Source organism: Chamaea fasciata, unplaced genomic scaffold, assembly GCF_029207755.1.
Source record: "Chamaea fasciata isolate MVZ Bird 193981 ecotype frontalis unplaced genomic scaffold, bChaFas1.0.hap1 SCAF_4, whole genome shotgun sequence".
Lineage (NCBI taxonomy): Eukaryota > Metazoa > Chordata > Aves > Passeriformes > Sylviidae > Chamaea > Chamaea fasciata.
In genome coordinates, this window is record NW_027094089.1 from 32,006,296 (window position 1) to 32,150,474 (window position 144,179).

Sequence of the window (144,179 nt, forward strand, 5' to 3'; positions counted from 1 at the left end):
GATGTGGACAGAGAAAGTGTCTTACACATGTATACCAGTGGGTGGATGAATTGTTTAAAGTCAACAAGAGATGATAAGTAAGGGTATATATCTGTGCGTGCCTACAGTTAATGTTCCAAGTGTTTCACATGAGAGTACTTTAATTTATTTATAAACCGCATGTACTCTGGAATTTTATTAGTCTGCATTCCACTCCCGGGAACAAGTTCCAAAGAGCTCCAGGAGTACAGAAAAACATGAAGGAGATTGCTGTTTTGGACTGACTATAGAGGGTATGAAGTCATGCCACTGAATGTGTGGTGTTCCCCTCTGAAAGAGGATATGGTGTCTAGTACAGCAGAGAACTGTTCACTTTGCAGTTAGAGGCACAATGCAGAAAAATGTGTTTGAGAGAAAGGACTAAGCAGTTGTTAAAACTAGGGTCTGAATAAGAGAGATACGAGTCACAAAAGTCAGTTAGTAAAAGTGAGGGCTAAAAATATTAAGTGGCATCTGTGGCCACTTGTATGGTGTGAGCCCAATCCCAGTTAAGAACCTAAACATTCTGGCTGTTGCCTCTCACATCCACATGCAGAAATCCACCTAACAATTCAAGGACAAAACCTGTCATTTTTAGACTTCTAGACCTACTTGAAATATTAAAAAACAACAACAACAAAAACCAACAAGAAACAGAAACCCAAAACCAACAATCTTCCTTCTGCCACATATCCATGCTTGAATTTTTCTCTGAGACAACTGTAAAATGTCCATACCTGCATTTATTTCTCGTATACAGTCAAAAGAGTACAATGGTAGAATTTCTTATCCAACAAAGAAAAAATAACAACTATTACTAATTCTGCTTAGCTCAAATTCTCAGGCTAGAGCATTATTTCCTTTATCATATTTGAAGAGGAGTGGTGTTTAAAAGAACAATCTATAGACCCGTTCTTCTGGAGCTGTTTATCTCAAAATGTCATTCTTCCTTACCTAACTACAAATGTTTTATTCTGCAACTCTCCTTAAGCCATTGATAACCACCTGTGAGTCAAAGAACTTGAGCTCAAGAAATCTGGATGGCTAAGTATTGATCAAAGGTACTTGTCATTTCAAGAACTCTGTGTAGGAAACCTGGCATTCAATATGTGGAAAGGCTATTGCAATGCCCCGGAGACTTCAGTGGCCCAATAACCACTATATGGAGCAACAGCACTGGAAAGAAGAGGAGCAGAGTTTGCTTTGTAAGATCATACTTGCCCACAGAATGCTCTCTGGGTTTTGTTTATCACATGTATAAAGCATCCAGAAAATTTGGCAGGATTTATGATAGCTTCTCCTGGAATTTGGCGACTTCAAAGTGAATTCACATTAGTTTGTTGTCCATTCTGAATATGTGTCAGTTCTTGGATACAGTTCCACCTTTTGTAGAGAGTTGACAGGAAGATGCCTATAATTCATAAGTAAAAATTACACTAAATAAAATGAAATGAGTTGCCTATTCTTGGAAATGTTACACCCAGCACAGAATTCAGGTCTGCTGCACAGTTCCATGTTATTAGTAAAAACTGGTTTTGAAGTTACTTAGTTGCAAACATATCAAATATTAATTCATCAGACCCTCATTATTGGCCAGGCAGTACAAATCTTGAACTAGGATTTGCACTGAGGAACAAAGAAAGTGCATCTTCGCATCAATGAATTAATTTTTGGCAATAGAGTGACATTGATCCAAGAAGAGACAGAGACCATTTTCTTTCCTGCATTTTACTTTCTGATTAATGAATTTCTGACAGAAAATTAGATAGTACTTTAATTTTAATTAATTGTATTTTTGCTTCTTCATCAAAGAAAGCTGTAGGATCACAGGGAAGTTGCCTCCAACAACATAATCAATAAAAAGGAAATAGGGAGGAGTTCTCAATAGATTATGTGATCCAGTATTTTGCTTCAAAGTGGGAGAAACATGATTTCGTTGTTCATAAGAGATGATTGTCTTTCATGTTCAATAAAATGCATGGTGGGACTTAAGGGAGAATAGCAGAAAGAAATGCTTTTCTCAGATGCTGTCTAAGAACTGAATAACATGATGGAGTCCACTGCAAAATCCTGTCTTTGAAGATAACTATGTAGTGAAACACTACTCTTGTGTCTTAACACTTATTTTTCTCTCATGCTTCTTTGGTCCATTCCTTTCCCATTCAAAATGATTCATTACTGAAGATGTGAATCAGTTTCTCCATTTCTTTGCACTTTTCTTAGCAAAGTTTATGTCATATTCACCCTACAGATGGCTGCAGAAATCGACAGATAGAAAAAACAATTTAAGTTAAAAGAGGAAGAAGTCACAGAGTCCTTTTTTTCTGAATCTATTTGTAGAGGGAAGACAAAGGAAATATTAATTTTGTATAACTGTTGCTACACCCAGCTTGTCATCTTGCTTTGTTGTGGGGTGTTACTACCTCTAGGAAAACTTCACTTACTGTCAACTATTTTGGCTCTTCTAATCCTTCTCCCTGGACTCAGAAGGTGTAGATTTCCTCCAGCACCTTCTGCACCTTCCATTGTTTAAGTGCTGTAAGTTCACCATTATGCAAAAAAAATAAAAGCACTATGACTTCTGAAAGCCTTTTGAAGCCTTCTTAAGTTAGCTACATGCAAAGATCTGAAACCAGTTAAAAACTGTGTGGCCTTCAATCAGAAAGCTAATACTCATCTGAGTTTACTCATCTCCTTACAGAATCCAAAATATAGTTGCACCTGATTCTTCTTCTTCATGGGTGATTATACAAGTTCTTGATTTTTTTTATACATCTGAAAGGCCACAAACTGTTTATGGCTCACTATCCAAAATGCAGTGCTATAACAGTCAAATAGCTTACCACATACGAAAAGGTTTGCCTCTAATAATAAAACCAAGCATGTCATGATAAGGTGTGGGATATGGGGTTATATTTGTTTAAGTTCTTAAGGCTCATGTTCACCAGAAGGCCCTGTAGGGAAGACACAGCTGCAGGCTAGGTTGTTGGAAGTCAGCTGGGGGGAGAGAGGCAGTTATGAGGAGGAACACATGGACAGCATATGAATGGGAAGCTTGTTGGGTGATAAGAAGTGTGGATAGCAGCACTGTAGCTGAGCCAGCCTGTGGGTGCCCTTCTTCTGTGAAGTTTTGGTTATGTCCAGTGGAAACTAAAAGAATAAAATGGGGGTGATTTCTACAACAAAGTGATCTCCTTTGGATGCTTGAGGGGATCAGCCTCTCTCTGTTCCCCATTGCTACAAATGGCTGGCCTGAATCAGGACCTATAGGGCGGTGCAGGGTGTGCACCACTCTGGTAACAACTTCCATCCAGTCAAGGAATCAACCAGCTGGGAAGAGTCCAGGAAAAAGATCTGGGAGAGTTTGGGAAGGAACTCAAAGAATGCAAGTGTGCACACCTCACTTAGTGTAGGTGAGTAACCAGTGGAAGCAATATGGGAGGTAGAATATCCTTGGAACAAAGAATTGTGTTTAAACATGGAAAAGTTTTGTGATGTTTTCCTTTGAAATATAAATACTATTTAAATCCTTCAGACAAAAGGTAGTTTATTGCATGTTGCACATTTAAAATGGTACTGTTTGGAGAACTGCTCCTACTCCCAGTAAGAGTGAAACCTCACTACTTCTCTAGCATTCAGTGGCGCAGTAATAAACTTTCAATTTTATATATGATGCATGTCTAGCCATCACATTTGTATATAGCACATCTATGTGCTATAGTATGCATCTATATGCATACTATTAGCAGCTTAACACTATTCCAGATTATTGCGAGTCTCAGTGAAGGTGTTTTTTTCAATCTATGACTAAATATTTGGTATAGAGGCCAATGAAATCAGCTTAGATTTGATGAGACCCTGGCCCAAAATTTCTTAGTCTTAGCTATTCTGGTAAAAAATCTATTCTTACAAATAAATATACTGAAAAAACCCAACCCTTTCACATGGCTAAATTTAATCAGAAGCATAAATAATGTGCTCCTCAACCAAAGATGCATCATTAATAACATGACAGATTAAAGACAAGGAAATCACATTATGTTTTTAAACAATCCAGTCTCCTAATATTGAGCCAGCATATTTTCTTTCTGTCAATTTTTGTGCAGAGGTAAGTGTGTAATTGTTGATGGCCCAAACCAATATTAATTTTAAGAACTCTCTTCCTTTCTGCAGTGCACAGCCTCACAAAATAGTATCATGCCTTGGAAAATAGGATTAATAAGAGCCTACTCAGAGGATAAAAAAAAGGTCTTCACAAAATTGTGTAGGAGTAACTGCTTACCTCAGCAACTGTATGTTGCTGGGAGTAGAGAAACCAAGGGACTGCCTTTCTAAAGGGATTTTAGCTTGCATTTCTTTGAATAAATGTGATTCACACTGTATCTGTCCATCTGTAGGATCATGCCCAAACATGATCTGTGCTTGATGTGCAAATGCTAGGTCTATCATTTGCATGCACAAGTGATATTCAGGGACCCATTTGCACTTACATATGTAGAAGATGACATTTGAAAAACTGGCTTCTAGAATTCTTCCTTCTGTGAATGTTATGCAGCCATCTGTACAAAAGTAACAACCAAATACTTTGCCATCAGCAGAGTATTGGCCTTTCAGATATGACTGGTTGAGAGGGGGGTTTTGGAGCAAATTTCATTTCAAGATAAAATTGGGTTTTCTACTAATTTTCAAACAAAGTGTTGGTTTTCATCTGAATCCTTCCTACTGTCAATATTGCCAAATTTGATTGATCTGATATATGCTACTGTTCATGTCCTGTGACTTCAGTTTTCTCCATAGTAATATAATCAGGGATTCTTGTAATACATCCTAGCATCTCAGTGAGGAAAGTGAGAGTCTGTAGCTTATGACAAGACCTACTGCCTCCGTAGCATCTGGGGGAAAAAACGTCCCACCATGTTTCTTTTTCCTACTCCATTCCACAGAAAACATAAAAAATCCAACAAGTAAAAAATTTCTCTCTAGTCCATCCAATGAATCTGAAAATCCAAATTTGCCACATAATACTACATCATTCTTCCAGGTGGGAACTGACCCAGGATGAAGGTCCTATTCAGAGAAGGTTTTTGGGACAAATTGTCAAAAAGATTTCTTTGAGTTAAGATCAACGTTAAGCCAGCTGCTCAAACCAAGTGCAAACTGGTCAGCACTGTTTTCAGTGGAGCCCATTGCCACTTGATCAATGAAGTGGATGGACAAAGTACACAACGGGGGAGGCATGAAAGGCAAGACCTCAGATGATAAGAAGCCCATATGGAATCCATGGGCCATGCACTATACAAAAGGCTCACTCAGTATGTTAAATCTATCAGGTTAAATCTACACTGTTGACATGCTATAGTATGCCCAGCTACAGACATCAAAACACACATGCTACATGTTAGATTACATCTGACTCAAATAACCTAAAACCAGGTGATAGCCAATGGGAGAACCCATAAAAGAGTCATGAAAACAAGCATGTGGCAATATTTCAAAATCTGCTGAAATAGCATACATGCCAGGACATATGTTCTGCCTTCACACATTGTGCCAGAGAAGTTAATTAAAAAAGTGAAAGTGACTTGTATTTGTTATATCACTCTGTGTAAATATTCATTCCATGTTATCCTTCCTCACCATTTTATATGATACCAAGATGATGTGTGCACATGTATATACAGATTGGAGACATGGATAGGATATTTTCAATGAAGCATTTCAATCTTTTGCTGGAAAAAAGAAAAGGCTTTTAAGTTCCCCTAAATATTTAGAAACAATTTTGCTCTCAGCTGCTATCTCTTGAACCAACCAGAATTTTACCCATGAATCAGAAAATAAACCTCAACACCACCAACAACCTGTTCAGCCTAAGGAAATGTTCCTGCAGTGTGATAGCTTTAAGAGAGAAACACTGCATTAGAATTACTTGCAAAACCTCTATGGAGAGCCCCAATGTTCTCTTGAGAGAACAATGTCTGTTCCCTTTAAGAGCAGATATTTGAAATTTGCCAGTTTTTCTCCCTTTTTTCCTTCTCAGCTTGCCTGGTTGTTTACAAGAGCAATGAACCAATCTTGCCCCATTTTGGTAATGCTTTATTTATCCATCCTACTTTCATAGCATTTGATACAGTCTTTCTGATCTGGTGTATTATTGCATTTGATGCAAAACAATGACAACCAGGATCAAGAAACCAGTGGACCTGGGATTTTCTTCTGTATATACTTGAAAAATATATTTTGGTATATTTGGTCCTCAACTAGAAGTACTAGAAACTATTTAGCAGTGTTTTTGTTTTGCTACCAGAAACCTTTCTAAGTCAGATTTTGGTAATAAAGGACACCCAATAGGTGACAGCTTCTATGAAGTATATGTTTAAAATCATTCCCTTCTCTTCAGGCTGGCACCCATTTCCATGAAAACAGAGCCGGACATGGACCATTAGCATCAATGTGTCAAATTAAACTACTAGTGGTCAGAAATTTTCACTGAAAGAAAAATTGAAAAAGAAAAATAGAGAGTTTTAAAATGACTTCTTAAAAAGTCTTTTAATGTATTCTTCTGGTCTTGTCACACTGGGTCTTTGTGGAATGCAGTCACAAATCATTCAGAGCCAGCAGGGAAGCAGAGGAGGAGAAGTCCAGATCACATGCAACAGCTGGAAGTAAAAACCAAAACAAAACACTTTTCTTGGAGAGAAGCAGCTATCTAGGTCACAGGGATATTTAGTTACTAATCATATATTCTGTGATATCTTGTTTTACCAGTGCAGACTACCCCCAAAGACATGAAATAAAGAAATCCAAATTATTTTTTGCTGTGTAATTGCAAAATGCTGAGCTGTAAGAATGCTAGACTTAAGGTCTCTTGGGATTAGTGTTTAACAGCATGGTACAGATACTGAACCTCACATTTCTTTTATTGTGGTGAAGCTCCTTTTCCATTAATGACACTGGTCCAGCTTTCTAAGCATGAGAAACTTCCTTTGTGGGAAATCAGGGCAATCAAAACCAGTTTTTCAGTGGCTGCTTTCAAGCCTAAGTGTGCATGTGCTGTGCTTTATTTGCACATTATATGAACCACAATATTCGGCTGTAACTTTATGCTCTTTTGTCTTTATATGCAGTTGAAAATCTATCTACCTGTTCTTTCTAGAGTTCACACCCACTGCACAAGGCTGTAAAGGCATCATCTAGGAGTCTGTGCTGCAAAATCATCTTTCTATTTGGAGATAGGGCAGCAGCATTTCTTCACAGCAGCGTGGATGCCTAGGGCTCAGTAGCTTCTCCTCTCTTTGGATGAGTTTCACTCCCCTCGCAGATGGCTAAAGGATGAAAATTACATGCTTAGTATTTTTTTTTTCAGGAATTCTGCCTGATTTCTACAGTGCATTGATATAAAGGTCAAATTCCATCAGCTTCTGCCAGAGAATTCTCTGAATTTTGTTCCTTTCTTTCCAGAACACCCAATTAAGCAGTACACTTGCCTTAAAAATGTTTCATCGTTTGGAGGTTTTGTTAATTTATTTTCTTCCAAAAGAAATGTTACCTTTCTAAGCCTTTTGTTGATTCTTTATTTAGCTCCATTATTTCAGCATTTAGTCTTCAGCAATGGGTTGAGTCCTTTCTTTCATTCTCCAAAGCTCTCAGGAGTGAAAAAGAACATCATGTTCCTGTGGACTGCCCAGGACACATGCTGCACAGCTGTGCCAAATTTGCAGCTGACCAATTGGCCTATGCTGCAAGAAGAGTCATTTTCAAAATTTACAATCGTTTATTTTAATGCGTGCCAGATAGGCCGATTCACTGTGAGAATTCTTTGATTTTATTGATGCTTAGAGACTCATCCAGTTCCCAGTGAAGTCAATGGATGTCCTTCCAGTCCTTATAGCAGGACTTGGATGAATGTCTAAGTAGGCAGAACTGTTTCCTGTCACCTATTTTGCTCACTGAGACATACAAAAAGTCACCAACTTCCATTCTGTACCATCTTATAATGGCATTTACCCTGGAATTTGAAGGAATTGCATGATCTTTAAAGGTAGCTAGCATAACAGATTCCCCAATGATAAGCCAGTCTTGAAAAGAATAAAAATGGCATTATTTTATTTGGTTGTTTTTTGGGGGTTTTTTTTTGGGTTTTGGGTTTTTTTTTTTTTCCACAAAAATAACATCCCTTTTGGAGTCCTAAGCCCTGCTCAACTGAATATGGTGGGTTGTCTGGATAAAGGAAGTGCACAAACAAGGAAATGTTAGGCATCTAATCTAAAATACAATTATGTGATTTCACTAGCAGAATTTTTAAAAGAGTGTAAGCAGGCATAATTCAAGCATAAAATGTTTTGATTTGCATTTTATGTCTGAAACTATTTCAGACTGAATATTTCAGTTTACAGTGCATATAAACAGACTTATGAAAACTAGAATTTAGAGAGATGAAATCACAATCTGGAAGACTCCAACCCCAGATGACATTTGAGTCCGAAGCCAATAATAGCATCTCCTCTGCAGTGTAAAATCAACACGACAGCAGAAATGTACATATACTTACTTACTTGTATGTTAGTTTAAAAGCATAAAAAGCATGTATACTGTACATGCTCTGATGCCATTTTTCTGGTGCATGCAAAAAGAAAGAAAACTGGACTGTTTGTGCCTTTTTTTTTACCAGTCTAGAAAATTATTGGAATAAGACTCCTTAAAACAAAAAGAGAGAAAGTTGCCTATTGTAAGCACAAAGGTAGATTACTTGTCAGAAATGCATCTAAATTAATGTGACATATCAAGAAAAGTGTTTAGTGGGGAAGTCTACAGGAATGTAAATGCTACCCTTCACAGAAGAGTGGGAGAACTACTTACAATGTTATTACTCAAGGCACTTGAGAATAGTTGTACGCAACAATTTTGGTATGAAGAGCATCAGCTAGAAATATAATGGGACATTTTCATTCCCACTTTCACTACAATCTAACATAATTGAAAGTGCACTGTTTGAAAAAGTACAAAACATTTTTCTACATTTCTGTAAAATAAGTGAAATTCTATGAAATTAGTAAAGGAAAGCACTAAATTTAAAGCCAAACAAGTATAGAAGTAGTTATGCTAGTCTTCAAGAAGAAAGGAGTAACAAACTTTCCTCCAAAAGACAAGAAAGGGAAGAATAAAAATCTATGCCACTGCAAGTGTTAAAATTTGATAGTTTTCTTACTAAAATAGTTTTAATTTCCAGTCGTGTTGTTTTCCAAAGAGAAAACAAAGTCAATCATAGACAGCTGACAAGATCATGTGTGACAGATTGACCCTGGCTGGATGTCCAGTGCCACTCTATCACTCCTCTCCACAACTGGAAAAGGGAGAGAAAATACAACAAAAGGCTCATGAGATAAGAACTGAGAGAGATCACAGATTACTGTCATAGGCCAAACAGGCTCGACTTCGGTAAATTAACTGATTTCATTACCAATCAAAATCACAGCAGAATAATGAGAAGTAAAATAAATCTTAAAAACACCTTTACCCTACCCCTTCCTGCTTCCTGGGATCTACCTCCTCCCCTCCAGTGGTGCTGGGAGATGGAGAATGGGGGTTATGATCAGCTAATCAAAGATTGTTTCTGATGCTTCTCAGGGAGAGGATTCCTTCTCCTGCTCCTGCATGGTGCAGTCCTTCAAGAACTGCCTGCTTCTGTGTTCCTGGCCCACAGGGTGACAGCTCCTACCAGCAAGCCTGCTGCTGCATGGGCTCCTCTATCCACAGGTCCAGCTAGGACCCTGTTCCAGCACAGGCTTCCCACAGGGTCACAGCCTTCTTTTGGGCATCCACCTGCTCTGGCCTGGGTCTCCTCCAGGGGCTGCAGGGGGATCTCTGCATCCCCAGGGACCTCCATGGGCTGCAGGGGCACAGCTGCCTCACCACGGTCTGCACCACGGGCTGCAGGGGAACATCAGCTCTGGTGCCTGGAGCATCTCCTGTCTCTCCTTCACCAAGTTTGGTGTCTGCAGGGTTTACATGTTCTAACTCTCTTATTCCCTGAGCCCAATTATATCTGCACAGTAACTTCTTTTTTGCTTCTTAAGTATGATATCACAGAGGCATTACAACCTCCTCTATTGGCTTGGCCTTGGCCAGAGATGGGTTCATCACACTTCTCTATATTCCTGCTCTTGCTGCACCTCAAACAAAAAAAGTCAGCTGTAATGAGAAGGACCAAGAAATTACTTTTCATGAGTCATTATATCTGGGGATCTACAAAGTCTGGATTTTGTCACTCTACGAGGGATACAAAGATAGGAAATGAATGGAAATTTGTTTCAGCTACTGGAGTTAGTGCAGTGGCTAGCTAAGATAGCAGTCATCACTTATTCATACCACAACATCATTAGGAAGCTTTGATTAACACAATTCTATGTGTTATGTAAGCACAGAAAAAGGTAACCTCTTCTTGGGGCAAAAATTGTAAGGTAAAATAAGTGCTTTGAGAATGTGGTAACCAGTGAGGTGAAAGAAAAGAACAGAGACACAGCAGCTAGAGCACACACCAAAGAAAGATGCTGAGAAACAGGTCTAAAGTTGCTGTTTCTGCCTAACACAATAATGACCATTTTTTCTTAGTGTTTGTGGGCTTAGCAGCACATTTAGTCATTTCAGTTCTTGTCTGAGCAAAAGAATGGCTGGTACAGGAGAAGTCATGAAAATAGCAGAGTGTGAAAACGATGTAGGTAGTAAGGGTGAGCTTGCATGTGTATAAGGGGCAAGTTAAATCATCGTTCTCGGGTTTTGCTAGGAAGATTTCTTTACTGTTCCTTGCATTTCTTTACTGACCACTTTATCATCAACAGTAGTACCAAAAGACTTTGAGGGGCAGTGCTTTAAATTTGTTATCCTCTAAAGGCTGTGATTCACTGAGTGAGATAGGTAGTAGATCCAGCATCAATTACTTTTAAGAATTTCTTGGAAGTACACACGAGGAAGAGTGTTTCTGGACAACACATCTGACAAACAGAGCTGAGACTGCTGGAGCTGACCAGGGCTTCATTCTTTATTCTGCCTACCAGCTACACTGATGAAAAAGGAGGCTGCATAAAAATATACTTAGGGTATTTCACCAGTGCTGGCGGTGAGGGCAGAATACTGATTTGTCTCTGCAGACACCAAGTCTGATTTTCAATCACACTGGTAAACTTTAAATGAACTTAAGAGTAATGCATGAAGCATGAACTTAAGAGCAGGACCCAGGGAAATGGCTCTAGAATACAAAAAGACAACCATCTCTTCTGAATTCCTAATTAAAGTAGAAATGATTCTTATATTCATCATTAAGCCACCTTTTGGAGAATATTTATTAAAAATGAGCCAAATTGCTCTTTTAGCTTATTTGTAACAATGGACTTCAGTGTCCTGTAAGAGAAGCAATTAATGTTCAATTAATAAATGAATGGTTTAGGTCCGAAATAATACCCTGTTTCATATGGGCTAACAATTTGCTTAGCAAGTTCTGGATAAGGATCCTGGATACAGAAGAGGAAATTGCTACCAGATCCTTGCTCAATTATTTTTATTTTCAACACTGCCTCAATATTATTCACAGACTGCCCACTGAAGAATTCCAGCTCTCTTTCTCAGAGATAAGCATACCAACAGCCAAGACATTCTCATAAAAGATTAAAATTCCTTCCCATATCAACAACAAATTAGTCATTCATTTTCACATTCTTGCACACTGGAACCAGAAGCATATAAATTATTAACTATTGTTACACTCCATTTACAAAAGCCACTATTTTAGTTAATTGCTTATTTGAGGATAGCGTATAAACAAATGAGAAAATGCACTGTAAATTTTAGCACTCAAGTATATAAAGAGGATTTTACAAGGAAAAATATTAGCACTTAGCAGGGAGATTTGGGGAATTATTCTTCATAGGAATAACTCTTAATACAAAAAAAGATTTGCTGAAGACTTCATTTTCCTACATGGTAGTATAAAATTGGATCAAAATGTTTAGGATACTACTTCTGTGGTACGTAGTGCTTATAACTAGGTCTGTATTTTCTTATCTCCTATAGTGGAGAGTACTTTTATTTGTAGATACAGGAATATGTTTACATGCATTTGTGATTATTTAATAGGTCTGTGGGATAATTTAAGTATAAAATCCATTTAAATCTTGCCTATTGACTAGATGAATAATGCCAAGAATATTTAACACTTCAATTCATAACATTCGAGAAAGGGAATTTATTAAACAGACTTGATTGCATTGTTTTACTATCAATAAACTCAAACACATAAATAAACTAATGGCTTAAATAAATATGTGCTGGTTCACCTCAGGTGAGGATCTATAAGTAGGTTTCAATGGGACTCAACACTAGGACATGGGACGGAGTGGTTTGATTCTTTGTTCGGACAAGATATGACAATAGTTTTCTAAGGAGTAAAACAACTTTTCACACAGGTAAAGTAGGTCCTGAAATTATAAAGAATGTTCAGTGGAATGTACTCCATTCGGATTTATCATGCAAGGTAGTGGACATATGTAAATAAAGAATCAGCCAGCAATTTTCTGGCATGACAGAGGCATGCACTTACCTCTTAAGGGTTTAGATCTATGAAATAAAAATTGTACTGAAACATTAAAGTTGGAGAATATTCTTTTTTTCTTTTTTATACATAAAACAAGGTCCTAATGGATTGAATTAGTGATCCATCACAGTAGCCCACCAAGATCTTGTTCACCACTTCCGCAGATGAGAAGACTCTAGCACATAAGCTGTAGCCAGGTGAGTTGGACACAGTGAACTGCAAGCACAGAAATCTAAGCTTTCTGCTCATATTACAGAAAAAATAAAGGCTGGTGAGACATTAGGACTGTTGAATTGGTAAAGCTGTAGACCTGCTAACTGAGGCCTGAGTTCTGTGAGCACATATGGGAAGAAGGAATTTGCAGACTTTATTGCTATAGGATAATGTTAATATGCAAAGTGTGAACTCACTGGCCAAAGACCAGGCTCTAGCAGGTTTCTCAGCATTGCACTACTCTTCGCCATTGAATCTGTGTATTTCTTGATGCATCATGGAGCAGAAGTAACCGCCACTAGCTGGGATCTGACTGCAGGGAAAGCACTGAGGCTTAGGCTTTTCATTATGGAAGTCCCCAGTGTGATTCCAAGCCTGACTGTCCAGTCCTAGCAACAGCCCTGTGGGATACCGTGCTTCCCTGCCCTGCCACACAGGAATACTGAATCAAGGTCAAGGTGTGCAAGCCAAAAGAGGTTTTCATGGTGAATGAAGCCACAAAGAGAAGCAGCACTTCAACAGTACTGAGCACAGAGAGTTGACCTAAGCCCTTTACTTACCTCTCATGATACAGCTCTCCAGAGTGGGTCTCTTTTTACAATGCATGTTCAAAGATAAGCATAGCAGGGGCTTGGATCCCACTCATACATCTAACTACAGGATATAAACCAACAAAAATTAAGAGCTACGGATCACACATACTTCTGTGAACACACCCCTGCAGCAAAGCTACAACAGAGGTATCTTTCATCTCATCTGGAATTTGTGAAAAAAGAAAGGTTTTTTCCTTTTTCTGTAAGCACACTGGCCTCATCACCAGCATAAACTGACTTAATGAGATGTCCTTTGACAGAGGCAGCCAGGGCAAAAAACTGAATATCCTGCTGTCTTCATGGAAGAAGAATGAACTCTTCGAGAAATACTGAGGCTTCAAAATTAATACTCCCATTAAAAGGGAAGTCTATCTCAGTCTATCTCCAAAAATTGCCTCCCCTTCTTTCCAAGGCTCCCTGAGATTCCATGGAGTGGCCATAAATATGAAATTAGCACTTGCAGAAAACAAGGTCACCAGGCTGAGTGGAATTACTTCATTCCCATTTTAGCTTTTACGTTAATGTGTGGGACTCTGATACATAGATGAGGCATCTATTCTACTACAAGTATTCTACTAATATTTCTACTACAAGTAGTGGAAGCAAATTAAGGTTGCATTGTATGGAAGCAGAGAATTGAAATGTTCTTTTAAAAATTCAGTACACATCATACTGTTCAGCTTGAAATAAAGGAGGACTCCCAGCTCACAGAAAAGACTATCTGTAGACTATAAGCTCCTTGACTTTTCTTTTGAATTAGTTCTTTTCCAGCTTCCTATTTCATCACTGAAATGCTATTCTAGCATACTTTGCAACATTTTGTAAACCATTAGCAACAACACGTGCACACCCAGAGAAAAAATACATAGGGGAAGTTTTCAGTGATTTAAAACTGAGATATTTTATGGTGAATTCAACAGGCCCCATATTTCCTTAACTCTCCTGAGTTTAACACTGTAGAGCAGTACATGAAATACTATGCACAGTGTTCACTCAGATCTCTCTCTGCCTGTCTCTACTCAAGGAAGAAATACTCCCCAAGAACAACTGCTTACAACCTTTTTCAGAGATTAATGTACCACACTTACAACTTTCTTTCAGAGATTATTGTACCACAGTTGTCCCTGTACCTCAGTTTTCCTGCGGACCTGTACTAGCCACAGTTTTGCTCTCCAGCTTCTTCCATTTCCTTTCCATTCTGAGAGACAGTTGTTGGTACACTAAGGCACACCACAGGCTCATTCAAATTGGAGTTTCTCTGTGTGGCATTTTAGTTGTGAAACTATAAAGGCATCTGTGTTGAGTGAGCACTGTGAGAAGACAACCTTGCAGAGATACTGGCCTTCCTTGGACCATCATTTTCTACTTCCTGGCCTTTCAGAAAAAACGTAGACTGTAGCCCTCAGGTGCTGTTGCTTGATCTGAGACAGGAGATTTTCTTCCCACACTCCAGACCCTTGTCAGTAATACAATTCAGTCTCATACAAGAATAGCCACAGTTTCAGAACATGTCACACTGTTTTAATAGCACTTCCTCTCATCAGCTTCCAAGAAAATGTTTTGCTGTAACAGCAATTCTTCTGTCCTGCATTTTTAACCATGATGTTTCCTACGATGCAGCTCACCACATCACTCTGTTCCCACAGCCTATATATTTTTCCTAAACACAAGCCATCAGCATTTTCTGCTTCTTTTAAGACTTTCTCTCTAGAACAACTCACAAATGTTATGTTTTTCTTTGTGTCACATTTTACGTTGGACACTGCCTCAAACTACGTCTGTACTGAGTTCAGCTAGTTCTTACATCTTCAAGGCTATCACAAGATACCTCTGAGATGTGAGTTATGATATGACACAGCAGATAAACTACAAGTTCCCAAAATTGCTTTACTTTAGAAAGCTATGTTTAAGAAAACAGGCCAGAGAGCAGTCCTGTCTCTTAAGAGGCCGGTGACCCTACCATAAGCCCCAGTTGCATCACATTGAGGGAGTACTTTTCAACAGAAAGTTGCATGAATAAATTGCCCTTTGTAACATAGTTTCTGCTCCAGGCAGCTGGCACACTCAAATAAGGATGGTGAGAGCAACAACATAACTCACTTTCATCATGATTTGCGAGGTATTATGGTATCTGCAACAGACACTGATTTTTGTTTGCCATCTAAACCCAACCTTGTTCAAAACCAACAAATCAAACAAACCCACCCCATACACCAGTAACAAAACACTACTGGAGACCACATGGCTCTCACTGTTGAAGGTTCATTTTCCTGTCTTCCTGTCTTTCTTTGGAAAAGAAACACCTATCCTTATTGAGAGGTGCTTGTTTTCCAAAATGTATTCTGTTCCCAGAATCATAGAGAAGTGAAATACTTGCTCTCTTTTGAAACGTGAAACAACAATGTACAAATTGGTGGGTAATGGGTAGACACTACTGTCCTTATCTTTGTATTTCCATTCTTTTTCTTAGACCCAAAATATTGCTTTAAAACTGTGGTTTGCTCTCCCTCCCCCAAGGCTTCCCCCTGCTTTTCTTTGTGGCTTAACAGATAAAGTCAGAACAGGAGGAGGTTTCACCACTTTCGCTGCATGTAAAAACATCAAATAATTCTGTTATTCTGAGGCTTGCTGATAGTATGAAAATTACAACTGAACACCAAGGATAGCATTTTCTTCTACTGCTAGTAACTGAGGGCTTCTCTGGATGGGTTTTTCAGTTTAGTAAATTCCCAATGCAATTGTCTTGATATGAGCCTTTCAAAAACTTTATTCTTTTCATTTTTTTCTTTTTTTCCAAAGAAAGCACAATTTAAACATTTATTCAGTTTATATTGAAATACATTAGCTCACATGCATTTGTCAAATCCTACTTTTATCTCATTAAAAAGGTTTCCTAGTAGTACATACTGAATAAATACTCTTCTAGAAATGTTACATATAATACATTCACTCTACTACATTCCAAGTCAACCTGAAAGAAATTAAAATTTCATAGAATCACTGACTCACAGAATAATTTAGTTTGGGAAGGACCACTTTGTAATTTGCTCCAAGCATGGCTAGTTTCAAATTTAGATCATATAAACAGAAAAAAGATTTCAAACACCAATTGTTCTTATAATTGCTTATTTTACAGTGACATTCATTTAATAGTTTTGTGACATTTTTATGGTAAAACACATCTTTTTTTAGCACAGCAACTATGTTACTGCCATAAAATGACACAAACATCCTACTCAGATGGCAGGCACAAATAATGATCAGTTATATGTGCATATGTGTTGGTTGGTATGCATGTGCACTGAGGAGACCCATGATGAATCATCCTATCCTATAGCTGAAAGGTGGGACTGAAAATCTTCTGTTTGCTGTTCCTTTGGAAGAGGAGTAGGTAGGAATAATAAAGGCAATTTGCTGCCATGCATTTTCCCACAAAAAAGGGGAAAGGCAAATGTTCACGGCCTTCTCAACTGAGATTTAAGGAAGCCTGACTTTCTAAGGTGCAGCTCACAGCTCCTGTATTATCATTTTGAGCCTGCTCAAAGGACAGCTCTCATGTTGTGTGATAATATTTGCAATAAAAAGCTTGAAATTTTGGGACTGCACCCTTAGTTAGCAGTAGAATGCATTGATAAATCTAATTAATCACATTGCAAACTTCTCTCAGAATTTAAAAATATGATAGCTCTGACCCACCAGTTTAAACATCAAGAAATCTTTTTTTTTTGCTGCAACAAAACAAGCACCCCCAGAAAAAAACCTCAAAAACCAAAAAAACCCCAAAAAACAAAAAAACCCCAAACAAACAAACACACAAACAAAAAAAAACAAAACAAAAAAAAAAAAACAAAACAAAACAAAACAAAACAAAACAAAAAGCACTCAAAAAAACCCCACAAACAAACAAAAAAACCCCCACAACACCCCAACCAACCAAACAAAATACTCACCTACTTTTCTAGTCCAGGGAGATACTAAATACACTTTTCTTTTGGCTCTGAACTCCTACTGGCTTCACAGGATGAGCCCTAATTTTGTATTTTCTTCCTAGTACGGTAATTGCTGGATATGTCACTTTAGATGCATTTTATGTAGGAGCAACAGCACATGTTCCTGCCTGGCAGAATCTGGATTATTCATGCACATATTGCAGTGGGTTTCACAGGCTCTACAAAAACACATCTAAATTGGTAAGCTTTCTGATGCTTGGTCTTGCATCTTATCCACTTTGAAAGAGAAGGAAGTGTACCACCTATCAAATATCCATTCTGAGATGTACTGTATGAGTGACTCCTCTGAATAATTGATTTAAGGGTCCAGGATATCTCAGAAAATTGGAACAATATGTGACACCTTCCACCTTGATGTTACTGGAAGAAACTACACAACTCTTATCCTATAAAAACGGATACAAAATGACTAACTGGTCTCAACCTAAGCGAAGTGTCATCCTTTTCTGAGCTCATTTCTCCTGAATTAAAATTTCCCTGTGATCATTGTCAATAACAAAAAACTACAAATGGCATCTTTAGGAAAACAGTCTTAATAGAAAAATGCAGCTACAAATGGCCCTGGATATTTAGATACATTATTACACATGGAGGTCTTATTATTCCTAACAGTCTTACTCAGACAGAACTGAAATGTTGGTATAGATGTCGGTGCAAAAATTATACAGTGCCTGAGAAAACTCCTAAAATTTCTGTTCACTCTGCATCACTTGTCTACACAGAAGACATGAGTTTTACATAGCTGTCAAACCTGACTTTTCTACCATTTAGCGTACAAGCACTGAAAGAGCAGAGGAGGAATTACTCATAGATTTCATAAAAAGCAGAATCTTTGTTTATGTAATTTTATATGGTTGAAAGATAAACACAGATGTTGCATTTGCAGACACTATATTTATAACATTATTTTATCAATTATGCCATGCTTCAGACATGGAAAAACATTGTATATTTATATTTCTTAATTCTTACAGATTTTTAAAAGTTTCTTGATAAAATGTATATTTTCATGCATTTAATCAAAATTATGAGATTAAAGAAAAAATTAAATAAAAAGCCAACTTTCAGATAAATAAAAGCAGTTGGGGGGGTTTATTAAGCAAAATATTTTGAAGACTTTCCATGAACACAAAGTATTTTCTAGAAGTGATTAGCACACAAAAATCTTATTTTCTACTACTTTTGTGTTCTAAAACTGTGATCTAAAGCAGGGTGGAGAAACTCCTTGCTAAGAGATCATATTGCAGAAGCAAAGCCCTGTGTTTTTTTTTTTACATCTGCAGTCATCTGGCTTTCAGATATCAGGTGGCAGCAGGGGGAACAAATTTTGGGCCACTTTAATTCTCATGGGAAAAATTATTTAAGAGAAAGTATAACTTCTCAGGGTTTGTGCCTCCTTCTGATAATTTGTATATATGTCCACTTACAGAATCACAAAAGGCCTCCAGTGGCCACCTATTCTACCTATCTCTGTGGCTGTGTCAGGACAACCAGTGTCTCTGCCAGGCAGATGTTTGACTACCTTCCTAAAACATTTAATGATGGAGAGTCCAACCCCTCCTCAGGTGCCTTGTATCTTGAAGAATGGAAAACAGCCTTGGATGTCAACTGTGACATGATTATAAACTGGAAACGCCTGTGAAGGCAGATTTGTCTGATTAGCTGAAATATCAACATTGATTGCTGATGTCAGAGTTTCGGCCAGAAAGAAACCATTCTAACCTTCCCACAGAACTGAAATAAATTCAAACCAAATCACGTTGTGATGCCCAGCATGATTGGCATGCTGCTAATCAGCTTTCTTCCACTTTTAAAATGAAAGTTGTCAGGCTTACTTCTCTGATTCGTAATGAGATAGCAAGTTTTGCTTCTTTCTTTCCTGAATTTCTCTGTCTTATTTTTAGCTTGCTCTTTTCCTTTACATGCTAGAAAGCTTTTAAGCATTGAAGGAACTTGCTTTTCAAGCTACTGTTTTGACTTCTGAAACACACTTAAAGCTACATTTCTGAACAGCAGTGTTTCCTTCTCCTGGCTATGACAGGAAAACATCACCATTCACAGTCTTTGATGCCTGTCCTTCATGTGATCCATTGTATTTATTTTGCATTTAATACATGTCTACAATAACTATGGATAGTTTTTCCTGTTGTTTTCCTGACTCCCATTCCTTTGGGAATTTTACCTGACTCATTTAGCAATGAGAGCTAGTAGAACAGTGTAACTACACTGTTCGAAATCATTTGCATCTTTGGGAGTAAAATGGATGTATGCATTGATTCTCCTCCAATTTCTTCCTTTAAATCAGCTGGCTGAAAACCCCACTGCTGCAGGATGGTATGATATTATGTCACAAACCACAGGACCCTCTTCTGAACTTAGTAAATGGCATATGTTATTGGCATTCATCACACCTATATTGCAATAAAACTCCTCTGCACAGTCTTTTCCACCTTTGTCTATCAAGATTCATATAGGAGATCAGATCAGGAGACCATATTCAGCACTGATAAAATCATAGAATTATTTAGATTAGAAAAGACCTTTAAGATCATTGAGTCCAACCATGAACTTAACACTGTCCATTAATCTAGGCATCTTACTTCACAAACGGGTTTGCCTTGACATCCTATAAGAAACAGAAAAAAATCTCCCTGGTTAAAATGTGCCAGAAAAGAAAAAATATGGAGTTTGTCAGTTGAAGTGGAAGAGATCCTATACTCCAGAAACTCTGCTTTCCCCACAAATCCTCTGATGAGCACATTTTTTCCTCTCAGTTTCCATACTTTAAAATTTCCTTCCTAAGATCTAGCTGAACATTTTTCCTAGAGGAAAGGGAGCTTCCACTATAGATCCTCTCCAGCGCTGCATGACCTTTACCACAGAAAGCTTACACAGACATAATATGCAAAGGTTCACATCATCCAACAGCTACTAGTACTGAAAAAAGACCTGCTCACTTTTTTATTGCATTCTCCTAAGCTGCTTCTGGCAGAAATGCTCAAAAGGTTTCCTGACAGATGGAGACCACAGTTGTCCTAGCAAAAAAATCTGTGTATGGCTTGTACCTTGATGATCCTGCCCTCGTACCCATATTTTACCCTTCTGTCTATTGCTTTTCATTGACTGTTGCCTTGAAAATCCCTCCTGTTTACATGCTGCCTCAATAATTTAACCTTTCAATTTGTCAAGAATATCCTTCTCAACAAACCTAGAACTAATCAAACACATCTACCTGCATTAAAGTCCACTGTAAACTTAATATGCAAAAGCTTTATGCAGTCCATAAGACCCTCTGAAGAGTACCTGATAGAAGAAGGAACACAGTTTTCAACTTGTGCATTCTCCATTTTGTCTCCTGGGGTACTGCTTTACAACATTCCTAGGGCAAACCTTGTTGCATAACTTTCATCTACCAAGATTAAGCATAAGAAATTATTCCTGGAGACATTGGGATACTGCTGGGATCCATGGGGAAAGAGTGAAAGAGCTGGAGTGACGTTGAGACCGAAGTCCCAACAGGAATGACAGCAAAGCCAGGAGGGGAGAATCGAAGTTATGTGCTGCTATTGCCTACTTTTTCTCTTTTGGGTCCTTTTCTTTCTTTGACAGACAAAGCAGCAACTGAGATGCTCAAGGTGAAATCAAAGTTCAGGGAAGAAAATCTGTAAAGAAAGCAGAGACCCAGATGCCCTGGAGGGGCAGAGGGGAAGCAAGAAGAAGGTCCGGGAACTTTCCCTGGAGACTTTTCCCTCCACTGACGGATACCATGCCAGTAGGGAGAGAGCAGAGACATCAGCCCTAGCCCTGCATTTCACCTGTGGGACAAGTCTAGTCTCACCAGCTGAGAAACACTACTTGAGAGATTTTTAGCTCCCCTAAATACCCAGTGTTAGACCAGTGCCCAGGACTGGCATTCCAACCAGCCAGTCTGCCTAATCCCCTCCAAAATCCATGCTGTTTTTGCATTCAGTAATAGCAAATGCCAGAGACAGCAGTCTGGACAGAAGAAATGGAACATTATTTCTTAATTCAGCTTCTGCCTGCATATTCAATCCCACAAAGAATCCCCCCCCCCCCCCCAAGAAAACCCAGAACCTTGTACAAGCTGACATTTCCCTCAAAAAATTTTACTGTCCACTATTTAAATTACAGCAATGCTTTTGCTTGTGTACAAACAGCAGTCTCTACTCCAAAAGAAGCATTAATTTAAAAAGTCATTCTGTGTGTTTAGGTTGCAGATGAAGGCATTTTTGCCATCTTCCAGGGTCTGGGTCCTAGGCCTTCAAGGATACAGCCATGCAGTGCTCTTTCACACCCCTGTGGGGTCAGATCCACACTGCCACCCCACAGGCTTTGGGAGCTGTCATGTTCTCCCACCTACAGTCCTGAAGGAAACTGGACCTTAATGAATCAATGCAGAAGTCATTAACAGGTGCCAGAAAACATCCTTCTAGTGACTCTTGGAAGCCTGAAGAATTAGGAACACAATGAGGAAACAAGCTAAATCCTCTGCAAAGAATAACAGGCCAGCGCACCAGCGCAGAGCATATTTTAAAGGAATTGCAACTAATTATTGATTCCCACATTTACCCCATACTCAGTAGAACAAAAATTTTTGGTTTAGAACATTTTTCCAGATGAATATCTCCAAAAGTCTAAGGATTCCAAAGTCTGATCTATTGCACCTGACCGAAGCTTGTAGTAAAACTGGTCCACTTTTTCTTTCTGCTGTTCATGATCAGACCACAAGCACTGTTTCAGAATGTTAAATTAAACAAGACACTCTTCCCTCCTGCCCAGACAATACATACTCTTCTCCAGATTATGAAAGTTCAGACTGTCTTGCTTTACCATAGCTACAAGGTATTTCAAGGCCTGATCCTTGCACTCTGTCTGCAACAAACACTTTGGAGGTTCTGTGTTATCTTTCGGCAGCTTATGAACAGGTCAACCCCCGTTCTAGTGTTCACACCATAGGCCTCCATGAATCTTTACCTTGATTCTTGCACGGCTGCCCTTGCATTCCTTCCCTGCCACCCTGGATGCGCTCTATCTTTGCTTAGACCTCGTCGCCTTCTTTCAAAGTGACAGTCGTGGTAACAGTTGCACACATACTTGCTATCTAAACAGAGATCTGTCCCAAAGCAGTAGATACATCTGCGGCACGACTGCGTTGCTGCAAGCTCGTGGTGTTGTGCCACACCCTGGTGTTGTCAGATTCACTGGAGGCGGCGTGCTCCTTGCAGCAGAGAATAGGCAATCCTATTCTACACTGCACGGAGCCTTTCCGACTCGGGCACTGGTAATCAATAGGATCAACTGGCGGCCTCTGCTGCTGCAGACAGCTGCCACCTCCACCCAGGCTGAGGCTGAGGGGCGTGTGGCCCGTGGCTCCCGGTGCAGGGCACTGGGCTGGCAGGGCCATGAGGAGAAGTGCGGCTCCGGGCGGGCAGTCCCGCAGCGGGAGCCCCCGGCAGTCCATGAGGGAGGACAGCGGGCTGTACCTCACGGCCCCGCTCCGCACATAGCCCGACAATCACGGCCCACGGCGGCTGGTTTTGTTCTGGACTTCACCAAATTCACACTTCACCAACGCGACACACCACGTTAACATATGGCTGGGGGGGGGGGGGGGGGGGGGGAGGGGCGGGAAGGAAAAGAGAGGAGGAAAATCCCTAACGAGTAACTAGGCAGAAGCACGTGCTCCTCTCGCCGCCGTCTCCCGCCCTGGACTGACCTCCCCGGGCTGAGGCGGCACCCGAGGCCCGCGGGCACCGCCGGGCGCCGCGCCCCAGGACGGCGACCCAAAGGCCCCCGGCCACGGCGGGGAGCTCGGGAGCCCAGCGGCGACCGGGCCCCGGACCGGGCTGCGCCGGGCCCGCGGCGGGGCGGGGGCGGGCGGTGCCGCCGTCAGTCAGCGGGCGCGGCGGGGCGGTGCCACAGCGGGTTGGCGAAGGCGCCGGGGGCGGGTCGGAGGCAGAGCCGGCGGCGGGCACGGCACCGCCGAGGCACTGAGGCGGTGAGCGCGGTCCGGGAAGCGGGTCCGGCAGCCCGGCGGGTCGGGCCCACGACGGAGAGCGGGGCGACGCGGCGGCAGCTGCTGCCCACCGGTGGGAGGGAAGTGGTGACGGCCGCGCCGCTCCTGCTGTAGCTACGGCTGCCACTGCTGCTGCTACCGCTGCTGCTGCTGTCTCTGAGGTAAAGCGAGTCCCGCTGTATCCTCTGCAGCTTGTGCTGCCCCTCGGGCGGCTGCTGGGGCAGGGGAGCGGGGCGGGAGGGGTCGGTGCGGGGCCGTGCGGCCGCCCGGAACCCGGGCACCGGCCGCCCCTGCGGGGTGACAGTCCGAGCGGCAGCGCCGCCCCGCGCAACTTTTTCCCCCGTGCGGGACGGGCTGTGGCGCCGCCGAGCCCTCCGGCGCGGCAGGCCGGGGCGGGCCGTCCGCCGAGGCCGAGCCCCGAGCACGGTGCAGCCTCTCCCCCCGCTGCCGAGGGCGGCTCGGCCCGGCGCTTCCTGGACGGGGAGGACGAGCGGCGTGGCGCGGCCACCGCGGGGCTGCCCGGGAGCCCCGGCCCCGGGTGGCATGCGGAGCCGGGCTGCTGCCCGCACGGGGATACAGCCCCCAGGGCGGCGGAGGGGTTGTCCGTAGGGAGCGCTGGGACGGGAGCGGTCGGCGCGGCGTCCTCCGTGCCCAGGGCTCCGCCATCGTCCCCCGCCGCCGGGGTGCGCCGGCTCGGTGCAGCCGTACCCCGGCGCTGGAGGAGCTGCAGCACCCCGAGCACCGGCCCCCGGAGAGCGGCTGCTCTGCGGAGGGCACTTCATGTCGGTACCGGACTGCGGAGTGGTTAACCTGCCGGCTACTTCAGCGGGAGGGGGTTCAGACTGTACGGCTTTCCTAAGCTTTTCAATTGTCATTGTTAATGTAATTATCCTACCGAAGTGGTCTTGATGCTTACCTACCTTCGTCATAGTTTGCAGTCTTTATAAGATCTTTGATATATTTCAGAATGAGATATGATGTTCGGTGCTCAGAGTACTTATTCAATGTGCATGTAATTGAACTCGTTCAAAGACTCGTTATAGAATCTCCAAAGATTCAAAATAATTATTTCAGACTGGAAGCGGCGTTAAGGGTATTACTTCGTGATACATCGCCCACCTCACTTTCTTGCAGAAAATAGTGTTCTAATGTGGTACTTGGTCGTCTCCACTTGGAGAGCGTACTTCAGAGAAAGCTGCAGTTTGAGTCACAGGTGTGTAGACACCTAGTGGGGAGAAGAGTCGGTCTCCAAGCAAATTTCCCTGCTTACCCTTTAATTCTCATTATTTCAGTGTCTCCCTGAGTATGTTAGTCAGCTCTTCTATCTACCAAGCTTATCCTGCAGTGGAAGGGAAGCTTGTGTTAGGCACAATTCCTCTAGGGATTTTTTGAATTACTATTAGAGAGATTGCAGTGCAAGGAGATATGGTTATTAAATTTGTTAATATAAAGGTGAAGAAAATCTTTGCATCTTGTATGCTGTACCAGTAACCAGCCCACCCCTCTGGTGTCACTGTGCATGCATATGCAGTGTAGAAGTTTTTATCCTCCGGCACCAAAGACATGATAGCTTGTGTGGGAGGAAACACTTGGGTACCTGTGAAGTGCAAGAGCCAGATGTCATTTTTAACAGGGGAAGAAGGGGAGGGTGAAGGTGAAGATTTCATGTCCCATTCCTTTTTCACCTAAATTTGTAGGACTGTCTTGAGTTTTTCTGTTGAATTTTAAATTTTATCACTGCTGAAATGCCCAACATAAACCATTCTGCTGAAAGATTGGAGTTCTGTCTGAAACTCAGGAATCTTTTAGTGGCATGAAGCTCTTAGACAGTAAATAAAAAACAAATTAACAACGATACTTCTTCCTCCTTTTCCATTTGACCAGCCAAATGGAAATCCAGTAATACATCATCTCAAGTATAAGACTGTTTCTTCCCTGAAGTGGTTTGTTTGTTTTAATCTATCTAACGTGGTGTCCAAGCTATATATTTTAGAACCAGTCAGCTTAAGTCAGTTTGAGTCAAAATGCCTGAAGCTGAATTTTTTGTTATACAGGGTCTTAGCAAAGCACTCTAAGAGGGCGTTTTGGATACACTATGGTGTTACTGAGCCAGTGTGGAAAACTCCTGTTTGTCCCTGTGTTAGGTCTGTCTGCAAGGTTCTTTAACTGTGAGTCTTTGTTCATCCGTGAACCTGACACATAGCAACAGTAGAAAAAGGCGTAAATCCAAGAAGTTCAGAATGGCTGACTCACAGGAGTGTCTCCAGGTAGATGAACCATAGACCAGGGGTCAGGTGCTGGGGACTCTGTACTGAGGGTGGTGCTGATAAGTGAGTATGAACAGGTACTGCAGCTCTGAGCCCCAGGGAAACTGGCTCTGAGCAAACTCTGCTACTAGCATAACTTCATTGAGTTTTTCTAATGTATTGAGTTTTTAAAATATGCTTTAAATTGTCCTAAGAAGTCCTTCTGTTACTGCAACATGTCCAGTTCTGTATTTTCAAAAGGTGCATAACAGGCAGAAGTACTCATTCTAAATACATGGCCATGAAGTTTCTATGATACATTTGATAATAAAAGTTTAGAGGAGTAGGTCAAGTCAGTTGAATTCTACAATGTTTAGAAGACTTCGTTGGCTGCCAAAATGCCCATAGGCAGTAGGAGTTAAATAAGTAGTTGTAGCAGAGCACTTGTTGAACCTTCCTTAAAAAGAAAATAAATATTTCAGAGTATTTAAAGTAGTCAAAGTGGTAATTTTCTAGCAGGCTTTGCTGTGTGCATAGTTGGTTTTGATTGAAAACATTTGTATTAATCATAACATTTGGATCAAAAGTCTGTAAGTGCATTTTTTTTCTCTTGCTACATGAAACAGGAGAAATCCATGCTTTCGTAAAGGCTTCTCTGCTATTTAGTTGATACATTGGTACTGGTACTTTTTCTCCAGTTTTTGTTGGTGGACTTTTCTCTGGTTGAGAGTCAAAATTAAGTATCAGTGAAACTGTTCTTGTTAATTGCAAAGTCTGCGATATTTGGTAGCATGAGGTAGGCAGCATAGTTTGGTTTTTCAGAAGTGGCTGCAGAAATTTCTGATTAAAACTTTAGTAGGAGCTGGGTGCCTAATTCACGTGGACAGATTTGCAAGTTATTAAAATAAATACTTGCTTGCAAGCTTTTTGAAATGGGAAGTCTAACTCAGGCTCAGATAATTCTTTCCTACAACAAAAACTGGTTGCAAGGGATGATAAGGAAGTTCTTCAAGAACTTAACAAGATTTTCTTCTGTATTCTGTCACGAGAGATGTTGTGCAACATGCTGCAAGGGACCTGATGGACAGTGGAAGAGCCACATAGAAATTAGGGATCAGGTTCATTCACTGGCACAGAAAGCCCATATGCATTCTTATAAACACTTCTTAGCTTGTCAGTTAGTCATATTTCAAAGGACTTGATGACTGAGACATTAGAAAAAATGGTGTGGAAAAGAGCTGTCAGATATTCCCTCTTCCAGCCCTGTCTACTGGTGTCTCTTTACAGTGTAAAAAAAGGGGGAGTGTTTCACAATAAAGAGAGCTTTCTGTATATTGAGTACATAGTGCACAGTCAATATATTTCCTACAGGTATTACACAGTTCTCTCAGGTCTTTTTTTCAGATGTAGTTTAGGACTTTCAGTGCAGCTTTGAGTAGTTAGTACTTTCTGATTTCCAGTATAGCATTTCAAATTATGATTTGGCTTGTCTTTTTTAAGTAGATGAAAATGAGTAACAGTTGAAATAATGTTTAGAAAGCTTTCACTGTTCTGTATGTCTTCAAGCAACCATTCTCTAAATAGATTGGGGGTTTTGTCGTATTTTTTCTTTTACTTTATGGTTGGGCAACCTTAAGCCAAAAGTTCAGGCCTGTGTTCTCTTGCCTTGAATGTAATTTAAGCTTACACCCTGATACTTTACTCCTGCTTGGGCTGCTTAGGTGGTCTGGGTGTGCCTGTTTCAGTTGCTGATTGTTTTTCTAGTATTATACCATAAACACATTAAAAAAACATCTGGAAGATGGGGAGTGGTAAAGCCCCTCTTTAAAAAACAAAAAGGGGAAATATGGTAGTCATCAAGTAAAAGCTCTTTTGAGTCTTTGGCTCTTCTACAGATTATAAGAAAGCACGTTCCTCCAAAAGATTTTTGAAATACAGGCTTTAGGGTGGGGGTTGTTGCCCATCTTCACCCTTGTCATAAACAGGAGGAGACTGAATACCCCAGTGGTCAATGCTAATTACCGTAAGCTCCTCCTCTGTCTTGACAGACCTTTTGTGGAGAAGGGGTGTGGCTGTCTGGCTTCAGGGAGATACTATATAAAATCTTGCTGCCAGGTTGGATACTGCACCAGAGGGATAGCTCCAGGACTTGGCCCTCTCACCCCGAGACTTTTCAGTTGTCATAAGTTACAGAGAAGGAAGCATGCTTCATACTGCGGGGGTACAAATTTGATTCAAGTAATTTCACATATATCCTTTATAAAAATGCAAACATTAGCAGGAGATATTTTTTGTGCTCTTGCTTGATTTGATTGTTACCTAGGATTCTTATGTGGGACACAGTCTTTGCCAGGGTTACAGAAAGCTTAAGTCATAGGTAGAATACAAAGCTCACAATCATCAAGAGAATGCGGAGTGATTTCATCATATTTCTCTTCTCTTTCCAGGAAAAGCATGTGTGCAGAGTTTGGTGGCAGCATATTTAAGGTATGTTGGCAGTCTGTGGCAAATACATCTGAAGAAAGTGTGACTGGCTGAAGAGTTGGCTGAACTTGTGTATGGAGACAAAGAAGCGCTGGCAAGCCCAGGAAAAGAACTAATTGAAAGAGCATTGCTAGGCACAGAAAAATTGGAGCACTTAACTTCTGCAACAGACAGTGACTAAGAATAAATACATTGGTAAAAACATCAGCAGTGAAAAGGCAGACTGGTGTTTTTTCATTCTCTGTTGGATTTTATTACTTAAGAGACATTTTCGTCATCCCATTTAATTCATCTTGAACTTCTCTGTACATAAAACTATAACTGGACAATTGCATTCTAATACTGTTTAATAACACTTTTGAATGTTAAATCATTTGCCAAGATGAGTGCTGAGGGATATCAATACAGAGCTTTATATGACTACAAAAAAGAGCGAGAAGAAGACATTGACTTGCACTTAGGAGATATATTAACTGTGAATAAAGGTACCTTACTAGCACTTGGATTCAGTGAAGGGGAAGAAGCAAAGCCTGAGGAAATTGGTTGGTTGAATGGCTTTAATGAAACCACGGGGGAGAGGGGGGATTTCCCAGGAACTTATGTAGAATACATTGGAAGAAAAAAAATATCTCCCCCCACTCCAAAGCCTCGTCCTCCTCGGCCTCTACCAGTAGCACCAAGTCCTGCAAGAGCTGAATCAGAGAGTGAGCAACAAGGTCAGTATTCAGAAGGTGTATAGTTTCAGGTATTTTTGTTTCACAGTCTTGTCTGAAGTGTACATGCTTGTAAATAGCACCTGCTGGTCAGCTTTTTTAGTGTACAGCTTGTTTCAGTCAAATAAGAATTGTTTTTAATTTGTACTGTTTAGCTCACACACTTAGTTTCATGTGGTTTGTCTCAGGCACAGGGACCAGTGACTTACTGTGAGGTACCTCTCACTGGTTGGAAAGTGTGTTTATAATTCTCCATGGTGAAAACTTAAGTGGAAAAAGAAAGCTGGTTAACATTTATTTTAGATTTCTAAGAAATTGATGAAAGTGTTTCCTTTTGTGGTTCATCAAGCTCACTATTGAGAAAGTCCTTGGTGAGTCCAATACCATACCTTCTAATTAAAAGTATGTTCTTACCACAAATCTCTTGCTAGCAGCAAAAGATATATTCTAGTCATGGGAGGTTACCTGTGGCATTAAAGGTAAGAATGAATATTTGAAAATGAACAACAAAATGATAATAAAGTGAAATTCAGATTTATCATTTTTGGAGATATAGCATACAGTAGAAAAAGGTAGTCTTATATAAAAAAATATTAAACAGACAAAATATCTTCCTAAGTTGCTTTTTAACCTATATTTGCAACAGTATGTTAGGAGGAACTCGGAATTTTATCAGAACTCTTCTGTTAAGAGAAGAAACACGTCTTCTCTTTTATAGTTGGAAAAGTTTTGGGGTAAAAAAACCAAAAGAAACAAAAAACCCCTTCCTTCAAGTCATTTTGTCTCCGTTACCTACTGACATTCAGATAGTTGGATTTAACAGATGAATAAGCCAAGTACATTTTAGAATAGACTTTACAAGCCTGTTGGTGAAGACTAGAGTGGCTTATATTTCTTTAGCTTCTAAAACTTCATAAATTCTCTGGGTTTCTAACTGTAGGTAATAAGGTTGTAGTAGGTGATCATGATTTTTGCAGTGACACCATAGTAATGAATAGTATCACACTGCCTACACAGAAATGTTTGCAGCATCACTTGCAAATTTGTGGTATCAGTTTATCAACTTTAATCCCCCTGTGCATATTATAAATTTATATTCAGCTGTGCTGATACCCAGCAAAAATAAGGGCAGAAATTTACGAAAACCTATGTGGCAACCAAATTAATGTGGCAGAAGCATTTCTAGGTTGGTGGGGACTTAATAAAGAGCGTATCTGTACTGGTTTATATAGCAATGTTCTGAAGCACTGTAGCAAGTGTTGCTTGTAAGTCTGCAGTGCCTAGATGTAAATCATTGTTGGGATGAATTTGAGGGCAGATGATGCTTTTAAGTTATAGTGGCATAATAGAGAGCGTAGTGGCATTTTAAGTTATACTGTCCCTGTCTCTGAAGTCCTTGAACTCTTAATTGCTAGTCATTAGAGCCTCATGTTTTCTCTTTCATTTGCATAGTTCTGAAAATGGAGTATTTCCTTTGAAAAGAAACTGTTTCATCCTTGATCCTTGTATTGGATGTTAATGTGTGCTGCTCAGGTGCTACTGACTCTTTTCTTAACCCACCTGTGGAGGTAGTTGTCACCATTCTATGTAACTGCAGAATAAGCATGCCTTTTTGGATAGACAGCTCAATGCTGACAGGTCATTTTGAGCAGCAGAGAATGGAAAGAAAATCCCATTCTTTGCCTGTGCATGCTTTGGTGAAGCAACCAGCATCCCGACTTTGATGTTTATTGGTTTAAAAAGTAGCGCTTTGTGACTTCTTTGGTTTCTGTACTCATGCTTACTCCATGCTTCTGTTCACAGCTCCATGCTGTGAGCTGGCCACAGCTCTGCACTGGGAACTCCTGGTGTTAATCTTGCTGTTTCCAAGCCTGCCCCAGGACTGTGTTTGTAACAGGCATTTATGGGGAGTTTCCACTGCTGAGAGTTACTTTGGGAAATTCTGCTGCAGATTTGGGGGTCTCTGCTTATATGTGACCTCCTATGTGAGGCTTATTGCCTTTAAACAAAGTACTGTTTACGTGCAATGTGGTTTTTTTTAATGCCATGGGAATGTGGGAATTGGAAACAAGAAAGTGTTCTGATTTAACTGGGAATCTTCATCTCAAACTCTGCACACATAATCCTGCCGCGCTCTAAAATGTTTAAGAACCAGCTTGCAGTCCAGCCTTGTTTTCTTCTGATCAAAAAAAAAAAATATTCCCATAGCTGGTTTTGAATTAAAGATTTTAAGCTTCATATAAGAGGCTAGACACCTCCATAATGCCCTAAGACCAGGGATTAGACCCTCCTGAACAGAAATTTGAACATCATGCTTAATTACTGTTAAAATAAAGTATGCTTTCCTAAAAGAAATTAGGAAAGTAATTATAAGTAATCTCTTTACAGATCTTTTCTCTCCTAGAAGAGATCTAAGGTAGAGAGTGCTTTGGATCTTAGAAACAAATTTGGAAATCTTGTACTGAAAGAGTATTATAAAAATCAAAATGAAGGTGAAATTTTAAAGTTAGCAGAATGCTACAAAAATTAGGGTAAAACCAGAGGTGAGGGCAGAAATATAGTTCAGATAAAGGGCAATGTAGGAAAATATGTTTGACTTCCAGGTGGCTTCACTATTTTTGAGGACGTTATTTGGGGCAGGGAATAGTACAGTTACATTGTCCAGCAGCCAGTGGAATAGGCAGTAGGCCAAAAGATTCTTCCCAGGATGATACTCCTCTCTACACCCTTAGAGTGTATTTCAAATAAATTATTGTGTAGTGTGAAACTTGCCTGACCAAAAGCAGTCAAGTTTACATTTTCACTACTTGATGAATTGAAAGTACTGAAGATTAAAATGACAAATTAATGGGGAACTGTAATTTAAGACTTCTTAAACATACCTCATTTATTTGTAATCTGTATACTTTTTTAATTCTTTAAAGAGTCAATTCTGTATGTGCCCCTGTTGTTGCATATATGTTGAATAAGAGTATCAGAAACTTGAGATTTCAAAGAATATATATGCATAATGAAAGAAGTTCCTTTATTTTTTATTTTAGTTTTTTTTAAGAAAGCACTTTTATATTTTCAATACTCTTTAATACTTAATTATTCACTCTGAATGGTTTTTTTTTTTTCCTTGGCTTTATTAAGCCTGATCACTTGCTCATCAATGTCCAGATTGTTTTGTACTAGATATAATTTGGAGTATTTAAGCACAATGCTGCCAGTATTCACGCTGGCGTATTACTCATACACAAATAATCACAGACATCTGAACACATTTTGCAGTCAATGAGGCTGGTGACATGGGCAGAGCTGCTCATCAGGCCTGTGTCTTATGCAGTCAATCTTACTTAGAAACAGGAAGCTTCCTAAATGCTAAGAGCCAATCAGGAAACAAAACCCCCCTTGCTGGTGCTCTTAAATTGCATTTAAACGCTTAAATATTTCCCCATATATTTATTATATTAGTGTTTATTTAAGTTTCTAGAACCATTGGTTAAGACAAGAATTGTCATTCCTAGGTGGAAATTTTAGGACTGATACATTTTCCCTGTCTTCCCCTTATCTTTGTCAATAAAGAGCTAGGTTTGGTCTGATTTTGTGGGGATTTTTTTATTGCATCTGAAAGGATGTGAAAATAAAAGAGAAACAAAAGCCCCAAGAAGTCTCTAGCACCTTCCAGTCTTAGGCCTGATGCATGTCAGAGCTACGGCAAAGCAGATGTAGTTCCTCTCTGTTGTGAGGCTCCAAGTGGCCCAACCTGCCACATTGTTTTTTCCTACCAGACAAGGGTGCCTGGCTGCAGCTGGGACGATTGAGGTACTTGCAACAGTGGAGACACAGCATAGGGTCGTCTTTATTCTCCCCATTAGACATCTGAAGTCTATGTGAAGCAGTATAGATTTTACATTTACGTAACTGGAGTTTTTTCTCTTGGAATGATTGTTTTTGGTTTGGTTTTTTTTTGTTGGGTTTTTTTGGTTTTGTTTTGTTTGTTTTTTTGTTTTGGTTTTTTGTGGTGTTTTTGTTTTTGTTTTTTTGTTTATTTGGGTTTTTTTTTTTTGTAATTGAAGCTGCATTACGCTGGTTCCTCTTGCTCATCCTGGTTTTCCTCAGCTCTTTGCAAATGAAAAGTGCATAAGCTGTAGGAAGTCCAGATACATTTTGCAAACGTTCATTCAGCTCATCTGATACAACCACGTGCATTTAGAGTTGATTCATACAGTATCATTTCCCTATCTGGTTTGTGAAGGCTGATCTTAGGCAGACTTTGGTGCATAAAACTTTGATTGATGGACTGAAATACTTTTAGATTTAACTTGGAATGCTAAATTCTCAATTTGAAATGAAGATCAGATTGCAGAAGGGCAGACCAGAACTTTATATGAATAATTTGTCTGTTTTGATGTTTTGGCGTTTCCTGCAACTTCCTGTGTAACTTAAAAGGTTGTTTATATTGACACTTTGTACTATTTCAGCTAATTTTGTGCCTAAAAATAATCTGAAGCTCTTCCTTCTTGTGGTGAAGCTATAAAACAGATTTTATTTTTTTTAAAGAAAAAGCCCAAACTTTTTTCACTCTTCTAGAAGAGATACACATCAGCAAGTTACACAAAGAGAATGACACGGGACATTTGGAAACTCTTTCCTTTCACCAACCAGGTTATGTAATATCTGACAGAGATCCAAACTGACAGAGGGCATAAAACCGTTTGTGTATGGTTTAACTGAATGTGTTGTAGGATTTGTTTCTTTAATTTTGTTATAAAGCCAGTGTAGTAATCCATTTGTGAAAATGATCTACATTTGTGTATTGAGGGACGTAAGAGTGAGTGAAATGCAGCGAACCTGGAGCCTCCATTGGCAAGAAAGTAGTCATCTTGCCTGATTTAGGCATATGGAAAAAGGAAATTATGGGATGAAGTGATGAGTCAGTATCTCATGACAAATACAAATGGTAAATATATTTACCATCCAAGCCAGAGCCCTTGAATTCTTTCTTTTTAAAAAGAACCAGTTTGAGTATACGCCTTTGCCCTGCTGCAGTTGTCTGAACTATATTGCAGTCATGAATTTTCATGTCAGTTGAGTTTGACTTGCGCTGAGAAATGGGGCAAGTTCCTGGCATAAAGCCTTGCTGGCTGCTTGTGATCACATTTCTAGGCAAATTTCTAGCTGCCAGGTAAGTGCGTGCTTCTGAGAACAGAGTTCTTGCCACCTGCTTTATCACCGATGATTGCAAAGATTTTTGCAAGCTCCACTGAAGTGATATAGAGCATTTTCTTCACAGTGATAGTATCAGGGTTGATAATAGCTAAGAAAGCCTTTGCGAGCACCACGGGAAGCACAGGGATCGGCTTTGCAAGTGCGAGTACAAACTGCACGTGGAGAGAGGGCCTGGGCGAGCTCATGGCTGATGCCTGGCCCCACCTGCTGGTGCGGGGGGAAGGAAGCAGGAGGGAGGAAGGACCTTTAAACCCAGCATCTTCCACGTTGCCTTTTAATCCTCACCGGATAAAAATTAGAGAGAGAGAGAGAGAGAGAGAGAGAGAGAGAGAGAGAGAGAGCGCTTTATAAAATAATACTTTAATTGAACAATATATATTCCTGTGAAAAGTATATCACTTGGGGCACACAGAACCCTCTTTTAATCCTCAAAGGTGACCTTCGACGGAAGAGGCTTGTGTGACTGAAATGAATCTCTTTTCCCAGTCTGTGTCAATCTAAGTAATCTAATAAAAATAATGCCTTCTTTTAATGCCTGTAAAAATAATGCCTACACTACACTTAATTTTACATTAAGAAGCTGAAAGAATAAGACACTCCTATTTTGATGCTGTAACAAATATTTGTCTGTTTTGTATCATATTGATTTTAATATGTTTTCTATGATTACAACAATGGCACTTATGTTGAGTGGCTTTGCTTCCCTTTGCTTAGCCTTCTGTTACTCTGATTTAGTCTGCTAATACTTTGTACTGACATGAAAGCTGGGGCAGATGTAAAGCATGGCAAAGGTGAATTAACCTACACCTCTCATTGGAATTATCTTGGTCTGGTCCTGTAGCTGTGATCCAGGAACATCTGAAAAAAAAAACCTTCAGTGGTTAGCAAACAGCTCCTACTTAGGCTTGCATGTGATAACATCAGTTTGTGAGTTTCAGCAATAGGTGGAACTAAGTGTTTGCCAAGAATGGGTCATTCAGCACCCTGAGCAAATAACTGTGCCCACCTAAATAGTTGTGTGATGCCATACATGCATCCAGATTTTCTTGTGTGAAAGAACACAGGTCTGTAACTGCAGCTGGCTGTGTACTGTTTCACATCTGCCTCTTGCTCCAGAGCCGTTCCCCATGATGAACATCCATGAAATCAATCTGAAGGCTAGAATACAAAGAACTTCTTTATTTTCATAGCTAAGAATGACAAAGGGAATTACACGATATTAAAGACATGCTTATTTTAACTGGAGAAGGATATTAAGTCCTGAGAATACTTTGGTGAGAATCTAAGTACTTGGGAGAACTTAGAATTTCTGGCTTAAAGAAAAAAAAAAAAAAAAGAAAAAGAAAAAAAAAAAGTAACTCTGGTTAATAGTTCCTAACTTTAGTTCATACTTTCAGCAAAATACATGTCTAAAATGTAATTCTATTTTGTGATGGTTTCATTAAGAGAAGGCACTTGTGTAGATTTTTTGTTGGGGGTTTGGTTTTTGTTTGTTTTCTTTTTTTCCCCACCAGTGTATAAATGCCTGCCTCCTTAGACATTGCCTGAAATCTTTTCATAAAGTATTAGCAAGTGTAACCTTTTGTACAAACGTGACTTTTTTTTCAGTCTTTTTATAAATACTGTATGCTGCAGTCCACAAGAATAGCATCCAAATCTTGTTTTTTTTTTCAGATCTTGACCCACTTTATGAAATAGTTTGCATGTAAAACAGCATTAAAAAATTATATTTAAGCTGATGGCTTTTCAGGTAACAAGATCCTCAAGGCACACTTGATTTTCAAAAACACACTACTGCCCTGATCCAGGGAAAAACGTGATTGTATATGATTTCTACACTTCAAAAATATTTTTTGAGACTATCTTACACTTCAAAACTACTATGTAAACTATGGTATGAATGATGAAAAATGTTTTTAACAGTTCAGTTAGCCGTCAGACAATTTTCTTGTACAATCCACTAGTCTGTTTGTGTATGCTCTTCATCATTTGTTATGTTAGAACATTTCCCAGAGGTCGGTATCTGAGATAATTTAGTAATTGGAGATTGTGGATGTTGAGGGAAAGAAGTGAGATCTGCCTTTGGTAGGTCTAAACATACCAGTTTCCATCTGTGCTGGCAAATGACTTGGTTGCATCTGGGAGGGGAAGATGCTCCTGCAGGAGGGAGACGTCTTGCAGGAATGGCAGTTACTTTGAGTCCATTCAGGTTCCAGAACATCTTGAGCAACTATTGTATCTTTTCAGTAAAATAGATGACGTTGATTTTTCTCTGTGGGGTTTTTTGCCTTTTCTTTTTCTTTTTCTTTTTAGTGTCTGTGTTTTAGAAAAACAAAGTTAACTCTGCTTTCCTTGAACGTTTTGATGCTTCCTTAACTAAAGCTATAAAGGTAGTGGCAAAAAGCCAGACTATTCCATTCAAGCACATTAGACTGGTATAATTGAAGTGGTCTCTACCTTGCTCTTTCTCCTCTGTGGGGTTGCATTTGTTGGATGCAGCACGTTTGAACACTCTGGTTCTGTATCTTCCTGCTTACCACCTGGGAAGGAAGGAAGAGTAGTGCAACCTGAGATCTGTAGTCTGAGAGGGAATGCATTTCTGAGCTGTTTTTTTTGCTGGGATAGAATTACCACGACAACCTAGCAGGAGTCATGGCTGCACCAGGTTTGTATGTCTTGTTTACAGATACAGCAGTGGAATTTATTTGTTGGGGTTAGGAGAGAAAACTTAAATGCCATCACCTATTTCTTCCAAGATCTCTTCATCCTACTTGGATAACATTGGTAGATAGCAAATAGGCATGGAGGACTATTCTTGGCAAAGGAACTTTTGAATGGTGAACTGCAAATCAGTTAAGCATGTTACAGCTCCTCCAGCAGTCTCTCTCAAAGAGGAGCCTCTTAGTTTGTGAGGTTACTTTTTTATTTCCGAGTCCTCTTCCTCAATTTTTTTTTACTGGAGGTAGATGAAAGCACTTAAATTAGGGAATTAATGAAAGAAACCGCTAACTATGCATCATGATAGATAAGACTGCACAGCTGTATCTGGTTTCATTATCTCTCTATCCAGGAACATTCCAGAAATAAGCAGTTAAGGGGGAAAATTGTCAGTCTTTTTCCTATTTGCACATGGTGTTCAACACTGTGAGCACACATTCCAGTTGTCTAGTGCTATTTTTTTCATGCAAATTTCATTGCAGTTTTTCATGTGCTGTGCTTGGATGGAGACAGGAGAATGTCTGTGGTGTTTTTGACCTTATCCTTGAATTGTCTTCTTGCCAAGACACAGCTGCTTGGCACAGGTGAGGAGTGACAGAGACTGTGGCAAAACCCTCATAATTTCCTGCTTTGCTCCTAGTTGACTGTCACATGCATGAGGGACATCTGCCCTGATGTGGTCTGCAGAGAGCTGTGTGGTGCCAGGACACCATGGGTACATGGGTGTCCTGTGAAGGCTTATTTTAGGTACTTAGGAGTAAAACCTGTACAGATGTTTAAGTACAATTTAGAATATGTTCTGGCCACTCCAAATATACTCAATTGTTCTGAAGTCAGAATAGTGTAGCTAGTCAGTAGCCTAAATAAGCAATTTTCTTAATAGGAAAAAGATTTAGGGAGGCCTTTTGCCCCAGTGCAAGCCAGTTCTAGGCAGACAATTTTTTCTAGTCATCCTTGTAATCTGGCCTGGCCAATTGATAGAATTTTAAGGAACACATTCTAAACAGCAAGTAGCAAAAATTTCTTCTGAAATAACAGAAAATACGACCTCTGTTCATTGAGTAAGGGCTTCTTAAGGGCACAGAGTGATGAATGTTTGAATTCTCTTTACTGTATTTATAATTCATTACTGTTGGTTGAAAGATTAGCGTGCATTCCCTGCAACTTTCATGTTTTTCTGACTTTCTCTTGAATCAAACTTAGTGCTTACAACTCTAAAACTTTTCTAGTAGCCTGTGTAAACTGCAACCCCCTACATGAAATAAGAGATTTTCACAATCCCATTATTGTCAGCGTTGTTTTTGGGGATAATATTAAACCACTGTTTGAACAATGTGTTCTACAGAGCAACTAGCATAAAATCTTGCTTCTTGGCAAGTTGAAAGTCTTGTGTATTTTTGATATTAAAACCTTCACTGGAAAAGCTAGTGGGGTGCTGGTGCCTTCCAGAGTGATTTAGAATGCAGGACTTCGAGTTGCCTGAACACGTCAGCAAAAAAGGGGAAGACAGTTACCAACTGTTATGCTTTTTCTCCAGATGTTTCCTCTAAGACAAATATATAGGGTTTTATTATGACACAGTAAGAACATGCCAATTAGACAAGAATGGTTGTTTTGTTGGGAGATTTTTGTGTGGGTGTTGTTGGTTTTTTTTTTTTTTTTAGATCTCAATGTCTGTTTGAACTAAATAGCCAGTCAATCAAATATGGTGGTAAATTGTCTAGTAGTTTGGATGGAACATGCCCATTCTTGTTAATGTGAGCTGCTGTCTTCTAAACAGAGCATTAAAATCCTTTATTCAAAATCCTTTTGGATGCAAACTAAAAATAAAATTATTTTAAAGTACTGATGTTCTTGAAAATATTATGCATGATTGAGGGGTTTTTTTCTTTACTTCAAGGACTTGTTCATACATGAAGCCATAGGTTACTATTCTACTTTCCCTTAAATTGATGGCAAAACCCATCTCAACTTCAGAAGGAGCAGGTTCAGATCTATGATCAAGATTTAGCAGCATTGGCAGAAATCCCATAGTTCTTACTCTTAGTTCTGTTAGGCAAAATTCCCGATGTCTTCAGGGTTTGGAGCACAAATCTTAGCTCTTTTTGGAAGAGGTTCCAATATACCAGAATCATAGAATCTGAATGTGCGTGAAATACTACACCATAAATGCTGATGTAACGAACAGTCTGACTGTCCTTTCATAAATTTTGAATACAAGTAAGGGAAACTCTGTTGTGAGCATCTCTTTTGAGGTCCTGGGCTAATGCAGGGCATGTAATTTCACCCTGTTATTCCTGTTTGGGCTCATGACTTCTAGATGAATTTAAAGCCTGTTACTAATTAGTCCAAAATGTTTCCTTTAGCACATATTTAGAGTAGATTACTTAACTTTTTATCCCTTTAATGTCCATTACATGGTAAGAATTGTGAATTTAGTAGTAAAATGTTCTCATTTGGGAAACTACATATATTTAATTCTATTTGGTGATGGCAGTATAAAAATTACTTTCACAAAGTTATTTTCTTTCAATATATTCAGAACTCTTCACTGATACACGTTAAAAATTTGTTCTAGGCTGCTAGATACTTTGGCAGGGCTGATGTTTTCCTTACCCTGTTTGGGTAACTAATGTGACAGTAATAGGGGTTTCTTATAATTAAGGAAGGGATATGGTGACAGGGGTTTTTTGTATATTCTGTTACTGTAACAAATTATTATATTCAAAATAAATACAGAGTTTTATCACCTTGATGTCTGTGTGTATAGACAATGAATGCACACTACAGTAGAAGAACATTAAGGTTTCAAAACTGCATCTAAAACTTGTGTTTATACATATAAGTACAACTTCTTTCAGTGTATGCCATCAGATACAATTTTTTAGTGATATAATTGTCCCACAGTTTTTCTCACTTATTCTTGCTTTGTTTTTTTCAAGGTCTTCACTGAATTAAAACTGCTTTATTCAAGTTGATCAGTTTGTCGTTTTAAGCCACCTGTTCTTCACAGCCTTTATCCTTCTCTCTGGAAACAGGTTTTTTTCCTTGATACTTCTGCTCTTTCCAATGACATGACTAATTAGTGTTTCATGGAACTTAATAACGACCAGTACTAAGTCGTCTTTAGGACACTGTTGTAAGCAAAGGTGACTTCATGGTTTCTGTAAGGAATGAGGTTAAAAAAACCAGACAATTAAAAAAAAAAAAAAACCCAAACAAACAACCCTACTGCTTTAAGATAGTTTAAGGTTAATCTCTTTGTAGTAGGAGGGCCATGTTGATTTTTACTTCAAAAAGGTGAACCTGGGGAGTAACTCCTGAAACCCCTTAACATATAAGAACCTTAGCAGTTACATTTTATTGTGATAACTAAAACCAGGAACCAGAAATGCATTAGGTTTGACTCTGCAAATCTTTATTTGTCCCAAGGAGTGAGTACCATCTTCTCATTTCTTGGCTGGCTTCAGTTACTGTGTACTGGATGTCAAAACAATTCCTTGCAGAACAAATCTTCCTGGCATACCTCTTCCTGCACCAGCTGGAATCCAAATATAAGCATCAAAATCGAAAGAATTACTAGAATGTGAGTGCACAAATTCAACAAAAATGGTAACGTAATTTAGTGTTAGCTTACTTATTTCATGATTTTGCAAATCCAAAGTTTCAAATTTTCAGTACTTTATTTTACATGTAAAACATGTTGGCAATAGAACGTTTCAGTGACATGTGTTTTAAGCACCCCTTTAGGTTTTTATGGTGCATCTCTGTTAGTTTTGAGGGGTTTTTTGTTGTATCATAGTCATGATTCACAATACAGGAATTTTTGGAAATGGTGACATTACATAGCAAATTACTGTTCTTGAAACTTGATTTTTGTTTTTCTGATACTGATCAATAACTTGCTTCCTTGAAAGATGCTTTTGCTCCCATCTTTATCTTGCCATGTAGTAAACTGCAACCTTACTTAATCAAGAGGTATGGCAGTGCAATTTCATCCTAGTAGGAAAAAGTTGAAGGTTTTTCCTCAGTTACTCTGTGGCTAGCATCACACATTAGATTCTTCTTTCAGGAAACAGTAGTTTAGAAAGTGGAAGTCAAAATATCAAGTGTGGATGATAGATGAGTAGTGGGGGAGGTATGAAACATACTCTTGACACCTGGAATGATTATTCATTAACTTTTCAGACACACTAGAAACGTGGAAAGAGTGTTCTGCCATGGAGGAAACTCTGCTGTCTTGCAGGAGACCTCTCTGCCAAGTTGGAAAAACTGAAGGATATACTTACTCCATATGAAGTTTTCTGCACAACTTTTGTGTTTTTAAGTTTTTCATTTTTCATATCTTTAGATGTTAATATGGAAATTGCAGAGTCGTTGGGCTTGAGTGTACAAACAAGACACAGAACTCTGGAGAACCATGGCATTTCATCTTTGAAAGCTATGTATGAATGCATGCTCCTATGAAAACCCGAGACTGCAAGAATCATTTGTAGTGGGCTAGAGAGGTATTTGACAGATTATGTGCAAGTACATACATGTGTTTTTCATTATTTTATTGCCTTAGGAGACTGGTGTTTAAGTTGGCAGATCTACTTACTAAAAGCAAAGCTCTTTGGCTGGCAGGATTACAGAATGCCTGAAGGAGAGAGTCCAAATGCTGAGAGCAAAAGAGAGGGAATGTGTGATGTGCAGAAAGGGGAAGCTATAAAGCCAGCAGGAAAAAATAGGCTTGAATATGGTTCTAATTTGTTCTGTTGGGCTCAAGTTGATAGCCATGCAGAAGTAAAAGCATGAAATTCTCTTATTTCAGTATCAAGTTAATGTTCTGGAATATATTGTGGGTTTTATCATGTTAAGTATTGTTTGGTTACCTATTTGCAGCTTGTCAGAAATCTTCAATCCCGCTTATTTTCTGACTCAAATTTTTTAAAAAGTGCAGCTTGTTTTGGATGTTTACAGAGCACAGTCAGGCTGTGACATAAGGTGGCCACTATAATAGGCTCTGAAACTTTATTCTTGTCTTTATTAGGATGACTCAAAATTACACTGTTGCCTCCTAGTACATGTTAAATTTCTGCAGTTAATTTTGTGATATATAATTTATAGCTATTCTGGGGAAGAAAAAAATCAAACCTCCCAACCCAGTTTTTATACATACAAGTTTAGAACAAAACTATCCTGCAATGTTTTGGAATCAGCAGACAAAGAAGTTGAGTGTGTGTGTCTAGAGAAGTCTACACCTGTGTCCTTGCACTTTATTGATGTCTTCCTTCTGAACCTCAGGCAACACAGATTAGCATTTTCACTTTGTCCTTGTGTTGTTCACTCCTAGCTGAATACCTTTATAGAACAACCAGCCACCTTGCTCTGTCTCTTAAGACTTCTCAGTTTGAGAGCAAGGTTTGAAATGTGGGAAGCTGACAGGTGAAAAGCAAACTGATGTACTGAAACAAGAAAAAGAGAAGCGGAAGATCTGGCTCCCCTGAGAGATCAAGAACTGTGCTATTTGAAAAAACCCAAACCACCGAAAACAAAAATAAAAGGGAATTTCCCTTTAAATAAGGCCACAGTTTAGATGATTGCTCATACTGATATGTCTAAATTATTTTAGAGGCTACTAGTGGCACATGTACCATGAAAGACTAGAATCCTTTGAGACGTAGCAAGTCCTGCTGTATATAGGTAGCTGGTGGTAGCACAGCAGAGCTTAGGTGAGTTAGACCAGCTGTCTGCTGCACCTGCCATTTTTGAGGAGCTTTATCTTATAAAATCCTCAGTAAAGTTCTCTGTAGTTGCCACATCTGAGCTATTTAGGAGACAAGTTTTTCCAGCTTCATGCAAGCAGTTCATGGGAACTGTGCTTAAAAACAAGGAGTCATATGTGTTTAGAAAAATCAGGTCAGTTTAAAATTAATGTATTACTCTTTCTCCTGTTCTCAGTAGGGAACTGGTTCTTTTGGAATGATTTTCCATCTGGGAGTCAAGTGGAGTCAACCCTTTTTCCATCTGGCATGAACAACATTTAAATAAATAGATAAATAAATGAATTAATGCATACATACATTTGAAAAGGCAAATGAAATGAGAAGAAGGTGTTCCCTTCTGCTAGGGCCAAATAAAGGTAATTGGTTCTCTTCTGGCAAGATGACCAAGTGATTCCTCTGGAGCACAATAACGAAAACAACCATAAATGCAAGACTTCCTTTCTTTCCTCTCTCTCTCTCCCACTCAACCCTTGCACCACCCCACACCCAGTAGGATAGCAGGAAAACAACCAGAATATACCTGGCATTTTGACAGAATAGTGTATTCTCAGTCCTTGCTGGCCAGTGTGGAGGAAGGCTTACTCCAGTCAGCCAGCAGCCTCTCAATCCCTCACCCATTTCTTAGTGAGTCATAGCTAGAAGGCCTTTTCATGTGTTTGATCACATCTTGTGCAAGTCAGGAATGTATTTTTATTCCCTTTTTGCATCCTATAAGCAACATTCCAAGTCAACTGAGTGATTGTTGCTTTAAGCTCTGTACCTATGTGGAAATTGAGAGAGCGAGATAGTGCCACTGTATTTTCAGATATGGATGGGTTAGAAGACCAGCTAACTTTTTTAGCAGGTGCAGGCTGATGGAAAAACTGATTTGGATGTTTTATGTGTGTGACCTCTAGAAGATCTGTACAACTGGCAGCACTTAAATATTCAAGACATTAGTTTTTCTTGTCATTCTCACGTATACGCTTAGTAGTTCACTAAGATCAGAGACAGCATTGATCCTGTAGGGCAGCTGCTGAGTAGCAGAAGGAAAGAATGGAAGCAGTGGATCAGAATGGTTCTTGCTCATCTCTTGGGTCTTTGTAGAGGACCTAAAAAGAGCTTCTGCCTCCCTCATTTATTCCATGAAAGAGCTGCTTTTATTTGATTCACCTGAGCTAACGATCATAGGGTACATGTTGTCAGTTCTTAACCAGATTTATGTTTTTTCTAGTTTTGCACTTCTATAGCTTACACCTTCCAAAATCACTTACAAAATATTTCTTTCAGTTATTTCATCCTATTCTGCTCAGTCTCACTCCTTTAAAATACACCACTGGTTTTCAAGAGAGAGAAATTTTTCTTTGTTTAGGCCGCAAGACACTCTCACACTATAAGGTTGCAAAAGGATTTCTTGGATATGAAGTGTTTGAGCTTTCTTAGACAGGCTTCGTCTCTTGCTTTTGGTCTCTTTGGAAATGAATGCTCCCACTGCAGACTGAAATCCTGTTCCATACCTTCTTACCCTGACTTCAGTTAGTCTTTGGCTTGCAGGCGGTGGTGTAGAAACACAGCCAGTTTTTCATGAGCACATGAGTCTTTGCTGTCATTTTCAATTTTCTCGTACACTTGCTATAAGTTTTTCCTGCCTTCCTATGTAGGTTTTACTCAATATGAATTTCCTAACAGTGTGCTGGTCAGTACACAAATGAAGGTCTTTTGCCAGTTAGAGTTACTTAACCAGTTTGGACCCTGACGGCTTTGTAAAGGTTTATGAAATTTCATTCATCACCTTAAGTGCTAAGGTCTGAATCAAAGCTACTTCAGCAGTGGGGTGTGAGCAAACAGTGATTTATGAAAGACAGATCTTTAGGTTCATGCATTGAGTACATGTAATTGACACTGCATGACATCCTTTTTGTTTAGGATCTTGGTAGTGTGAAATATATTGGAATAAGAAAATAACACTAATATTGCAATGCAGAGAAATCTCTACAGGAGTATGATATGGGTCAAAAATGTTACAACTTATAGTCTTAGAGTTTTCTTCCTCATCTGAAGGTCAAGAGGATGATGGAATTACCTCTCTGTAGATTCAGTCCAGGATTTTCCTAATAATGTTGTTTCTGTGTCTGTGTCAGATCACCCCGTGGTTTAATGGGTGTAAGGATTAGCCCAGTTTTACTTTCTTATAAGACTGCCTTTCAGCATTACTGTGTTCTTGTTGCTACAGCTACGGCTCTAAGATTTTTCTTTTTTCTTTCTTTCTTTTTTTTTTTTTTTTAGAGGAGGAAACATGTTTGATTTGATTTGAAACACATTAGTTTTTTGAATAAAAGTCATGGTGCTGAAGAGCTGTTGCCATTGTTTGCATTTTTTTTCTGGGTGACTGCTATGCACTCATTATTTTTAACTTTCTGTGTACTTACAAATGTTTCCCATAATTCCCAAAAGATGAAGGAGCAGTGTTGACTTTTATCTGTCAGCAGCTTCTGCCAGTTCTTTCATGTAAATCTTCCAGATCTAAACAACTTGACTTCTCAAGCATAGTAATACACATTATCTTTTTCTTGCAGTTGTGAAGAGCCTATTCTTTTCTTCTAGATTTGTTGTCTGTGGATAGCTTGACAGGGATTTGTTGGCATTCTTCTCCAATTAGTTTCTCTACAGCAAAAAGGTAACAAAACAAAGCATTTTCAGAGCAAAACAACATACTGCCCTGAATTTTTATGTATTATGATTATTGACTAAAAAGAGAATGCTTTAAATGTGCTTCTCAAGCAGAGATACTATCACAAACCAGTGATGGCCTTGCATAAGAAACTTTGTTACTGGAAAATAGGAGCAGCAATAAGGAACAAGGATCCTTTAGAGATGGGACAGGTCATTCTCAACAGTGTTCCAGTGACCATGGTGTCTCACAGTGAAGGTTCATCCACAGTCCTGTCTTGGTTTCAAAGAGCAGATGTTACTGGAGCACAGTTTTGAACTGTCGCCATTTATATATGGAAAAAAAAATATGAGCTTAGTAATCTTTGTAAGATAGCACCAGACTACTCAGAGGAAAATACATGGTACTACTTTTTAAATGAGAATGGTTCTAGCACATGAACTTGCTCTATCTATGAAGTTTTATCTCACAGAGGTCGTTGAAATAATCTAACTTTCTATTGGTTGGCCAGAACTAAGATCTTCAAGTGCCTCTTGGGATGGACCTCAGCATTCCTTCCCTTAAAAGACAGGCAACTGCCTCTCTCCTATGTGTCAAATGTTTCCAGGAAAAACCAAATAGGTATTTCCTCTCTCAGTTGCTAGGAAGAACTCAAGAACAAATTGTGAACCAAAGTGCTTTTACATGGGAAGCCATTCTGAGATGGCATGATAGAGAATTCAGGTTTGAAGAGGAAAACAGGAGTATATAAGCCTACTGCATGACCAGGTGTCCTTGTACAGTCTAGATAATATTCCAGATACTAAATTACCCAGTTTGTCAGTTGAGTTTTATCCCTTGAGAGCTCTGGTCTTTGTGTACTGAAATGGGCAGTGTAATTTCATGGAGAAAATTCTATGCCGTTATATGAAAAGAGATGAAAGCAAGAACTGAAATTGCACATGCAGCCTTAGTTCTTTGTCGTCCCAAATTTTGAGTGCTTGATCTTGGTGGTGGTGTTGATGCTCATACAATATAGTTTTGTTAGTAGTGCCTGTGTAGTGTAGCAGGCCTCAGAGGGAGCTTTGCTGCTCATTCCTTATAGAGTGACTGTAGCAAAGGTACCATGTAAATATATTAACTTACCCTTAGTCACTCTACAATAAATTATATTTTTAGTGTATTTTCACTCTTGTTTTATTTAAAAAAAAAAAAAAAAAAAAAAAGTCTAGTGTGCAGAAGTTAATAGAAATCGTGGCATAAAAATCCTTAGGAATGATGAGGTAGTTTGTGGGAAGGCAGCTGGCAACAGTTCTAAGGGAATGCTATGCTTAGTTAATCGTAATACCAGTAAGGGAGGTTTTGTTTAGAGAACTATTAAGATTTTGTCTAATAAGGACTTCTATGTACCGCTACTAAAATCTGGATGTTTTATGGCAATAATAACACTGAAGCACCAGGAACTTGATAAGTAAGTCATAAGATGCAGCTGCCAGTGGAATGTGCTGTTTGTCCTCATGCCAGCACTATCCACACTACACTTGAACATTCAGTGTTATGTATTTCCCTTCTTGATAACATGTATGGTTTCATGTCAAACCACTGCCAGAAACTGAAATTGTCATTTAATGTCTCTGAGGAGAACTGAGCAGGCTGAGTTACTCAAATTCTTGCTGATCTCAGCTCTTTTCTAGTCCTGGAACAGCAATCCTGAAGGAAGAGGAGGGAATATAACAAGCCTCACTTCATGGAAAAGGCAGTTTTGCACTTTATGGGTTTGGTACTTGGTTGACCCTATCCCATTCCTGCCTTTCTGTCATCTCTGTCATCATCTCCTTGCTTGTGATGATGCAGTAACTTGGTACCTACATCACAGCTTACCTCTCATCTGCTAATATCTCTCTGACTGAAAACTGCCGTCAGGGTACCTGCAGATGTCAACAAGACACGAAAAACAGGTGTTGGCTTATTAAATATTTTTTTCTCTGTCATGCACTGAAATCCATGCTGGCTTGTTCTATTTAGAGACATTAACCTGTCCTTCCATTTAAAGTGATGCTCATAGGGAACGTGAGAGCACTACTACTGCTGTGCTGCATGTCACACAGGGCTTGGGGTGATCCCTCAGAGTGAAGGGTAAGAAAGAATTACTTGCCAGTCTGCCACGCCTGAGAAAAGCATGGGAAGCCTCAGGCTGTGCCAATGCTCCAGACCATGTGAGGGAGGTGAGATGTGCCTCTCCTGGAAGTCAGCAGTGTCAAAATCCCAGTGCTAGCCTGCTTGGGTTTCAGGTCCAGCTATGTCTATCCTGACCCACACTCTGTTCTCCTCAGCTTTTCAAGTGCCTTCTCTACTTAGAAGCAAAAAGACATCTTTAAGTACATTCTTTCTTGTTTCATATTTCATTCTTTCTGTTTATCTCACAGATCCTTGAAAGAAGAGTTGAATAAACAGGTAGTTTCCCATCTCTTCCTTGCTTTTTGGGGAAGGGAGTTTATTTTGCAGAACTATGCATTATATATTGCATTATAATGCGGTGTACCTCATGCCAGAACATTTTACTTAGTTATTTTTTTTTCTCAGAATAGTACTGCTCATGTTTTCTAATGATGCTAATAATAGTTGTAAATAGCTATAGCTATTCAATTCTGTTTGGGAAAAGAGTATTGCAAAAGCTCACCTATAGAGGGAAGCAGAATACTGTCTTAACTACAGGCTGCTTTTTAAAAACTATCCATGCTTCAGATGAAGCCAACAAAGAACATCTGTTGTCTTAATTATAGCTTCTATTTCTAAGAAGTATGTTCTGTAGCAGATGAGAAAAGTGTCTGACAGCTCATAATTCATAAAGTTATTGAGGTTTAATCTGATAGAATATTATGTACGGAATTCCTTCCCAGTACAGACATTATCACTTCCCTTTCAACTGATGATAGAAACCGGGCTTTATGAAATATTAAATTAATAGGTGTGAAACATGATTATCAGCCACTGTTGAAAGTATTAAACTGTTATAAAGGAATACAATTCTCTATACTATGTTGCTTTGTGGTTTTGTTTTTCTGCTTATCTCTGCAACTAAACTTTCGTCAAGCCAGACACAATCTCTTTGTTCTTTCTCTCCCTACTTTCATTTTGCTTTCCTTGGAGGAATTCTTAGTTGATTAATGCAGCAGCTCTAGGACAAATATTCATGTTTTTGTGACAGAGAAGGGTAAAAAGATCCTGTATTTCGTTCAGAGAATTGGTATCTTTTTAAGTAAGACTTTCAGTATCAAATCAGAACTTTTTTCTGCTTAGTCCTGCCATCTATTCTTTATGGATTATTTTCTGGTAGTAATCTGTATTTACCAGGGCTTGTTTCACCCCTTTTCACATAGCTGGCCCTTGTTCTTTTTAGCCCTGAGAGTGCAGCTGGCACAACTTCATAAACTGGGATGAAGACAGGAATTAGTTCTCCTGGCCCCCAAAAATTCTCTGCATAGTCACCATGCACATGATACTTTATCAACCAGAGCATTGCTTGCATGTGTGCTGATAACCCTGGGAAGTATCTAGGCAAAGTATTTTATTGGTTTCAGTTACAGCATTGATTTATGCAGGTAACTATATCTTTTTGACATACTGTGTGTAGCTAGGATAAAATGATACACTTTTTCAAGTGTATAGGCTATGTTGTTACTACTCTGTTACACAGAGGAATCTGAAGATATTGGCTTTGTTTTGGTCATTAAAATGGGACTGCCCAGTAGTAGAGTCGGTAGATCACGCTTTTGAGATCTGCTCTTGTCATCCTTTTGGAATAAGCCCCTTGGGTAAGTTGTTGTTCCCTCAGTGTTACTGATGTAGGATCACAGCAGAACTATGGTTGCTTTACAAAGATATTCGAAGTCTGAAAGTGTATTGCCAGAATACTGTTTTGCCATGAGAGTTAAATGTTGCCATTGAGATACCCATGAAAGGCTTTATTCAGTTCTGCTTTACTCAGGTGTTCCTCAATTGTAGACAGAGTAAAAAGAGGAATGACAGCAGATGTGATGAACTATTTTCTCAGTACCGATCTGTATTTTCTGGCTGAAATCTTCAGTGTTCTGTTAACAGGGAACATCAAGTTACTGCTTTGTCCTCCAGTTCATACCCAACACCTGTTAGCCAGTGGAAGAAGCAGGCTGTCCTGGGTACATAATAGTCAAGGATTATAAAATGGTAGTATTTTCATTCAGCTTTCCAGTTGTATCTCAGTTATTTAAAGTCACCAGCAAGTATCATTTCCCTATTTCTCTTTATAGCTCTGGGGTCATTCATATCACAATACATACATACATAGTTCATATCACATATATGTCACAAATCCTAAGTCTCAGAAAATTTTTTGCCTCCTTATAAATGGACTTCTGAGCCCAAAGACTCATAGCGTTGGTGGGCATGACCTTTGCTTTTTCTAGTGCTGCAACACTCTTCACCTGTCTTCAGTTCTCCTGAATCTAGTCTTCTCTACTGCCAAGACTATTCTGAGTCTGCAACCTGCCTGACTGATGACACCTCACAAGAGGCGAGTAATAGTTGGCAGACTTATCAAGCCACTTGTGATGGATGACATGTCAAATTCATAGAAGCTTAAATCTCCTTCATATTTTTTCCTGAATGGTGTTCTGTTTTAAAATCTTTCTAATGAAACCAGTATTGGAGAAAGTAATTGAGCCCTGAACAACTCTTCCTCCTGACACTTTAGATGGTGCTTTCAGCCTCTAGTAGCATTTAACTAAAGCCAAACTAAATCATCTCAGTAGGGGCTACAGCTGCAGCTGAATTTACTTTCTATGGCAGTCCTTGATTTATTTAAGATACACAGTAACACTGACTTTCTCTTCACCTTTTTGTCTTTCATCTTTGCCTAGTTAAAACCTTTTGCTACTGGCAGTTGGGCAGTTCTGAACATTGTTCTTTTGGTAAATACCGTTAGGTTATCTGAAAATGCAAATGTCAAAGCAAGGTTGAGCTCTTCAAATCTCAGATTGAGCGGCTTTTTGGTATTCAGTTGTAATACCAGACTTATCTTTTGTGTTGGTCTGACACCGAACCCAAAGCACAGATCTCTGTGGAAAATTTCTCAAGAGTTAGAGGTTGGGGGGGGGGGGGGTTTCAGTCTTTCATACTGTTGTACTGAAACTTTCTGCAGGAACTCACTACTTTTTAAGACTGTTATGAAACATACAGTGGGTCACAGAATTCCCTCTCGCTAGGAGTTGAGTTTTTTGTCAGTAAGGCTCCTTTCACTCTGATGTATTGTGAGGTTCATGTGGCCTTTTCTCCTCCAGCTGATTACCGAAGTGCTGAGAGGGCTGCAATGGCTGAGGCTCAGCATCTGTATCAGCTGCCACCACAGGGTCATGAGAAGCTTCAGGTTGTGCCATCATCTGTGTGATGATGTATCTCCTAGTACTTTCCATTTTTCCAGGGTCTGAACTCATGTTTCCACAGGCAGGGCTTTTGGTGTGTTCCCAGCACAATCTCCTCAAGCTCTTCTATCTCTGATATGGGAGTCACTAGCAGCCAGCACCCTGGAGGAGTATGTGGGACAGCTCAATACATACCACTGCCTGAAAGGCCCTGCAGACCTGCCAAACTGCCTCATTTCCAACATATCTTCACTGGAATTCAGCGTTGTATGCTGATGAGCTGTTGAATTCAGACATTATGGATCCTTATTGAAATTCAGATACTGTTTCAAGGAAGATGGGTGATAATAGTGGAACATTGTTTGAATTCCATTTCCCGTACCTAGCAGAGTACATAACTAGTGAAATAATAGTATTTCAATAAAAAAAGTAAGCTCCTGTGTTTCCCAGAATTTTCAATAGCAAGCAGGGGTGTTGAACTATGTAGGAAACCCCCCATTGTCCACAGCTGGTAATGCATTATACTGAAGGTGCTGCTGGAGGAAATATTTTAGGTGCTTGGCCAGCCATCACTTCTTTACTGTTTGTTGGCTAATCTTGTTGGAGGATTATCACAGCTTGCTTGACCATGATCCTTACCTTTGCATTTCTTCTTCTGCATTAATTAATATGCTTATGTTTAATATAGCTGATTTAAGTACTGGTGAAACCTTTCATGTCTCTAGTTATTGCATGACTTTCAAACAAGGGTGTGGGTAAAGCCATAGAAAATTGTTATGTTAGTGGATACAATTGCATGCAAAAAGAGTATATCTGCGTGCACCAAAAGTATTATGATCATTGTCAGTCCTGAGCTCTCAATTAGTAGATTTTATGTAGAGCTGTGTTGTCATCAAAATTTCTGGAAAAATAAGAACATTCATGGAGTAATGTTAACTGCAAGTTAAATTCAGGTAGAGTTAGTATATAGTTCCTGAAAATACTTAGAAATTAAACTCCCTTTCATGGTATGTTCCGTACATTTAAAGGGGTTTTATTATATATGTTTTTCAATTTCATTCTTCTTCTAGCAGTAATGAAAGATATGTCTCAGAAGCATCTGAAGCCAAATTGCAGCTTTAAATTTCCACTTGTCATTGCCAGGTACTAAGTCTATATCTTTTTACTGAGAACCCTTCCAAAAGGTGCAGCTGTGTGCTGGTTTCATCTTGCACTTTGTAGCTGTACTGGCAACCCTTGAATGTAAGGTATGCTCTCATCTCCCACACATTGCCATTGCCCTAGAGCTGTTCAGTCCTGTCTGCAACAGGGAGAAGGAAGAGTTTGCAGACTGGAGAGATCCCTTGATTCATCGTTCATCTCACTCTGGTTCTCACTGTGGCAAGGTAAAAATAAAGCTAGTGGAAAATCCAGCTTTTATCAAGTGCCATCAGAAGCTTCTTTTACTATCTGGACACCCTCTACCAGACCTAGAAAGAAGACAGTTTTGAGAACCATTATATTTTGGAGACCCTGAGATTAAGGGAAAAAACAAAAACAAATAAACAAAAAAAAAAAAAAAAAAAAAAAAAAAAAAAAAAAAAAAAAAAAAAAAAAAAAAACAGAGGCATTTGGGGGAAAATATTGCTTTAAATGAAAAACTGATACAGGGTTTTAGCAAAGGGATCTACAAAGTTGCTCAAATCCTTTAGACTGGATTTAGTTCTTCAAACATCTCTGTTGTCTTACAGCATTCTTCAAAGAAAAACAGTACTTTGAAATCACACACTAAATGCAGGTTGCATGTGAGGTTTTTTCTAGTTGTCTTTTACTAAAACTGACCTATATAAAAAGTTTTCTTTTCCCACTGCAAATCTTAACGTGCCTGCTGAGTTTTCTCCTGGTCCACCTAATCTACAATCAGGAGTTATTTAATCATAACTTGTATTTTGGCTTTTTAGTAAAAAAAAAAAATTTCCCCAGAAATTAGATGTATTTTTCTTCAGTTTAGCTTCTGAGATTTCCTCTCAGCATTTTGAAACTGAAGTGCACTGTTCCCAAATTGGGCTGTATTCTCTAGAAATGTAATGAAGTGTCTTCAGTTCTTTAAGTACTGTTAAGTTTTTTGGGGTTTTCTGACTATGTGACTTGTGAAGCCTTTCACCTTTAAATGAACATAATTTTCTCTTTTTTGCAAAAGCTGGGAAATTTGAAGCAAAAGTCAGTATGATGTTGTGTGTTAATTATATTGAAGGTGAAACAATGAGTAGGAAATCCTAGAACAGGTGGGAGGTTAAATGATTTTAATTTGTTCATGCTATCTTCAACATGTTAATGAAGTGAATGTTTTTCTTCTACATTGCTGAGCATCTTAATTGGATGTTTTCTTCTGTGACTTCTGTGTTGCTGATTAACTGCAGGTTTTGAACCTGCCATTATGTGAATCTCTGTTTTTTGTGTCTTTTTGCTGTAGAGCTTAAAAGTGAGGTGAATATCCTGAGTTTTCAGTCAAATACAGAAGTATTTTACAGACAACGTATTTATGGAATGAATTGTCATTCACTTGAAGTCTTATGTCATATCTAAAAGTTCAGCAATGTCTTTGGCTATATAAGTTTCCAGTTTTGGAGAGAAATGGGATAAAGAGAGGAAGAGAAATCCTCTGAACTCCTAAAATGCCTATTTTAGGCTAGCAGAGAAAATTTGGAAACTTTTCATTTTAAGCAATGTGGCATTTTCTTTGCATACATGTTTTGTAGATATATTACAGATTTTGTGTAAATATAAAGGGAAATGCATAGCTTGCAGAAGGCTTTCACTTTAAGCAAGAATATTATTGATTGATGAGTACTCTACAACAAAGATATTTGTAACAGATTATGACACAAACCTGCTTTTAGGCTAAAGTTCTACTTAAAGTTGAGATGAAAAGCATGGAGCATCAAAAAGGCTGCAGGAAGAGAGGCCCTTTCTGCTTAGGTAATTTAGGTAAGGTCTACACCACCCCAATCCTAATGTCACATGGAGATAAACTGTTTCCTGTACTGTCTTGTCTTCACCTTGCAAGGGGCTTCTTCCCGAACTGACATCTTCCTCTGATGTTGGGTTATCCTCTTTGCTTTCCTTGGACTCCATGCCTCGTGTACAAGGTCTACATCAGGGGTAATTGGAATTATTTTTCTAAATACACCTTGTTGATAGGTACTTGTTGATGTCTTGCCATCATTTCAGTGCACAATTTGGTTAATGGGAGAAAGCACTGTGCTGCTTAGTAGCCTGGATGGGCCATCCCTGAACTGCCAAGCTGTCACTTCATAAGGTTCTGTCTGTCAATTTTGACTTCCATCCTCTGTCTCTATTTATCCTTGTTTGTCTCTTTCCTCTGTTTCAGTTTAGACTGCTGATTGTGGCTGCATGCTGCCTCCATCTAGAATTAGGAGATGAGCATCTTTGTTCAGAGATGATGCAATTTTGTTGATGTTTTGAAAGAGGGAGAAATTTAATGTAACTAGCTCTGTAAGGGACCAGAAAGTTACTTTCATGCGTAAAAGTATGTAAACTTCTGTTCTTAAAACCTCTTCTTCCTCTGCTACCATGTGAGGGATCCATTTTAAGCCCTTAGCATTCTCTTGAGTATATTAGTATCTCACAATCTGAGTATTTTCATAGCATACCTTTTGATATTACTCTAATCTTTCATTTATTATTTCAATACATTTGTCCATATAATAAGATAGACGCATAGTTTGGGGTTGAAAACTGCTTGATTTAAAAATTACAGATTTGTTGGTCTGTATTTCAGTATGCCTCAGCAGAGGCTGCTTAGAGTGAAGCATTTTCCATTTGAGCCCACCTTGTGTAGATGAAGCAGGTACAAAAGGGATGTTACAAGGGAATCTGAAAGTGATTTGAAGATGGAAAGAGTTGAAAAGTCCATTTGCTCCCTTAGTTTGTTCTGCTTTAATACACCCATACATATGTTTTCGTTAAATTTAGCTTTTAATCGGAATGTTAGACCAAGTTAACTATCTGATGCAATTTTGAAGTTTATTATGTCTACTCATTAGCCTTTTTCAGCTCACAAAGGTGCCAACAAGGAAAGAACCTATCCTCTAAAAAGCTGTGCAGATGATCCTTTGTTACAATGCTGTCTGCTATCTTTTGTTGCATTATATGAGCCTAGTTTTAGGTTTTTTCTTTATTTTGCCCAGGAATTATAATGACACTAGCATGTAGGCATGTTAGTTGTCCTTTCAGAGTGCAGATCAGGTATTAGAACTCTTTGGGTCTGTGGGAATTGATCTTATTTTCCTCAAGTCATTAAAAAGCACCAGCAGGCCAGAGATGTGAATAGGTGACTCCTTTGAAACTCCTGAATCTTCTGGGCCTCCTAAGTTAAACTGTTACAACTAACAGAGGCTTTTCTAATCTCCACAGTTATGAATGGGTTAAAAAGTATTATCATCATTATTGTACCATAATTTTCCTTCTTTTTGCCAGTATCCTTCAGTTCTGTCACTACTATTGACTTTCATTTCACTCCTCATCTCTCTGTATTTCCAAACTTCTGTCCCTTCCTTGCTCTCTTTCTGGTTTTTAAATTTGTGCTGGGTTTGACTGGGGTAGAAATAATTTTCTTCATAGTGGCTGTCATGAGGCTGCATTTCAGATTCATGGTGGAAACAGTGTTAATAGCACAGGGATGTTTTAATTATTGCTGGGTTCATACAATGTAAAGGCCTTTTCTGCTTCGGACCCCACCTCACAAGTGAGGAGACAGAGGGTGAACAGGAAGCTGAGAGGGGACACAGCCATGACGGCTAACCACAACTGACACAGACATTCCATGCCACAGACTGCTGTGCTCAGCAGTAAATCTGGGGGAAGAATAAAAAAGTGGGAGATGTAGAAAGGAAATGGTGTTTGCCTTCCCAAGTCGCTATTACCCAGTGGTGGAACCCTGCTCTCCTGGAGATGGCTGAACATCTGCCTGTCCATGGGAAGCACTGAATTAGTACCTTGATTTGCTTTGCTTTTGTGTGTGGGTTATGCTTTCCCTATTAAACTGTCTAAACCTCAATCCAATAGTTTTCTCACTTTTACCCTTCTGAGTCTCACCCCCATCCCACCAGAGGAGAGAGCCTGAGCAGTTGTGTGGGACTTAGTTGCTGTCTGGGGTTAAACTGCAGAAAAATTATTTGCATTTTTATGAAGTTATGTAATCTAAAATAGAGTGAATTACCAGCCAAAATTGTCTGCTCTCTCTTTCTCAGTTGATATATTTTTTTGGCTATCTCAAAGTTTTTCTTTAAAAAGTCTCTGTTCACAGTTTTCTGGGGTTTTTTTCTTCTTCTACTTAGTTATCATTTTGTTTCAGTCTTCTGAAAATAGAGGTGGAGGGTGTGCATTTATGTATTTATGCATATCCATATAGGCACCTTGTGTGTTCAAGAATTACTCTCTGTTTGTCCATGGTGGGTTTAATTGAGCAGAGATCACCATTGCTTAGGCAACTGGCAATTTTTACTTCAGTGATTAATTTATCACTGATTTACTTCAGTGATTTGTTTATCAATCATAATCCATCAAACTATGCCAGATGTTTCTGGTAGTAGTTTAATACCTTTATGTAAACATTGTTTCCAAGTGTTAAACAGGACCACTCTAAAACTTTTAAATTATTCTTTTGGCAAAAAAAAATGTGCATTTAGAGATAGATCTTTCCTCAGAGAGCCAGAATATACCTTTATAGAGAATGTTCTCTCCATGAAGAAACTTGATTGCATGAAAACTGACTTTGTATAAAACCTGGGTGCAGTTTTGTTTGAATTTATGAAGTATCCCTTTCCAATTTTACTGTTATTTATTCCTAACCATTCCATGTAGAAAAGAAAATGCTTGCTTCAAGTAGACTATACTGTTAATAGTATGATGCTTGAAAATTAAAATGCAGAGAGGTTACTGAGCTTGTGTATGAGTGTGAAATACTTGTTTCTACTGCTGTTTCAGGCCTTTGTAAGTCTATTTTACCAGAGCATCAGGCACTCCCAGAGAGTTATGTGTCCAGCTCCTTCACTTGGTGCACAGACCAAAAGATTTTTTTCTTTCCTTATTTGCATTGTATTTCTGCACATCCATAGACTGCAAGCTTTTTTTTGTGTGTTTTCTTTTCCTAGACAATATGGAGAATGAATTTAGGGAGAATTTTCCCTGGAAGAAAATGCTATAAAAAATGCAATTTTCATAATTTTTCTTTTGTTTTTTTAATTAATTATGGAGTTTTCTCATATAGCCCTGACAAGTGGGATGCTTGTTTTGTGATTTAAAAATTAGCATTACATGTCATGATTTTCATAAAATTATTGCATTCACCTGCAGCTTGACTTACTTTTCTTCTTTTTTTCTACAGCTTTTTCACTTCCAGACCTTACAGAGCAGTTTGCGCCTCCTGATGTTGCTCCACCAATTCTTGTCAAGATAGTAGAGACAATTGAAAAGAAAGGTAGGCTGAAGGATGATCTACCAAAATTTTTGTTGCTTATGTGAACCAAGACTGCAGAGTTGGATCCATAGCTGGCATGTCCTCTTTCTAGAGCTGATAATGCATCACATTACTTAACATCCAAAATAATCTCCTTTAAGGTTTATTGCACTGGTTTCTGTTCATTAGAGGCTATTTGGACTGTAGGAGCAAAACTAAAGCTTACCTCAAATGGCACTTAATAATTAATATAAGTATTATTGGAAGGTAATGGGGAAGGTTTTAGTATTGTTTTATTTTTTTTCTAACCAGTAAGCACCTTTAGTTGGTTATGTAAATGCCAGCATAACATGGAGTTGGATACACAGCCACACAGGGGAAAAAAGTAATATTTTGCCCCAAAGCAGGGGAAAAAAGAAAAGAATAAAACTGAATAAAAAGGTTTCAAGAACTGGTTTTATTCTTCAGGAGCCAATTCTCTCTTGCTGCTCTATAGTGAGCCAGACAGTGTTGCTTTTATGGGTTTTTTTTTCCTGTTTTTTTTTCCTATGGGTTTTTTGCTTTCCTGTGCTGATGTCTCCCCATCCTTTTGAGGCTTTCCTCTTTCTTTTACAATGTCATACTTCTTTTGCCCTATTTCTGTCTTTCTGGCACCTCCTCTGATGTTGCTTTTATAGCCGTGGTGAGGTAAGGAGCAGCTCAGTGAGTCCTGCTCATTTAGGGGCCTTAAGCTGGGGAACAAGAGCAAAAGTGGTACTCTAGTGAGAATCAGGCTGCTGTCCTTGGGGACATATGTTCTAACATACACCTCTGGTACTTTGAAAGAGTGCCTCTTTCCTGAAGAGTCGTAGCTTGCTGATATCAGTGTGAAGAGCCAGTATTTGCACCAGTTTGCATAAGGAACTGCTGCTTTCAGGAGACACCATTAACAGTGTTAAATCGTCGGTGCTCTGCATCCCTGCATAGGGTCCCTTTCCTTGTGTCTTCTCTATTTTCACTGATGTAGAAAAGTTGTAAATAGCGTCTTTCATGTGAAAACACTTTACTGATGTCTTTTCTAATAATTCAGGGGTATTATTAAGCGCATAATGTGATATATACAGATATTTTCTCTGGCACCAGTGTGAATCTGTTTCCTAGTCCTGGCCTTCTACAGATGGCCAGTGGACAGCTGTACAGTGTACATGGGACTACTGGCATCTCTGATCTTCCTTGGCCAACTCTTTCTGTAGACACAGAAGCTTGAGTGCACAAAGATGTGTCTTACTGCCTCAAAAAACAATCACATTCTGTAGTGTGGTAGGTGAAAGAATGTTGCTAATTTATACTGCAAGTACTTATTGAAGAAAACAGAAATATGTTGCATCAGGGCAACAGTCATCGAAATATTAATGTTGTCTTCAACGTGTCCCATCAATTTTGTTTTGAAGGTCTGGAGTACTCAGCTTTGTATGGAGCACAAGGTTCCAGCAGCACAGTGGAATTAAGACAAATTTTTGAATGTGGTAAGTACAGTTCTCTTCCTTAAAGCACTAGACAGATTGTGGTCAGACCACTCACTCATATGTGCTCGTTCTCAATAATATACTATTAAAAATACATATATAAGTAAAAAAACTTTTCTAACTTTTACACTTGATATGAAAAATATTTTTCACTTTTACAAGTTGCCTTTTTCATGGCTCTACTGCACCTTTTTTTTCTAAGAGTATTTATTTTAATCTCTTGTCATCTCACTTGTTCAAAGACTGACAGTCTGTCTGTACAGAGAAAAACAAGATGTTTTGTTCAGAATCAAGGTAAAGATATATTATTCCTGAAAGGCTGCAGGTTATTATTTTGTAAACAAATGGGCAGTTGTTTACATACAGTTCTGAGTTGCATTTTTTTCGTCCAGTAGGTGGGATGTCAATAACAGTCCATTATCTACCTGCTACAGAGTGACACTGAAGTGAAAGAGACAATTGAATTAATATTTTAGGCTGAGTTCTCAGACAGTAAAATGCAACTACACCACTACCACATACCTGTTCAAGTTCCCTGAAATGTATTTCCTCTTCTTTTTTGGTATACTTAATTTCTTCTTCAGGCCAGAATATACTGGCATGACAGCACTGTTTCAGAATGAGAGTAGGAGGAGAGTTTGGCCAGGACTTGGCACACTTGAGTGCCATGTGTGATGTGAGCTTCCATTTGCCTAAAAGAGTGCCAAAATACAAGGGGCAGAAAATGAAAATGGTTACATGCCTTGTAGCCAAAGGGGCAAAAGAAAGCAAACTCACACAGTGATTTAGTCTCCTCGTTTTTAATAATTGCAAATATTAACAAAGTGAATAAGCGATGATACTCTGAGTTGTCTCTTTTTTCAAAACAAAAGGGCATCCTGTCCTATGCTGTTTGTGATAGGAGTGAAGAAGTGTATGTGTGCAAGCAGGGAGAGAAGATAGGCATGTGGTCCTAGCAGCCTCATGATAGCATTCACATTTTTAGTGTTGTATTTATTAATTTTCAGTCCAGATAAATCCAGATTTTCTGTAGCACCAATATGATTTTATCTCTTAATTTTTCTGAATCCTTTCTTCTCTAAACTGAGCTATACTTTTATGAAAGGTTTATCTGTCTCTTGAGATGAAAAATTCATGGTTCACATATACTCTTACTGAAAATATGTTTAGAGTTCAGTAAAAGAAACAGAACTTTTCCCTTTAGTAACAGTATCTTTCTTAGTTCTCTTTAAAGTAGGACTATGATCTTCCAGGACAGAGTGAGTATCCAGTAGAGACAGATCTCATTTCCTCTGCCTGCTCACTTTGAATTAGGAGAATGCTAATTCAGAGGGAAAAGTCAGCTTTGATCTCAAAGTTGTGAACTTGCATTAGTGTGCTGTTCTGCTAGTGGTTAAAATGCTCTCCATTTTTCAATTGGATAACTGTCTGTTAGCATCAACACAATACTATCTAGCTCAAAAATCACAGCTGATTTACATCTTGTCAGCTCAGCAGATGGAGTTCAGGTCTGTTTATGATATTACACCCAGAGAGTTGCAGAGTCAGTATATTCTTACTCATGTATTCATTATAGTAATTGGGGGCATGCTTCAGAGAAATGGTCAACACTGAAGAAGTATGATTTAACTTGGCTTATGAAATAAAAAACAGTCAGCAAGCAGCAAAACTATTAAAAGCTATTTCTTTAAGAATTTGTGGATTCTCTGACACATAATTGCTCTTGCAGAAATCATTCCCACACCGCAAGTTTTATATAATCTGAGACATTAATTATGCCTTTCTCTCATGCAAATTCTTTGGTGTCTGATAAGATTTGAGCTCCTACTGCAAGCTTTTTGTTTTTTGGGGGAAAACAAAGGTGGAGGAGTACTAAGTTTCTCACTACCCCCCTCTTGGCTGCCTTATTTCACAGTATTGGTAGACACACCATTTATCTGAGTCCTCTACCTCCCTGTTGCCTTTGTTTAAATTGGACAAATGGATTCAATAGTTACTTTACCAGGGACCTTGCTAGATAGAAGGTTGATCAGCATTAATGCTTCTAAATTCTTGTACAAAATGTGGATCTTTGTATGCACTTAGGACTTTACTGTGCCAGAGTTTCATGTTATAGGATGAACTCTAATCTTGCTTTCACTAACTTTGGATTTCTGTATTTTCCCATTTTTATTTTTGCTGCCAATATTCTTTGCTCCAACACTAACACGTAGTCCTTTATGTGATACTCCCAAACCTTATCCCGAGTCATAACTACCCTGGAAGGGTATCAAGTTTTACAAGATAAATCCCAACAGCTGCATAAAACACCAAGCACACAGTTCTGCACGTGTGTATTTGTTTCGACTTACTTATATAAATATTTGCAGACTTGGATCCCCAAGATGTTAATCAAACTTCCAGTCACAACAGAAGTAGCTCCCTGGAGAGAAGCTGCATTAGACCAAACCTTTGATTAGTACTTACTTCTTACACAAAATATTTACACATAAAACAGAGACCTGTTAAAAATATTCTAATGTTACATAACATTGCCAAGATGCAGCAAATCACTACCATTACTCTGAGTTCAGTCCTGGATTGTATGTGACAGAAGGCCACACACAGTTATGGAAACCATTTGGTTCATGAGATGCCAAGGGACTGGGCATGAACTGGTGTTGAACTCTGTATGTTCTTCATCTCAAAGATGTTTCTTGCTGTCTTACATTCTTATGAATTGTTCCCCATGAAGCAGATGTAAGTTAGGAATTTTGTTTTTTTATGAGCTTGTGTATTTTTTCCGCTTCCTGAAATCTAAAAAGCATGTTGCTCTTTCCCTTTAGATGCCTCTTCATTAGATTTAGAGACATTTGATGTTCACACTTTATCAGATGCTCTCAAGAGATATATCATGGACCTGCCGAATCCCATCATTCCAGCAGCTGTTTACAGTGACATGATTTCTGTAGCTCAAGGTATGATTATCGCATTATTTCAAATGTCAAACAAAAAGGCTTTTACTAGAATTTCAAATATCTGGTGGTCCAGCTGTCAGCCAAGGAACAGCAAAAATTCTACACAACCTGGCAGCATCTCAGAAGCCATAAATACACCTTTACCCCTTTCTATGAAAGCTGTTTCAGTTCAGATCTAGACATTATTCTGCATTATTTGGTTACTTATTTAGGTAAACATAATGTAAAATATACGGGATAACACAGTCCTCTTTATTTTAGTAATTGTATTTTAGTAGCTATTTTATTTTAGGTTTAGAAAAACTGTAGAAGAACTGGGGGGAAAAATCAAGGACTTACCTGTATACAGAAAGCTAATTTTTAACTTTTTATCAGTGCTGACAAAGTAGATGTATTAGAGGTCATGTAGTGCTGTGTTACATTGGGGCTGCAGATTACGAAGTGAGAAATATATGCATGTGAGATTTGCCATCTACAGTGGTCATTTCAAACAAGTACAGCTTGCAGGCTTTCATCACATGGGCCAAGTATTCTGTTATATATCTCAGGGCAGGATATTGTTACTGGTAACCTTCAAAGTTAGAACAGCACCTGTGAGACTTATCTGGTGCATCTTAGAATTACCCAATCATGTGTGACGCTAAACACAAGACAGACTTCTACCAGTACACTCTGAACACATTGTGGTTTTTACCAAAATGCATATCTGTTTCCATTTGACTTTTAAATACTTGTTCTTTGCTCTTCCCTGAGCATTTCACTTCTTTTAAAAGAAGAAAGAAATCTTGTGGCTCCAATGAAGGACAGAATTATTTTTTTCTGCAAAATTAGTGTTTCTAAAGGAGTCACATACAGTTTCATTTTACTTGAATGTTCCTGTGCTGGTTTCAAGAACCATTTATCTGTTTGCTTGCAGAAGTGCAGAGCTCAGAGGAATATGCTCAGTTGCTGAAGAAACTGATCAGATCTCCAAATATACCTCCCCAGTATTGGCTCACACTCCAGTATTTGCTCAAACATTTCCTCAGAGTTTGTCAAGCCTCCAGCAAAAATCTCTTGAATGCAAGGTCTCTGGCTGAAATTTTCAGCCCTCTGCTTTTCAAATTCCAGATAGCAAGGTACGTGGTACATGGGTCATCTTTACCATATTTTTTACTGCAAATATGAATTAGTTATACAGTAAATAAGATTAATTAAATAATTTTCTGATCTTATTTCTGATGTGAGAGCATTGTAGTATATTCTTTCAACTTTTTTTAGTAATTTAAAGTAAACTTTACTATTTCTCCTCGTTCTTACTGATTAATCCATCTCTTGCAGCTCTGATAATACAGAACACCACATAAAAATACTGGAGGTTTTAATCACAAGTGAATGGAATGAGAGACAGCCTGTACCAGGTAAAAAATATTTTTAATTTAAAAAGTTATGTTCTCTTAAATATTAAAATGCAACTTAAGGACAGTAAATGCTTGCATTTTTTTCTATTTAAATCAAACAATGCAAAACAAAAGTGCACAATTACAGAGCTAAGCAGAAGTTGTTCATATATTTTATAGTGGTGTGCAATGTTTGTTTTATAAAAAATATTCTTTTTCATTAAAATCATTTTGGTGCCAATAGTTTGTATAGCCTTAGAACTTTCATTCTCTTTCAGTAAATGGCAAATAGGATTTTGTGAGTTTTTTAAGACCTGAAAAACAATAGAATGCATATCGTACAGTGGTGGGAGGCTAATTCTCAAGGTTTTATTGAACTCTCAGTTTACTCCCAGGCAAATTTTCTTTGATTTGCTATACGCTATGGTGCTATATGCTATTATTTACATACGTGTATTTTTTTAATCCAGATACACAAAATATTTATTTATCAGTATCAATAAATAATGTGAAAAATATTAAGAGCCCATCCAGGAAAGCTAGATCCTACTTGTATTGCTTCTGTTAACATCTAATTAAGTCAACAAATAGTGAAGCACACCTCTAATTTATGCAAAATCCCTGGGTTCAAATCAAGTATTAGGTATAAGCAAGACAGAGTTGCTAACTATGTGCAAAGGAAATTATTAATGCAGGGAACTTCACATATTAGCTGAAAGCAATTCCTTTCACAGCTTATTAAGAGAGAGTGCCCTAACAGAGGAAAGAGTGAACAGAACATTGGACATCCTATACCTTTTCCACCTCTGTAGTCAAAGCACAAAATAAAGTTATTGGCAGTAGGATTTGTATGGTTATTTAAGATCTGAAGAGCTAGAACGCATCAGAAAAGTGCTTTATTTCCTGTGTTTTGGGTAGGCACATTGTATAATCCTCTTCGTCAGCTAGTGAAGATTAATTTAAAATGGCTAAAATTTTTGTTCCTAATGCTCTCTTTGAAAGCTCTGTTAGTTAGGAAACTTTCCCTAACATTTTGTGTACATCTGTTTTCAGTTTGCTATTTAGTTTTGTTTAATTTTGGTGAAGTGGTTAAGCAGGGATTTCCAGAACCCCTGTATATTTTTCTCTCTATTGCTTCGTAACAACTAGGAGAGTCCAAACTTACAGTATTTGTCCTATTTTACAAAGCATCAGTAAATATCTGCCAATTGTTAAAGAATTATTTTCTTTGTCACATGTTACAAGCCTTAAAAAATGAAACAGATTCTAACTGTCTAATGCTAATAGCATTTTTTATAGTTATATGTTTGCAAATGCTTTGGAGTATGTAAATATAAATGTCTAGAAGCACTGGTCGGTAGGTTACAAAGGAAGGGTCAACAGTTTGTTCAGTTTCAAAGCAAGAATTTTATAAGTTGCATTTAAGAGATCACTTGGTTGCTTATCTGCCCAAGTTGCTTCATGTGAAAAAAGTATAAAAGTGAAAGGTGTTGATGTTAGAACTACTAATGAGGACAAGGAGTCTAGTCATTTTGAGAGTGTCATTAGGGTGCTTGAAGAAATGCCGTTGTATCCATCAGATTTATATGATTTGACACTACATTAATAATTGTAATTGGACATCCCATTGTTTTTAATATTACTTCTGCATTAATTAGCATCAGAATCAGAATCATTAGATTGGAAGAGACCTCCAGGATTATCAAGTCCAACCCAACTCTAACCTCAACTAAACCATGACACCAGGTGCCACATCCAGTCTTTTCTTAAACACATCCAGAGATGGTGAATCCACCACCATGGTCTGTATATTATGATGCAATTGTTTACTTTGACAGTCCTACTAGGATTTTTCATGTGATCTGTTACAAAAATAGAACTCCTTCCCTGTGCATTTCAAAGTCCATCATGTCTACTAGAATGTTTTTTAGTAGAACATTTGCACATGTGTTAATATGCTGGAAAAAACCCTCAGATACAAGTTTTTAGGCTTTGCAGTGTCTGGTTAGCTAGTCTCTGCCCTCGGGCCTGTAGAGAGTTTGAATCATTTTCAAAAGTTGAATCTTAATATAATGTTTTGTAAGTTTGGAAGATTAGGCCATGAGTCCATTTCTGCACCAATATCATTCAGTGACCTGAACATCTGAAGTGGCCTATTTTTATCATTCTCATATAAACTATAAAAACACTCTAAGATATGTTTTTCAGAATTGTCATCTTTAAGATTATTGCTTTTAGTGGCTTGATTTTCCACAAAGACTGTTTAGATAGACTGTAATAAAAAGAAGATCCCAATAAAATACACCTTATTTGTCATGTAAGTATTTTGAGAATTACAATCTTAAGTAGAATTTTACAAGTGGAGAATTTGAGAGGTCTTAAGCAGTAGGAATTTTACTTACTGAAAGTAATGTCATGACAACTAAGTGATAACAGGGAAGCCAGTGCTTCCAGGTTTCTTCTCTTTTTCACAAGCTGGAGTGATGGCTTCTTTCCTTCTTAATTCTTTTTGTTAAGATGAAAATATTCTGTCTAAAACAAGTTGTGCATGAAGATCTAGTGGTATCTTACACAGTATTTAAATATGTTAAATGTAGTGTTAGGAGAAAATGGATCTGAATAGCAAGCAGATCTTTGCACAGTTGTGGGGTTTTTTCCTTACCACATCACCCACTAATTATACTTCTTACCTGAAAACACTGGAAAGTAAGCAGCTGGACCTTACATCTTACTGTATTTTAAAATTAGTATCCTCAATTTTGCCTCTCCAGTTGGACATAGAGTGAGGCTTCTTTGATGCCATATCACAAAAGGAAGAGCTACTCCTAGACCATTACTTGACTTACTGCAGAACAGTTGCATTGGGGTTTTTTGTCTGTCATGGTGTTCATCAGCAAACTATAGATTCTAGCTTGTGGATTAAAATAATACTTAGTCCTACACAAAAATACTAAAGTTAACAATACCTATTAGTAGAATCGTAGATTTTTGTGTGGCGTATGAAGACAGAAGGATGGTTGCAGGAGAAATAAGGTGGAAAAAATTAGATCAGTTTTCTGTTTCCTGTCACATTCTTCAAGTTTGTCAGTAGGAGAGACAAAAGATGGTGTTGGTGGGCAAGGTAGCTGATTTTTACATCCCATCTGAACAACATCCCGACTTGATGTACAGCTGCACAGACTTTAAATTAAAGAGCACAGTGAGAAACAAAGTACAAGTCTCTAAATGTGCTATTACAAACAGTACTATTAGAATAAAATATCTTAATTGTAAGAGATTTTAGCAAGCAATGCTGCTCAGATCTCACAGAATCTCACCCATCATACAGACTCGTGAAAGCAAAAAGTGGAAAATAGGCTATATTAAAAGGTCTAGAAGACTGGGGTAATTTTTCAGTTTATTGTCAAGGATCTTAAAGGCTCCTGGTTTGTCTGTCTGGAGGTGGCCTGCCCTGGATGCAGATCCCAAAGCTGCCCATAGAGGTGCAGTAGGTGCTCGGAGCAACAGGGTCAGTTTAGCACTCGTAGCTGCGAAGGCAGGCCACACAGAGAAAATTGGGAGATAATTTTGGGAGGGAAGTTTAGGGAGATAGGGGTCCTTTCTGGAGTTGGGGTGTGTGAGAATAATGTCTGTCTTAGGAAGGCAAAGAGGAAGTGGGATGTGGCAAGAGAGCAAGGGGATGTGGAGAGCTCTTAGCATTGCTGGTGAAGAGCAGAAGAGCTACAGCAAAGGAAAGAGCTGCCTTTTATCAATGTATCAAAGCCTCCAGTAGCCTGTGCACTGGCTAGAGCTGAGCTGCTTTGTCTGGGCTGTCTGTCCCAGTTTATCCCTATTTACAGTGGATGTAACATTGTAAATGACAGCTCATACTGAAATACTGCAGCCTGAAAAGGTAGTTTTTACTACTTGGAGCATCACAGGTAAGAATGAGTGAGGTAATAAGGCTGCCTTATATGTAACTGCTCACTTGTTGGGGATGAGGAGAGAAAGTATTGGCAGCATCACCAAGCTGCAGACACTTTACTTTTAGCTACAAAAAAAACATTCGCAACAGTGGTGGCATAACAGCTAGAGCAGGGCAATGTAAAGGCTGATCCAGTTCATCTCGGAATTTGATTCCTCCTCAAAGGCACTCTGTGTTGCTACAGACATCAGCCTGAGACCACAGTGCTGTCGGTAGTGTCCTGGGGACATAAACAGATGCTTAGGAATGCTGTCCTTGTCAGAAGTTATCTGCATCATGTCAGAGTCTTGGCTGTAGTGCCGGCAGCGCCGAGCGTGGATTGGAGCACGCAGGAGGCTGCGCATGCCCGGGACAGCGGAGCCTTCGGCAGGGGGACCCTGTGCATCCGTGTCCTACCCAGCAGAGGGCTCCCCTTCTAAGCTAATAAAAGTGTATCCCTTTATCCCTGACCTAACGGAAAGCACAGCGCTTGGCTAACCACCGTACTTTGGAATGCTGTGCCCTTGGTTTAAGCTTTGGCATGAGCCGGTGCTTTATGTTTCTCAATACCTAATTGCAAGGATTTGATAAAAGTGAAACAATGCGTACGATTTTTTTAAGCATTTTTTACAGGTTGTTATGTCAGTGTGCAGATATTTTTATGTATGTGTAAAACACATGGAAGCATGTGAAACCTGATTAGTTCTTTTCCTGCTTCGGATATATTTTTTAGAAAAAGAATGTTCTCTGTTAATAGAAGAACACTGTGAGCATGACTGCAAGGAATAGTAGGCTGCAAATTAAATAGGCACCACTCAAGATCTTGAAATTTAGATAAAAAGACAAGACAGGGCAATATTTGAAAATACAGGTGTTTGCATGCCAGTATCTTTTTTTGACAAGACACTTGATTCTCTCCTGCAGCATAATGAGGAACTCATTATCTCTGTGTGGGTATCTGTGCTTTTTTAAATTGATAAAAAAGTTCAGTGAACCAAGTTTGGGTTGTCTTTTCTCCTTTGACTATATACATCTGTGTCGTGGCCCTAAAAAACAAGAAATGTTCTCAACTCCTTCTGTAATTTTAACAGTAAAGAAGTATATAAACTACAGTCTGAAGCTGAATTAGTTCAGAAACACAGGTTTCCATCTTCACTTGAAGTAGGCTGTACCATTATGATTCTGCTGCTTTAAATTATATTTAGAACTGACAATTGTTCAAGTAGGCTAAAACTAGGGAAGCAAGGGATTGTTATAGGTGAAGCTAATCAATCAAGCTCAAAACATAAAAAATGCACTGCAGATATTTGGGATTTCATTATAAGGTGCAAGTGGTGTTTCACAGCATAGGAGAATTTTGGTATGTGAAGTATTAAGGAGGCAAAAATTTTTAGATACTATTTGACTGCTTTAAAGAGCAACAAGCAGATCTCATGGAAATTCTCATTGTTTGCAAAAAAGTGGGAGGAAAATATTAATCCCCTTCTCTCCTTCTCTTAATGTGTCTGTTTCTCCTTTTACTTTGAATTTATTTCCCTGTAGAAGTTTAACTGGCAAAAGATAACCTCTGTAGGCAGAGGGAAGTAGGCTCTTCAGTTGCTGCTCTGTTTCTTTAGCAAGTTCATTCTCCACCAAACACTTGGCAAGGAAAATAGATTTAACCTAAGCTTCTCTCTTTCTGTACAATTCCTTTACCCACTGCCTGCCCAAGAAATGAACAATCCTGATATACTGGAAACCACTATGGGTAGTGGCTTTTCCAGGTATTTTTAGTATATGGGAAATTGATAAAAAGTCTCTTAGCCTCCGACTAAGGGTCTTGAAGCAGCACCTGTATTTGTGATCCAGCATGAGCATGTACCAGGGGATGCTGTGCTTGCAAGCAGGCTATTTTGCTTGCACAGGGCTGCTTCTAGAGATGCATGTCTTTTCAAGGAAAAAATTTATTCTATTTTTTTTTTCTGCAGTTAGCCACTTCCTGTATTTGGCTGTTTGGGGTGCTTTTCTCATCTTCAATACTGCATGCAGCAGCCAGTGATAGGGACTATTTTAAGGCCTCTTACAATGGGCTTCTCATTTACTTAGCTAAAATGAGAAAGTTAGCCCTGCATTGGCCACTTGTTAGCTGATGACAACTTTTACTTTGAATCTGGCTCCCATCCCCCAGCTGAAATCCCTGGCTCAGCAAATATTTGAACCTACCCAAGTTAATCATGAAACTGAGATCTTTATCTGAGAGAGACGTGCAAGCTACTGAGGGTGGTGGTTTCTTTTTTTTTTTTTTTTTTTTTTTTTTTTTTTTTTTTTTTTTTTTTTTCCACAGTACTGAAGTCAGGTTCACTTTTTAATGATGAACCAGAGTAAGTGGATACCTTCTGCACACCACAGTGGTTTAAGCAGTTGAGAGAGAAGGCTTGGATTTTCTCAGTGCAAGTTACAACTCTTTTAGGGGGTTTTATGGAACACTGGTTGGAAAACAGAGCAATCTCTTTTTCTTCATTGCTTCAGAGAAGCTTCCTAGTAAATGGAGGTTTTAGGGCTTCTTTTTAAGCAAGATTTTCATAAGAGGAAACCAATATTGGATTGTATTTTCGACTGATTCACAAGGGTGATCATTTGCGATGCATAATTTACAAAGTAAGTGATTTTGAATTTCTGTGGTTTTTTCATCTTCTTGGGGAAGTATTGTACTGTAACTGATTACCAGGTAGAGCTTTAAAAGTCTTTAGATACATGAATTTAAGTCAAGTACTTCAGTACGTCTCCAGGTTATATACAAAATGGGTAATAGCCTATCTGCCTCCTCTGTCTTTTCTTGCCTGCAGGCTAGGCTAGTGTGAGCTGAGCACTAACCTGATTATACAAGTTTGTTCAGTCCTAAATTTGACCACTGGTGAAACTCTAGGGAGGTAATTTTTCCTGAAAGTAATTTTTATTCAATGGAATAAAAAAAATTACTGATCCCACATGAGACCTAAAAGCAGCAATGCAGTTTTTGTAGAAAATCTTTGTAACTTGATTTAAATAATTACCTTGGCAATTTAACTGTTTGGGTAGCAGGTGGGCTAAACCTCTAAATTCAGTGTTTAGACTTGTGTCTGGGATGGTTTTAAGTATTCTATTTCATTTTGGAAATGGAAAGAATCTTGGGAGCATATCTACCTCATCAGGAAGGGGAAGATCTACTTCAAAATGAAGCTTCTTCATGTGCAAAGCAAACTAGCATTCATCTTTTTGTGTATGTTGGTACTCCAGACATGCTCTTGTACATTGATGCTTGTCTGAAAGGGGCACAGACAGCGGGGGGTGAGGGGGGACGGCAGGGGTGAAATACTTGGAAATTATTTAAAACGTGTTAATTTTTTAATGAGTGTTTGTGAGATAAAAAACATTTCAGCTGCTCCAGAATTTCTTATGGTGTAAGGCACAGTTAGTTGCTACAGCTAATCTTTTTTGTAGTTATTTTTGGTCTCTGGTTTTCTCCCCCCATAGATTATAGTGGATATAAAGCATTCATATTGCTTTACATAGCATTCTGCTCTGAATTTAATACTCTATTCTGACCATGTTTCTTCCAAGAGGTCAGAGAGAGTTAGAGTCAGTGATGGGGGGAGTTAAGATGGAATATTTCTAAATGTTTGGAGGATGCTACTGACATAAGGTCAAGGGGCGAAGGAGACACTGACAAGAGACTCTTGCTTGTAAAAACAATTAACTTGATAAATATATCAGTGAGAATAGGGTAGAGAAACTGTGAAAAGGCAGACTAAATCTTATTGCATCCTCACAGCCATTTTTATGTTCAGCAAAACCATTTTTGTAGATCTTGCTCAGTTATGACTTTCTTCCATTGTCTGAGTGAATCAGCTAAATGTAAGATTTGGGGTTTAGATTTCAAAAATAATTAATCTAGATTGGTTCAAATTGTATTTTATTACATAATGATAAGAGAGGAAGACATCTCTGCAGTAAGCATGTTTTATATAGTAATATATACTCTATCAGACCTATGTGCCCATAAAAATAGTAGAAATATGTAGAGTTTTTAAACATGATCCATTTTTCATTATGTGGATATATATATCTGTGTGTGTGTGTGTGTTTGTGCAAAATGAGTGTGCAATGGATATGCACACACAGTCATGCTCTTTCTCTAATGCATCTCTAATATGTGCAGTAGTTCTAGAATCCTTTTAAATCTTTTTGAATGTCAAACTTCAGGAATTCAGGCAGGCGAATGCACCTGAGATGTGACCGACCTGCCTCTGAAGGGAGCTGCCCTGTGTGTGTGTTTGTTGTGTGCGCCTGTGTGTAAGAGCTACGTGCTGCAGCATATCAGCCTTTTGTCATCCTGCCAGGATTGGACTGTACCATGCTGCAAAGCCAGGAAAATGAGCCAGGAGCACGGGCAAGGAGAGCCCACTTGCTCCTTTTGTGTGTAATACTAGCTTTATATTGCAATTCTGCTAAATGTAGATTCTTCCCAAAACTGAAATTGTTTTAAGATTAATGTAGAACAAAATGAGGAAGCAGGAGTGGTTTGGTGACATTATTTTGACATGATTGGCTGAGGATTATGATGTAATAGGTTACAGTGCAGCCCCTTATAGGTTTTAAAATGAATTCCAAGACACCATTACAAAGACAGCCTGACTCTTTTCTTGTATCTGAGCTTACTCAGTGAAACTCATACAAATGTACAATACTGTTTGGAATATGGAAGAACTGGATATAGAATATCCTAAGACAGATATAAACTGTGGCACAGACTTGATGTTTTACATAGAAATGGATCCACCAGGTAAAACTGCAGTCTTATTATAGAAGACTTAATTAATTTTGGTGTTTACAGTAGATGCTGAAAAATTCATACTGGATATGTAGGATTTCTTTACTTTGTTATTGATACAAATAGTTTTCCTTTTTTAATAAATTAGAATAAAATTGTGGATTAGTGCATGGTTGTAGTAATTAGAATCTTAACATATTAAATATACCTGACTGCTTACTTAATTGGATTTTTACTGAATTGACCTGTTTCTGTTTTGATTTTGTTATGTCAGATGTAGTTTTAGTCCTGCTATTTTATCATGTAAAAATTGTATTTCTTTTATTACTATTTTTGCTCTCTCTCTTCCACACTGTGCCTAAAAGGAGATGCTGTAGTAACACTCATATTTCCTGAAACAGTGATTCCAAATCATTGGTTTGGGTTGTTTAAGGAAAAAACATTCTTAAAATCTAGCAATACTGATTGAATGCCTGTTGTGGCATTATTTTTTCATATTACATGAAAGTATTACGCTATCCTGATATTCCTTGCAACTTCAAAAACATTGCCTTTTGAGCCTGGTCATAATATACAGGACAAGAATGATGTACTTACTGGAGAACTGAAAGAGCTGAGTTGATTTTTTAATCCTGATTCCAGTGTAGTCCCCCTTGTTACTAAGTCAGTGCTGCAGTATCTTCTCTGGCACCCACTGGTATACATATGCAGCTTTGACATTGAAAAAGGGGGGGTTGGGGGTGTTTTAATCAGTCCTGGCGTTTGGAACACAATTTATTCTGTAGAATACTAAGATTAACACAAGGGATATTTGGGTCACAGATGGGTTTCTTAAACTGTTGGGTTGGGTTTTTTTGGTTTTTTTGCAAATCATTGCACAGAATGCTGAGGATCACAAAACCCTGATTCTGATTCAAATGTATGGTATTGCTATGGGTTTGCATCTTTTATTACTCAACCTCTAGTAAGAAAACAGCAAAATTCCTCTAAGACTGTTGCATAGGAGGATTTAAAAAAGAAAGTGGCATGTTTTATTACTTGTGTTCACCCAAAGATGGTGAAAGAAGGTAAAAGCAAACTTCAGATTTTTTTTTCTCAAATACTTTCTTCACAGGGGCAGGAGTTGAATATGGTGTTATATTTTCCTTAAAATATCTTATTGCAAGATAACATCATTTTTTTAAACAGTATAACTTTATTTTGAATTATTTTGTTTTCAAATTTCTTGATTCCTGTAGTGTCTTTTAAAGAATGTTAATGATGGACGACTCTATTAGGTAACCAGTTCTTTTTTAACACACTCAGAGAATTATAAAATTTATGTAATAATGTGCAATTTCAAGGAATATGTGGTCATGTTTTCAGTGAGTTACAACTTTTCTTCCCCCCTTTCATTTGCAGCACTGCCTCCTAAGCCACCGAAACCTAATACTGTAACTAACAATAGCATGAATAACAACATGTCATTACAAGACGCTGAATGGTACTGGGGGGATATCTCAAGGTAAATCACCTCAAGACATGTATTTCTTATGTTTGGCTTTGAGCTGTCCTTGCTGTGCTATTCTGTGTGTATGTGTTATGTGTAGAAAATTGACAGTTGTGATAGTTTCCACCACGAACTTATTACACTTGGTTTTATTTCAAATATGACTAAAAAGTTACTGGTAGTCACTTCGAATGTAGAGTGCAAAATTATTGTTCTGTTACTTTAAGACTTATATGAAATACTAGCATGAAAAGACAGCAGTAAGAAATAATTTTGTTCTTGTCTTTCATTCAGAACCTCAGCTGTAGGCATAATAGTCAGCAAGTCTGACTAACAAGTGCCATATATTAGCAACATTTTTATCTGTACTATATATAGGTATATTAGACCAGTACTGGCTGCTCCAGTTGCATAGGCTTGTATGAACAAGCAGAAAGAGCTTTGCATGAGTAATAATTTTGTCCAGTACTGAGAGAACAGAGTATGCCATTTTTTATCCCACTTGTTCTCTAACAATTTTAAATAAGGTATTATATAGTTATATTAATATGGGGCTATAGAAGGCTTCTAAAACACACTTATTTCAAAACATTTGAATTTTAATTTAGAGCACTGTGGCAGAATAAGTGTGTGAGAACAAATTGAAATGATTGGTTACTTTTGCTTTCATTTTAGAGAAGAAGTAAATGAGAAGCTTCGAGACACAGCTGATGGTACTTTTTTGGTACGAGATGCTTCAACCAAAATGCATGGAGACTACACACTGACACTGAGGTAAGACTAGTTACATTGGGTCTGTAATACTTGATAGTAAAATGCAATAACTGCACTTAAAACAGAGTATTCTTTAGAAAATAGTGCTTGAAGCATGCCTAACTTTTCAATATACTTTATTTGCAGGAAAGGAGGAAATAACAAATTAATCAAAATTTTTCACCGAGATGGAAAATACGGCTTTTCTGACCCATTAACGTTCAACTCTGTGGTCGAGCTTATAAACCACTACCGGAATGAATCTCTAGCCCAGTATAATCCTAAACTGGATGTAAAATTGCTCTATCCAGTATCTAAGTACCAGCAGGTAATTTAGTTTATTTTCTTTGCATTTCACTTGAACACAGAGAAGATATTGCAGAACTTGCAGGACATGAAGAACTTCAGCTCTGTTAATGTTTGAAAAAAATCAAGTGGGTACAAAACTTGGTATTTTTGTTTAAAACCAGCTCCATGGTTTGCATGTAAATATTTAAGACTTTAAATACTACATATACACGGTTAGGAAATAAATATATTAATGATCATCCCACTCAACGGTGAAATATGTAATTTTCAGTATAAAGCTAAACACTTGCAATGCAAAATTCCTTTTTGTCATTAATTTCTCATTTGCATATAATGCATTTAGTGTATCTCCATATTGGTCAAAGAGGAATCATATTTGCATGTAATTATCTAAGCATTTTTTAAGCAGTTTTATCCAGAAAAACTGTGCAATATAATTCTCTTCTTACAGAATATCTTTCTTTCTGCTCCTCATTCCAGGATCAAGTTGTAAAAGAGGATAGTATTGAAGCAGTAGGAAAGAAATTACATGAATATAATAGCCAGTTCCAAGAAAAAAGCAGAGAATACGACAGACTCTATGAAGACTACACAAGAACATCTCAGGTGAGCTAGATTTGAACCAAAGGGAGAATGGAAGATTTTGTAGATTTTGAAGAACAATACTGTGAGTTCCTACTGTCATCTTCCTACACCCATCTTCCACCACCACGGCATTGCCCTGATGTTCTTGCTCAGAATAGTGCAATTGCTTATTCATGTTTGAACAGCCACCACCTGTAAACTAAGCTGCCCTTTGCCCAAGTCTGACAGCTCCATCCAAAGCAAGTACATAACTGTCTTGATTTACCACCACTTCTGCATACTGACTTCATCAAGCTGAGTTATGGTTTTCAAGGCACATATGCAGGGAAGCATTGCATTTTTTTATGAGTTTTTGAAGGGTCTGGTTTACCTGTGCAGGATAAAGAGATTACTTGTGTAGACAAAATGCAGGAATGAAAAGCTGCCTTTTTGAGCTTAATCAATTACTAGCCATGCCTTGAAGTGCCACTGAATTAGTCCAGTTTTACAGGCCCAGAATCAAGACTGCTTATTAAAGTGTGCAGGAAATGAGCCCAAAAAGAATTGAAGAAAATTGGAGAATTGCTCCCAACTTGAACTAGTGACCTAAGATTTGGCTACCAACTAGGTATGTAGGGGTAGGAGGGTAAACTAGAAAACCTCCTGAGACCTATCAAGGCCACCCTTATTTCAGAGAGCCAGGTGTGCCTCTAAGGATGTAAGTTCGTACAAAGGGCAAAGTGCACTGCCATTAGGTTCTAAGCATCAATTTATTTATACAAAGCAAAGATTGTAACTGATCCTTTTTTTAGCATTTCTATTGCTTGATAAACCTCATCATGGAAATCTTATCATGGTAGCCTTTTGCACAGGCCTGTTGTATCTATGCCATGAGGCTCAGCAGACAGAATACATTTTGGTAAAGGGATATTGAAAGGGTTTTATTTTACTCTATACTGAAGTGTTTCTGTGATACAAGCCAATCTTCCCCTTTATCTGATTACAACTTTAATAACAATTATTTTATTTTCAGGAAATTCAAATGAAAAGAACAGCCATTGAGGCATTTAATGAAACAATAAAAATATTTGAAGAGCAGTGCCAAACACAAGAAAGATACAGTAAGGAATACATCGAAAAATTTAAACGGGAAGGAAATGATAAAGAAATACAAAGGTCAGTATTTGATTTTGAATGTCAAATTGTATGATTTTTGAAAAAACAAACAATGCCAAGTATAGGTCTGCCTAAAACTGAAGCAAGATGACAAGTCTGAAATTGTTCACTTGTAAGCAAAGAAGCTTCAAATAGGGTAGATATGAACTGGCAAAATCTATAACTACATCTAGAGAAATAATCTGTTCTCTTAGGTGTCTACTCCTCTAAAATAGCAGACTATAAAGTTATGAATAAGAAATCAGAGTGTAACCTACTCCATTGTTCCATCTAGAATCATGCACAACTATGAAAAACTGAAGTCTCGGATAAGCGAAATTGTGGACAGCAGACGTAGGTTAGAAGAAGACTTAAAAAAGCAAGCAGCCGAATATAGAGAGATAGACAAGCGTATGAACAGCATTAAGCCAGACCTCATACAGCTGAGGAAGACAAGAGATCAGTACTTGATGTGAGTATCATGAATTAACAAATTTTAAGTTGTTTGGTTTTTTATTGGTGTCCAACTTTTGTGACTAAAAATTAATTTAATTTGCAATTATTGTCCAGGTGGCTGACTCAAAAAGGCGTTCGGCAAAAGAAGCTAAATGAATGGCTTGGAAATGAAAATGCAGAAGAGTAAGTATTGGAAGATTTAGATATTTCTGGTGTTTCAAATCACCTAAAATACAAAAGTGATATAAAGCTTATTTAAGTCTTGGACCACACAGAGGAAATCTTAAGCCTAGGTCTTCAGTAACAATGCACACTGTTAAAACATGACAGCCTACATAATGCAAGTATTAGAAAGGATGCTGTCTCACCCTCTACTCTCCTCCTTCTTTCAGGGAAGTGCTATAATCAAGTTACTGTAGCAAAACACCGAAATGTTAACCTGTGTCTTTTTTCTTACCAGCAAAATTAAGTTCATGAGGTATTACTATCTTAGAGAGATGTGATATGAACGGATAAATTGATCAGAATGTCTCTTAGGCGTGAGCAGGCTTTTTCCAAATCTCAACTGGGGGTACCATGACATTATCCAGTGTAGGGGCACCCACGTGATTGTGTCATATTGCTGTTGGAGATGATAAATGTGCATGTGCTGAGGAATATCCTCTGGTTTTGTGGTCTTTTTTACTTTTCTGGAAGAAGGCAGGGTCGTATTCTGTCATTTCAAACAGTTTAGTTTACTGTAGGTTCTAACATAGGCTAGGCTGATGAATAAATTTCATTTCATTCCTGGGAAAAAAAGGCAAAGAGTGCTTGGGGTATGTAAACATAGAGCAAATTTCAACAAAAGCAAGACACAAAATAATATCTGAAGCGCAGTAACAGTGTAAAATGAACAAATAGAAAAATTAAAATTGTCTCAGTAGTATTTGTATCAACATTTTCTGCCAATGTTGTTTCTTGTGCATCCCTTTTGTCCTGCCTGGTGGAATATACGATGAAAGCAGCAGACTGACAGTGACTCTGTGCATTCTGCCTTGCATTCTAGCCTTGTCCACATCTATTTTAATTTTGCTTGGCTTATTGAGTCTCCTACTGTTGTCCTGGAAATTGTGCTTATCACTGTGGCAGAAGCAGGAGATAAAAAAGACATACACATTTTAAAGCTATGTAGTTTCCACAGTCTTAGCACAACTCAAAGGTGAGATGTTGTAAAATATGTAGGCACCTGTTCTCACTAGTGTTCCTATCACTTGAACAGTAGACAAAGAACACTCAATGGGTTTAGTGTGGCATCAAAATAGTAAGTGAAACTGTTTAAAGAAAAATCTTCATTTTCTCTCACTCTGATACTCCTTGCTGGCAAGTCTGGTAACTGCTGAAAAATTAAACTTTTAGAATATGGCTTTTCTTCTGAAGTTGTATTGCAGAAAAAAAATCCTCCCATATAATAAGCAGGATGAAAAACAAGAATTGCTTTCTCCAGATGCTGGTTGAAAACAGAACTGAATGTATGTGAATATCGTGCAGGTGAAAATAGTGATGGGATAAGGGACCTGGAGATAGTGTTAACTGAAACAAAAGAACCCTTTCTTATTATGAAAAATAGAATTCTGTGTGTGATTGTCGATTTCTGTAGACTACTTTGAGAATCTTCAGAAAGACAGAACCATGAGTGAGTGAGAAGTCATATTTTCTTAGACCAAGGAAAACTAATTAAAAGCCTATTACAGAGAGAATAAATACATTAGCCCAACACAAACTTATTGCAAGCTGAGAAGGAGAGGCAGGGCTAACCAGTGCAGGCTGTTGTGGGATTGGGGAGCTCTGGAACTGCAGAATTCCAAAGTGATATCCATACATCTGAACCAGATGCTTCTTTTTCATGGCGGGCTTTAGGTCAGAGGGTACTCTGTAATTCTGATTCAGCTTTATAGTTGGTGGCTGATTTAGTAGAGAAGCATGTATTGCATGCTATTTTCATAATCTGCTTATATGGAGAGAGAGAGAGAGAGAAAGCACTCCAGTATTGCACCTTTTCACAAAGCCATTCTCCTATAAATAATTAATCTGTCTCCCTGTGCTTGGAAGTTCTCGAAGCAGCAGCTGTAGTTGATACATTGCATGATTTTTCACTGCTGACCAAGTGTTCTGATCTTTGGAAATGAAGCTGACTCAGGGGGTACTGATTTTGTTGGGCTTGCTATTTACCAAAACAGTGAGCAATGGCAGAAGTACAGAAGTGCTCACAGTATACCCTGAAAAATAACACATCATCTTTTTATATTCTTCCTAAAATTTATGTGAGTGTTCTTCAAAGAAACAAGAAACAGAGCTTATATTTTACTTTTATCTGGTTGTTTAAATGGTACAGTATTTCTTGGTTTAAATTCCTAGTTTTACCAAGAAGGCATCCTGCTAACCACTGTAATATGGAATAAAGACTGCATAGTTAGTGGATTTCGTTCTGTGTTTCTTAAGTATATTTTTCCTTTTCAACAGCCAATACTCTATGGTAGAAGATGATGAGGATTTGCCCCATCATGATGAGAGAACGTGGAATGTGGGAAATATCAATAGAAGCCAAGCTGAAAATCTGCTGCGGGGAAAGCGAGATGGAACATTCCTTGTTCGAGAGAGCAGCAAACAAGGCTGCTATGCCTGCTCTGTTGTGTATGTACCCTAACTTGTGAATGATATAACCAACCTGCCAGGGCTGCCTTCAGCTGGGGGCTGATAGACACTTGCATATGCGCAATTCCTCTTGGACCTTTACATTTAAAAGCAGGTCAAGGAGTCCTGAGGCCGTTCTTAGTGCTGCTCCATTTCCTACACAGCTCCAACCTGTGCCACTCCCACAGAGGAGCCTCACTCAGAAGGGAAACCAAAACATGTGTGCACTCCTTTCTGTGCAGTGTGCTAAGTCCTGCCTATCTCCTGCCTCCCTAAGCTAGGATGGTATTCACGAACGTGGACTGAACATAGGCTTCTACCATTATCCCACCACAGAACAGAGGAATTCTATGTACTGGCTAGCATCTTAAGATGTGTTTCTAATACCTTATTTTCTGTCTTAATTTTACTGTACTCACAAACTAAAACCTGGTTGTTTTTGTTTATTTTTCTTTTAGGGTGGATGGTGAAGTAAAGCACTGTGTGATAAACAAAACACCTACTGGGTATGGATTTGCAGAGCCATATAACTTGTACAACTCGCTCAAAGAACTGGTGCTACATTACCAACACACATCACTTGTGCAGCACAATGACTCTCTCAATGTCACACTAGCCTACCCAGTATATGCACAGCAGAGGCGATGAAGATCTTAATACTCTGGGTTGTTTGTTGGTTTTTTTTAAAGAAATTATTTGGCAACATTGAGGCCTCTGGAGAGAAAAGGCTCCTTTCAGCTTTACTCAAGAACTTGCAGTATCAAAGCTATCTGTCTTCAGATGGGACTAGAGATTTCCTTCACAACTGCAGTGGGAGAGATCACAGTGTTGTGCTGTGAATGTATGTTTGTAATCTGAAGTGCTTTTTTTTTTCTTTTTTTATAATTATAAAAGAAAAACACAAGAGAAAAATCCAAACCTGATCTCCCTGCAGGGACATAGAGGCCTTTAAGCATGGTGCTTGTTTACGACCACTTCTGAAGCTTTACCAGCTAGACCATTGGATTATCCAGACCCAAGGTATAAGAGATCTGTGTCATTCAGTTATCAGAATTTTGTGGTCACAGTCTGACTTGGAATGGTGTTGCTGCACTCAGTGGATCCAGACATACAGCATTGTGGTTCTATTTTGGTTTCTGGTGAACGATATGTAGCAGAGTGGCACTTTCATTTCTAAGGGACACTTTAAAAGGACACCAGTTACAGTATGTTGTTCAGAGTAACTGTAATAGCAAAGTGCCAGGAAGTGTTTTGTTTAGGTGATCAAAAATCCTGTTTTAAGAATATATTTAAGACTGAAGCAAACAGGATTTTCAATGGCATACAGTGTATAATAATGTACATAATACCGGATGACTAACTGTCATCGATGGAAACTGTCAATACCAAACTGTTTCGTTTTTTTCCTTTTCTGTTTGCTGAAAGCTGAATTTTTAGACTATGCTATGCAATACTGAATTTTCTTTAGGCTGCAGTCTTCTCTCAAGCATATCTACAGATTAGGCTTGTTTTTCTTGGTTTCTTGTCTTCTTTTTTTTATATTTCTTTTGCCTAAGGATATTTTTCCTGGTGATTATTTTTTTGTTAATAATTTTCTTGTTTGTTTTTTTGGTTTGCTTTTATTTTTGTTTTTGTTTTGTTTTGTTTTTAATGTACAGGGAGCCAGCAAGAGTTGGCTTGAGAACTAAAACTATTAAATATTTTACAATTTTCATTGTATAGAATATTGAGCTACTAGCTCAAAGTTTAAAAAGTTCATAATTTTTTTTTTTGGACTAAATATTTTGTTGGGCAGTGCCTGATAAGCTTCTAAGCTGCTTAATTCAATAAAAAAATATATGAACATTATAAAATATCACTGAGTCCAACAATACTGTTTCAGAGTTACCTTTAGAATACGGTACCATGCTACATTTGCTTCTCGAAGCATTTTGAACTTCTGTCATGATTGTCTTTGTATATGGAAGACAAGAAAAATAGTGTATCCTTCTTTGATAGACTGCAGAAAAAAAAATGGGGATATTTTGCTACTGCAGTGTAGAGTGTAGATAGTTTGGATCTCAGAATGAGTCCACCTTCACAGTAAATAAATGACTTCTTGACCTCCTATGACAGAATTTTTGTCAGCCTGTAAAGGTATTTTCATTTCACATGAAGGAAGTTTCTCTAATCTGTTGCCTAGGTTTGTTTTTTGTATTAGTATTGTGGGAAAAAAAAAGCTTCCACCTCTACTGGGAATATTTGGATACAATATAGAACTAATTAGGACTGGACAATGTCTTTTTTGAGAATGATTAGGCTATGATATGTATTTTCAAAAGTCTGTAGGCTGAGGCAGTATCAAAGTGAACAATTCCATAATTTCAGGGCACCAGAGACTTACAAAATCATGGTTCAGTTAAAAGAAACAAATACATAAATCTCACTAAAACAGAGTTATCCATCATCCTGGGATAGTTCACTGTCAATGGTTTGCAATGGTTATTTATTGTCCTGACCACTGAGGAAATCCATACGTTGCAAATCAGTAAAGTAACGAAGTTCAGAGAAATATTGGAAAAGATTTGACTAAGTGAACGTATGAAATTATTCGTCCCCCAAGATGCAAAAGATAAGAACCATTATTATTGAAGAGGGTTGCACACACAATCAAAAGAGTGAGACCCATGGAGTTCTCTCATAATAGTTGTGGTTTAGAGATCCTTGTGTTTTATTTCAAAGTATGCAATGCTTTATAAGCTATTGGAAATAATAAGAAGAAATTTGCCAGTCTCCAATAATCTTTATATTATCTTTTCGTTTTTACATTGTTACTTCAGTTCTGAGGCTGTAAGGCTTTTGATTTTATTTTTACTTTGTGGTCTGTTTTTTCGGGGGTTTTGTTTGTTTGTTTGTTTGTTTGTTTTTTGGTGGATTGTCTTTGCTTTCCTACAGTTGTATTTTCTTACTAGACTTTTTATCAGGAAACAAGATTCAATAAATATTATTTCATGATAGTCATCACTTAGAAAATTATTCTGAATATTTTTCCTGAATAGAAGTTTAGTCTTCACGCCTTCCCTTCCTCATTCCACACTTTCTTCAGGCCTGTAGGACCATGTGAATCTGTTATACTAGTAACTGGTTTATACTACAAAAAACACCAACCAGTACTCTAGCATGCCAGTTATGCTACTGGGCTTGAAGTTACAGATTAGTTCAATATACAGCAGTTTAACACTTGTAGCAATCCAAGATATTCTTTGGACATATATATTAATTTCTGAATGTTAAATATTTTAAGAGTAAATTTGTAATTTTTTTTTTCTCTGTAGGCAAAATGTATGTAATCTGAATTGATGTTTCACGTAGCATTTGTCAAGAAATTTTGTCATAGTAAAGCATTTGGATCTAATTTTCCTTATATTAAGAAAACCCCTGCTATGTCAGTGGGCCATATCCTTAGCATGCCCAGCCCGGTATGGAATATAATTAGTTCCTGTGCGCTGTGCAACTTCTCTTTGTGTGTGGCTGTAGCAGAAAAAAAAAAAAAAATGTGTGTGCAGATTTGATACTTGCTTTTCTTGCACAAGCAACAATGAGAAATAAGCACTATGTTGTAAGGATGAGTGCTTAGGGCTTCTTAAGGGGATGTTCTGCCTACACAGGGTCTGTGCAATTTGCAGGGATCATTTATGCCCTCAAATTGGCATGAGTGGGTTTTCTTTGGTACTTACATATTGTGTGGCCTCTGCATTTCTCTCCCTCCTTAATGCACAGAGCTAAGACCTGCCAAAGGCCCTATTCACTGCAGAGTTGTTTGTCTTTAATGTACCATATTGTTCACTCCAGTTTTGATTTGATCTCAGACTACTATATACAGAAAAAAAAAAAAAAGCATGGGGATATAACTGAAGAAACACAGTGTTTTTCTGTATTTCTATTGATGCGTAGTTTTTTTCATCTAATATAATTCATGGATGGGCTTTATTCTGTTCCTTTTTTTATATGATTTGTGGAGCTTTTTATTTTATTTTAAATCCCTGAATTATGCTGCACTGCAGCATCTCTTTCACAAGGCCTTTGAAAGGCATGAGACATAGCAAAGAGAACCAAAACTCACAAGCAAAATTAAGAGTTTCTGATTTACTTAATGTGAAAAAAAATTGTATGTTGGGGATGCATATCTGTGCATACTCGTACACACTTGCTGTGTTTATATGTGAACAGTTCCCAATATAGATGCATTTTCACAGAACATGATCATTTTGATGAATTCAGTAAGTGATGTCATTAACTTTGTTTAAAGACGCACACATGCACACTAGACCTTTGTGGGTGCAGCATGTTTCCAGATACAGTTAAAAAACTGAGTTTCTGTGTTGTTGGATAGTTTCTAAAAAAGAAAAAAAAAAAAAAAAAGAAAAGAAAAAAAAAAAAGAAAAAAAAAAGAAAAAGGCTTGTCTCTATGGTTACGTTATCTTGTCAAGCAATCTGTAAAACCAAATCTTCAGATTTTCTATTTGGTGTCAACTGTTCTGTAGTGAAAAAATGGCTTTGTCTTGTAATTGGCAATGAAATAATAATGCTTGAGAAAACATTCAGATGCTTCTATTGGGGAAAACTGCCGATTTTCACACAGTGCTTTTGCTATGCATGGTATTAAGTTGGGAAAAGTGAATCCTGATACTGTTGTTTTTTCAGGATCACTTTAGAAATGGGCAGCTCAAAGCATAATGCCTCCCATGGGACAAGGTTACGAAGTGCAACATTTTATGTAGAATCATGTTCTGTTTACTGCAGCTCAGACTAAACTGTATGAGCTGGTAAGGTTCCACTGCACTTGTCCTGATGAGATTGCATTAGCTGCCCAAGATGCTGCTATTTTTTTTTAATTCTTGTTTTTTGAAAATAAAGCTCTGTTCTGTTACATGTCTTTAAAACATTAAGATTACTTTGTTTTAAATTTGTCATTGAGGAGGTGGAGAGTAAAGCAGATTGTAAATTGCCTTTACAAGGCAACAGTGAAAACATGCCTCCTTAAAATTTTGTTCAAGCTGTAGAGTTGATGGAGCTGTGTCTTGTTTTTGAGTTGCTTTAAAATTGTAATAAGTCTTCAAGCAGAATAAAGGTTGTTTTGAAACTGCAGTTCAGTTGTTGAGGCTTCAATAAGGACTGTGATGGCTATTTACCGGCATCTTTGCCTAACTCTTCTCTCTATGTGGCCTTCTTTGAAAATGATACCCAAATGCTCTTATTATTAGAGGAACTAGGGAGCAAATAGTTTCAGCTGACTCACAGCCATTTTGTGTCTTGAACAGAATGAGATAGTTCAGTAGCTCCAAAATAACTTCATATCAAACAGTGACAAAATAACAGTTTGCTTATCTCATAGTATTGCGAAAAACAGTACAATGATCTGTGATCTGCCTCTTGCAGTGCAGATAAAGTTGTGGTTCTTCTGAAAAGAGTGTGAGTGTTGTCACTGATTTCCATGAAGCCAGGCTGTCAGCTCTTGCAGCTAAGTAATTTACCAGATCATGTCCGCATATAATTGTGAAAACCAGCATAAGACTGAAGAGGAGGGGGGAAGTATGGGGGGGGGAGGGGATTGGGTAAGGCCAATTGTGAATATTGTTTGCTTCCCTTCACTGTTGGTATATGGTATCTCATTTCTTCAAGCTCATTCATGTCTTGTCCCAAGAGAGGTTCTCCAAGGAAGTCAGCCAGCTACTCTGGAAGAAGAAAGATATTCCTATTCCCATTCTGTCCAAGGTTTCCATTCTAAAATTTGCTTACATATTGCTTCCACTAATGTGGAAATACCCTGGACTGAGATACTCAGCTCCAACTTGAACACTTTTTAACAACCACAACGTTGTCACTGGCCCTTAGAGATTCTTACAAGAAACTTAGACTAAAGGTTATTACTGTGTTTTCAGCCTGCTTAATAGCAAGTGGGTCTTGATCTCCTGCACTTGCATCTGTTGAAGTTTTTCTCAGAAGGCTGATTCTTTTATACTAACAATGAGTTTACCTCGCTCCTGTCCCCTGAACCGATGTTGGGGACCACAAAGTCTTCTGCAGCCACAGCATCATCAATGGAAAATAACATGAGCTAGGTGATGAATTGTGTCATCTATCATCATCTGTTGGAGAGGAATTAAGACTGATGGATCATAATGCAGAAAAATCTATGGACTGGCAGACTTCTTGCCAGTATCATACATATAGAAATCACTCTTGGCAGACTAGAAGAGTAGTTTGCAAAACTGCCATTCTATTGTTACTGTCTTCGGACAAACACTCCCCCACTTTCCCTCTCTCCTTTCTTGCTAAACTTTGATGGTCACAGAATCATAGGGAAAACTGCTTAAATCTGCTATCTTTGTGCAGATACCAGTGGGTGTGATATTTTTAAAGGCCTGAGAATGCTCATGGGCTGGGATTTTTTTTCTCCCAAAGTTGCTTGACTCATGCAAAGTTGTGTGCGAGTAACTTCACACAAATCCCTTTATCTGAGCTGTGAAGCCAAAAAGGGGAGGGAAAGTTTTGAAATTCACTGAAATTCATTTCCATGCACGGACCAAAGGTGTTCCCAGAGCTTCAGCTGGGCACAGGAGGGCAGGGGCAAGGAGAGCCGTTCTTCTGAAGACTTCTGAACAGAAGAGTTCTGCTGCCCACTATGGCCCTCCCAGCCATCATGAGGGAAGAGTCACTCTTGTTCATATGGGAACTCTTTTGGGATGATTGCTATTAGGATACACCTAATATTTACCACAGGGGCCCCATTCCCTCATTTAGAGGGTGCAAACTGAGGAAATAGCAAGCAGCAGGGACTTGCCAGAATCCCTGACTGGAAAGAAGGCTAAAAATAAGTAGGTTTGCTTTCCCTGCAGGACGGTTTGTGGGGGAGGGAGGTCAGACATGCTCCCAGACAGACATGGGCTCTGCAAGAGGCATCAGGCCTTCCCTATTGCCTCTGGTACAACAAAAAGCAGGAACTGTGGGAGCACTGTGTGGTTCTGGTGTCCTTCTTTTAATCCCTTGGAGGACCTATGTCCTCAAATACTTAGACTGCCAAGAAGAGAAATTCTGTTGGGACCTTCTAGATAAACAGATATTAATTGATCGGCCACTATTTAAACTTTGGATAATCTTTGCAGGGACAAGCCTTTTGACCTCTGATCGAGCAATCAGATAACCAGAAATGCTCTTCTTTGAAAAAGCAGGGTTATATCCATGGCTATTCCAGGGCTCATTTTCTGCCAGAATGGCATTGCAAGGACACCACTTGTGTCATTCTGTCCTCTGTGAAGAAATTAACTTTGCATACTAAAAATGGAGGCATTTAGGGCTACTGATTTAAATGTTCAAATATTGACAGGAGTAAAATTTAACAAGGAGCACACAAAAGGATCTAAAGCCTGTCATTCTCGGGTCTTTGAACAAAAAATATTGACAAAAATGGACATGAATATAGTTAATTCAGATGATGATTTCACTGTCATGTGTCTGGTATTTGTAACTGATTAGAAGACCATAGCCTGAGAAGAAAGATAATTAATTCCTACCAGAGAGCATTTCATCCTCCATAAATGTTTCTTTTCTACATGGTTTACTTCCCCCCCCCCCCATCTTGTTCTTGGTATAAAACAAATATCGCTGGATTCATCTTTTTTGCCTTTCTTTTCTTCACGTTGGAACTGGCAGAAGTTCTTCAGCAGTCATCCATGGGGTGTTAGGTGAAACAAACACACTGAGAGTCAATGTTTGGAGTCAATTCGGCAGGGAATTGTGTGTCTTGTTTGTGTGACAAGGTCATCCATTATCCCTGCCTGCCTACTACCCATGGCAGTGGTTCACACAGGTGGTGGCTTTCATGGGCCCTCATGCCTGTCACTGCACTGAGGGCAATGAGCAGTGAACTTTACCTATCTAAAAGGTGGAGAAACTCTTAACAGTTTGTTTGTTGTATGACTGAATAGGAGTAGAGATGTCATAGAGCATGACGTGGAAATATGAGAGGAATGGAAATCAGCAGGTGTCAGAAGTGGAGCCAGAGCAGGGAGCAAAGGCAAGAGGAAGAGCTTCTCACCTCTCACCCAGACTGCACCATGCAGTTGCCTTCCACCTTCCCTGTGAAATCCATGCGGGATTGGGCTTGGGTAAAAGCTGTCACTTAAAAACATCAGCTGTTTGCATCCTCATACAATTTGCAGCTTTCGTGTTTCAGGAAGACAGGGAGTTTGAACATTTATTGAGGTGGGATTCATCTTGTCTAATTTTAAGCACATAAAGAAAGGCTTGTCATCAAAGCTCTCTGGCAAAACTCTTCAGAGAGAGCCAGGCAATTCCCCAGAGTGATTCACCCCACCTACCTCAGGCACTATTCTTGGGATGCAGTGAATCACTCTATGGAATTGTTCCATTGACTGGAAGGAGAGCCCAGGCAGATGGCTTTATGCTAGATGTTCACCTTTAATGTGGCTAAGGTTAGATGAACTCAGTCTCTTCCCTGCTGATAGGCAGCTCAGTTTTAGTCATTCCAGTACCAGCTGCAGTGTCTTCTGCTCTTAGGCGTAATGGTAAAGGGCAATTAATTTGGATCTGGAATTTCGATTGGTTTATAGAACTTGGGTTTTTCATAATAATTGCAAGGGTGACAGGTTCAAAAAATGCTGGCCCATATCTTCCTTGGAGATGTAATGCTGGACTCCACACAGAGGAATCCAGATAAGCAGTAATGCCATGACACTACTGCCTTCTCTGACTGCTTCAGGGAAAAACTTGGCACTGTCTCAGGCCTGGCTTATCAGTGCCTTCCAACAGCCTGTCTTTGTGAGGGCTACAGACCTGTCTTTTGAGGAATAATTTGGTCTCTTGCCAGCCATGTGCTCACTGAAAAGACACCGATGAAAAAGATGCTGCTGTTTTTTCCAAGATCAGTTTGTTAGTCACCCCATCTATATTTCCTTTCTTATCCAGGGAAAATTTGGGGAACTTGACTTTCCTTCCAGTTGGTTCACGGCCAAGACCACAGGGTAGGGTATTGTGATAGTAAAACTAAGATAGAAAGGACTTCAGTCAAACTACCTCCCAGTCAGACTGAGTTGTGCTTCAGGGCAGGAGAGCTGTGTGAAATTCCCCAGGTATCTACTACATGAAAAATTCAAGAATGTGGCAGGCCCAATGGTGTTTTTTGGGTACATGAGTGTGTGCATACCTACTCCAGTTAATCCAAACCTTTCAGTGCAGAATGTTCTACAGGGAAGAGTCCTCAAACAGCCTGGGGAGTTTCTCCATGCAATGAAATGGAAGATAAGGCCTTGAATAACTTCAGTGGCTAGAGCAGATCCAGTGTCAGGTCAAAGGCAGGAACGTTTTGGGGAGAAGCTTCAGAAGTCTTGAGATGAAAGGAGAGAAACTGCTATGCATACAGCCTGTTGCTCTACTGATAAGAGCAATGTAAACAAGAAAGCTAGGGATTGACAAACAACCCTTGAGCACCAGGATTCGTCAGGATGTGTGAGTAACCCTCAGAATGGGTTCCCAGAATTCTACCTCTTTATGGTAGGCACTGTAGATTTCTGGACAAAATCATATTGCTCCTACGTGAAAACAGACTGACCTAGTTCCTGAGTGAATGTGGACAGTCTCTCTCCTGCAGGGCTGTGAGTATTTCAGAGAGAATGAGAGGGCAAACTGATTTGAAGGAAAAGAAAAGAAAGAAAAAAAAAAAAAAAGCCACCTACGTACAAATACAATTAAATGACATTGATATTTCAAAATGTCTTGATCTTCATTACCAATAACAGTGTTACTAAAATTGAAATCTTGTCATGGTCTGTCAAATTTATGCTGTAATCTTGGCAGGCACAGATGAGCTAGGTCTTGTCCATGGTTCTCCTATGGAAAAAAATGCCTCTTATCTGACTGGGCCACATGTGCTTCCAACAGGGTGTGGCCAGAGACCAGTCACAATTTGCCTGTGTACACTTCTGACTGCTGTGTGAGGCAACTCCAGAGTAATCCTGACTCCAAACAGCCATTTCCAGAGTATGGGAGCAGACAGGAAAAGAAAAGAAATGCTATTAAGGTCTTGATAGAAAGAAAATTTGTTTTGGTATCGCATACTGAAGAGCACATCCTCTATTAAGATGGTTGAAGGGAGCTCCTTTTTCTGGGGAAGGTTGTTATCAGTGGCAATTACATGAACAAGTCCTCCCATATTTTCACTATAGCAATGTGTATGCACATGCCTCTTTCAGCATGTCTCTGTTGGAAACACAGTGACCTAAGGCTCACCTGACATTTCTTAGTGGGATACACAAATAACCTGACCTCAGGTCTGAAGAAAAACTAATGAAAAATGTGTTCTGCTTCTTAGCCAAGCTGTGCCAATGAATAGTCTTCTATCGGAAATGCCACTCTTCCCAAATTTCTGAAATTCAAGTATCCTTTGAAATTGGTATAAAATTGAGGAAAAGCCTCCGAAGAAGCCAAAGAAACCCATGTCAATGCCTCAGTAAATAAGTAACCATGCTGCCCAAGTGAAACACATTGCTGTAGGGATTTTCCAGAACAAACACTTGTGGAGCTCAAAAGATCCCATCCCTATTGTACATATTTGTTGGAGGTTAGGATTTTTCCTTTTTTGTTTTCTTTCTCCTAGGGAATTTTCTACCATTTTGTTGGTAAAAGCCAATAACAGTTGGTACTTTTATTGAGTCCCACCACATAATTCACATCTGAAGTTTATCTACATTTTCACCTCTAAAGCTTCTGATGCAAACCTTGCTTTGGAGCTTTGAGAACTAGCTCCCACTGTGAGAGGAGGACCACAAGACATGAAAAAACAAGTTTTCTTCCATTGTTTTCCTGACCTACCCATTTTCAGTGGATTATATTCCTGGTGGGTCCTCTTGAATGCAAGCATAATGGTTAAGGCACAAAAATACGACCAGGTGTCCACACAGTCTTCAAAAAACTTGGATTTACTTATCTTTTTAATAATGCAGATAATTGAGGATGAAGTTTTCCAGCCCAACATCCTTACCAATTCAAAGTTATTGGTGTATTTTTTAGTGCTGGTGCATTTGATAATCCAAGGTTATAATCCTGTGTCATATAAATGACACACTCAGCAACAAGATGGCATCATTCGCCGTCCTTTCCTAGAAACTAATTTACTCATGAATCTTGAAAGAGACTAGGAAGGAAAGGCTCAGTATGCGCATATTAGAGTTGATCAAAAATCATTCTTTAAGGGAAATTCTTATTTTAAAACCCTCATTTATTTCATATTAAATCCTCACGAGGGTTATGAATTCAGCAGAACTCTTTTACAGATCACAGAATATTCTGAGTTGAAAGGGATCCACAAGGATTACCAAGTTCAGCTCAAAAGGAGGTTCAAAACTAAAAGCAGGACATCATTTTCCATCTAATATAGCCTGTTAGCCAACGGTGACCATCTTAGTAGTCACTTAGCACATGTGAGATCTAGAGGAGTCTTCAGTGAGCAGAGGCTGAAGTCAAAGAGAAGATGCTCTTAGGTGAATGCTTTATGCTATTTCCTCCACACCATAGAAATAGTTTCAATTTGTTGGTGTGTTTACTCCACCAATAAAATAAAACAAAAAATATTCATTTGGATAAAGAAAACTGCTTATAATGTCTGGTTATTATGTCACTCAGCAGACAACAGGGAAGATTGAATTCACATCCCTGCTTCAATGGTTACTGCATGTCTAGAGCAGGAAAACTAGGAAGGCTTTGGCTGATATAGGTAATTGTACAGTTATAAAGGTGGTGGTGTTTCTTCCTTATAAGCAGTTTGAATTCTTTGGTTTTTACTAAGTATTACAGCTCAAGAATTGATATCCTGATCAGAAGTATTTTTAGATCAATACTCACATTTTAAGGCTTAATTTGTCTGCAATGTGAGTCTGGCTTTGGATGCCAAAGTCTGGGAGATTTTTCCACCATGAAAAACTATCACATGCATTTGTAGAAAAGACAAACGTTCTGCTTTAGACACTGGTATCTTAAAAGCAGAAGAGGAAACCAAACCTAGCCAGATCAGGGTATGACACAGGAACCAGACGGGACTGGTATTTTCATAACCATACCTTAACCATTCAGAAATCAGAGGTGTTTTGGTTGGATTCTGATGTACTGAAAAAGGTCAATAGAGCCTAGTCTTTTAGACTGGAAACACGAACATTTAAACACAGCAATTAAAAAAAAAAAAAAAAAAAAAACAAAAAACAAAAACAAAAAAAAAAAAAAAAAAAAAAAAAAAAAAAAAAAAAAACACAAAAAAACCACAACACCCCGTCCAATGAATGTATTAGAATCTTTTATGGCTGCATAAAAGACTAACCATAATGCATAACTAATTACACTGATTGGAAACTCCAAGTTAGAAAAGACCCTTTGCTATCGGTTTCAGACCCCTTCCTTCCAGACTACTCCAATCACAACAGAAATCGTTGTGAACTAGAAGTGGACAAATATACATGATGGAGCTGTATGTGCCAAAAGTATTTTTAGGTTCACTGATTCCAGCTAATCCCAGCACAAAATGTCTCCCCAGAATTATCTACCCTATAGGTAGATCTGGCTGCCATTCAGGTCACAATTTTTGCTGTTAAATTAAAGTGATTAGCCCTGTCTACCTGCTGCACTGAAAGATTTTTAAATGGTTTCTGCTTTCTTTACCAACATTTTTAAATGTGGTTGAACTAAAATCACTGCTCAGGCCTCCTAGCCTTGGAAACATGTATAGTCTGTTAAGGGAGGAAGTCTTCTCCTATCACTTCCAAGGGAGCAGTATCAAAGTGCAAAAATTATGAGTGAGTGAAAAAATTGCATCAAGGGTATTTGAAGGTCGTGAGTTCAATCCTCACATGTGGCACCATCAAATGTTTTTTTTTTTTTTTTTATCTTCTGTTCTGTTAGAGTCAGGATTAAATGCTCGAGAGACAGTGTTTCATGTTCGGACTCAGAGGTTTATTAATTCTTACCTATGCTACAGTCTCACAAGCTGGGAGTTCTCGCTAACAAACTAAAAATGGCCCCCTCACTATCTCTTTACAAGGCCTTTTAAGGACAAATTGTCCAATTAGAAATGATACCTAAATTATTTTTACTTTTAACCCAATAACCAAACACCCATGGTCCACAATGTGGATTTTTCTATTCAGTTACAAGATACCACCCAGACCCATGAAGAAGAAGGTGAAAAAGAAGGACTAGCCTATGCCCTAAAACCTCCATCTTGCCTTATATATATATTACTATATTCTAAAACCTTAAACTCTAAGTTTACCACCATGTGATACTACACACTTCTATTCAAACTACACACCCATAATCCCAGTGCTGTCATTCAATTTTGGAAGCCTTTTTCAAGGCCTCAGGTCAAATGCAGTGTTTTCTTGGGGGTCAGTGTCTGTCAACACAGGAAAATGAAAGTTCTCAGTACCCAAGGTTCCAACAGGTACTCATTTTAAAAAGTTCAGCAGAAGAAAACTCACATTAAAACTTCACTCAGACAATCCCTTTTGTGGATTATTGGAGGAGCATTTGTACAAATCCTGTTCAACCAGCAAGATGGTGATCATATCCATTGGGCTATTTATTTGACAACTTTTTCAATAATTTATCTAGATCTGATGATACTGCTTTTCTAAGTGAGAAAACACATATTATCTCTCTCACTTGATTTTTCTGCCACAAGTTCCTGTGGACTGCTTTTGTACTAGTGTCATAGAAACCTTTTCCTCTTCTCTGCCCGACTGATAGCACCTGCTGCACCTGAATAATATTTGCAATGGAAAAGCGAACTAGTCTTTCCCAGTTAGAGAGCTTGACTGTTCTTTCAGATGACCAAGTTTCTTGGTCTCTTTGTCCTTTGAATCTGAGCTATAAATTTTGTTTATAGATTGTTCACACAAGGTGGATTTTGTCTTTTTAAGTTCTTCTGCATGTTCATCTCCCTTTCTCAAAAATAAACCGGTGAGAGAGAGAGGGAGATTGGGCAAATTGACAGTCTGGTCAGATGCTTGTCTCACTTGGTCATCAGGAGCCCCACCCTTCCAGGATGGGGGAAAACAGTTGGTGTGAGAGCAAATTTTAGGGGGTGGTGAGAAAATATTCTCTTGGAGGTTACATTTTTTTGGAGGGTTCAACATTTTCTGTCTCTATTGCATTGTGGAGATAGCTGGGGTGGGGCATTGGGAGGAAGTGGGTTTTTTCATTAGTCATGAAGGCAAAGGGAGGTGCATTTCCTCTTCTAAAATCACAATGCTTCTAAAAGCTGCTTGGAGATTGGTTGTTTTAATTTGGTTTTTTGGTTGTAGTTTGGTTTTTTGTGGGGGTTTTTGTTTAGGGTTTTTTTTTGGTAAGTGTTTATTCAGGCACCTAGGACAAGTGAATAAGTAAATGTCAGTGCTAAAGCCTCCGCTGGCACCATGAGGACAATCAGCCTGAAGACCCACACAGACCCACCTTTTTTTTCTTGGGCTGGCAGTGGAACTTCACACTTTAGTGTTGCCTTATCAAACCTGAACCTGTGAGAAAGCCCTTATATAATATCCATCCCAAAGAGGCTCAGTTCATAAGTTTGTAAACAACTCAGCTGCTTCAAAGACAGTGGGAGTCTTTGACTACTTATGGTTGTTGTCTTCTTTGTTGTGAAGAAAAGCAGATGAAAAACAGATGAAAAAGCTAGCGAAAGTAGAGATAGCATGACAAATGTGGTCTAAGGTGTGGCATAGCTTCCTGAAAGAGGACATAAGCTTGCCTAGGTTGCTTTAGTTCAGAAAAGAGGCTGATGTGGAGGTGTGATAGGTACAACCACTTGTGAAAGACAAGAGAGAAGGCAAACAGAGAACATTTAGTTACTACTTCTTAGAACACAAGGTCCAAGGGCATCAAACAAACTTAGCAGGTGGTTAATTTAAAACATATGACTACAAATATTATGTAGATGAATTGTGAAGTTCTTTAGCTGGGAAACTGTGAATACTGAGGAGTGATTAGACGACTTCATTGCAAACCAATACCGCAAGAGAACTGAACAAAAAACTGCTGTTACAACTACATGCAGTAAAATCCTTAGACTGCTGGTAGAATTGAAGGAATGATAAACCACAGAAGATATTATACAGGGAATAATAAAGTATATAATAATAAGATATTGAAATAATTCAGATCTGGATGCCAATTTTTGAAGTCTTTGGGAGTTAGACCCTTTATAGCATCACCTGTGATGATTGCATAGTTCTACACTCAGAAACATCAGATCTTGTAATGCTTTGCATTTTTTCCAGAATTTTGGTTTGCATTTAGAATACTACTCTTTTCTTTTTTTTTTTTTTCCTTTTTTTTTTTTTTCTTTTTTTTTTCCCCCTTAGTTTCCCAGAGATCATGACTGATTTAACAAAATTTCTGGAAAAATCTGTAGGAATGCCATTTCTGCAAGAGTCTGTGAGACTCGCTTTCAAACTATGGAGTGTGCAGTACCATAACTACATGTACAAAACACACCATGTATTTCTTAACATAAGCAAACAAGGTGATATTCTTATTTCATTCTTATGACCTTTCATTTCAAGGGTAAACACAATCTTAATTTCTAACATTTCTCAGCTTTTGCAGAGGCATTCTAAGAGGCTCAGTTTTAAACAAGATGGAACACGTTCACAGCTGAAATCTAAATGGGTTCTGCAACCCTGTTGAAATGTTCTTCTTAAATGTTTGATCCTTAATGCAGTCTACACTCTGCCCACAGCAAATGTTCCTCCCAGCTGCTGTTCTTCCCGTTAACAGGAAGGGGATGAAGAATTAAGGTACTACTCTATCCTAACATGTTGAAGCCAAGAGTTCATTAGCTGCCATCCAATATGGAGCGGACTATAAAAGATTTAATATTTGCCTACCCATATATTCCAAACTCAAACTGCATGAAAATAATATTTACCGGGTTAGAAACATTTTCCTGATAATTTAGTCCTTTAAATTTTCAGTCATTCAAACAGGGCTTCCTCCTCCTTTCCATTCTGGAAAACACTCACCAAGTAGGATAAATATGAGGATTTTTTTACATTATTTTCCTATGTTTAACCGTAAGGGGAAGTTTTATCTTGGAGTGGAAGGAGAGAAAACAGAAGGTCTAAGATCATGCTGGATTCAGCCCATTAATCCCCGAATTATCATTGATTAGTCACTGAATTTCCACCTGATGAATTTCTAAATTTTTATTCCCTCCTGCCCTTTGTCTCCTTTGTCATTCTTCATTACTTGAACAAGTATGAGTAAAATAGAATCTCCTTCTACTTCCATACACTGCAGGTACGAAAACCAAAACAAACCAAAAAGCCAAAATGAATAGAAAACAATAACAACGTGACAAAATTAAAAAACCCTCATTTAGAAAAGGTAAAAAAAGGTAACAACTTTCAGATTAACACAGTGAAAAGCCAATTTTTCCCTTCAGCTTTTTAGATAACGAGTCATACTAGTACAAAATTATATCATCCTGAATAATTTTCAAGGCAGATATCGCAGTTCCTCCTGTTCAGTGGAATGCAGATACATCTGGAATTCATTCCAGGCACTAGATGAAGCCCTGTTAGAGGACCCACTGTGCTACATGGGCCTTTTAGACTCTGTCTATCCCTTGATTCCTCAGTCTCACCTAGTAGCCTTAGAGCCACTGTACCTAATTTTTGCCTTTATGTCAATAGAAGTTATTTGGGAGGACACTTCTTCTGTCAGACCAGGCTACTTGTGGAAAGCTTAATGACTCTCATCAGCCTGTCCCCTTTTGTCTAGATGACTCTGGGAAGGAGACATAATTCACCTAAAGTATCTGTGTACCAAATATTCACTCATCCCTCCCTGGGAATATGAGCAGGTTCTTTTCTTCTCAAATTATTTCTTTTTCCTTCTATTCTATTTTTCTTGTGGCCATCTGATTACTGCACTGGTTAACACAGCATTATTAGGCAAGCAGAATTCATGTGAGTGTGTATTAAATTACCCAGTGCAAGCTTGTCATTGCAATTGGTCACACTTCTTCTTTTCTCTGTTTCAGCAGAGCCTTATCTCTTATATTTCTGCCACAAGCTTCCTTGAGGTGGGAAGAAAAGGCATGAGAGAACACGCATCTCATAGAAAATGATAAGTAAAAAATTAGACACACGTATGACAAATGGAATAAAAAACCTCTTGAAAGAAGCATTTTGGCCAGGCTCTGTGACTGCAGAGCTTCCACTTCCAGTGTCTGGGAGAAACGACCAAGGACATAGTACTTCTGGAAGAGTGTTGTGATGTTATAACCATACACCATGTTTAGCAAAGCAATATCGTTACCAAACTCCACCAATACCAGTCTCTTCTGTGGGAGTTATTCTTCTCTATGGAAACAATTAAACATTCACTGGCCCAGAGCAATGACAGGCAATTAGGAGGGTTATGATGACACAATGGCTAGATTTCTCACTCGAGGATATAGGAGACCAAGGTTCTAGATCCTTCTCTGGCATCTATTTAATTATTTATCATCCCTAGTACACAGTATTTATCTATTTTAATAATTCTAACATGAGTTTTCATTTGGAAAAGTCTTAATTCAAGTATGTAGCAGCATCATGGTGAGAGTGCTCCACTAGGTTGTGGACAAGCTGCTCTTTTTTTCTAAAATGACTCAGAGACACAAGCTCATTAGCAATTAGCCATTCTGGTGAGCAGAAGACTGATCTCCCTTCCCTTGGGTTTTCCCCCAGCAAACAATCATGCCATTCCTCTTGCAAGAAAAAAGCATCCCATCTGGTAGGTTTCCTCATCTCATTTTACACCTTTTATCTGGAATATATTAGGAAGCCAAGAACCCTGAAATCCTCTGAAATGGGATTTGCTTGTGGAGCAATTCAGCAGTGTGGCATCATCTTGACTGGTTGAGGGAAAACAACCCCAAGAGGAAACATTCAAGCCATTGCAAGCTCTGGGTCAGGGTGGAGGGGCCAAGAGCTCTGGCCCCAGCACTAAGGCTTGTGGAGTAGACTTTATTACAAATCAGCTTAGCTGGAAAACAGTTATTTGAGGATTACTGAGAGAACAGCTAACAGCGGGATAATTTGATTAAAGACATGGAATTAGGTGAAGGAGTGGCTTAAAATAAACTGTGTAGATATTTTAAGGTTATGACTAACAGGAGAGACTGGAAAAGTGTTCTGGATATTTTTTGTGTTAGATTTTCAAAGAAAGCACTCAAGACAATTTGCTGGTGGTGGAGGTTGTGTTAAGGAGGAAGTCATGTGATTATGAACACAAGGCATCAGGCAGGGGTACACAACCACAAAGGGTTGCTGCAGGAGTCTCTCATGGAAAAGGGTTCTTGGCAGGGTTTAGGAATTGCCCTGTCCACATGGGTTGTTACTCCAGTTTGGGCTAGGAAATCTTTTTCTTAGTTTTAATTATGTGTTATGGTTGCAGTTTATCTCAAACAGAAATTAAAACACTGCTACAGCAAACTGTATCATCTGTTAAAAAACCTCTGGGAGGCACAAAATCAGTATCATGTTTTATGCTCGTGATGAAGCTCTGTCAGAGGGCTTGTAGCAGTACCAGCACTCCAAATCATCCCTCACTAGACAATGTGCTACCATTTTTTTTACTTTAACTGCACAGGAAAAAAAAAAGTTTTAAAAGATCAGGAAAAAAAAAAAAAAAAAAAAAAACAAAAAAAAAAAACACAACAACAACAAAACCCAGCAAAAATGGCAGTCAAATTGTCCCAATATATGATCAGAAATCAGAGAGTGATTTGGGTGATACTGAGGCCTGTGCCCCAGGCCTCACTAACCCTCTAAGAAGTGTTTAAGTATTAGAGTAATGAGACAGGGAATAAGTTAAGTTTGGAGAAAAACTCCTTTGAGCAGTGCAGAACCTTTTGCCAGAGTCGTCCTGCAACACCATGCAAGTCAGGTGTCCAAAGCTGGAGGGCACTGCCAGGCCCTTAGATTTCCATCTCTGCTTCTCACTTTTACAGGAATGAAACTGGGACGGTGCACAAGGTGTTGAGATTCCAGCTTCTCCCTGCCCTGCCCCGTGGGCCCTTGGCTCTCCACAGCCCTGTTTTGTTTCTCTGACAATGAAATTCTCTGTGGCAATTGTTCCCCAGATTTGTGCATGGAATCAATTCCTTCAGAGGGCAAGAACAAGATGTCCATGTGCACATGATGGACACCATCACCGTGCTCATGGTTGGACCACTTCCAGTTGGTGTTCAGCTCTTGGTTACACCACACCTTGTATTTTATGCCAAAGTCAGGCTATGCTGCAGATGGGGCTTAGGTTCGTAGCAGTTGTCTCCTTTTGAAAATAAAAGCATTAGCAATTCCAAAATTTTAAAACAAGGTAGTTGCAGTGGGCAGGGGAATCCAACTCAGAATATTCAGGAAGATAACAGCATCAGGGAAAGGTAAACCATGCTTTGCTTGATCTTCTGAGGAGTCTGACCTCTGCTTGGCCTGCTGTAAAGCAGCCGTGACCATGGGCTACTTCCAGCACAAATGAGGGGTGATTAGAGCAGCACAAAGCTCCCTCCTGCAGTTTTCTAAAATTCTATTGGAGGTTGGGTGGAGAGAGGGAGTGGAGAGGGAGGACGGTGCACCAGGAACCCTGCAGGGCAAGGACTTAGAGAATAAAGATTCGTTTTATTTCTCTGTCAGGAAAAATGCACCATCATAATCACATAAAATTCTACAGTTTAGACACTTCATTTGCAATAGAGCATCTCGTCAAGGAAGAAAAAAATTGAGAGTATGGCATAAGCCATGATGACCTCATGAGCCATTATAACTAAGGAATAGACCTAATTCCCTTCTGTGATAAATCATGAATTGATCTTCCAGTTATGTCCTTTTAAAAACAGCAGTGTGGCTACAGCTTTGGGGCCATGAAATGATTGTTGCACGGATGGTAATTATGTTGCTCTTTGTACACTTCGTTTGGGGAGCAGCCAAACTTCCCTTTCTCTTTATCCCTTCCCAGCCCCCTGCCCTGTCCCTTGGATGCCGATACAGAGCAGCCAAGCACCTTGTCCTGCCCCGTGGCTGCAGCCACCCGTGGTTTGGAGCAGCTCTAAGCAGAAGGTGCCTAAATTGAACTGGGGAGACACACTGTGTGGGAAGGAGCTTGAGGATGTGGCAGCTTTCCATGCCTGAGAGTGTCCATTTGCTGCAGGGGTGTCCCAGGGCAGCAGGAAACCTTCCCGTTGCCTCTGCAGGCTCCAACTGCAATGCTGTGACCAAATTTACAGTGAGCCCACTGAGCTCAGCTGCAGGACAGCACTGCTGGCCAGCACGACTTGCCTGGCATCCCTTCCATGCTCTGCACTCACAGGAGCCGTCTGGAAACCATCCAAGCAACTCCTGTTCCTGCAACCAGGCCAGCGCTGACTGGGCCTGGCTCTCTGAAGCCCTGTGTTGGTGCTCCCATGTCCATAAACCAAGGTGGCATGTCAGCAGCAACAGAGCATGGATTAATTGGCAAGCAAGACCTTCTCATCAGAGCATGAGAGCTGTGCGCCCCTCCTGCTGAGCCTGCTTGCAGCAGGTAGGCTGAGGGAACACACTCACACACTCTGCCTGGACACGAGGGCTGGGCAGCTCAGAGCAAGGACAGCCCTGCCTTTCCTTCTGGCTGTAGGACATTACAGGCACAGATGCTCTGTGAGCACCCAAACAGAGTCATTGAACAGGATTGCATTGCCCAACACATCATTCCACTGCAGAGAGAGCCCCAGTTAAACCAGACCCAGAGTGGAGATCAGAGAAGGATGCAGCTGGAGATACCACCGGGATCAGCAGGAGTGCCAGGGCAGCACCACCAGGAGCTGCAGAGTGGGCCAGAGAGCTCCATTTTCTCTTTAGCCTCAGAAAGGGAAGCACTGCCCTGGGTTCTGATTTGCAGTGAGCCTAATGACTCAGTCATCTCAAAGAAGAGATGCTGACCACCAACAGATCTTTCAAATTTCTTGGTATTCAAAGACTTTTGTCACCACTAGGAATTACACAACAGCTGGCAAGGCCTAAAAGAGGAAACACTGAATGCAATGTATTTCTCTGTTACACCTCTGCGAAGTGCTGCACATAGTGTCAGGCATGTACAGGTTTAATGTATGATTGGTGATTCAGAATCATGGCTAGTTTTCTGGAACCCTCCACTACATATTTGTCAGCTCTCCGCTCACTCACTGCACTCAGAAATTATCATCCACAATACGGATGCTTCCACTTGACATTTCATCTCAAAGAAGGAAAACCTTGTCTTTATTAGACACTGCAAAGCTGTAACTCCTTGAGGTTGTTTCCCATTATATCTAGAATAATGTGGATGAAAAAAGAGATGATGAAAGCTGCTTCTCTATTAGGACCAATCTGTTCTACAGGTCTCATTAGGCCTTGGGTGTACTGCTCCTCACTAAAAAATCAAGCTGAAATGCTTAAAATAGCTTCTAACTGTAGACCATTACTCTACAACTGTGCAGACAAGATTATTTTGTATTCTCAGCTTTCCCTTGCCCCATCCATACTCCACCCTGACCCCCTGGGAATAACAACTCATTGCTACACAGAAATGAAAATCTGAGACACACTTTTAGCAACTTTTTAATGCAAGATCTTCATTATTTTTTTAATGGAAAAGAGCCCTAAACGTCCTGTTCATTACATAATTTCCCCGTACCTTGGAACTCTTAAGCAACAGACAGACACCAGACAGGACTGCCTTATCTCCTGGAAGTCTGGAGAGAACCAACACCTGCTCATGGACAGTTTGGAGATTATTAAATACCGCTCTACAATATTTAACAGAATAATAATTAAAATAATAATCCTTCAGCTTCAGAAGTGGCCTCAAAAGCAATAAGCAGTAAGCATTAATCCTTAAAATATGCTCTCAATAGAGCCAATAGTGTAAGTATTTCTCTCTCCTATATCATCAGCCAGCCTCCACCTATTGTTTTTCCTCTCTGGTCCTCATCCAGTGACAAAATAATCGGAAGTACTGAGATGGGTATTGGGAAAACCAGCTCACTGAGGACATGGTTTAGGTTTGCAGGTTTAGGAGCAGAAAAGCCTCCAGAAATGCTGAAGATTTTTTCTATATACATTTTCACATGATTATACTTAGCTCTTTGCCCACTTTCCAATTTTCTTAACTCACCCTGCCAACTTGTAGGTTTGACTGCTTTATGTTGTAGCTGTAGCACATCTGAAAGGCCTAGTTCCTGCAGGCAGGAATAATCATTGGGTAGCTCAATGCCATTTCTGATCTGTACTCTTTATTTCAAGTTCCTTAGGACCTCATTCGTCTAACTGCTCCTACAGAGGATACATGATATTCCTAGGGAGCCTCTTTCCCTGCACCAGGCATGGGACTAGGCTGTGCCCTTGGAGGGAAGGGATGCATTATGGCATAACTTCTACTTGGTACTGGGACCAGCAGAACTGGGACACCCCCAAAGCTCTTTGAAGCAACAGAACAATTTTGAGTCTTCTGGAGTGTGAAACTTGTAAATGAGGAAGCTGAAACCTGCTAAGATTAAACTAATCCAATGTCAGAAAGAACTTGTTTGATTTACTTAGAAAGACATACATACTTTAAAGCTAGATCTTTCTATACTAATTTCTCTTCATTGTCTTCATACTCTTCAGGACAATCCCACACCTGTGAGTTTTTCACTTTCTTGACGGTATAAATCTGCAAGAATGTAGAACAAGATGAAAGACATTGAACAATTAAATTCAGCTCTTAGAGACATTTTCTGCATATGGTTAAATAAGTGCAATGAACTCTCCTTTGAATGTACATACATATTTGTAAAAATCAGATGTAAGATTATGATCTAATTTATCTACTGTAGTATAAATGCTGTCACTAAGTCAGCAAATTTCCTTTTTGTAGTTTCACCAGACTGCTATGTGACAGAATCTGGGATGCTTCTACAAAGCACCAAGAGAGTTGGAAATCTCTGAGATGGAGCTGGCTGCCAGAATAACCGTCTGTGCTGTGTAGGATACTCTGCATGCAGGTGATCCTGCTAATCTTTTTTCCTTTGCTGTGATGGTATCAAGGTCTTAATTTGCAGTTTAGGGGAAAGATGAGAGTTCACAGATCAAACCCCTCAGATTTTCAGAACCAGAGAGTCATAATTGGAAGGTGAAACATTAAGCTAAACAGCAAATATTTGTAAGTACAGGGAGTCCACACACAACAGACTTCACAGTTCTGCAATACCTCTTCCTCTTTAGATTGCATAGACATACAACTCAGTGCAAATTAGCACTTCTTTTAGATAAGATAACCCTCCTCGGAGAGCAGAGATAGTGTGTCAAGATTTAGATGTTCACAGTTCAAATGTTCATCCCAGAACTTCCCAAGGATTTCAATCTTCCAGATTTGTTTGCACCATATATAGGTATTTCATCAGCCATTGCTTGCTCTGCTGAAGATAGAATGCTACTCTGAAAGAAGCTAGTTTAACCCTCAGTTGAGGATTAGGTCTTTAACTGGCACATCCCTGAGCTCTGTTACTGCCCAGATCTATGGGTTTCATCATTGTCAGGGGATCTGCTACGGCTCATTCCTACACCACAGCACCACTGCCAATACTGATCTCACAACCACTAATTAGAGCTGTAGAGCAGAGCCTGAAGAAGTCCCATACAGCCTGATAGGTGATACACACAGAGATGTAAAAGATCAAGAACACAGAAAAACCTGAATTTGTCCTTTTGTGTGGGTGGCAGCTGTGAGATAGAGCCTAGACTAGGCGAAAAATTGTGATACTGGGGAATATCATGAACTCTAAGAAATTAGATTTCTCCTTCTCATGTACCTCTTGTTTTTAGATGAAAACTTTCTTTCAGTACCTCTAGAAAACTTGCCTCAGAAATAACCTAACAAAAACTTTACTTGTAGTTCTGCTCCTCAGTTAAGGTAGCAACTATCCATCTCCAAAGTCTTGGACTTTCAGCTTTTTAGTCCCCACCTTTGCTGTCTAACTGCAACGCCTGTAGCAAAGTTTCAGAGGTAGGATGGGCTATGTTGTTCAGTTGAAGGGCTTTGTCACCCATTTGATCAAACAGCTTTTCCAGTAACTGGTTTCACTTGCATAGTAAAAGCTAAGATAAAAGGTAGCATTTATAGCTCATTGCATCAACAACCACAGCAATAGGCCCCATTAACAGCCACCTATCCCAGGGAGAGCTGCAGTCCCAAATGTAAATCAGTTAAATGAAAAGGACTGGCATCTAATGGTAGATAAAATTATTTGACATTGACAAGGTCACATTTCCCTGTCCGTTTTTAAAAGATACAGCTATCAAATTTAAAAGATGTAAAAGGTCAAGTGTACCATTTTAGGCAATACAAGGTTAAGGGAAGAAACAGAGAAGGAGATTTAGCTGCATGCTCCTTAGGTAATGATATTCATAGCTTATTCTTCCATTAGGTCACAGAACAGATGAGAAAGGACAATACTTGTTTGGTTTTTTTCTTACAGCTGTCTTTCTGTACTCCATAGACTACACAAGCTATAATCCAGATTCAAGTAAAGAAACTTGTCATGCTTCTGATGGGACCAGAATTATATAGAACCAGTAACCTCCGGGTTACTGGGAGCAAGGTTTAGAGATTTCTCACTGGGGATGGGTCAGCAGTGGAAATCTTTTTTGCCGTGACACCTTGAAATTTGGAATGAACCATTATTAGACAACAATATCTATGTCATATTTCAAGTGCAAAACTCATCTGGTCTCTTACCAGGGAATTAAAGCAGTTGCAAAAACAGGGAGCCACCAAATCAGACTGGAGTGGGGAACCAGAAAATTATTCTCTTACATTTCCACTTTTCCGTGTGAGATGGGAAGCTTAAAACCTGTCTGTAGATATATTTCCTTTGCCTTAGATAAAAATTTAAGGTACTTTTCATTAAAAACACAGAACCTGGCTCCCAACACAGGATTTTATCTGCCATCTTTTATTTTTCTTTCATTGGTATGAAGATTCAAACTCATCCATGCAGTTCACTTTTGCTCTGTTCTGCAGAAAGTTCAAGTCATGAACAAGGAAACAGCGTAGCTGTACCTGTGGATGAATTAGACCATTAGGGGAAAAAGAATGGTTCCCTCTTCAGACATGTCTTGTGTTAGGGACAGTCTGATCAGCTGATTAACAACCCTGCCCTCTGCAACATGACTTAAACATTTTTTCTTTGAGCTTGCTAGCATGTTGTACAGCTCTCTGGCTGGATCTCTGCTTAGAGACTGATGGATGAAAATGGAGACTGCTGGACTGCCTCAGCACTGTCCACTAGGGTCAGGCTGCTGGGCAATCAGATAGCCTCTAGCAAACCTATGAGCCCAGTCTAGTCTTCAATGGTGCCTTGAATCCCTTCCCACTAGTGATGGACATCAGGTCTTTACAAAATTATGGCTGTTCTCAGAACAATGCTGATCACAGGGCCTGCGTTGATTTGTTCAGGGTGTATTGTGTGCTCACAGTTGAGTGGCAACAAGCTGTCAGAGCACAATAAGCAAAATAATCACCAGGACACAGTTTAGACACTTTCAAAAGACCCTGTACTAAAGCACATGGCCCTTCTTTTTCATTAGCATCCTTCAATTGAAAGATCTAAGTAAAAGATAATACTTTAAAAAATCACATTACAACAGGTGAAAGAAAACTATTTAAAAAATCTACACACAAACCAGAAAGTAAACAGTTTTATCAATAAAAGATAAATTTATATGAGCTGTGCGGTGTTACACAATTGCCATTGATTTTACATGAAAGGTTTTCAGGCACTTTGCTAATGGTCATCTACAGAACACCCTGAGACAAAGAGTTGTAGATGTACCTCTCAGTGAAAAAGTTGCTTTGTCCTGAAGTCTTGCATTGTTTCTCTGCAAAACAAAACTTCACAGTGTGAAATTGCCAAACCTGTAGATATCTGTAGTCTCATAAAGTGGGCACAGCTTCTCTTAGGAACATTGCCTTGAACTAGAAGGGTCTCCATGAAGTACAACAAGGGCTTTTGACATCAGTTCTTTCCTTTTCCTTTGAAAAATCCTGAGACTCCTTTACATAACAAACACATCTCACGTAGGCAAAGCAATCTGCTATGTATTGGTTTCTATTTTTCTGTAACAATAACCAAAAGAGCTGCATGAGGCAAAAGGAGGAATTGTTCTGGCTTTGTCTTGTTCTAAACAGATACAAAAAACATTGCCATGAAAATCATCCCTCAGTGGCTGATAAAAATAGAACTGCAATTTATGCTCCCAAATACTACCTTTATCTTAAGGCTCTTAAGGAGCATTTTCAGTAATAATGGCTGATTTAGATGGATTCCCAGGGTGCTGGATCATTGCCAATGACATTAATGGTTTAAGGCTCCCTGAATTTTGATTGATTGCTGTAATCTGCAGAAACTATTTCAGGACATAGATTTATTGTTATTAAGCCTATAAAATGGTGTCAGGGTCAAAGCAAGTTGATGATTTGTGTTGTGATGCAAACATAGCACAGGAGAAGATGAAATCTTTTAATAAACGTGACATTTGTGAGAGAACAATGTTTCATCTTCTTTGAAAAATCTGTGGCAAACCAAAACAGATTGCAGCAGCAGGGAAAGTGTATTTAGGCTAAGGTTGCACTGCAAAAATTATTCTTCAACAGCATTGATTCCATTGAGTGCTATTCCACAGAGTGATTGAGATATTTCACTTGTTTTACAAAGTTAAAATGTGCTTACTTCCCCTTCTTCATTCTCTGTTTGCATAATCTGATATGAGTTTCTTTATTTCTCTAAATATTGTGGTCCTAAATCCATCTAGTATAATGCAACATTTCAAAGATGGTGAATTTTCCCCCCCGCAGGACTCATAGCTAGATAAAAGGGAGACAAACTATACTCTAACGCCTCCAGAACATAATGAAAAAGACTATAATGGAATCTAGAGATCACTGCTTTTTTTCCTATTTAAATGGGTGCTCATAAACAGAATAAGAGCAGATGATTTCTTGTAAAAAGGAGAAACAGAGCTGTAACAAAAGGATTCTCAGCATTGCACAATGTAAAAGTATCCTCATTTGCTTTTCCCCTTGGGACTGGATTACAGAAAAAGTTGTCAGATCAAGGACTAGTAGTATAGCCAGGAAGAATGAAAAAAACCATGTACTCTCAAAAATGAGGTGTCACGTGGTTGTTTTGTGGTAGTCCAGACTGCGTGTTCCTAATTTTCATGGTTAGTCTAATATCTATTGGATCATCTGTAGCAGTCTGTCTAGAGTCCAAAAAAAAAAAAAAAAAAAAAAAAAAAAAAGGTGTCATGGTCCAAAACCAAAAAAAAAATCATTTTAAACTGCTTCAGACAAAGGCAATGAATTCTTTATTTGGGCCAAGCACTATATACAAGATGCTGAATTCCTTCAATATTCTATAATATTACTAGTGTCAGGCTGGAGCCCCTGGCAGGATAGTGCTCAGGAATGCATGAAGATCATAAGCAGTTCAATCCCTCATCTTTGGCCACTTTTGGGAGTTATGTCCACAAAAATTTCAGTGGAATGGAGAAGTGACACTACTGGGGATGTCCTTAGTGAGAATATCCCCAGAAAAGTGGTCAGTCCTATGACCACTGCTGTAAATGTGTGGACAGGATGTGCCAGCAGTCCAGGGTTGGCAAGCTTAATTTGAAAATTGTTTGTAGACTTGCTGAGTAGCGAGGAGTTGATCTAATGTATCACTAACCTGAGTCTGAGGATATGCTGACTTTTAATAGGCTCTTTCATAAGTTGTTTTCAACAGTAAAAAGTAAAGAGGAAGAGGTTTGGAGACAAGTGTGAAAAGCACAGCAAATAATCTAGTGAAATTAGAGTGTAGAAAGGTAAACAAATTGATAGAGCATTTTTTCTCTAAAATTGTTTTAATATAATTATTTCTTATTCAAATGATAGAGTGTGAACACCATAAAAGTCTCTGGAAGTCTAAGCTTGATTTTTGGCATAGTTTTCTAAAGTAATGAAGATTATGTTGTTGGTCTGCTGTCTCTTCAGTATGTTTTGAGTAGATTAGTTGATTTCTACCACATTTAGAAAGGCAGAGAGTTAGATTTAAGCTGATTTTGTATTTGTTTGGGTTTTTTTCAGTCGAGACCTTTCTTATACTAGTAGTTGTCTTCACTCCTTTAAAACAGAAAGAAACAGATAAATACATCTAAGGGAGTGTGAGATTCTCCAGTTATGCTTGTGTAGAGCTATATGCATAAATAAACTATCTTAAAACTGCAATCTATGTTTATAATTACAACTATATAACTATACATCTTTTTTTTTGTAAATAAATTTAAATATCAGTGTGATCTGACAAATGCTTAAACATTTCAACAGGCTCCAGGCAGCTGAAAGACTAGATGGAACTTTCTAGGAGGTTGTGTCCTCTTTTTCTGTTCTTTAGTGCTATGCTGATGCTTTGCAGACCTTATCTGAGTTTTTCACTCACTGCATTACTTCTTATCATGTTACAGGGGCATAATAATTTCTGCATCTGAACAAGCAAAACATTAGCTGATTAAATCCTCTCACTTTGCTGTTAGTTCACCTCACTGCACTACAGCTAGAAGGGATTTGCTCACAGTTGCAGATGATCTTGGTAGCAGAGTGTGGAACAGACACCAGATCTTTTGAGTCACAACCCAACTAAATAGCAATTTTGGCAACCTAGCTCAATGCAAAACCTGTACAGCATTGCTGATAAGATTAGTGAAGAATGTTTGGAAGCAAAGGGTAATATTTGGAAAACTGAACAGCATTTCCAAGGTTACATTCCTGAGCTCGTAGGTAGAAAAGTCAAAGTAAGAGGGCTGCACTTATATTGCTTTGAGGAGATGGCCCCACACCCACGTTCAGCCTAGTCTGATAGCTGTGACTTCTGAGCAGGGCACCGCTGCTGCCACCTCCCAGCAGGACCATCCCACATGGCACCACAGCAGTCTGAGGCACTGCTCCACAGGGGGATTAGAACTGAGCTGCTCTCAGGGACAGAGACAGCTGTGAAAGCAGCTCCTGGAATCCTGACATCCAGGGATGTACAGGACTCTGTAAATAGCCAACTCCCTTCTCAAAAGACCCAAAGGATTTCCTGGAAAAAGGCCACATGACTTCCAAAACAGAGCCAAGCAAAAACACCTTCAACTTTACCATACCTCACTCTGCTTTATGCCTTTTTTGCTGTTCTGGTGGATTAATTTCAGGTCAATGGAAGAAAGCCAGAACTTACATCTGAGAATTTTCTGAGAAAGGGACCTGTCATAGGTTCCCACAATCATGTGCAAGGTACAAATGCAGAGTGACCTAGAGCAGCCTCACTCTGCAGCACATGACCCACTGCAGGACACCCCTTCCCCACAGGAGTGCACCTGAGCTGCCCATGGCAAAGAAGTTCATGCTCCCCTAAAACAGAGCAGAGACACCACCCTCTGGGTCTGGAGGTAAGTACTGCACCTGACTATTAACCAAGAGTAAGGGAAAAGAAAGCCTATGAGGGTGAACATCAGCCTTCGTCCCTGCAGGACTGGACTCCCTGCACTCTCGTCCTAAGGCAGCTGGGAGACAAGTGACTGGGAAACCACTGCTGGCCCATGGAACAGGAAGAATTTAACTGAAAGATGGGCCCAGAGCAATGAGTGAGGAGGCTGAGAAGCTGAGGACCTATCATCAGTCACCTACCCTCATCTCTCATACATGAAGAATCTTTGTTACCAGACCTAAAATATTCTGGTAAGCAACTGAAAAATCATAGCACTGGTGGTGGTGGGAGCTACATATTCAAATCTGCAGTCAGTGTAGGGGACAGCAACAAAGGAGGCCAATGCACCAGAGAGCTGTGACAGTGGAAGGAGGACTAACATGGGCTATGCAGGTTGAAAGGCCACATGGAGAGCCTCGAGTAGAAACTGGATCTGAAGAGCTGGTTTTGGGGGGAGTTGTCCCTCACAGAGATACAGGCAGGTCTAGCAGGCTAGAGGCAGAGAGCCATGGCAATCAGACCAAGGGCAAAGTTTTGCCTTCTCTTTCTCAGAAGTAGCAGAGTGCTCTGAATGGCCTGGCTTCCAGGCAAAAGCTGTTTGATTTGCTGTGATCTCACTTTATTGCAAAGTTAGATGTGGCAGAAAGAAAAGCTTTCCTAAACAGTTTAAAGAGGAGGAGAATTTTAATGCTGCACCTCTTTTTTTTTTTTTTTTTTTTTTTTTTTTTACCAACTTTGCTCTGACTGTTTCCTAGAACCAAAGGTAGGGCTCTCCCAGGACAGCAGTTCTCTTTCTGTGCAGTATCTCAGGGTAAATAAATTAGCCAGCAGTTTCTGCTTTCCTTTGCCTGACCTAAAGAACACAATCACTTAACAACTCTCTACAGTTCTTGCAAAAACATCTCAGTTTTGTCAGTAAAGACACATCTGCTTTACTGGGTCTAAGCTCAGAGTTTTCTGAGTAAAGTTCAAGGAGAGTTGAACCGGCTCTATTCAGGCCAAAGCGAGATATAGACTTTTAATTGTGCAGGTAGGCAATTGACAAGGTTTCTTATAAAGGGTCAGAGCTAGTCATGTGGTTGTTTCAGAGGCACATCTGAATTATTTCTTTGTGTAATGTAATCTTCATCAAATGCCCTTGGGCAGGAAGCCACTGTAATCAAGTTGACTAATTTACCTTGTCCCTTTATCAAAATGCCTTACCTAAGTAACCAGTTCTGCATTTACCTGTGATGTCTGTGAAGAAATACAAAATGGGCTACAAAGATAAACAGAGTTTTAATCGTCCAGGTGGAAAGGGTAATTAATGGTTAATAACTTTTCTAGTTAAATCAGCCTATTTGTCTGCTTCCAGAATACCCATAAGGAGACCACAGCTCCAGTATTTGGATATTCCAGAATATCCATAAACAGACCACTCACTCTGTTTGCATTTTCCCAATGAGTATGCTGCAAGACTGTACCCAGTCACCTGTCTCCCTCCTCCTACCAGCAGACTCTCCTTTGTAAGAGCCTTAAATAGCTCTTCTTTTCCCAAGTCTCTCCATCTCATGTCCTCAGCAACTCCCCTTTTCTCACTGAAATCCTCAGTCTGAGTAAATTTTCTGAGTTATATTGGGTATTTTAACAAGATACTTTGGAGGCTGCTACTGGCCTCAGGGCATTTTTCCTCTGTTTTCTTACTGAATGGTCCATAGTGATGACAGAAGAGAGTATGAAGTTGTTGTGAAGCAGCTGTAACAAAGAATTACAGCATCTTACAAAATTTTTGTTTAAGGCCACCTGGTCTTCTTGATCAAAGAGTCTTTTCTGAGAGTAAGCTCTGTTTAGTTGGGTAAAATCCTAACAGCCCATGTCGCTCTCTTCCTTCTGTGTAAGATCACTTGATTTTCTGGAGAATATACCTCATTTTGAAGGGTCTCATTGGAGAACTCTCGTCTGGTTTAACTTGCCCACATGCAAATTTCTGAGCCCAAAAACACCTTCACAACAGCCAGACCATGCAGATGTGAGACCTCCTGCACATGCAGGATCACTTCCATGCCACAATGACATCAAAAACTTCTGGAAGTCTTTTCCTTCCTTTTTTCCTAATGTCAGTTTGATCTATGTAAAATATCGCAGCTGTATATTACTAACTGCACTGGATTTTTTTGTTGCATCTGTAAGTGACACAAAATAAACAAGTGTGTGTAAACCTATGATGACCAGTTTCTCCTCATCTCTCTGCCAAAAAAAAGGAGGAAGTTGAGTGCCTTTTGCACCAGAAGCCGAAGTCTAGAGCCTGCTGTCTCCCATGAATTGTTGATGGATGCACAAATTTTCCTTTGTGCATATTTCACCAACAGGAAAAATACTGCCGCATTCCCATTAAGTTGTAGTACCATCCAGAATGATTAATATAATTCATTAAGGCATTTGTATCACCCCAGCAAGCAAAAAGAATTATATGGAATTTGGCATATGAAATCAGAGCTGTATGCTTGACCCAGTGGAAACACAGAAGTGCACAGGTATTACAAAAGTGCATGGACCCACAAATAGACAGACAGGTTTATTTCCAGTGTGCCTGAGACTTGTTTTAAGGTTGTGGTGTTTATTTATGCCTATTCTAATATATTCGTTCCACAAGGCCAAGTTTGGTGCAACCAAGAACCAAGCTGAAGAGATTTATCAATCTCAGAAGGGTTAAAGTTGAAAGGAGCCGTTGGAGGTCATCCAGACCAAACTCCCTGCTCAAGTAGAGACCTCTAGACCACATTACTCAGGACTGTGCCCAGAAAGTTTTGAATATCTCTGGGGAAGGAGACTCTACAACCTCTTTGGGCCACATGTTCCAGTGCTCAATCACTTTCACATCAGTGCAATAAAGTTTATTGTGATGTGAATGATAAAGAAGAGATTTGACTGGCTGCACAAGATTCGTATTGGTGAGTGAGCCACCTTCAGATACTTGTCAGATTTTAACTTTCCCCTTCCTTAAAATGCACCCAACTTGAAATTGCAGTGAGAACTATTAGTAAGAACTATTACATATATTTGACATGATTGTCTTCTGTCCCATTCTATTGCATTTTTTCAGCCCTGTTTCCATGGAAATGGGAGGAAGAAGGTCAGGTATATGGTATAGGCAATTGTTTTAAAGGAGCTTGAAAGGCTTTATTATTCCCTGATCTAATTTTCATCTGAAAATGGTGCTGAGAATAAAAGTAGGCACCCCACTTGCTATTTTTGGTGGTATTTAATTTCAATCTGTATTCCTACAAAGCCAGGAAAGGCCATTTTGCTTCCTTCTCCACCCAGGAAGAAGATTGTTCTTGAGGGAAGGTGATGTGATGAGGCATCTCACATGTAGAAATATATTCCTGTAGGAATCTATTCCTCGTTATATTAATATAGTCCTGACACATCACATGCTATAAAACATGGCTATGTAGTGTATGAAAGGCCCAGTCTCACACAAGGACCTTCACACCCATGTGGGAAGGGAGCCCAAAAAGCCCATTTGTTCATTAGGAAATGAGAGAACTATTTCCTCAAGGGCATTTTGAGGCTAGCTGTAGTTACTCTTGAAAAGAATTTTGAGATCCACCACTGGAAATTTCTCTAGATGGAAAACATTTCCCTTCTTGCCACTACTAAGAAGGAGTAAGATAAAGGTATTCAACTGCTCTCTTTTGATGGTTTTCTCCTATTTCATTGTCATGCTGTTAGCTTTTGTTTCCATGGAAACAGAGAAGCAGTTTTTAGCAGTGTGCAAGTTTTAGTTGCGAATGACACGTGTAGATTTTAGCTGCTGGATGTTGGCTGATAGCTATAAAGTGAAGACACAATACAAGGAGAATTTCAAGAAGGAAAGGATGGACAACAGAATGAGATCTAGACATTCCAGAGGCAATGAGCACTCCTCCTTCCTAGAAAAGGTTCTGGACATTTTGTGTTTTCCTTCTGCTCTACTACCTTCATTTTCCAGGCCTGTGCTTGGACCTGACCTTCTTTCCATTATTTCTATTTCAGTAAGGTAATATTTCATTGCCATGGTGTATGGAAGCCCCAGGAAACCTGAGGTTCTCCTGTGCTGGAACCATGCTGTTGTGTCTTAGGAATGGTATTTCCCAGTTGAGTGCCCCATGGAGACTCTCCCAACCATATGCTGCTGCTACTGCTGCATGATACAAAGGTCATGGGCTGAGCGAGATAAGAACAATTTACTGGAAGCAGCAATGAGATAAGAAAACAATCAGTAACAGCTATAAGAAAACAAACAGTAACAAAGGCTGTAAGAAAATAAGTTATTTACATGGACAGACATCCCCAATAATAGAAAATACTGGAGAGCTCCCTCCACCACGTTCTCTTGACTAGAAGCAGGTCCTTCTCTCTGGAAGAGAGATCTCCTTTTCCTGCTCCCAGCAATGGCATGAAATGGTATGGAATAATCTCTGTGTTCCGCCTACATCCCATTACAGTTACTGTGAAAACTTAACTATATCCTGGCTGGAATCAGGACACAGGCAAACATGGAGCAAGGGACATTACTGTAATGTGAAGGAGAAAAAAACACAGGAAAGATGAAATTACTTGGGTGTTACCATACACAAGATGCTGGCAGAGACAAACCAGGGCTTTATTCAGAGCTCATTGCATACGTGTCTTCTCTTACCAGCTCTTCACTATGCCAATGTTGAGGAGCACATGCCTTTTCCACTTCTTTTTACTGTTTTTCTGTGCTCCTTCTGAACCTGCACCTTCCTTAAGAAAATGTCTTTCCTACTTACATATTCATTTTGAGTTGTTCTTCCATGGCTGCATCTGTCCACAAGCCACTTCTTCCACTGTCTCTCCCACCTGGAGCAGATCATTCCATCCCCAGCCCTGCTCAGGCAGTGCACTGTCTCAGCTAAACCTGGTGTGGAGGAGGCATCTTCCCTCTTCCCAGCTAAAACCTCACCCATCTGCCCAAGCCACCTTTTGTCCTTCAGAGAGAAGTTTTGCCAATGAATTAATTATATTTGAGAACCTCTGATCAAACTGTTCCTCGTCTTACAAATAGTGAGAGATTGCAATAAGAGGGCAGACCTCTAACTGCCAACTCCTTATCAGTTACGGATACTTCACCTTTTAATTTCTCAGTCTGATAACACTCAGGCTGTTCCACCTTTCTGCTGAGTTCTGTGATCAGTTACCCTCCTTGCTATTATGTGCCTTGGTTAGGAGCCACAAGTCTCCTAAGGACACCACTATTTCTGATTGAAATTTCATGATGGAATTATTACATTTTAATTATTTCATTTTAAAAAAAAAAGGTCTTCTGTCTAAAATAAATGAAATTGAACAAATCTTTTATTGTTCACAAGGCAGCAGGTGCATCACCTTATTGTCAGCTTGACAATTTTTTATTGAAGAAGTTTTTTGCCACTAGTTACACTGGTTCTACATATACTGGTTCACTGGGATATACATAACCTTTAACTCACCAGCATTGCAGGAAGCAAAGTACTGCAGGGAAAGGGAACACAGCCCAAAGACAGACTCCTAAAAGAGGACCAAGCTAAGTCTTTCTGATGATATGGGAAAGGATTGTATATGGGCCAAGCAGAAGGGAAGAATTGTGTTTTGGAGGTTTTAGTTCTAATGCTAAAGGTTTGATCAGGCTGAAGAGACACAAAATATGAATTACTGCATCAACACAGCCGATTAGAGGCTCTGCTAAAAGAGCACAGGAATAGTAGGATGAGGGATATTATTGTGAAATCACTCTCTATTGAAAAGTGTATTAAAGACTGTGTTTATGGGAAAAAAATTACTGACTGAAATCAGTGTGCTTGTTCAGCTTTTCTGCTTCTCTCAAGACTTTCCCTCTTTTGGGTAATCCAAATTTAACTCATAACCCAGGTCATCGCCCCAACCTTTATTTTTTCATTGAACTCTCAGGATTGTGTATGACTTTTTTCAGTTAAGAATAGTAAGACTGAAATACCCCAAGTATCCAGCCAAACCAAAAAGCTTCTTGCTTTTTAGTTGCAAGAGACAACTAAACTACTTGAACATTTAATTACTTGAACAAGAAGGTGACCAACCTTCTTCTGTGTACTCAAAAAGAATTGGTATTCATAATGTTAAGGCAGACAGCATAAATTCTCCAAAAAATCCAAATATGTTCAATTTTTATCATTTGGGGGGGGGGAGGGGTTTGTTGTTGTTTTGGGGGGAGGTGTTAAGTTGGTTTGTTTGGGGTTTTTGGGGTCATTTTTTGTTTGGTTTGGTTTAGGCTTGGTGGGGTGTTCTTTTTTCTTTGGCTGGGCTTGGTTTGGGTTTTGGTTTGGGTAGGGTTGGTTTGGGCTTGGCTTGGTTGTTGTTGAGTTTTTTGTTTTGATTTGGGTTTTTAATTATTTATTTAGTGCACCAGGGTTCTTTTAATCATTTGCTGCTCTTTATATACTTTCCAAAAAGAAGAGAAGCACAGAGACAATTAGGGCATTTTATACTACAATAGGAGTGAGTGAAGAGATGTATGATACAGCACTATTCCCTTTGCACCTAAGAACCCAACAGAGAAATACTTCCTCTCTTCAGAGGAAGAAGTGTTAACTTCGTCTTCCACCTTCAGCCACAAAGTGTTTCATTGCTTCACAGATGAAGTGTACTTGCAGGACTGTTGCCCCCTTCTTTAAGAAACTAAAAACTGATTATAGCTAAATACCAATAAGGACTGCTATCAGTGCAGTGCAAGCTGTCCACTAACCACTCCTGTAGAAGAAATCTGTTTAAACAAGAAAAAGCAGAATAAAACAGAAGGTATAGAAAAAATTACCAGATTCAGGCATGCTTCAAATGTACCCCACATCCTCTAAAATGAATGTGCCAAAGGCAGGATGAAATTTCAGTTCTGTCTTTGCAGCAGTCTAATTCTTTCCCACAGTCTAGACTGTCCCAACATTTACATCCACTTTTCAGCCCTGAGTGCTCCCCATTCTCTCCAGAGATCAATTTAGCACAATGTGAGGGATTTTGCACATTGTCAATGGCAGATACAAGTGTTAGGCATCCCTGGCACTGCAGAAGACTTTTCCATGTGGGATGACCACACTGGAAACACAGAAAACAACGTGTTTCCCCTTCTTTCACATTTCAGCACATTAACAGAATCATGTATCAGGGAAGTGCTGCAAGAAATCAGAGTGACCACAAATAAGTCAAACCCATTCCAGCCATTGCTAATGAAAAATACCCATTAACAGCATTACAGACAGAGTTTTTCTGCACTGCCACGAGGAAGGTGGTTCTCCTGAACCAGAGCTTGGAAGCTCCTGGGAAAACTTTTTGTACCTGACTGATTCCATAAATTGTGCTTGCCACCAAAGCACTTCCCAGTAATGGGATTATGAAGCAACTAGAGAAATATTACCTTTTAAATCTTTTGACCACCAGGTAAAGCCCCGAGACAAAATCATAGTTTTGCAGCATGTTAAGATGCTAACATGTTAGCATCTACCTATAGTTCGTTTAAAAAAAATTATTCTTGCTTGTAGGATTTTATACTGATCTCCATTCAGAAATTGCTCAGAAAAGTTTGAAGGAGAAACTTTTGAAAAACATTAGCTCTGATTAGCACCAAAATAACAGGAAGGGAGTGAACTTGGAGTGAACACCAAATGGAATAAAAACACCTGAGTACAAATACTGTAGATGAGCAAACAACATTGTGACATGCCTCTACATCAAAGGAGTTTGTTCCTTCAGCATCAGAATAGATCATAATTCAGCAGGCTGTCTCATTCAGACTGTTCAGAGTGTTTGCCTGAGCCAAACACTGAGTGTTAGATGAACGTTGGATTCATATGAAGAATGGTGAGTTCTGTGTTTAATGTGGAACAGCAACTCCAAAATGCATTTAATATCTCGCATCTGGAAGCAAACTAGCAAAAGCTATCCTACAATACCATACCTAAGAGACTTATTCTACTTGTGCCAACCACTCTTCACTGTCTCACCACACTGCAGATGTGGCAAAGCAAAAGGTTCAGGGAAATACAGATGACTTAATCATTTTGGATATACCTAATGACTTCATTCCCCCAAAAAGCTGAACCCAGAAGAGGGTTTTGGAAAGCAAAGAAAGCTCCTGAATGCAGTGATGACAAGACAAATGGCATTACACTTGACAGACAATCTATTTCTCATTTAACCAGATCTAATGGGTAGCACCCCTGCCCATTGCAGGGGATTTGGAATTAAATGATCATTAAAGCCCCTTCCAACCCAACCCATTCTAAGATTCGACAATTTCTTTTGTGCTTCTTTGAAAGCCTTTTTTCCTATAACCCCAAGACTAGAACAGCCTACAGTAAGAGGGAAGAAAACACTTCCTCTGGGGAAGTTATACTTTCTTGGTATGATTTTCCACCAAATGTTCCGTTGTAAATAGATATAGCATTGCACTCCTTTTACTAGCTTGGGGTCTCAAGTAAGTTTCTCTTTCTTGTGTGTGTGTATGAATAAAAGACATTATTTACAGTCAAGTCATGTCTGAATATTTTCCTTCTTACCCCTCTTGATGAGACAGGAAAGCAAAGTACGAAGAGGAGGGCATGTCCCAGAAATGAAAGAGAAAAGTTCTGGCATCTCATCCAAGGAAAACAGCAATGTCCCTGCAGCGTTCCTCCTGTCTCTTCTCTTCTGCAAAGTGCTCTGGTTCCCTGGTGGCATTTCATATGCAGATATCTTCCTGACATCCAATGTGCCTCTGTCTCTCTTCCAGTCTGCTTCTGTCTCCTCAGCCAGCATGCACACTCCTTTTGCTTCCAGGGCAGCTGGAAATGCAAAAGAATTAGAAAAATTGATGCATTAGAAAAATGCAACAGAATTAGAAGAAAAAACTGGATCCGGGAAATAATAAGAATTCGCCCAGAAAATTACAGAGAGCCTACTATGAATCCCTCATCATCCTGGGTTTAAATCAGTCTAGATTTCTTTCACACATATGTCTGGTAATATTTCTTTTCTACTGCAATGAATTATCTGAAATATTTCCTACTGTAGATTTCCTAGTTTAAATATTTTAAAATCAATGAAACCTTTTTCTACTTGAAGAACAGGTTCCCTGCATTATTTAAAACTTTCCTTGCTCTACTAATTTCTCTTTATTTCCTTATTTAGGTCATGGGTTTGGGGTTTTTTCTTTACTTCCCTTCACTTTCTTTGTTTTAAATTGGTCTCAAATTGAGCACTTCAGGGAAGAAAGATAACACCTTTTCTGCACAGTGTCCCTCTAAGTTTATCAAAGAACTTGGTTAGACAAATCTTGGTCTTTGTCAGGAGCTGGCACACTATCCTCCTGACTTGTGAAAGGCTCTGGAAGCACATGCAGTGCATATAACATACAGTTAGGACTGACCATTACATTCATTATCCAAGACCCCTCACAAAACTATTTATCAAAAGTAGCAAACATATCCACAGATCTCATGGGATAAGTCCTTATAGTGTAAGAATAGGTACAAAAATGGCATGGTTTCAGAATGGCATAGAAGATTACATTTTTAATGGCAGCACCAAGAAGGACAGAGGATGGAACTTCATTTCATAATGATACCTCACATTTTGTTAAACTCTTAAAATGGTATCCTTAATGTCTACAAACACCAGGAAAAATGACTTTACAATCTTCCCTGTGGTGGAGCAATTATGCCCAACTATTGAAAAAGCAACCTGTTTTCTTCATCCCAAGTGATGCCTTGGGAAAGCTGACCTGGAACAGAGATTAGACAGAGCTAAGAGAAAGAAGAAGGTGTTTATTAAAAGGCCTTTAAGGGTACACCTTGGGCAGAACAAGAGCCTGGCCAGGGCTACACCCAAGGTGGCCCCAAAATGGTCACAAAATGGACAACCGGTCACGAGGTCTCACATTTTTGTACGTTTTGGTCCATTTGCATATCGGGTTTAATTTTCTAATTACAGCTTTAGATTATGAGGTCACATCCCTCTTGCTTTCTCTTTTCAGTGCACTGAAGTTCACAGTTGTTTTTGCATTTGGACCTCAAAACTTGTAACCATTGTCCTTGGTCTCCAGCTGGAAAAGAATGTTTTGTCTACCTACTCTGTGAAGAGAGCTTACATTATCTAACACTTAATATGAGTCTCAGAACTACACACCTAGGCAGCACAGAACCTGAAAAACATGAAAGCTAAAACTTAAGGTATCACAAGCAGATGTCATCTGATGGTTCAGGAGAGGAAGATGAACCACTTGGTCCTGAAATCAGTTTCTGACTTTGTGTGGCTGAGGGAAAATCGACTTTTCTGTGATGTACTTTCCTCATTTGTGGTAATAAGAGAATTTCTGTTCATGCTTAGAGATCATGCAAATGCAGGTTTTGTGAACTGCATTGTGAACTGCAGAATGGAGAGCTGCATTGCATAAATGTGAAGATTCATTCATAAAATGCAAGTACCTTACTACCAACTGACCACAGCTGGCAGGACCTCAAGTCAGTCACTTCAAACCCCTGGTGTCCATAAATTCTTTCCACATGCTTACAAGAGTGGGCCGTGCTTCTGGAGTTATGAGAGACAAACTCAACTTCAGTTGAATGTTCCAGTTCTATCTTTTAAAGTCTTTTGCTAGCTCTTTTTATTTGGAGTCTTTGTCTTAGAAAAGGGTAGAATGGTCAGCTATTTTAGATTGTGTACACTGTTTACACAGAAGAACACACTGACCTCCAAACCTCACCTTTCTGCAGCAGAACTGTACCTATGTGTGGCTCACACTTCAAAAATGGCTATAGAGTTAAAAGCTGGGGCTGGGTGCTAGGAGATTATTTTTGTCACAGTCAGCTATACTTGCAGTTGTGCATGGTTATGAAGATAAATCGGAGTCTATGCTTAGTGGCAAAGCAGAAAGCTTGTGGGGCTAGATTTCAAAAGAATTCTCAATGAATCAGTCATCTTCAGGGACAAGGCTGGCAGTGGCTGGTGGTGCATACTGAGCTGGATAGGAAGGAGGATGTCTGTCTTTGACATACATAATTAAGTCATTTCGGTGTAAAATAAGCAAAGGGCATATTAAGATCATTTACTGTTTGTGTGCTGAGGGTCTGTCCCAATGTCTTGAAAAAAGAGAATAGCTCCTCAAACAGACGAAGGATTATCAAGTCCTACAAGTAATCGCTCTGAGGTCTTCTCCATGGGAAGCTAGAGGTGGAGGGAGAGATGGGCCCTCAGAGACAGTCCTGCGTCTGTGTGTGCATCTGGCTCTCACAGTAGCCAGCAGGGCATTATTGGCATTGTTTGTTGAGCTCCTTTCCCCCATCAGCACTGCAGCTTGCATCCAGCCCTCCTGTCCCAGGTGCTCTGTTGACCAGCAGTCAACAATTCTAACTGTTATTGTTAGGACCTGTTACATCATCTGAAACAGCAAACCTGAAGGGAAAAGCAGCCACAAAAGAGTTTATGAAAGTTTTCATGCAGAAAGGAAATTAATAATTGCTCTTGCACAAAAAAAAAAAAAAAAAAAAAAAAAAAAAAAAAAAAAAAAAAAAAAAAAAAAAAAAAAAAACTATAAATCATACCTACCAGCCAAAAGAGGGAAATGGCGAGAGAAAAAAAATTATCACTGAAACTAACAACTAACAATTATCATTAATAACTAACAACCCAAAATCTTGTGATTGCCTGTAAGTATGGGTAACTCAGAGAACAACTCACAGAGCAGCTTTCACATCATCACTGTTGCCTTGAGAGTGGCACAAATCAGGCAAACTGGTAGAAACTCAGTTTCATTCAGTAACAATGAAAGCAAGAGTTGCAGAGTCACTTCAGTCTGGACAAGGTGCATCTTTACTCCATGTACTGCAAGGGCAGGAAGACACTTTTGGTGGCTTGGATTTCCTAAAACATCACTTCTGATTTTCTACTGCTTATTCTGGCCACTCTAAAGCAGATAGCACGTATTATATGGTCTCTAGTGTATGTCCTATAACTGTACATAACATACACACATAAAAAAATGTATATACAGCAACATATATAGTTTCAGATGGGTTCATGTGATATGGGACATCTTTGTGAAAATCCATTGAGAGAGAGGGTTCAGTGCACCAACACACAGAACATTGACAAACATTTTTCACACACTTCTGCAGAGGAAAGCCCACTGAGTTCTATACAACCATGACAGTACTTCATCAAACTGCTCCCTTTCACTTTTCCTTCTTTCATTCTATTTGTTTTTTGTTTTGGCTTATGGAAGTGCTGATCCCTTATCTCGCTTGCACCCAATATTTACCTCCACCATCTCATATTTAGTGCTGTTCTCTGGCCTTGAGGGCATCACAGTCTGATCCTTTGTGCTTATACTTCAGTTTGAGATTTCATTAGTTTGAATAAAAGATATAATTTGCTTTCCAGTTTATTGATCTGTTGTTCTTAGTTTGGGATAAGAAGATGTTTAATGAAAACTGTGTTGTCTCCTCCCACACAGAGAAGGATGAAGTCTGTAATGGCACATGACACCATATGGTTCTGCTATCCCTCGGTGATCACAGATGTAAATCTAAACAGATACAGACATCTGTAGTGATGCAGCCTGTCCATACTAAACAGTATTCCAGCAATCCAGGGTCCATCCATGGACTTCTCCTTCTCACAAGCCTTCCTGGAAGAGGCAGTATTGGGCAATCTAGCCATACTCTTCTGCTTCATTTAGAAGAGATAGACAGCTAAAATGGGTTGTCCCTTTACCACTAGGTTCATGAGAATTTTTCTTCCACAGATGGGTCATTATATAATGGCTTTACTGCAGAGTAATGTATATTACCGTTCTTGAGACACTAAAAAAAAAAAAAAATCAGATAATACTGCTTAGTCCTAAACAGTTATCAGGTTTTGCTTCAATATGTTGGAAATCCTTTGCCTAGCAGAAGCCTAGGACACATGTAAATGAAAGGTAGATTGTAACTAACATCAAAAATGCTAAAAGAAATCTGCTTGCGAGGGTAGTGTGTCACAGGGGATTTATAAGTAAAGCTGTGTATGATTTCTTAGGATGAAATTATTGTCTCAGTCTATTAAGTGAGGACAGAAAGATCCTGGAGAGAGACAGATCCACCTAGGTGAGAAGAAACAGCTTGTAGGAAGACTTTCTAGAGGTCTCTGAGGGAAGAATGCTTTGGAGAAAACTGCTTTTAGTAGGGCCAGGACAGGGAAGATACTGGAGGACTCCAGTACCTCTGGGAAAAGCCACAGGAGGTATGCTGTGTAGGGCTGGAAAGGCCTGAGCAGGGTATTAGGGCAGAGTTGAACTCCATGTCGAGGGTTTGCTCCCTCCTACATGCACAGGCCTGGGTCTGATCTATCAGAATTTGTGCCTGGAACAGGAGTTCACACACTTACAAACAGCTGTATGGTGCATACAGAAAGGACATGGAGAGAGAAGGAAGGCTTCTCTGTTGCTGCTCTTCACTGCATGAGCTAAAATTTAGATCCTCAGGCTTGAATTATAGTTGCTGAGAACTGGTGTAGAGCTCATCCTGGCCACAGCTGTAATGCAATCAGAGAACAGTACCTTTATCTGCACTCAAATCCAATGCTAATGCAATCACTAGTGGTGTGTCCTTAATGTGGGTCTGCATTTGACCCTGTACTCTGCTACTGTCCCTTACTTGTCTCGTGTTAGCATGCTTGGAGCTATGCAACTGGAAGAAAAAAGAATCCCTGGTCTTACCTTCACTCAACTGCTTTGCAGTACTGTAAGAACCTCAACAGAGGCTTTACTGCCTTAAACTGCATGTGAGATCTAATTTACCCAGGGGCTTTTGCATGAAGGCTGCAATAAGACCACAAGGCAGTTGCAAGTTTGTTAACATCCTTGAGATCTCATCTTTTGTGAGTCTGAAAAACATTCACTTTTTCAGCTTAAAATCATCTCTGATTTCCAACCAGAAATAAATTATTTTAGTGGGCTGTTTATCTTCTATCATTACTGAGTTACAGCAGAATACATAAAACGTCTTTTTCTTTGTGTTGCAAAATAAATCCTTGCATTACTGCTGTGCTGTTCTGGGGGGCTTTAGCAAAAAACAACAGCAAAAATAGCTGAACTCTAAGGAATAAAATCTGACAAGGCCCCAGTTCAGCTGAGGATTGATCCTTCTGTCAGTCCTTGCTCAGGAAAATAATTTAGCATGGACAGCAAGTTGAGTATGTGCTCACATCCCCCTCAGGTCACTGCTAAAGTTACAGTTAAGTATGTGATGAAGTATTGTGTGGCATAAGAATTGTTCACTAAATTTTGACTGAACTATATTTCTTGCCTGGAAAAATAAATGTCTAAGCAGAAGCTGAAGAAAAGCATTTCAAAACTAGGTTCTCAGGACACAGAAGAGACAGACCAAGTCTGCAGAGACATACTTGAGCATGAGGGTCCGATATTCAGGACACTTGCAAGCAAGACTTCCCCCAAGCTCTCACGGCACTTAGCAAGTCCCAGACTTGGAGAATTTGGGAGGGGAAGAGGGAATGGTTCCATTGTGGGGGATTGCTGGCCCAGCACTACCCACAAAACTTTCCCAGAATTCAGGCAGGCTGGCATGGATGGAGAGTATTATTAGATGCCTCTTCCTCTACAAATCCCCCAGCTTTGCCTACCACATTCTGCTGCCCAGGCTCCATCACAGACCAGAAAGCCACTGAGCTGCTCTGACCTCTGGACCCTGCATATGTCCCACAGTCAGTTTAACTGCATCTGCTTTCCATCACTGAGAAATCACAAAACATTCTAAAAAACCAAAATTGAAATTCAGTCTTCGTAGCCCAAATCTAACAGTTTTGCTGCTATTGTGCCCCTTATCTCAATTTGATTTTTAATACTTAATACTGATAAATGACAACAGTTTTCTACTCTCTCTTTCTCTCTTACTTACATGCAAAAAATAAACCACACTCATATACTATCAATAAACACCAATATGTCTGTGGTTTTTTCCATAGAAGAAGATTCTTGAGAACTTGTAGATGTTCTATTGGCAGGGCCTGCTTTCGAATGCAAGCAATGTTGTTCAGGATTGCTGCACTTCTGCACCAGAATTTGGAAATATTTTTGTATATCTAATGTGACTTTCCAAATTATCATACTGCTTCTCAGTCAGTAAAATCCTAATTTCAGGACAGTGCACTTCATTTGGAAACCACAAGTCATTCTTAGCAAGCTAAGCACTGGACCTGACGTGAACTTGCTAACTAACATGACCTAAGCAAAGGCATCATCAGGTTGCCTCCTGAGCTGGCAGCAGGAGGTCACATTGTCAAGTCTGCAGAGTCCAAAAGCAATGTGAGCAAAGCTTTCCTGTAAAATAGAGATACATTAACTCAAGGTTCAGAGTACAGAGCAGCTGTATGAATGGAAACCTCTGATTAGGGATTGCAAAAAAAGAGGTTAATGTTTAGCCAGCTTATCTGCTGACAAAACATTGCCGAAGATCTTCCTTAGCTTCTGATTTCTAAATGGTGCACAGCACAATTTGGGTATCACAGGGAAATTTTGTCTGGGTCTTACTGAGCTGTGTAAGAACAGTGATGACTACATTTTGTTTAGATTTAGCTTCTCTGTTTTTTTATTCTTTCCCTGACTTCAGTGTTCAATAATGCATGCGAGGTATCTGTCCTTTCAACATCAGAACGAAGCAGGGAGGTGAAAATGATTTAAAGCTTTTTCAGTTGCTGAAACCTCGTGAGCGTGAGATTTGAAAATGGCAGATAAATACTTCTGAGCAAATAAATTAAAAGCCAGCTTAAGACTGAATTAGGAGATGAGTGTGCATTGCTGCAGTCAGACCAGCAGCCCTGTATGCAAACACCTGATCTCCCTTTTGTGTTTGAAGTGCACTTTGTTGCACTCCCAAGGGATATGCTACACCCTCGTGTTGAGTTCTGATACTTCTTTGTCCATCTTGAAGACAGTGGAGGAGTTGGAAGAGGCTGGAACAAGCTCTTTTACAGATACCCTGCAGTGCAAATGAAACACTGTGTAATGTATCTGTGTCATTTGCACTATATATCCACTGTGTGTTCCTGCTGGGATCCAACAGGACAGACGTCTGGCATGGGTGCCCCTTGCCTTGTCCTTGCCATCACTTCTCATTAAGCTTCTTCAAGGGATTTCTTTACATGAAGGACTAATCTGGGCCAGACTAGGGATGCAAGACTAAGTGCTCTCCTATACTGTCTGCTGAAACAGCACTAAGCCAAGGCATTAAAAACATTGCTCGTTCATTTTCTCTCAATCAGATACTTTTATTGAATCTTCAGTAACAGGTTTTTTTAATTTTGCTATCATCCCTTTTGCTTATGTTCTGTTCTTCCAAGATTCTTGCAGAAATGAAAATTTACCCATGTTGGTTTGCAAAAATCACATTTCACTTCTGGGTTAGCTTATTTGGCCTATCATGCAGGGCTAAAGGAGGAAGCAGGTTGATTCTGCTAATTTGTGGACATGGAAAATAAATAAATGCTATTTACTTGAAGCAGAAGTGGGTTGACTCCACCTATGTGCATTTGCTCAAAACTGCATCAGTGTGAGATTTCACAGAACAAATGTCAGTGAATCAGGTCCCTGTTTGAACTTCTATTCCAGGTATCATAGGCAAAATTTTTTAGGACAGTGGCCATCCCTGGGAGCTGTGTGTTCAGCTGCTCAGAAAACTTTTTAGGACCATGGTTGTTTTCTCTGGGATATTTTTGAGTGGTGTTCACGGTGACAAAATTCTTGGGGTTTCAGAGAATCCAGCACATCCCTGAGTACCAGCCCTACTCAGCTGTTCCCATCTCTGCATACATAGGGATGGATTTAAGCAGACCTCTGATTCCATTCTACCTGCTGGTTTATTTTTGTGCACTCAGGTGATAGCTGACAGAATCACAAGGCAACTTGTGGAGGTACAGCTGTTTTAGCAGTTGTTTGCAGGTGAAGGAGGCTTGGCTGTTTTTCGCAGTTGTCCATGGACAACCTGACAGCATAAGACTGCCCATGTGCTGTTTTGACTGCAAACACTCTCTCGGCTTAGCCAGCTCCCTCGTTCTGCTTCCCCATCTTCCACCTGCCTAAGACTCCTCTTTCTGCTGTGCTGCAAGAGGGGAACAGTGCCTTTGCCCTGTGCTTGTTCACTGCTTGGCACTGTGTCTCCCGGTGTGCAACAACAACTGCCAGCTCCTGCAGTAATGCCATTAACTAACTGACTACCACTGCTTCCATTGTTGGAGCAAGAGAAGGTACAGCCTGGGGGTCTTAATTGGAATGCTGTGTCCTGTCATTGAAAGAGACGTGATGAGAGCAGAAAACAAGGTATGGCACTGTGGATTTGATGTGTTCCTCTGGCCGGAGAACCAGAATGTCACAAACCTTGAGCAGGGATTTTAGATGACACAGCAGGGGTACCAGTGCACAAAAGCATTCTTCAAGAGGAAGGCAAGTTATTCCCTGTCTGTAAAGTATCCCTTACAATCTGCTTCATATGCAAATGAGCAATGAGAAAGGAGGCAACACGTTAAGGAAATGTCATTTGATCTCAACAGAATGTGCACACCTCCACCTTGATGACAGTCCTTACTGATGATAAGTATTTCTATTCCTGCAGGTGTGTTTATCCTTCAGCATCAGTGGTATTACCAAAGAGAGAATATTCCAGAAGCTGCTAAGCTTAACACATATCTTTTTAATAAAACTTCTCTCTAACTTTGTATGGGACACTAAATCTTGCTTTAATAAGGTACGGATAAGCCCACCACAGACTTGACTATACTCAGTACTTTGGTGACAGAAGTAAAACAAGAAGTAATGTGTTTGGCCCTTTTTCTTCTGTAGAGATCTAGCATCAAGAAGTTTAAAAAGTTAATTTAAATTCAAGCAAATCAACTGGAAAAATAATCAAAGGAGTTAATAAAGGAGGTAAATAAATACAGGCATACCAGACCCCAGAAAAATTCTAAAGGTGCTCTGAGAAGAAGCTTACAGCAATATAGGTCCCTACATGACACAGTCATAGTCAGAGAAAAATCAGTAGTAGTTCAGACACTTCCACAGCCATCTTGCTGAAGGCTGTAGCTGTACATGTCTTTAGAAAAACACTGGGCACAACCATTTGCATGTGAAGATAAATCCAGGATCTGTGCTTGAGTCCCTGATAAAAAGGTTTGACTTTCAAAAGTGCTAAACCTCATCTGGGCTTGCTGAAGTAACCAGAATTGGAATTCAAGGCCAGTTCCCTCTACAGTCACTTGTAGGGTGCAAAAGCTCAACTCCTGCTTCTCTTCTACAAATATCAGTCCTTGAACTTCACTGCATTTTTCCTGAAAGGAAGCCAGCCACCAAAGCAGAGCTTTATCCAATCATAATGTTTATGGCAATATACCCAGTGGAAGGCCTTACTGCCTTTACATTTGAAATCTCTCATTTTGGCTTTTTTAAATTTAAAATTTTAGCTATTTGTTATATCATGTTGGGTAGGTATTTTAGTAGCAGTTAGAGGGAAATTGTTGAATACCTTAGGCCAGCTTAACCCCACTGTTTTTAGGGAGGTCGTGAGAGGACACAGCAAAAGATGTGGACATTTACTGTGAAGGGCAAGGGCAGTGGAAAGGGATAGCAGATCAAAGATGACACATGACTTCTTCCTAAAGACAAAAATAAAAGAAAAAGGAAAAATGAAAGTGAAAGACACTGAAAAACATGACGCAGAAGAAAAGAGGGAAAGAGTATTTGTCTTGGCTTCCATTATTTCACCTTTCTGCCTTGATCTGGGCTACAAAAGAATTGTGAAAGCTTAAAAATTCCCTCAGGCTGAAAAAAAATCTGCTCCAGTCTAGCCATTAACATCTCTGTAATAAACTCAGAGCAAAGTCCCTTGTCTGTGACAGCAGGCAGTTCTGGCCTTTTAAACTTTTTAACACTTAATGCCAGGCCTACCTGAAGTGCAGGTGGTGGCAGATGGCTCAGCATGGGGAAGTGTATGTGCTGCCAGCCAGCTGTGTTCAGCCCACTCTGACTGTCACTAGAGGTGCTGGAGCTTCTCACAGGTAGATTTAGGAATGAGCTTTGTATGCCTATGGATAATAAGTGATGGTCGCTGCAAACAGATGCTTCCTCATCAGTTAGAGCTCAGGACATCTCAGAAAAATGCAGCCTGAGGCTGCCTGAGGTCCAAGAACCCTGAAGAAATTAATGAGGAATGTTTTAATGTAATTTAATTATAAATCCTGTTGGATGTAACTTTCTGTTCAGTATATAACTATCGTTAGTAGGTATAGAATATAAATTGGAAGTGATGCCGTTGGTATAGTGAGCTGATAAAATGAAAATCTAAAATGTTTTATTTTTCTTGTCTTCAGCAAGGACTTTCCTATAAATTAATGTAGCTACAGACTATGAGCCTTGTGCTACTTCAAGGATTTTCTTTACTGAAAAGGGTGGTTTATAACTCTCCACACAGAGAAATCACGCAAAAGCTTAAGGCAGGTGGCTGGGCTCAGTGTACAAGCATAAAACAAGAGTGTGACAAAGCACTAACTACTGAACATTAACAGGGACTCAAGGGTACACCGGACAAGTACCCACTATAAAGCAAATAATCTGATGCACATTTAAGTCAGGATATCCCCAGGCTGCAGTAGTTCAGGCTGGGAGAATGCTTGGGACAGTATCCTGTGGCCTGACACTCCCCTATGGGCACTGCTCTAACTGATTTTTTCACCCTATCCTTACCAAAAATAATTGTTTCCTTTCATCATTTTCCTCACCCCAGAAGAGCAGAAAAACAAAGGATTAAGGGGAGAAACTCAGGAGTAACACTGAGGGACTCAGCACAGAATACGTTTCCAGTTAAAGATGTTCTTCTGTAACATGGAAGCCACAGTTGAAAATGTGTCCTCTCTTTTGGGTGAAGAACTTGAACCCTGAATCCAACACAGTCAAAAATGGAAGCCCCTCTTTGGACTACAATTACATGTGGGGTTTTCTGTTACAGTTTTCACAATCACTTATTTGATATGAATATCAAATGCCTTCAGCAATTTTACTGCAGAAGTGGTGAATTGTGGTAACCACAAGAACTTCTGATGGAGGTAAAAAAACCCCGTTTCTACCTGGCCTTCCACTACCAGTCATCTGATACACGTGACTTCACAGACACAGGTAGCTTGAACAAAGCTTAGTGTCACCTGGCTTTCCCCTGCGAAACCACACCATGGGATTGAAGGCCCTCTGTGTGCTCCTTGCATTGTCCAGGGCAGTTGCTGTGATTATGTTTTCCATGTCTCTGGCTCCTAGGAGTCTGAGAAGCAGTTGTTTTCAGAAGAACACTAGAAAATTGCAGTGAAAGATCCCACCTCTGCAGTGACAACAGGTCTGCTAAACTAATGGTATGCTTTGTTGCCTTTGAATTTTCCTACTTTGTATCAGAAGTTACTACAGGATATTTTGGTCAGGTGTCTACGGCCTCTCTGCTTTTCCAGATTTTATTCCAGATTGGCTCAAAAATGCCCTAGAGAAGAAGCTTTTCCTGTGATATGGCTGTTTCCACATATGATGTTGCCATGGTCCATTCGTCCCATCTCACCAGTCTTCGGAGGAAGGTCATTCCTCGCTCTTTCTGTTCATCCTCCCAACAGAACAAGTGGTAGAAACATTTGCAATTTGCTCTTTTATACAGCTTGTTCTCTGACTCTTTCTAACTTCTGTCTTGAAATTGCCTCATAACTACTCAGTTGAAGTGTTCTGTGTCACACAGTTTCCTGTATTTCTCTCAAGCTGATGAAGTAATTTCTTTCAAGCTGATGAGCTGCTGTGCTTCATGTCACAATATCCCCTTGGAAAAGAAGCCAGCTAGGCACACCTCAGTACATATTTTGTATAAGTGCCAGCTCTGCAGTATCAATAGCATGTGATGAAAGTTTCCAGAAACTTCCAGTAAGGTCTTTTTTAAAAGGCTTGTCATTCATGGTCACCTTCTCTTTGAAGGGTTCCAATGCTTGGACAAATGGAACGTATTTCTCACGTATTTTTCACATGTACATGGTCCTGCAAGTCCCTGTGTCACTGTGGCCTTCAATGCAGAAGGCAGCTACTGTCACTTCTGAAGTAAGAATCTTCTCTATCACATTTTTCTGTGATATTCCCAATATTTTTGGGTGGGTAGGAAATGTCTGAGATGCGACATAACTATGCTACATCAAAGTAACCATATGGCTCATTTGTGTAACTGTAATCATGGAAGTTTACTTTCACCTAAAAATTCTGGGGAAAGAAGTGAAGCTAGTTTAACAGTGTTAATAGTCTGTAAACTGACTGAATCCATTTGGTGTGAGTTCGAGTTTTCTTACTTCTGCCTTCCCAAGGCCAGGTCACAAGCCTTATGCGGTCAGTGGCTTGGTGACGCCTCTTCCAACTGCTGTCCTGCATACCCTGAATGGTCACAGGAGAAAATGGGGGTTTCTGCCATGATTTGCATCAGTCTTCCCCCAGTGATTGCTTCCATGCTGCCAGAACATCATCTGCTATGATGCAACTTCCTAGGAATTTTGTTTATACATCTTCCTGGTAACATTGGAAGTTGCCCTCAATTTTTACCCCAAATGTCATTCTTCGCCATTTCTATCAACCTAGTGACATATCAAATATGGTAAAGTATCTCTAATCATATTTATTAATATCCACTGTTGGCACTGATTGCCAACATGTTTTGCTGCTGTCAACTCAGTTTTTATGTCTCCTTTTGCAGACCTTTGATGTTGAGCTTTTTTTAGCACTTTGTTCGAAGCATTAAGGATCTCTGGCAACTAGTTTGCCTGATTTCTGAGGAAGTACCATGCTACTCATCCAACCAGTGGCTTCTGTGACAACATGATCTGCCTTTCCATTCTCTTTGTGGCTCCCATTGTCAGTTGTTTGGCTTTTGTAATGGAAGCAGCTCCTATAATAGCAAAACTCTTTTATCTATTATCACATATAACAGGTCTGGAAGATATTCCTAAAAAAAAACAAACAACAAAAAACAACAACCAAAAAACCAAAACAAAAAACCAAACTAAACCAAAACAAACAAACAAACAAACAAACCCCACAAAAAAACCCACCCCAAACATATGATAATTTACTATAATTTACTAACCTTTTAGCTCCCTTGCAGGGGGATTGGACAAGACTAATTCCCCCAAGAGTCCCCTTCCAACATTAACAATTCTGGTGGTTCTAGTTTATACATGGTTTTGGCCCTTCTCTTGCATCTGCTGCCACACTGAGCTCTACAGACGTCTTCTGTTCATTTGTGTGTTTTGTGGTTGGTTTCCTTAGTGCTAAACTGAGCTCATATATGTGCAAGTATTCTCTCCTTGGATGCCTGCTTGTTTTTGTGGTTTTGTTCCTTTGTTTCCCTTTTTGTAGACTTTTTTCCTCATGACATTCATGGGCATGCTTTCCCTGTTTATGCCACCACATTTTCTGGCAGCAGCTCCTTTTTGTATCCTATCTTTGCTCTGTCTTCAAATGGAAGATTGTGTACTAGACTCACCCAAGTCTTTGTGGAGTTACATGGCCACTTTGGTCACTTTCCTTTGAATGCCATTGCCTTTCATCACAGTTAGGAATCTAGCAATAACTGTTTCATGTTTTTTACTTGCTCCTTCCCCAAGTCAGTCCTTTTCTCTTCATTGTAATTTAATCAGTCTCTTGTTCTCTTTTTTTGAGTACTCTCACTCAAAAAATAGATGATTGCTTTATGTCTTTGGGGAGCTTAGTGTGCTTTCTGAGTGTTTTTAAAATTTTGGATGGAGCCTCCCAGTCTGCCATTGCTGGATGTTGCTGATGCAGGTGATGGCATTTCCCACCATCTAATACTATATCTAGTTCTTAATTTTACTTTCTCTTTTTGTAGCCAGCTTCTTGCAGTCATGTAGCTATTCCATCACAATCAAAAGAAAATAGTTTTACCAAAAGAACTGATAAATTCATCTCTTTTCAAAAGCCTCTGCTTGGGAATAGGATGTTTGTCACAACCACAAGATTGTTCTCTTTGTTTGAGGAGTTTAGCTTTCACTGTTGGGAGCACTTCAGAGGTTTGGTGGGGTTTTTTTTCTGACCCTGATCTGTGTACTCTTTGGGAAGTCTTCTGTCTTTGTCAGCTCTGTTTTCTTGAAAAATGGCTACATCTGAGTAAAGACCACAGTCCCATCTCCCTTAACTGAGGGACTGACTACCAAATTGATATAGCTTTATAAAGAGGATGAATAATGACAGCACCATCTTCTCTTAGGACAAAATCTGCGGGGAAAATTGCAGGTGTTGTTCCAAACACTACAATATACTCTAAACCTGCTCAAAACTGTGCAGTTCTATACTGTCAGTATTTAACAATGCCTCACAAGAAAATGGTTTTTCCTCTTTGCCTACAGTATAGTCCATGCACCAGCTGTATGCTCTGTCTATATTACAAATATGGGAGACAACATGACACAAGTTTATCCATAGTGTTGTGTTAGAAGTATTATGCGCTGTGCTTAAAAATAAGCTGAGCATAATAAAAACAGCAGTATAAAGTGCATCTGTCTGATGGGGGAGAAGGGGAAGCCAAAGGCAGAGAGCCTTCTGGAAGTGCTTCCCGCTTTGTGGGAAATTCTTTCATTTCTGGTGCAAAAATGTGTCTTACACAAATTCTTTCCCAAATCTCTGTGTTAAATCATGTTGTGACCAGAGTAATGCAGTCATATAATGCAGAGAATTCCTCCTACTCTTTGTCTGGGTAGCAAAACATTGACATTGACAAGCTACCACACTAATGTGGTGACATTACTGAAATGCAGGGTGGGAATAGCAATTTAAAAATATATAATTCCTTGTGCTTTGGCCCTGAACTATTTAGGGTGCTGCTGGACCACTAAGGCAGCAGGCTCAGGTGTGAAGAAATCAGACAAACTCTATGGAATGAACAAATCAGAGCCTCTAAGAGAAATACTCTGCTCTTTTGCCTGTTTGGAATCTCCAAGCACCAGCAGTTTACAATGTGTTCTGCACACAACTCTTCTGATAGCACCCACTTTCTTGTTGGCTGGGCTTCCAGCAGCAACCCTAGCCTTTCATCTAAATGAATCCATAATCTGCTGTAACCTTGCTGTTTGCTGGTGAGCCAGCCCTTTGGCCAGGCTTTGTGCCCACCTCCTGAGGCTGGTGAGCAAATCAGCATGTTTGTGGGAGACTGCAGCATACAGCTGAGAGGTTTCCTGGGTTGGTTAGTGCTTGGTTTAAGTTATTGTTATCTTGTTTATTTATGTCATGGCACTGCTGGCACAGCTGCTCAGGAAGTAGAAGCAACAGCTTCCCACCAGCCTTCATGATCCTTGTCAGACCAAGAAGTACATGGCAGAAAAAACCTTACTTGACCTATAAACACTGTTCACCACATGCTGAAGATTTCTGACTCTTACCCTATGCCCAACAGCAGGAAAAATTATTCAGGATATGCACTTCTATGCTTGCAAAATTTTCCGTATAGTCTATAGTTTTTGATAACAAATGCCAAGTGAATTATAATAATATCTCTACTGCTTTTAAATATTGATCCCTCAAACTATCCCATTAAAAAAACAGCAATTACTGTAAAGAATATTGGTGATCACAGCTAAGCCTCAGGACCTCCAGTTGGAGACTTGGAGACAGGCTTATCTTCTGACTCATAACCCAAACAAGCTCCTGAATATGCATTGTACATGGGAATAGATGAGAATGCTCTGGAGGAACAGAGCCAGTAAGAATAGTACTGAAAGTAGATAAGGTCAGAACAATTCTGATAATAAAGGCTAATTACTAAATCAGCAATGGATTGTTTCAATAACACTGGCTGCATTGCATCAGAAAAAGGAAAGACAGAGTGTACCAAGTGTCTGAAGGGATGCCTGCAGGGATGAAGTCAGCACACTGAAGAATTACCTCTACTTAACCATTGAAGGGCTGTGTATGAGACCCATGATTTTATTCACTCAACATTTCTTCAATGTTAGAGACCAAAAATGCTGTGTGGACAGAGAGGTGTATTGAATGATGTATTTTCAGCATGAAAAGGATGCAGTTAGTCTTAAAGTAGGGTTTAGACTGAAAGCTAATGTTCCAGAAAAAGACCTAGCCCAACTTGAAAAATACTTTTAAGGCAGAAGTGACAGGTCATTTAAGTGTTTAAAGGAATATGCAAGTATGCTATGTTACTTTGCAATCAAGAGGAGAAATATCAATGACATTATCTGGACCAAGCATTAATATACAAGTCATACCATAGGTCCATATCAGATTTGGCATCAAACTTTTTTGAGAGAGTTAAAATGTAACACCATAAAAGTATTTCTAAGAAAAAGAGAAGTAAATAAAGGAATAATTAATGAGTGTACATCACTTATGTGTGCCTTTGTGTGTCAACAGCCCTGCCTTTTCAGTGACAATGAGTAGGACTGAAAACAAGAACATTTCTTTTGCTGTAGAGTGCTGTGCCATTTTTATGAAGGCCTTGAGTGTTAGTCTTCCCTGTGGGGGCTGAGATGCAGCTGCTCAGCCTGCAGCTGTAATGTAAGAATGAAAGCACCTAGTCTGTCAGAAGGGTGACTCTTCAGTGCCTGTGCAGTGCAGACTCCAGTGAGGAGAGCTGATTGCCTGGTGATGCAGACTGCTGACAGCACCTCAGCACTGCAGACATGACTGTGGTCACTCCACACCATGGGATTGCCACCCCAGAGACAAGGGTAACTTCTCTTCATATCATTGCCACTGTCATGATAGCTACAGGACCTAGCTGCACAGCTTCTAGATGAGGATTCCAGCGATCCAGTAAATCTCTGCCATAATAAATAGTAAAAAAAAATCCCTTGTCCTGGGAATTTCTATTTTTTTTTTCATCAAAAATGCATGCTACTCTGTAGACTAGGGACACTAAAATGAGTGAAGAGCTAATGAAATAATGAGATTATGTAGAAGAAAACCCTCTCAGTAAAAACAGGAAAGTGTGATGGGATTTCAAGACATCCTTTTCAAAGCTTTGTCATTGTAGGGTTTTTTGATTTGGGGTTTTTTGGGGTATTTTTTTGGGTTTTGGGGTTTGCTGGTTTTTTTTGGTGTTTTGTTTTGGTGTTTGTTTTGTTTTGTTTGTGGGGGGGGCTAATTATTTTTTTTCTTTTCTTAGCACCCAGGTAATATCAATTATTAATTAAGAGATGAAATTAGGAACCTTTTGTAAGAAAATCCAGTCTTCACTCCTTTTTATTCAAACTGCTAAGTGCTCCTGAGACTTCCTCTCCAGGAAACCCAGAAGACGGGAATGCCACTTCCACTAGGTTTAGTACAGACCTCTTTTTGTCTGCCTTCTGTCTCTCCTCCCCCTCTACCTGCCAACAGCAATGCTACAAAACATGGCCTCTCTCTCAAAATTCATAATTCACTTCAGACCAACCTAAATCAAATAGATGTTATCTACAGCAGTCTTGGTGAGCATTTTTTGTTACAAAATGGGAAATGGTCAAGCCCATATTTAATAGAGAAACATCAATTTGGAGGGCTTATTTTACAGTATTGATTTGATGTTGATCTATAGCAGAGTTGGAAAGAAAACGGGTTTTTTGATTAAAGCTTTTCAAGGAAGAACTGGTGATTTATTGTCTTGTGAACACTGTCCCAATTTAAGAATCTAAACTCTTCTTCCAAGTAACTAGTGTAGAGGAAAGGTGTCATTCCTGTATTGCAGGATGACAAGATAAAGTCTTGATGAGAGAGGCTTTCTTTCAGAGTATCCAGGAAAGAGAATATTTTTCTGGGCACAGTTCACATAGCCAGCTACAGGATCCCAGCTGTGATGGGTGCTCCACCCTGAACTCATGGGCATTCCAGCTGTAAGCACATCCTCTTCTTGGGTCCTTATGAGGAGGTGTTCAGCAACAGATGAAAGCAGATGATGTGGTTCCCACTCTCTCTTCCTGTTTTCCACACTTCTTTGTATTCAGTAGCCTCAGGGTATATGTGTGACAACGAGCTGCCAAGTTAAATAAGTAGGAGGAGGCAAATTTTGTGAATTCCAGTAAGACTTAGTCATGAGTTACTCCCTGGACAGCACTATCATTTGGATGTCTACCTGCCAGCAAAAAGTATGTTCAAATTTAGAATCTTTTATTAGAAAATCAGATTCAGAAGAACCTACACTGTCAAATGACAAGCCGTGAGCAATAGCGGTGCCTGGCAGTTCGGTTCTGATGCTTACAGAGACATTTCGGCTAAATCTATGCAGCCTTTATGAGCCATGAAGGGACCCTCCCATCAGCTGGTGAGGGGTGACTCATGCTCATGCTTTTTATGATCAGCCTCTCTGGAGCACAGTGGCTGCAGCAGAACTCAGAACAAACTTTATCGAGGTGCCCATTCCAGAGTCCTTCATATTCATTCACCAGTGTGCCCCTGAGCTTCACTCCTCACCCTCTGTGCTGCACTCTGCACTAGGTCACACCAGAGCACACCAAAAAAAGGCAGCACATCCTTGCTCCCTGGCAAAGCTAATCCTGGGCTATTTCCTGCCCGGCTTGCACCTGCAAAATTTTGCAACATGATGGCAGAAATCTTCCCTAGGTTTGACTCAGCCTGGAAGAGCCTGGGGCAGGTCTAAAGGAGGGGTGCCATCAGATAGGCTGCCAGATCTCCATACCTCCCTTTCTTTTAGCTTTTCTCAACACATCCCCACTTGCTAAACAACCCAAATTTTGATTGCAGCCTATGGTGGTCTTTTCCCTGCACAGGGAAGATTTGGGGTTATACACCACTGTCTGGTACCATTGGGATTAACCATGTGAAACTGCCCACATAGAATGCAAAATTTAGAAGGATGGAACACCACATCTAAAGTGACTGGGTGGGAACTGGGAGCCTCGAGGGAGCAACACTGCCACGTTTAAAAGTCACCACGTTTAAAAGTCGCTCCCATGGAAAAGGTATCAGACAATACAGCCTTAACAGACAAAAGACTTAATTGATCTTAAACCAGAAAAAATACATTGTGGTCACACAGGTGATAGATGTTTGCAATGCCACTCTGAAGACTCTGCGTATTCACATGGTGCACACTGCACAGTCAAGGTTACCTGTTTTTGGGCAGCAGCTGCTGGTGTGCTCCGTGTCCATGCTGCAGTCAGTGGACCATAGCAACACAGTGTTAAATGCTTTATACAAGCCCAACCACAAGGACCTGCCTCTCAGGTGGGAGGCAAGTGTCACTGCCCTCTGTGCAAGTGTAGCTGCCCTGGCAACAAATAACCCCAGAGCCTGGCTCACTCAGCAGCAGCTCTCATCTTCTCCCAGAGGTTTGATTTCCTTTTGCAACACCCTCTCATCAGAGCCAGGAGGGATAAAAAATTCAACAGTGAGGGTGCACTTCCTCTTGCTCCTCATCTTTCATGCTGAGAGGTGAGGACATGGAGACGGCAGTTGGGCTCCCTGGTCTATTGGATCGAGATAGAGCCCCAGGCCCAGACTAGATGGATATTGAACATGGCACAGCAACAGGGGTACTGTGAAGATCTCCTAACCAAAGACTTAGTGCTGCTTGCACATTTGTGTAAAGATGCACTGAATCTTTTGGGGAAAAGGTTGCATTAAACCCCTGAAATGCCACATCTGACACAGCTCATCACAATAGTCGTATCTTGTGCCAAGCTGCTCTGCCATTTTGTGGGAGATGACGGAGCCCTGAGGGGATCTGGGATGCCTTTGAGCTAGCTTAGCCCTAGCTCGCCCCTCTGTGCCCCTGCAACATGCTAGCTGTTGTTAGTATACCAGTTCAAGATAAGACAAATGCATCTAATGAAAGTCTTGACAACCCACAAGCACAGTTTTTATCTCAGGAAAGCAGTGTTGTCTCATGCATGCATAGGATGTGGGGGAGGCCACAACTTACATAGATAATGTTGAAAGACCTGTGGGCAGAACAGAGAACCCTTGCACAGTTCCAGATCCCCACTGCCTATGTAGTACAGTCCCTGGAGGAAAATTTTCACCCTACAAAGGGTGAGAAGGCTGAGAATGTTGGGGCTGTTCAGTCTGGAGAAAAGAAGGCTGCACAGAGACCTCATAACAACCTTCCAGTATCTGAAGGGGCCTACAGAGAAGCCAGAGAGGGGCTCTTTATCAGGAACTGTAGTGATAGGACAAGGGGTAATGGGTACAAACTGAAGGAGGGGAAATTTATGTTACATACCAGGAAGAAATTTTTCCTTGTAAGGATGTTGAGACACTGGAACTGGCTCCCCAAGGAGGTTGTAGATACCCCAAATCTGGCAGTGTTCAGGTTGGATAAGGCTTTGAGTAACTTGGGGAAGTGTCCCTGTCCATGGCAGGAGGGTTGGGACTGGATGATTTTTATGGTCCATTCCAATGCTTGAACATCTTATAATCCTATGATTCTGTTCATCAGCTCTGGGTTTCCTCTTGAGAGGAGTTAGTTGGCCCATGAGCCAAAGCTCAGGAGTTAACTAGCATAATGGGAATACTGTAGGGGTCAAAGTCCACAGGAATCTGTGGAGAAGTGCTTTAGTATCCTTCCACTCCTTGAAAATCTGGAGTACCTAGTCCCTCACAAGCTGGCAATGCCATAACTGGAAAAAAGTTTAGCTATTCCTGCTTTGAACATTCTCGTGTGAGGAGTGGGATGGAAATATTCATTTTAACAGTGATCCCAAGGCAATGTACATATATGGTCTCCTTGTCTTGGTGAGACAAAGAAAGAGCTGCCCTGCTCTGTGCTCAGCTGGGGATTTCCAGAAGGATGAGAGCTTTTCTTCCTGTCTCTCTGATGGGTCCACCCGGTGAGTTCACGAATTCCACCCTTACTCAGCTGCAATCTTGCCCATTGGAACCAAGAGCTCTCATTAACCTCCTCCACACCTTCGAGTACTGTGGGGTTCTTCAGCAGAGCTTAAGCAACTCACTGTCTAACCTTTTTGATTAAAGTTCCAGAAATCCAGGCGGCTGGCACAGCATGACTAAACATGTCACAAACCACAGACTCTCCTCAGGGCCACTTCCCATCCCCAACTTCTTACCCTCCTCTAATTAATCCCCCTATTTTATTTCTTCCCATTGTTCAACTCACAGAGTTGAGAGCTTCTCAGTAACTGTACCTGAAGGCTATGCAATGCTACACAGCAGCTACTTTTTTCCCATGTTAACTAAAACAGCCTCCTGCACTCAACAGGCCATTCTCTGGCACTACACTCCAGGCTGTATCTGTTAGACTGGAGGATATTATTCAGAACCACATACTGCATGTGCCAATAATTACATTTTAAAACAAAGCCAGTGCAAGATAAACAAGTGCAAGAGGACTAATATACAAAAAAAAAAAAAAAGAAAAAAAAAAGAAAAAAAAAAAAAAAAAAAAAAAAAAAAAAAAAAGAAAAAAAAAACACTCCTATATAGGAAATTGTATTTCTGATCAAGAGACTTGTAGTAGAAGTGCAGGTGGAATTTTCTGAGTCATTACTGAGCCAGTTTACCAGCATGATTATAAGGGGTCATAGCATTTTATCAAAACTGAGATCTTTATCAGGTGGTACTCATTAGTTTTGATGCATAAATTATAAATATTTTTCTTAGGTGAATTGAGTAGGGCTTTTTAAAATTACTTTCTCTTCGTTTCAGTGATAAACCGCATCTTAGTCTGGGGTGATCACAAGTAAACTAAGATGAAGTATTGCATGCAACACCATTGCTACCTGCAGCAGGCACCTGCACAACTTTCAGCACAGTAAAGATAGTGAGGCAGAAAAGCTGTTCTCTGGTGCACCAGAGATACTGCATTACCGCAATCACTGTGAAGTGGCAAATGTTATTTTGATGATGCCCAGCTTGGTAGTTTCCCAAGGGTGAAATCAATATCTTGATGGTTAAACTGAAGCTACCATTATATTAGTGAGAACATATGTATGACCTCATTGACAGCACTCAGAACATTGAGCTGAGAGAGGGCAATCTCCCCCTTGAAAGGCTGCAGACGTCCAAATCCATCTGCAATATAGAGAAGACATGTTCATTTAGATAATGCTGGAAAACAGCAGTAGAGATAGCTAAATGTTCATTACAGGCGAGGTTCCTTCTGCTGCTTTAGAGCTTAAGCAGTAAAAGGTCATACTATCTCTAATTGAATTGCTTTGTATTGTTCCAATCTACATAATGCACTGTTTACAAATAGAGCATCATCTTAAGCACTTTGTGCCGTACGGTCAAACATTGAAATTTTGTTCTTTATTGTACTTGCGCATTTGATAATTAAGTAACTGTGGTATCAGAAAACTGTTGGTCATTTTAGAAATTTATGCTACCATGAATGGACTGTTTGTCACTGTATCTATATTTTACAATCTTGTATTTCTAAAATCTGAAACTTGGAAAAAATTAAATAAACATTCCCCCAAAGCAAACACATAGCCAAACCCACAAATAAAACCTAAACACACACACACAAGCACAAAAACAAAAAAAAACCCCAAACCAAATAGCCAACAAAACAGACAGAAGGAAGAAAAAATTACTCAGACACAAATGTGGAGCACAAAAATCCTGTAGATTTTTAAGAATGAGCAATTTTGTTAGGAAATGTGAGAAGGTATTAATGAATATATAGAGAACTATTTCATTATTGTACCTCTGTGTTTTTATTGACTGAATGGTGACTGGCTTCAAATCACAGCAATGTCAATACAGGCCTCACATACAGGACACAGTGGGTATTATTCTGGTTCGCTGAATTTAATGCTACCCTCCTTCCAATCAAAATCATCTACTTCAGGCTTAAGTTACAACCAACTGGCAACAGAATACAGGTAAGCATACAGGAAACCTTCTGTAAGATTTTTCATATGCAAACTTTTTAAAAGAGCATTTCTAATCATAGGCAATATTTAAAGTGAGAATACAGAAGTTGGAAATGGAGCTGGTATATGAAAAATGCTTGTAACATTGTTTGAACTCTAGTACTATTCAACTGTTGGTAATGGGCATGAAATATCATCCAAAAAAATTTAAAGAAAATTTTTCTTTCCCATGACTTTACCACTGCATCATGCTCAAAATGCATGTTTTGTATATAATTTGTATTGCTATCTAAAACCCACTGTTTTCTTGACAGACAGGACTTTGACATGTGGAAGGCAGCTCAGCCTATCTTGGTAAGAACTTAAAATTCAAATCACTTCAACTTTAAGACAAACGCACTCCATATGCAAGTGTATGTGTGTACTTCATTGAGTGTTCATTAAACATAAGTAGCTGCTTAATAATAGTAAAAATAATAATGACAATACAGAACTCCCATAGCAAATAGCAATGGCTCTCTGAGTGGGAAAGAAAGCAAATACTGTATTAAACTTTACTTGAGCAAAAACCTATTGAATCATAAGATGACCAGGGAAATTAGGAAAGACTATTCCATACTATCTAATGAGGTACAACTGATAAAAAGCTTAAAAGCTTTTTTATCTAAAAGATTTTTCCACTTGAAAATGTCTTTGTCTTTTTTTCTTCATTCTCATTTTTTTTTTCTTTTTTCCATGAGAAGCATAAGTTCCAGGAAAATTCAGCAGGAGGAAAACAGTTTAAAAAAAAATTGATAATTCTTCAAAAAATATTTTCATTACAGAATTTGTTTGGAATGCAGTAAATCTCTTAACTGAAGATTTTAAAACTGCTTTATTGTTCTGATTCTGTACATTTTCACAAGGTCAGTAGTTTTACATACTCTTACACAACAAAGCACGTATGCAAATAAATTAAAAGACACGTGATGTAGAAAAAAATAAACAAATACTCAAAAATATTTAACTTAGGCTTCACATGTTAAATAAAATTTTAACATGTTTGTATTTCTGAACAGAAAGGGAAATTAATTTTTATGTAGACATTCCTAAGAAAAAGTAGCTGAATTTCCATCAGTTTTAGTTAAGCTGCTCCCAGGGGTCAGCACATTCACTGGCTTTTGTTTTGTTAGCATCACAAGCCCACATGAAGGAAAAGAGCAATGTCTGAAATCTTGTTGTGTTTGAAAATTCATGTATATTTAGTCACCTCTGACTTTCGTACTCAGTTTCCATGTGCACTCTTGTGCTTTAAGTGTTAGTGTCACAAATACTGAGGAACCAGATGGCCACACTAACCACCACTCACTTCTCTGCAAATGTCAGAAAAGTCAGCAACAACTGAAGCACTTGTAAGTAGGAAAATCATCTGAAAAACTGTGTTTCTTAGGACTCAGAGGGATTTTCTGTAGATCTGATGGCTTTATGCAGTTGGCAGTCTTGTGAGCCGTCTGGTCCCCGCAAAACAGCGTGCGGGTTTGTTGGGCAATGACAAAATGATGGCTAACATGAGCTGAGTGGGTGTGGGTGACAGGCAGTAAGTGTCTGCAGGGAAGTTTGGCACAAGTGTACCTGGCAGATCTACTGTAATTAATGTTAAAAAAAATCATTAAACTATTTAATCTGTAAGAGGTGCATGAGCAGGAAAAACCTGAAGCCATTTTCTCTCTCCCCCTCAGCTGAAGCCGCAGTATATTTCAACTACCACAGGGAGAAGAAATATTTTAATTGAAGTACAATAGTCGCAGTTTGAACAATCTGTTCTTGCTGTATATTTGAAGTTCAGATTCTCTCCTCCGAAATTAGTGGATAAAAAGTGGAACACTGTGTATAAACTATTTTTGATGTGAATAGTTTTGCAATGCTAAATAAGCCTATTGATTACTCCCTGGATAAAACAGCTGAAGTATTTTTCCGTACGTGTCAGTACTTGCAGTCTGCCACATTGTATATTGTTTCATTAAGCAATATGACTTCTGAGATCTTCATGTCTTGATAAATATGTGCAAGGAAAAAACCCGCCCTCACCGCAGCAGGTGTCCCTGGTGCAGGAGCTGTAGCACCCCTTTATCACTCTTACTTACCACACGTTTATTTCCTACCTGTAATGCTGTGTAATGACACTGTAACATTTTTGACTTTTATGAGGTCAGGCTTGAAAATATCATCTCTCACAGTACTCTGTGTGTCTTCCAATACACAGTCATGCCAGAACTTTTGCATGCCAGAACCTCAGTCTTTATCTTAATCACATAGCACTTGTGTGATTTCCTGTACCTTTGTCTGCTGCCTGTGTTTAGGAAAGAAAACAGGGTTGGCATCCTAGATGATGAGTTTTCCTGGTCTTAAAAATTGAGAGCCAGACAGTTAAGAGATAAAGGGGTTTTACCTTAGTAATTTTATAAGGATTCTGCTTTGCCAAGGTGGGATGCACCGCAATGCACACCCATGATAGACCATGTATACAATTTATAGACCTTACAAATTAGCATATCTAACAAAGATGCCCAAATGAGAGGCTTGGATGAATAGTGGGATATCACCCCATCCTGAAGAATTCCCCCCTGAATGGGCTAAATCTTTGTTTACAGGATGTGTTCTAGAGGGGGCTTTGGTTTCCTAAGATAGTGTAGGGCTTTCCAGCCTCCAACAGTGAGGCCTTTAGGATGTTTGGTCTCCTGGCCTAACAGAATACCAGGACTATGCTAAGTTATCAAACTTAAGGAATTACAGGTAGGTATGCTAAGAGTACTGAGGATACATAAAAGGTATATAAACGGTATATAAAAGAAGAGGTAAAAAATCATCTTGGCGTGATAGGGAGATTGAGTGTGTCTTGCAACATAGCAGTGTCTCAAGCAGCTGTGATGGCCCTGTGGGCAGGACTTGTTGAAACCTATTGAAAACCAGTCAGCTGTCCTGGCAAGTGCGGTATGGGGTGGGGGGGAGATACAGCCATCAGACAAAGTACATTTTTATGGAACACTTTTCCACATTGGAAGCAGACATACCAGGACAAGTAAAACTCAACCAAACTGATGTGGACACCAATATAACACTGAACCATGCTATGGAAAATGCTCCCATGATTGTTGTAAATAATTGACTATCCATTTCATTGGACTTACCCCTTTAAATGATTATGAGCAGTAAAAGTACAAAATGCCTACCTTCTCTGCCTAGCACATCCTCTAATCCCCAAAGGCCGTTGGCCAATAACCATATAATGTACAAAAATCCCAAGAGTGATCCTGTTTTTGCTTCCTCACCTGAGAAAAGTTACTTTGAGGAAAGCCCCATATGATGATGAGAAGGGCCTAAAAGCAGTGTTCAAGCTGCTCTCTCACACAAGAGAGCTATCTGTAAAGCTGAAGTTTTTGTGCCCATTGTTTCTTGACACTGTCTGGTACCAGTGATTGACTCCTGACTTCAAGTCTCCTTATTCTAGGGGTATTTTTAATATACTTGCACCCTGATTCAGCATACTCCAAGGACCATACATATAGTTTGTTCCTTACTGCACCTAAAATGTTCAAGATAATAATGCATTGCATCTAGGAGTTACTGCTGCCTTTTTTGTGTTGAAAATAAGATACATACTGATTATCAAGTTTGAAAAGCTATTGG

General features: G+C 39.3%; 1 protein-coding gene and 1 long non-coding RNA gene across 3 annotated transcripts; both read left to right on the forward strand.

Moving 5' to 3' along the window:
• The first annotated feature begins 23,417 nt into the window (after positions 1–23,417).
• PIK3R1 (phosphoinositide-3-kinase regulatory subunit 1) lies at positions 23,418–84,181 on the forward strand. 2 transcript variants are annotated; one of them, XM_066181234.1, is made up of 16 exons: positions 23,418–23,615; positions 28,148–28,900; positions 57,014–57,106; positions 58,516–58,590; positions 61,416–61,547; positions 62,464–62,665; positions 62,868–62,947; positions 73,060–73,162; positions 73,823–73,921; positions 74,048–74,228; positions 74,690–74,815; positions 75,807–75,949; positions 76,224–76,400; positions 76,499–76,567; positions 78,884–79,054; positions 79,513–84,181. In XM_066181234.1, exons 2-16 carry the CDS (start codon positions 28,567–28,569, stop codon positions 79,700–79,702), a joined length of 2,175 nt encoding a protein of 724 aa, XP_066037331.1. In that variant the 5' UTR covers positions 23,418–23,615; positions 28,148–28,566; the 3' UTR covers positions 79,703–84,181. The 2 variants fall into 2 exon arrangements, with proteins under 2 accessions (XP_066037331.1, XP_066037332.1); XM_066181235.1 differs by lacking the exons at positions 23,418–23,615; positions 28,148–28,900; positions 57,014–57,106; ... (2 more) ...; positions 62,464–62,665; positions 62,868–62,947 and adding an exon at positions 69,248–69,506.
• Positions 84,182–108,368: 24,187 nt separating this feature from the next.
• Positions 108,369–111,568, forward strand: LOC136288868 (uncharacterized). The gene is made up of 3 exons (XR_010720614.1): positions 108,369–108,606; positions 108,688–108,895; positions 111,277–111,568. It is a non-coding gene; the product is annotated as an uncharacterized lncRNA (long non-coding RNA).
• The last annotated feature ends 32,611 nt before the right edge of the window (positions 111,569–144,179 follow it).

Coding starts and splice junctions, on each gene's coding strand:
- PIK3R1 (XM_066181234.1), top strand. CDS start 28,567: ATGAGTGCTGAGGGATATCAATACAGAGCTTTATATGACTACAAAAAA. Junction 61,548..62,463: donor CATGATTTCTGTAGCTCAAG/GTATGATTATCG, acceptor GTTTGCTTGCAG/AAGTGCAGAGCTCAGAGGAA. Junction 62,666..62,867: donor TTCAAATTCCAGATAGCAAG/GTACGTGGTACA, acceptor CATCTCTTGCAG/CTCTGATAATACAGAACACC.